Raw genomic sequence first — 144,179 nt, forward strand, 5'->3', positions numbered from 1 at the left:
GAGATTATAGGTGTTAACACTGGTGGAGTTGAAAGCAGTGGGAATGGGTGGGGTTTCAGAACAGACTTCAGTGGTGTTTGAGGGCAAAGGTGATCTCGTCTTGAAAGAGGAGCTTTTCTTCCAAGCTGGAGGAATGATTTTAGTGTAGGTAATTTCAATGAGGGAATGTAATATTTCCAGCTCTGAAATGACTGAGAAGTACATGATCCATATTTTATTGCTTCTGGGAGAAATACCCTTTCTTGTTTCACTGTTCAGTGGATGGAGCAGGCTGCTATGTGTAACTTCATAGTCCTGTGATTTCTGTGTCTAGTATTCTGTGTTTATGTTGCATCATCTGTCCTTGATCAATGATGGAAGAAAGAAGGCTCTTTCAAACGCTCTGCAGTTGTCAAAAATATGCTACAAATGCTACAGATAGCATCTTAACACCGAGAAGAAGGGGTCTTAGCTATCAAAGCTGTGAATCTCAGAGCTGCGGTGGTTTTGGAGTTTTCTCTTTTTTCTCATGCTCATACCTTAGGTTGGAGGGCAGGGGATATGAATAGCAAACAAATACATCATCACCTGAGACAGTTTTGTGGATGAATAGTGTCTTTGGAGAAAGTACCAAATTGGGTTCATCTCCATCTTGCAGCACAAAGTGTGCTGTGGCTCTCCTGTTGCAGGATTGCTGCGGGGTAGGAAGGGCGTTGTAGTCAATGCTATAGGCCTTCAGTACATGAAGGATACCCAGGTCTCTAGCAGGGAAAACACTGCTAAACCTGGTACAGTGTTTTGCTTTTCTTCACTGTTTTCTGTAGACAAGTCTGTGCTCCTTGGAAGAGGCTACAGGAGTATAAGTGGCCCAAGACTAATTGTAACTGTAAAGCAATCTCTGGTCTGTTGTGCTATTGGCACCAAGCTAAATATTAAAAAGTGAGCTTAACCAAGAACAGGATATACCACCAGGGAGCTGCGGCTGTTCCCTCTGACTCTTCAAATTAATTCTAGAGCTCAGAGATGAAGTTTGAGAGCAAGCAGCCTGGGGGCTCAAACAATAAATTGCAAATTGAGAATTGATATTTTAAGAATTTTGTGACTGTAGGTAGGGATGAGGGGTTAACATGCTTAAGTCATGCTAATATTTTTTCCTTACATCAGTTTCTGCACTGAGACCAATAAGCTTAAAACTCTTCACAAGGTATTTAAAATGAAAGCCAACTTGGAGCAAATTTATGAGAAACAAATGGATGAGGGAGTGCAGAGGTGCTGCTGCTGACCCCACAGGTGGAATGGAATGTGTCTGTTTACAGCAGCATAAAAATAACCCTGCCAGGACATGCGTTGCCTAGGCAGGAATATCCTAAAGTCTCCTCTTAGTTTATGTTGTTCTTATACAAACAATACAAACTCAATCTGTTAATCTATGTGTTTATTAATCCAGTATAAATGGAAGTTTAAATATCTGATACATACCTGAAGGAACCAGATGGTGTCAGACTGCTGTGAGTTATCTGATGGAGATGCTAGACTGTTACATTCAACTTCCATGGCCTTACTTTTTGGTGACATTCCAGGCTGTTGTTGTTTTTCCTCCTACTCAGTTAATACAATAGCACACTTTTGTGGCTCAACATTTGTCAGGGCACTAAACCTATGGGCAGGGAGCCTGTAGAGCATTCAGAAAGCAGGGCATGAGCTCTTTTTAGCACATTGATGTAACATAACCTCTGCATTGCTATTCACTTCATCAGAGTGGCCTCTCAGCTCAGCAGCCTTTCTACTTCAGAGAAAGGTTTGGCACATATTTAAATCAGCATTCTCTGGTGTGGTATATCAGCTGGGAGGGTTGTTTGTTTGAAATTAATAATATGGAGACTTTTGCTGCCAAGGAATAAGAGACTTACATTGGAATCAAGGTGTGGAATGTGTTAACTTTAATGCTGCTACATTTAGTGATGCCTTGTTTCATAGGCAAGCGACTTGCTGAACAAGTTTTCCCAAGTAAGTACAATCTATAGTGTAATAAAGACTTGTGGTGGATTTCTTCCTTTTTGATACACTATCTGAAGTAGGTTTTGTGAGCCTCTTTTATAGGTAAGTCATTTTAATCTAAAATGTCTTTGTGGAAGTGCTTGGGAGTTTCCCTAGCTGCAGTTTGGAGAGCACTGTGCACTTTGTATGTGCCCTAAGTGGTATTTTGGCATGGGAAAGATTCAGATTCAGGTTTGGGTATGTTACATGCAGCTGGTTGTTACTCTTTACCTTTTCTCAGTTTGTTCCCAGATCTTAAAGATTACTTCAATTGTCAGACTCTGATTTGGATGTTGATGTGCAAATGAACATATGACTAATCATTGTAGCTGAAGAACTTGCTGCCTGAGCATTTTCATGCTAAATGTCCAGTTAATGGAAGCTTCTCCTGTGTCTTCGCCTAGTGTTTCCACTTAAAACCCCACGTTGCCATCACTTCTACAGACTGATTGCAGTGGTATAATTTTATATGATGGGAGAAATGGAATGAGACTTTGTGTAGTGATTATGGTTAGTATGGGGATTTATATTGAAAGTATTCAGTTCATGAGATTGCTACCTGACCTGTTATCTCTGAATTTTAACATGTGAGGGAAGTCACCTGCAATTAGAAAGTGTGGAAATTGCAAGGTGAGAAGGAGATGGGCAAGGTATTGGATTCTAAAAGGATTCCATGAGAAACAGTAGCTTAAAAAAACTCAAAAGAAAAAGCTGTTTTGTAGCAGGAGAATTTCATGGTCTGACCAACTGTGTGTTCCCACAAACAAGTGTACTGTCATGGCTGTGGGTGGTAAGGGAAAGGAACACTGGAAATTAACTGTAGAAGTGGGGGCGGAAGGGATGAGAATACCTTCAGATGATCCTGCTGCTTAACTGGTCTCATGGTGTCAAGAAACCATGGTCTGAGGAAGAACCCTTAAAGGAATCTTGTATTCAGAGTGCAGAGGCAGTATGCAAGATGGCTGTATATGGAGTGAATTGACAGACATGAGGGTAATGTTTGCATTTATTCTGTTTCAGTATTGCTAAAGTTAACCATTCCCTTGACATTTCTTATTGTTGAGGAACAACATGCAGTTAGTGGCTGGGCATTTCATGGAGAGATCAGTCCTGTAAAGGGAAGCAACCACTGAGTGAACAATCTTTTGGAATTGGAGGGAGGAAGGGGGAAAGTGTTGCAGAGGTGAGTTGAGGAGATAGCAACCCTGTGGTGAAACCATTTAAACTGCTTGTATGAAAGAGAAAGAGCCAGACGTAAGTCACCTCTCTGCAGAGCCCACGTGACTCTTGCTTGCCTGTATGTAAAGCCAAGTGGCTGCAGCAATTTGCAAAACTCCTGTTGACATTGTTGGATGCTACTCTGAGACCTAGCTTACATGCTTTACTGTTGAAATATTATTAAAAGATTAATAGAGCTTCATCACTGTTGACAAAACAGTCCTGTAGCAGCAGTAGAGCAGCCTCGACTGCCTAATGTATGCAACAGCATAAACATGCACTGTTTCTTCCTAGAATATGAAAAGTATGTTGTACTGAGTAACTAGCATACTTGCTGTTCTGTCTGCTCTAGCTGATGTTGAGCATACCAAATGCTTATCTGTGCTAGGAGTTTTAAGAGTGGCTTCCCTGTATGTTGCTTCAATGTGAAACTACTTAAAATATTAGTTGACTGCCTCAAAAGTTGTCTTCAAAAGTGTTAAAAGCATGTCAGTTCTAAAATAACTTCTTTCCTTACACAGGAAGATGAATTAGGTTGACTGTAATGTAAAAAAATTTCTCAGACTGCTACATTGATAATTCATTATCAGATGCAGAGGTTTAGTTCTTCCTTCCCCCTCCCTCCCGCGCAGTGAAAGTGACTTTCGGTTCAAGGGAGATGGAATTGTGCTTTATGCTGCAAGCTGTTGTATGGATGTGGAGAAATGCTGAAATAATCCTAAACATTCATGATCTATTGCAGTTTTAATTAGAAAAAATGAGACGTGGGAAAGTTGTCAACCCTTAGAAATTAAATGGGCAGACTCAGTCTGAGTGCAAAGAGCAGTAACTTTGTATTTTTTTGAGAGGCTGAAAATGTTTAGGTGTTCTAAGTATCACAGGAGCGGTAACTGTTTAACACTGTTAATCAGATATTTTTATTATTTGGTAAGTGGAATAAATAGAAACTTTTGTATTTATAATTTATTATTTTATTTTAAAAACATTATTTAACCTTTAAATTTATTACACCTAATAATTTATCCTATACTCACTTCTATTGTATTTTCAGTAAGCTTTCGATTTATATGACAAGGTGGAATATAGTTGTTTTTTTTAAACAAAAAACGTGGCATTGCAGTTCCCTTTACATTGTTATGAAACTACTGCTGAAAAAGAATTCAGGAAAAAATTTGTGGGTTTTTTTGGGTTTTTTTCCCTCCTCCCATGTAACTTGGCTAACCCTTGTTAAATCTTTTGGCGCCTTGATACTTGTTCACAAAGCATACCTAAGCTTCTCACCTTGTGAGAACGTATCTGACTGGTACTACTCTTTCTGCTCTTTGCCTGCACGTCATGCCACATGCAGGTGTATGTTGATGTTGCTTCTGTGGACTTACTTCTGTCTGCGTTCCTCAGTAATAGCTGTGGAAATTGAGTGAAGAAAGACATCCATAATGTTTCACATGGCAGGTCTTTGGTGGGAACACTGGGAGAGGAGCACAGACTTGTGTCTTAACCCTCACTTTAATTTTAGGCAATATAGTGAATTGCAGCTGAGATGCACTTGTAGGGTTTTTTCCTTACTGTTTAGTTGGTCCTGGTGTCCTGTACTCCTTGTGTGGTGTGTGACCCTTAATGTCCTTGCATGCCATAGTCCTTTTGTTGCTTTAAGAACAAAGGCTGAGAAATCAAAAGAGATTAAACATCCTCCAGCTGACCTCTGATGATGAAGTTTCACTACTGTATTTAGATATAAAAAGGAAACCACAAGATAATGGGACTTGGGTGGGATTTCATGTAATTTAAAAACAGCATCCAAGTCTTTTCAGTCCGTAAAAGTTATAGTCTCTTTACCATCAAGACCAATATTAAATTTAAGCTTAAATTGGTTTGAAATACCAGAGTTTCTGAGGAAGGACTCCAGAGAAAAGGTAAAATGACAGGAGCAACTCAAACCAACAAAATTTTAGTTACACTTGCTTTTGAGTAGACTATTTCCCATTTAGCTGTGACATAAATAAGGATCGTATGTATTTGAATTCGTGTATTCTCTGGCTTCAATAGGTGTTAATTCAAGTGAGATTTTTGAGGAGCAATATTGTCATTTCTGCCTAGCTGAGAGCTCTTCTTCCTCTGTTATGGAGAGGATCAGCTATTTCTGTGTGGGCAGTGTTTGCTGATGCCGCATCTGAGGTAGCTCTGAAAATACTGAACATCAGCAGCCTTCAGCTTTTGGATTTTTTTTTTTTTCCTTTTAAGGTGGTGAAGTTGATCCACCACTTTGAAGTTGCCAGTGTGGTTTTAGAAATCTTGTTTTAGGTTATGACTGTGACTCATTACTCTTTTTCTGGCTTAAGAATGTACAAGGATTTGGGGACAAAATGATGGTTTATGAATGTTACAGAAGAATGTTGTCTCCAGGAAACCATAGACAAAGATTTGTAGTTGAGACACTTCAAATTTGCAGGTGGTTCCTTTTTCTTGTGCCTTACTGAAAAAGTTTAGTTTTATGTTGGAATGAAAATAGCTTTGTCTAGTTCTTAGTAAAACATTGTGCTCCGAACTTTAAGGCTGTGCTCTTGCATAATCCATAAACTTAGGGGTGAGTGGGGCCATCCCCTCTTTTCATCAAAACTGAGCATTACACATAGGCTTTTTTTTTTTTGCTTGGGAAATGTGATTTATTTCTATTTTGTATACAACTGCTTTAAAGTTCTGTTGCAAGCATACTTCATGCTAAACTTTGAGGTAGCTTAGTTCAGGAAAAGAAACTTTTATCTGAACTGGATTTTTAGCTGCAGGAGTTAGTCAGCATCAAGGCCCTTCAGAAGACAGGCTTATCTGTCTCCAAGTGACAGATTTGCTTTCTGTTCCTCAAAACCACAACATGTACTGTGGAATCTCATCCATGTTTGAAGTAAAGACATCTTTCATCTGAGCATGGAGCTATTTTGTTTAATGCTTCTGCTTTCCACTGGTGTTTCTAGAGCAAGTAGAAAAGTGAGTGTGCAAGTAAGGAGCTGTTTTCTGGTTGAGAAGTGAACATGGGCACACTGACTTTAAGCTTTCTAACTTTGTGTAATTGTGTCGTTTTGTGTAGGCTTTGCAAAGAGATGAAGGCAATCATCCTCAAAGAGAACTTTATATTGAAGCAGGTGACTTCTCATTCTCTCACCTGCTTGTTAGAGTTTTATAGTTACCTTCGTATGCTTGAAGACTGAAGTAGCACATTATCATGTCACCTAGAGCAGTCTGCAAAGGGGGCTTCCATCTGTATCCTTTTCTAACAGCTGAAATCGTATGGGTGTCATTACCTGTTGTCTTGAGTGCCACTTCTCATCACAGAGTGCATCCCCCATTGTGCATGATGGAGGATTGCTGGCTCCTTTGCTCCTGAGAAAGAGCTTTGTGCCATCGTGGTGATCTCTGCAGGACAGTGTCAGCATAATCTTGGACAGCAAAATTTATGCTCTACAGGATGGGCTAAGAAGCAAAAAACAACACTTGCAAATGTGAAGCAATATCCTTAGAACAGATCTGCCCTGAGCATCTTAAAACCCTGTCAGCCTTGTGGTGCTTTACACTGAGGTGACTGACTTTGGAAATTCATATTAATGGTTGGAAAATGGGGAAACAAACAAACAAAAAGAAACAGTGGGAGACTGTAGTGAGGAAGGGTCTATGACAGTATGATTAGTTTTGGTGTAATATTACTTTTTTTTCCCCCTTGCTATCATGTGACCTGGCATAGGGTTTGTATTCCAGGTGCTAGGATCTGTCCTGTGGCATGTGGAAAATATGGCTGTGAGAATAGAACATACAAAAGGACTGATCTAGAAATAGCCAGTCTGGTCAGAGAATTGGTATTCAAGATGCCTGCCTGGTGTATGTCTGTCCCTTTTATAAATAATCTTTAAAGAAGTGTTCTGGGGTTTTGTTTGTTTTGGGGTTTGGAGTGGGGGTTTTTTGAGTTTGTTTTTTATTTTCTTCTTGCTGTGTACAGTAACCTGGTTGAAGTTGCTGGATTGACAGGGTCTGTATATAGGAATATTTAAACTGGGTAGTCTTATGCTTTAATGGAGGGATGGAAAATCTGTGCAAGTTGTGAAATGAAATAGTATTTGCCCCTGTAGTCCTGAATCACTGTCCAGCAAAATCTGATGCTACTTCTTCTCTTCCCAAGTTCTTCAACCTAAATGAAAAGAACAAGCACCAAGTATGAAGCTCCATTTCTGGTTTTAATATCACAGATAGGGAAATCCTGAAACTGCATGGCTTGCCTTTTATGGATTTGGTCTTTTAAGGAAAGAAACCTAGGCATGTGGAATGGAGACACAGGGTTTGGGGTAGAACCTTTTTTCTAAGTTTTTTTGAGGACCAGTGACTTGCACATTTAGGCACTTCTAACCCTGTTGTGTGTATAGATGGTGGTGGAAGCAGCACTTAGTGCTTCAAGGGATGGGCACCCGCTAGAAAAGTGTTGCTTTCTTCAAAAATGTGATCGCCATTAGCTATTCGCTTGTCTCTTGAACAGCATTTCCTTTCTTCAATAAAAACTGAAGTAGAAGGAATTACTTTCTTGAGTGCTGAAACAAGAGTGGAACGAACTCCTCCACTGCCAGCAAGGATTCTTTGGGAAAATATGTCTTTATTCACAGTGCAGGCTCTTGCCTGTTTCTGCATCTACTGAAAAAGCATCATGGTCTTGATAGAGGGACTTGGTAGGGATAATTCCTGTGCAGTTAATGCAGTAGACTTGAGAGAGTTTTTCTTTCAAGCAGCACACACTCCAGCTTAAATGCAAACTCACATGGTAACTTCTTCGTGGTTCTGCCAGCCCCCTTCTTTGAACTTAAATACACACAAATATGTATGTGAGAAAGTACTAAGTCTCGTCTAAGAAGGCAGATAAGTAGGCTTAGGCCAGGTTTGGGGCCCCAGTGTCTTTGAGACTCTCATGGTAGAAGAGATTGAGTTGAGCTGGTGTGTGGGGCAGGCAGAGCAGCAGGGACAGGCGTCCAGGCTCTGCTGTTGTTGTGTGGCTCGTGCTGGTATGAAGAATCAGAAATTTCAGTGATCTTGAAAATACTGTTTGCTTCATAAATGGGCAAGAAAGGAAGTGCTTTGGTTAAATTTTTCAGAGTAGTCTGGCCCAGAGCCATGAATTTTCTTAACCAGTTGCAGGAACATATTTTTCTCTTGACGGTATAAGATAGTGAAACAACCACAAAGCTGGTTTGCCATTTACTTAATGTGAAAGATATATACATCTTACATCTTTCCTTCTACCCCCGCTCCTCACCATGTAGTGAGCTATGGGAACTAGGCTTAGGATCCCGGCTCTGATATACTATTACCCTATAAACCGTAACACATATCTTTTTTCCAGTAAATTCTATCTGGCCTATATCCTGTACCTTGCTGACTGCACATCCATAACCTGTGTGATTTCTCACAGCAAACAAGTCCAGAGGCTAACTTCCTTGATTGTTTTCTGTGGAAAACTTTCCATCTTAAATAGGTAAATTGAAAATGACTCCCAACAGAGGAGCTCTGAGAATGTACCCACCAGTTCAGGGAAGCTGCTTGCTTTCTTCAAATCCAAACAAAGAGCAGACAGTGTATGTTTGAAAGCCTTTTTGTCATGATTCAGATCACTTGTCCTAGTTTCCAAAGCCGACTCAATAATGTCAGTTTGAGACCTACAATGGGATATGTCAGTATTTATTCTACCTCTTCTCCACTTCATAACATCCTAGTCCCATTATTTCATCCCTGCTCTTCTGCCATTGTTAAATAGCTTGATTCTGTCAGATTGAATAAATATCTAAATTCTGTCCACTGGAGAATGGCTCAGTTTCATCAGCAGATATAAATGCACAGAATTTCTAGAAAATGGAGCAGCACATTGTTGCTGCCTTTGTCTGTCCGTCTGTGGGCTACCCTTCTGCACAAACCCACTAAAACAGAGATGAAGTGATGAGAGCTACAGCTCCTGGTGTCCATGGGCTCTGCCTTTTGTGCTCTTAAATGAGCAGGCAGTTTTGAGAGCCCAGCACCCATGGGCTATACTTTGGCCACCCATGTATTCATATATCATGGGTGATCATAAAAGAAATTGTTTTAACTGGTGATTGCTGCAGACATGCTGAAGTAGCATGTTGCATTTTGTAAATATGATTTGGAGCTAATGAAGCAGATCAGAGAGAAGCAGCCTTTTACATAATGCCATTGCTTCAGCACTAATATGACTAATCTGTTTGGACAAATAACGATGAACTTCTGAATGGCTTATTGCAGGATGCTTGAGTAACTCGGTTAGAAACAACAACCTTTGTACTGGCATGATAATCTTTTTATAAGAACAAGTGGCTCGGTTCTCTTCAGAAGTGTACTATTTTTGTTTCAGAGCAGTGGGATGACAAGTCTTGGGATAATGCATTAATAAAATAAGAGGGAAAAAAAATCAACCGAACTGCATTATAATTGCAGGCTGCAAAATGTTATTTGGATCATCATTTGTTGATACAGAAAAGAGAGGAGAATGGGACCAGGGATGCATAGTGGTGTGTTGAGGGGCAGATAAAACTGCTAGTGGCTGCCTATAGAAAGTTTGCATCTTTACTAGAAAAACATTTAAGTGTTTCATAATTCACCCCTAAACTAAGGAATTAATAAACAAAAAAAAAACACCCTAATTTTCAATGTTGTTAGGTTTTTACAGACTCTAGACAAATCTGCCTTAGTTCCACTTCAAGGGGTCTGGTGACAGAGTATTTTTGTATTTGATAGATTCATAGGCTTCTCTTACCTTTCTGTGTACTTCTATGTTACGTGCTGTACTAGAAGAATAGTACCAGAAGATTAAATCTCTAATGATAAAGACTGAATGTACTTTTCTCCACAGATTGGTATAATGCTGTTGGCTTGTCCTCTTTAAAATGTTACTTAAAATGTGCTACCCTGCAGTGCTGGCTAACTCTCAAGGAGAGGAGACAATAGCTCAAATAACATATAAATATGGGAGTTGGTTGTATCTATGTAATTCTGATAACTTGAAGCTGTCCTTTGTCAATAAGTGGTTTTGTGGCTTTATGCTTCTTCTGTAGAAGCTGGGTAGGTTTTTTTAAACCTCATAGCAAGGCAGTATTCCAGAGACAGAGATTCTGGTTAGGTGAAAAGCATGTAGCAGCCTCGGAGCCTGTAGCATTCCCTGTTTTCCAACCTGGTATGGTCTTTGATTTTGTCAAGGGTAAATCTGCAGCAAGAAGCTATCTGTGCCATGATGGATAAGTCTAGTACTTGATAGCATCTTTTATCTTGCAGTAATATACCTCAGAGAAATGTGTCTTAAATGTGTTCTGTTCCTCTTTTGTTTTCATTAAATAATAGATTTAGTATTGCCTTGGAGGATTACTGTCCTTTAGCTTAAGGCGGAATTTAGAAGAGTACACTAAACGGCCTTATTCAATGGGAATCTTTTAATTTGTTTGAGTTGTGAAGGTAGAGCTGAAGGTGACTTGATAAGGAATGCTTTGAAAGGACAGATTTCTTGAATGTGCTTTTTTTCATCATTGTGATCTTCTGGCCAGATCTCTCTCTAAAACTGCTGCTGTCACATTTTTACCTTTCAGCAGGTTTCCTTTACAGAAGAGTTATGAGCCTGTCTGATGCATCTCTGGGAAAATTATATTTCGTCATGGGGAAACTCACTGTTGCAACTATTTCCAAGAAATGTAGAAGTAGTCCTGAGCTACTGTACCGAGGTTAGCATTGTGACAGTACATAGTTAGGACTGTGAAATTTGCAAATAGATTTTGAGGAAAGTCTGACTTCAAGTATTGAATTGTATTTACTTTGTTCCCAAACAGATTTTTCCCCTAATGAGTGTCGGATGAACACAGCTGCTCCACTTGCAGCTTGCATAGGAAACTTTAAAAGTAATTTTGCCTGTGTGTTTTCTTTTCTCTTTCATTTTTTTCCCCTCTGAAATAGTAAACAAAGCATAAACTTTAGAATACAAGAAAAGCAAGGGTAAGAAGTTTGGGTTTCAATCCAGTATCATGAGGCCTAGCACAGTGCTCTCAGATAATTTCCATTTTCCACAAGCAAACTTTACTGAGGGAACGTGAGAATTTTCTTTCCATGCGTTGGGTTCTATGTGGTGAAAACTTAATGCCATGTGTGGATTCAGAATGTCTTTTTGCATTAGCTTAAAATGTCTTGGAAAAGATCACCATCCTGTTCATTATGAAGTAACTGCTTCTAGTAAAATAAAAATCCCAATACAATCTTTTTCAGAGATGATCTATGTTCTTATTTTAAAATTACTAGGTTATATAGATTTGACTATTTCGAATAAAGCTGATAAGACCAATATCTTTTTCAGATTAGACTTTGAATAAAGAAGTTTCTCAGTTAAGAAGCTAAGAAGTTAATTAAAAAAAGAAGTTGTTTCCTTTAGTGATCAGGTTCTGGTGGACTGATGAGTTTATTTTCCAAAGATAGTCAAAGGATTTTGAAGCTACATGGGGTCCTCAAACTGTACTTCGTGGTTCAGTAAGACAAGACCTCAGTGACAGCTGACTAACTGAGCCGAAATGTTTGAGTCTCCCAGTCCTAATACAAACAAAGCCTATTTTTTGGAGGAGTGGTCAGTTCTGTCTCCGTAGCAAGTTCTAGTTGGCTTGATCTGCATGTTACTGAGTATTAGAATATGCTAGCCAACTTTCCTTGGTGGTGTCCTACAAATTTGAGTGCCTTTTTCCTAAAGCTTATTAAGACAAGCTTTCCACTGTTTACTTCAAACATAGAAATTTGTCAAGCTGCTGTGACTGACGATATGGCACTCTTGGTTCCTGGTTCAGCATTAGTCTAGTAATGTGCTTTGTATAATTTTTAATTATGAATTTAAGGTAGCTCCAGGAAAAGGATCTCTGCCATGTTACGTGACTGTGATCTTGGTTTACGCAATAAGCCTTCCTAACAAGATTTTTGTTGGTTCATGTCATTCTTGGGGAACACAAGAACCTCTGCTGAAGTCAGCTTGTGGAGACAGCGGTGAGTTCTGCCCTGAAAGTAACAAAAAAGGAATAGTGAAAACATTTCAAGTAGTTGGAAAGAAAGTGATTATAGGAAAAAAGTCTCACTGAGAATAGAGGCCAAGAAACTGGAGTGATTTTTTTTTTTTGTTGAAATGCTAAGTTGTATAAATGTTTGAGTACAGCTGTCATACTTCCTCAAAGACTCTCTGTTTATGAACAGTCAAGACAACTGTATGCTTTTGTAGGAAAAGGACAATTAAAGTAAATGTGAATCAAAGTGTTTTTAAACTCACCTAGTGAATTCTCACATTATATTAACAATTCTAATGACAAATAGTTTAGTGAAGCAGCAAGAGAAAGTATGTCTAAACAACTTTTTATACTATAAGTTAGTATGCAAAATGCAAACTGGATGAGGTAAACTACACATTTCCTTTCCCTTAATTACCTTCTGGGTCACTGGCTTATTTTGCTTCAAAAACCAGCAGGAGGCCACTACAAAAACTCAGATATATGAGGAGGACATTGAGCAAGACAAACTAGGACAATAGGGGGAAGCGTTTTCCTGCATTGGAGGGGCAATTCTCCCTCTCATTCCTCCTTCCCATTAAACCTTTGCAGGTGTTCCACTGGTGTAAGACTGTTTGTAAGCCTTTCTCTCATCATCTGGGTTTGATAGCAAAACCGAATACTGATGCCAATATCCCTTGAAGCTGAAAGCAGTTTTTGATGATTGTGGCTGCTTTTTTCCTGTGTTGCTGTGCAGTTGATTCCTCAAGGTCTTGGAGAGGTGCTTCTGCTGGTGGTAGAGGCATGGGTTGCCTGCTCAGTGCTCCAACCAGGGAAGGCCTGCTCTCAGGGCCTCATCCTGCTCCCTGTACGCGCACACCCACACATGGACATGTGCATGTGTGTGCTCACAACCCCCATGAGCGTGACTAGAGCAGTTTGAACTTGGTTAGCACAAATTCAGCTATTTGGGCAGCAATAGCTGACTGAGCAGCTGGTCCCTATTTTATTTAGTGAACTGGTATTGTTGGGGGGGGTTCAACAAACTTGACCTGTTGCCTAATGCCGTGGGATGTGTTTACCAACAATTTAAGTTAGTGAGGGCAGAGTAATGGACCCACTCTGGGGACTTATATGAGTCCCCTGTATCCAGCAGAGTGCTGTGAGTGTCATCAGCTGTTGAACATCAGGCTTGATTTAAATTGCTGCTGATAAAAATAGTATGTCTGATTCCTCTTTTTGCAGTGTTCTTTCTTAGAGTGCCATCTCCTTGTGTACGCCTTCACACTTAGTATGCTAGCCAATGTATCAACTTAAGTATTTTCTACTATTCCTGCTTAGTTTTGCTTAAGATTTAAGGGAAGCTGTTTTCAAGAATATATCCTTCATTTTTAGGTTTGTGCATATGCAGAATATGAAGGAAACATAGGAGAAAATAAAGCTGATTGCTTTCTTCATAAGTGGAGGGGCAGGTACTGTGCTCTACACTCTCATGACCAGTGACACGGCACAAGGAATGACATGAAGCTGAGTCAAGGGAGGTTTGGGTTGGATATCAGGAAAAGGTTCTTCCCTCAGAGGGTGGTTGGGCACTGAAGAGGGTCCCCAGGGAAATGGTCACAGCACCAAGCCTGAGTTAAGAAGTGTTTGGACAACGCTCTCAGGCACATGCTTGGGATGTCCTGTGCAGGGCCAAGAGTTGGACTTGATGATCCTGATGGGTCCTTTCCAACTCAGCATATTCTATGATTTGACTATTTTTCATAAAAGACATAACATTGAATAATTTTATGGTGTTTCAGTTTAAGTCTCGTTGTCCTTATGTAGCCAAATTTGATCTGTCCAGCTATCTAGAAATAATCTACTAGTTAAAACACCTAGAAATTAGGGTTTCTTTTTAAATCCATTAAGGTAGAAATACTGTATATGAAACTTGCATTTAAAAAAAAATCCCAAACGTCAGCAATATGAGTTATACTGATCTGAAGTATAATAGAATGATATCAATTTGGAGGTTGGCAGTGTTTGGCATTTTCTACCCAACATGCTTCCCTTGTGCAAAGTAAACAGTTTGTCATTAAAATTAATTACTGTTTTGCTCCTAGTAATAAATTTCACCGAACAAGTTTTTGTTTCTGTGATATTATAAATTAAAGTGCTGCAAGTATCCTTGACCGTTTCCTTTCTTGCTGAGATGGAGATGAAGATATTTGGAATGTAAATAGACAGTATCAAAAAAAAAAGTCTTTAGGAGTCTCAGTTCTCCCTCAAAGGAGGGTGAGTGGGCAGAGGAATCAAGATGATAGTATTTTGGGAAGGATTCCTTTCAAAATCTGTCTAAATGCTTTTAAAACTTAATCCTGCAAATGTTTGTGAATGAGAGAGCATCACGGACTTCTGATATTTTTCTGACAGTGAAGCTTCATGTATGTTGTAGAGAGATGAACTTTAGCAGTGATCTTTATTGTGGACATATGGCTGTGTCCACTCGCACAGTAGGTCTCTGGAAAGGGGAGGCAAATGAATTTTGATCCACCTTTTCTTGTTCCTCCTCTCTATTCAGTTCAGTGAAGCAGTCTGGTGAGATAGGAGGAGAGGATTTCTGCCATTAGGGTACTTGGTCATGAAGTCCAGGCCATTTGCATTCCTCTGCATGGAGTTGACCTGTGAAAGGGCTTTTAGAAAGACAAATGATCCCTTCCTCTGTAAGGACACAGGCACTTAAGACAATTGGTCAGCTAGAGTGGGTGGATCAAAATGGAGAGGCTTCTTAAATGAGATATTGCATATTTTAGGTTTTTCCCGTGATTACAGGGTGGAGGGTTCAATACAATTTTAATAAGATTAAGACGTGCTGAACTTTCAAGTGATGCGCATTGAAGGGGAGTGGGTTTGGTTTTAGATGCTAGTATTGGACAAGGATGGATGGTGGAATAGTTTCATTTGCTCTGCTTTCTTCAAAGTAAACAGTTTAACTACTGTGTCTCTATATAGCTGCGATATTTTTTCCAAAGGTAGAAGAAGCATTCATTCCTATGGCAGAAAAATGAAATACTATTATGGTCTGACTACAATCAATATACTTAAATGGACTTAGTTGTGCTGTGTATTGCACTGAACACTGTCCAGCTGGACTGCTGTCTTGGCATTTGAGAGGACTTGGATTCAAGTGCCAGTAAAGAAGCTGCTCAGTTTTCAGGATGGGGTGCTCTCGTAGGTAGGTGTGCACTTCAGACTCTTCTGGGTATTTTCACTGAGAGGGAAAGCTCTGACAAGTAGCCTCAGCTTCAAGTTGATCCTACTAGTGTTGTACAAAGTACTCATGGTGGGTATTTATGGATCCCTATCGAAAATTATCGCGAACCAGAGCTAAAGTGGTGCTCTGATGAATTTTGAAGTTCCTAAGGTTGTTTTTAGCATGCTCACTTTCCTGTCAAAGCTGAATTTATGAACTTATTTTGATTTCTCCTAGATAACTTCCTGAGGCTTCAGGAGCTTTAAATCAGACTGTGTACTTGTAAAACTGGACCTTTGTACAGGCTTTTTCTCCACTTGCTACAAGTGTGGAAATTTTCAATATATTTCCTACAGGGATGTGTAGCATCAAACAAGAAACCTTAAAGTGTAGTCAGGTTTATGAGCTAACACTTGTGATTGTCCTTTCACAGACCCTTGGACTGCTTTGGACAGAAAACTGATGGGTTTGGGGATGACTCAGATGTGTGATGGTTGATTTAATTTAAAAAGGGAATGGAAAAAGCCAATCTTTTCTGTTTTTTTCCTCTCCTTTGTAATAAAACCGTATGACGTGCACTCCTAGACAATTCCCATATGCTATCCAGTTACTTCTAGTCTCTGTGGTAGAAAAGACAAGAAACTGTGTCAAACCTGATATCTGTGGGCATGTGATAAATCTTCTCTGCCTGTTTCCAAGGGTAGAAGGGCATTGGGAAAACATTCCCTTTCATGTTTCTTCATGATACATCTCTCTCCACTGTTTCCTTCTTCACACTTTATAAAATAGGGTTTCCTTCCTTCGTCTTGGTCTGCCCCTCCCCTCCCCCCCCAAAAGTAGTCTGAAGTACAGAGTTTTGACACAAGTTGCCTTTTACTGCTGACATACTTGTTTCATGTATGTTAGCATAATCCAACCTTTGTCATGTAAATTTAAAAAAAGCAAACACTTGAATGACAGAAGTCGATTTAGAGTGACTCAAAGGGTATGTGTTCTTTAGCAAGAAAACAAGGTGGATGGCTATAAGCAGGCAGAAATCAGGGTAGTGAAGCTTTCCAAGGGTATCTGCAGATCCAGTCTCTCCTTTTCCGTCATCCAGGCTTCTGTGTGATTCTTTGAAGCTGCTCTTGCTGATAAGAGAGAAGTGAAAATTATTACGGGTTTAGTTAGGAACGGTCTCTAACTACAGAGTTGTAGGAGAGAGCGGGGGGCGGGGGAGAAGAGGCAACTGGAGGATATGTACTCTGTGCTACTTACTGAACTCAAAGCTGCAAACCAAAAAGGTTATTGCTTCGACTGACTTTTTTAAAGAAAGGTTTGTGTGAGCATACTATATAAAATCACATGCACGCACAAATATTGACTACTGGTATGTGGGGAAAGCAGCCAAGGTATAGACATAAAGTGTATGAACTAAGCTTACCTACCAAGTTGTGGACACACTGGCTCATATCATGGAGTAAGATTGACTTATGAGGACATTGCTCAGCCAGAATTCCTTCTAGCCATAGCTTGGAAATCTCATGTTAATAAAGCTGAATTTTAAATGACAGATAATTCTCTGACTAATTGCTTGTGCTATTTCTTCTGGCTTTTATATTTTTCTGTCTTTGTGCATCTTAAAGCAGTCACTCAATCCTTACCTACTAGTTCCTCTTTTTTATTTATTAGGTATTATGACTTTTGATTGTAGGTGTTGACAATTCCAAATCCAGCATTCTGGATAGCCTTCTCTTTGCAAGGCTAAGCTTTGGAGGCACTTGACTGGACAGCTTATGTGTTTCAGTATATACATTTCAGCTTATACATTTTGGTATTGTTCCACATCAGTTATTTGTGATTTTTTAAACTAGATCTGGTTGAGATGTGCTAGTAATAGCCTTGCAATACTGTACAGAATTGTTTTGATGTAAGCTGCTTATCAGGTGGGTCCTGTGATAAATCTTGAGTTGAGATTTTGATCTATACAATAATGCTGGTACAGTGCTGGTACTGTTGTAGAAGTGTCGTACTTCAAATGCTTTACCTTAACAAGGATTTAGATTACTACATGCTTTTAGAGATGTAAAATACCTGATTTTTTTCTTCTCATGAAAGAGCAAGGAGAAAATCATTGTACTTGAATACATTTAACACACAAAATAGCTTTATCATCTTGCGGTTGGTGGAATTTTAGTCTAGAATACGTTGAAAGATGACATTTGTGTTATGTATGAAGTTCATATGAAACAATTCTTGATCTAGCGTGCACATGGGTTCCTCTGTAGCTTTTTTAAACATTTGACTACCCACATCTTCCATCCTCAGGGCAAGGCAGGTACATGCAAGGGCGTGTGGAGATTTGCTCAACTTTTGCTGGTAGGGAGCATGGATTTGTGTCTTTCTGTCATAGTACTAAGACAAACAGATGAACTTCTGCAAGGGGCTGTCATTCTTCCTCCTCAGAGGAGTGTGCGTTCAAGTAGTTATTTTGAGCTTCCATTGCCATGCCTCATGTTGAGCATCTAACACTGATAAAACCTGAAAGCTGCTGTTAACTTCAGTGGAGTCATCAGTGTAATTTTGCTCTTCAATTCCATCAAGACTCCAGCTTTGCCTAAAACAGTTGGTTAGCTCAGAGCTTTTGCCAATACAGCAATTGCTTTAGATAGGGTAAGTATCCTTTGGGATGCAAGGGATTTTACTGTGCTTGTGGCTTTATTGTGCATCGGGAGTATAACAAGTAGAATTCAATTTTTGCATGACTTCACAAAAATAAATGTGCATCTCCAGCATTCTGTTCAGCTGTGCTTTATGGGGGCTGAATTGGGAAGAAAGGGAAAAGATCAGTTGAACATTCATTGGGTCCTATCCTACAGAAGCTGTGCATGCTGTCATGCAAGTCATGGTACTACTGGCAAGTTTGTAAGGCCTAGTGCTTTTGGCCCCATCTATTGCATTTTCACCTTTTTAATATCAGTGCACAGAACTGTAAAACTGTTCAGAAAGTGGAGTTTCTTGAGGCCATCTTAATAAGAGATAGTTTGAAATGTGTTGCTAAAGTATTCTTTTAAAGAAATATATGTAAGGAATTTGATCAGATACTACTACAAATCTTCCCAGTGTAAGACTAATTCTGTTTTAAATTTACTTTGAGCAAAAATACTTGGTAGATGATGTCACTATGAATTTATTCAGTAGCTTCCTGAAATGAATCCTAAGTTCAAGATGGGAAAGTTGGTTTAGGTAATACTTCCTGGAAGCCTCTTGACCAGTATTGTAGCTCTTTACAACTTTAAAGCACAGGAGGAAAATTACATTTTTTCTTGATGGTTCATTTTGAGGATATTTCAGTTATTTCTCCTTGCAGAGGTGTCATATGGGGCTTTCCTAGAAGAGTTACTGTTAAGTTTTCCTACTGAAAAGCAGGTGACTCTCTTCCCTTTTCAAGCTTCAAAATTAAATGTTTGGATGTAACAGCCTGCAGTCCATTGTAGTTCATTGCAAGCAGAAGTTGGGACATCCCGTGTGCCTTGAGAGCCTCGTTGTTTTGCCGAAATAAACAAACCTGCTTGCATGTAACTTGCTTGGGTTTCCTGCAGACAAGTGAAGTGAATGGAAATGCATAGGTCTCAGAGTTTGAATGTGAGCTGCAGGAGTAGTCTGTAGGGATAGATGGAATGAAGAATTTGAAAACAGGTGGGTTTTCAGTTGGTTGGGGTTGAATCTGTGTTTTGGAGGTTTGCTTCTACAAGCTGAACTGTAAAATCTGTTAAAGCACCTTGGAACAGCTAGATCTGGAGTTCACTTGTTACAGTCAGAACAATTTAATTCCAAGGCTTTGGGTTTGCTTCCTCTGCATAGTAATCCAGATGAATTTCCACTTTGCTTGCTTGCTTTTAATTGCAAGTGTGTCCTGTCCACCACTGCGTATCCTGCTTTAACCTGTTGCTCTTATTAAGTTGTCCTAGTGTAGGAGTTGTGCTGGTTAACAATGGCTCTTGAATTCTGCTGAATCACTGTTAGGTTTTTTTTCAGAAGCTTTTGCTTATTGTAAGTTGATATTTAGTTTTTGACAGTAAAGTTATTGCAGTAATTTTCTATGGTTATAGGTGACATTTGATAGAAAAGCTTTTCAGAAAAGTAATTATAGTTGAATTTTGCCTGTGATATCCTTTGAAGTGTTGATACCATGATTTTAGGGTTCCTGTGTGGAGAATGGTGAATCATGTGAGAACAAGATACAGCGAATGATCAAGTGAACAAACGTTGAACTCTGTCTCAGTGGGGGAAGAGGGATATTTTCTGGATTATGAAATACATACAAACCTTTCCTCCAGTGAGGATTTACTCTTAAGTGGAAGACAGGATTATTGCTGTTAAACTAGTAACTATGTTTTATTGTATCATATCATATAGAGATAATGCTTGTTTTTAAGGATGATCTTCCTGTAAAGTAGGAGGAACATGTTTCACAAAGACTAAAGGCTTGTCTGTCTTCTACTCTTGCCAGTTTTGTCTCATGCTGAATGTTTCTTTCAAGAAAAAAACCCAAGTTAATATAGTTTAGTAAAATCCAACATTTGGGGTCTGCTTTTGTTTCTCAGGTTGAAAGATAACAGCCTTCAAATAGTGGAGCTTGAACGGCTAATTCCTAAAAGAAACGTAACTACTTCAGAGCTTCCCCCAGTGCCCATATAATACAGAGTGCAGCAAAATGAGGAGTATGAGTAAACTGTGTAACTAAGCTAATAGTTACATGCCCTTAAGAACACCATAATGGTGACAGTGTCCCTCTTTGACAGAGCAGTACTGAATCTATTGGCAGCCTTGTGTTAAATCTTACAGACATCTTTACGAGTCTAAGTAGATTTGAGTCCAAAAATTCAACTGCTGATTTTGGAATGGTTTGCCACGTGAAACTTTGATTGATATGTATATATATATATATCTTGGTCTGTTACCTTTGCAAAAGCATCCTGCTGGTAGAGACTACGAAGTGAATCCTTGGTCTTAGTTAAACATAAAACCTGCTAATTCTGTGCCTTTGTTCTTAAATTATGACAGTGTGGACCTTCACCAGGAAAAATACTTCTAATAAGCATGTAACTGTAAGTAGGTTTTCTTCATAGTTTCAAATAAAAATGAGAGCAGTAAAATAGTTTCAAAGGTTTTTCTTGTGCTTTTCTGCTTCCTTTGCCACCTTTCCTTTTTTTTTTAAATCCAACTGGCTGCTTTATTTTTATACATCTCATTGCACTGGGCCTTGCCTGAAGTCATCACCGCTGTCCTTAGTTTGACAAGAATGAAAGGGGAAGCAGCCTTACATGACTGAGAAGCTTCAAAAACATTACAGGCAGTAGCTTCATCTGTATTCAGTGAAAGGGCTTGAGCAAAAGTTGAAATCTGCTGAATGATTTGGCAGTAAGGGTTCAGCAACAGCTATTGTGGCAGTTTCCCAAAAAGTGGGCAAAGGCACTCAAGGGCTTTCAGTGTTTTGAGCTAATTGAGGCCTCTTTGCACTTACATTTAGGCAGGACCGGTGGTGTCTCAATTTGCTGGTTCACAGGCAAGGTGTTCCTGATTTCAATTCAGACGGGTGGTGGGGACGGTGCTTCAGGTGTGAACCAAGGGGCTGCCACCCACCATGTTGGTTTCACCTGACCATCTAGGAAATAGCTCTGCTTTCCCAAGTGGATTCAGACCAAAATCTTAAAAATTGAATGGTAGGTGTTCTTTTTCTCCAGTGCACACAAGAATTGATATTCACAGAATGTTAGCATGTGAATTATCTTATTTCTGACATGACTTGCTGAAAGTCGTGGGTGGGTTTCATTACACATCCTCTCTAGCAGCAGCCACCGTGTCACCGCTCTGGCCCCTACGTGCCGTTCTTCTTCTCTCCATGCTGAACTACTCACCGTGAGCTGTCCCTAAGGCCTCTCATTCAAAAAGAGAAGCAAGAAACTAAAGCAGCCTGTTTTGTCTGAAAGGGCTCGAGGACAGCTTGCACAGAACAGCTGATGTGGTAGGGCTGATGCAATGCTGGCCTCAGGCCAGGGGCCCAATAGTGTGCAGATGAGGATGACGACCTCTGTAGCTGACCAGCTGTAGCAGGAAAAATACATCCCCAAATTAGGCACTCGGAGTTATTCAGTCACTTCTGAAAAGTTTCGAACTTAAGACAGTATTCCTACTAAATAATAACTTAAGCCTCTCTTACCACCGGTGAATACTCAAGACAACTCAGGGCGGGCAGTCTCTCCAGCTGGCCGGGCTGCCTGCACCATGCAGATTGCGAGGAATTTTTAGTTTTCATTCCATCAAACCAATATTAGTAATAAAAATAAGACCCGCTGCACAGAAGTGAACATGTTTCTTATGTCAACACTTTTCCCTGCTCTTACTTTGGTAATGTCTTAAGTTGTTCTTTAGAGGCAGACTTTACTGGCTGTACTTTTCAAACGGGGGAATAATGAGTACTTGCAACTTAATCAGCCGTAGAGCTGCAGAGAGGCTTTTTTTTTTTCTCCCTGAGTACTTTTATGTCCCATAATGAGCTGGTATTTTATGACTTCTGATGGTAATGTATTCCATATGTCTTCCATTGCTGGGATAAAGAGCTTTACTCCAGAATCCAAAGCAAGTGGCTGTGGATATTCATTTAATAAGGTTTTAAGTCTTTGCACTAGGCGGGATGTCTGTATGTTGCATACCTGGAGCTTCCTCAGGCTGCTCGTGGTGAGGTCTTAGTTCTTTAACATTGTGGAAAGATCACTCGTGTCCCATCTGTGCTTCCTATGAAGCAGGGTAAGTTTTGTGGTTCCAGTGACAGTTCTGCTGTTTCCATCAAATTCCTTGGGTTTTTTTGTCCTTGTTGTGAGTACTACTAGTTTCCCTCCAGGACTCGAGACAAGCAAAAACTGAGAGGAATTCAACCATGAATATCAAGATAGCCAAATGAGCGGTCTGCTTATAATTCCTTGAGGCATCTCCTCTAATGCCTCACCCAGAACAAAAGTTCTGTTGTGGGGGTGCTTAGGAGTTGCTGTAGTCTTGGCGACCTGACAGAAATGAAAAATAATCTTTTTATGGTTTCTTGCTAAAATACTCAAACTACTCTGGTTGGGCTTAGTGTTTGAAAAACATTTTCTGGTATGCAACTCCTCTAGATGTTCTGGCATATTTGCTTCCACTCTGATCAGTGCAGCAATAATTACATTTGAAGTTTTTGGCAGGATTCAAATTTGTTTCAAGTCACAAAGGATCATCATTACCGTTTTATCTGCACGATGATCACAGGCCCCTGTGAAAACTCATCTGCTCCCTTCAGGGTTAGTTAAAACTGAAGAAAAACCTGAATGTGAATCTCATGCAGCCTTCTAAATCTTGAATAGGAGGTCTGTAAGGCAGATTGAGGAACATAATTTCAGAACTGCTGATGCTTTTACTGGAAACAGTGCTGGCACTGGCAGGTTACCTCAAAACCAGCTGATTTTTGGTGGTGATGCTGTCGTTATGCAATAATTTGTGGTGTTTGATTCTTAGCCTAAAGGAATTCTGGTGTAGTCCAGATTGCCCCTCATCTCTCCTATACACTTGGAAGGAGGTCATTTGCCTTCTCATTTAAGTATTTTCCAGGTCATAGAAAAGGCAGGTGCAGTTCTGAGCCCTTCCCTTGTCCTCCACTTCCCAGCCTGTCAGGGATGAGCCCTCTTGCAGGAGACTCTGCCACCTGCTGCTTTCCTCCCTGAAGTGAGGAACAGCCAGCCTTAGATCGCTTCACACTTTTCCAAGTCCTATCCCACTTCTGCTGTGACAGAGCTCGCTGTCATTTAAACTTTTCCTGCTTTTATGCTCACTTGGCGGTAAATATCCGAGCTCTTAGAAGCTGCAGTCTGTCCAAGGGTATTTTTCAGTAGGCAAGGCTGCTGCTTTTCAAACAGCTTTTGTGCATAGTTACCTGCAAAACTTCTGCAGATTTAGGAATCTGGTTCCGCAATTAGTTGGAATGTCCTTGAATAACCTCTGCTTAGAATCAAAATAAGCCAATGGCTTTTTACTCTTCCCCCCCCTCACTTGCATGATAATGGAACACTATGATACTATCAAATACCAATTATTACAACCCTTTAGCAGGAAGAAAACTGAATATGTGAGCAGATTGCGTCTCAGGCAACAACATGTGATCCAATATTAAACATGAGCTTTTCAAGTTATAGAATCATGGAAGAGCATAGGTTGGAAGGGACCTTGAAAGATCATCTGGTCCAACCAGATGGTTGGTTATGTAGCGAAGTAGACAAGAATAGGAAGAGAGAAACCATTTGCTTTAATGAAATAGGCCCAGTATTTTATGTATATATATCCCAGTATGTTCTCATCAAGAACCTTCTGGCTTTCACTTAGCAAAGTGTAGTACTTTCTGGGAAAAAGCACCTTAAATCCTTTGAAGGGTTCCTTTGAATTTAAAGGAGTTATTTAATTTTTTAAAAAATTTTTTTTGGTATCTGTGGGAATAACTATAGGTTCTTATCCCATTAATTTTCCAATCAAATATGAAGTTTGAGAGAAAACTCATTATTACTTCTAGTGATAGCTCTGTTCTGGCTTTTCTAGTAAACCTTTACTAATGATAATAATTGTTACTGTGATTTACAACCTCTGTGAATTTATATGAAATTTTAAGAACTGCCTTTTAGAGACTCTTGTGTAGTTTTACAGGTCCAGCTGTGCCTACCTTCATGTAGCTAGTTCAAGAGTCTGGTCCTAGAAAGCAGGTTGCTCAGGCATCTGACTTTTTCCCCTGCAACTTTTTCCCAAGATTAATTTCTCAGCACCCTTTGTGAAGTGTGAGTACCCAGTGTGGTAGTTGTTTTACCACTAGACTAGGCAAGGTAATGATACTTCTCAGTTGCTCCAGAATGCTGTTGTGTTTCCTTCCAAGCCTCTTGGTTACTGCGCTGCAGCTGGAGCTTGTACTCTGCTATCTACCACAATCCTGAAGAACTTTGGAACTTTGGTGTTTTCCAGGACACAGTTCTGCCCATATTAAGTGCAAATTATGCCCTTTGTTCCTGGATGGGTAAAGTTGCATTAGGCTATGTTGAAATGGTAAATGAGCTTGTCTTCCCAATGGATTGAGATTATGCCTTGCAGTCCTAAGGGATTCAGTCAGCAGTGGGTTGTGCTTTTCCAGTGAAGTTAGCACAGTCAGAAACAGACCCTGGAAGATGATCATAAAACATAATTTTTGAGGTGAAACTACCTACACCCCTGACAACTATTCCTTGTACAACCATGCTATTAATATTTACCAGGCACGTTTTACTTCATTACAGAGATTTGATTGTGTCTTTGTGGTTAATTCTTTAATCAGTGCTCTATGGCATGAAACCCATTGTTCTGCACAAGCTACTTAAATTATCAGTTATGTTAAGAACCAAATGTTTCATATTCCAAATGTAATGTTTGATTCAGCTTTTGTATTTATTAAGGCTGAGTTGCTCTAATTTACTCACTTGTGTTCCCTTTGCTACAAGAATGGATGTCCCCTACTTCCCTCTATTCTGTTGGGCAGTTTTTCCACAGCTCCTGTGGTTGGATATGAATTTGCTTGGCAATGAAATTACTGCTTTCTTGGAGCACCTCTTTTTGTATTTGATGTTGATACCTTGTGGGCATTAAAGTTTGTCTTTCAGCTTCAAGCAACAGCAATGTTCCTGCAGATCCAAACTGGCAGACTTCGGTAGCCTAAATGCTGGTGTTTATTAGAGCAGAGCAAGGCTTGAGGGTAACTATGCCAAGTGTTAGCTCATTAAATTGGCAGGAAGATTCATGAAGGCTGCTTTTAAAGATAAGGACAAAAATTGGCGCGGGCTAAGCGGGGATGAGAGAAAGGCAGTGGGTAGGGCATGTGGTAGGTGTCTTCTATCTTTCCGTAGATAATTTGAAGGCAAGAGCAGACTCATTGAGACAAATGAGCTGTCATGCAAGCAGGAATAATAGCAAGTTGAAGTAATAGTGTGCAGTGCTTGTCACTGCTGGAGTTCAGCTGGCACTGGTCTGAAATACCAGCGTTAGAAGATAGGATCAACTCTCTGCTTTTCTGGAATCCTAACTAGTTATTAATTCTGTGTATTTAAGAATTTTGGTAAGCGCTAGTGGAAGAAAATGGGTGATTTATCTTTTATCGTGATGGGGAAGCTACTTGGAATTAACATAGCCTTTAGTTTGTTTATCCGGGGGAGATACCTCCGCAAGTTTCACCAACACCAGCGTTCGTACATAAATTTGAACTGGTTTAACCTGAACGTGATTAGCTCTTGACTCTGTTTGCAAAAGACTTAGTGTATTTGGATGATTCAGATCTGGGCTGGACTGTTTAGGGTTTGATAGAGTAAGCTGATATAGATAAATACCTCAGATAAGAATGAGTAAATTATGCTTCTTCCTGTTTACATCCTAAAAGAACATGGTTCTGTTAGAGCAGAGATGAGAGATACTTGTCTTTGTGTTGCCATTGCTCATGATGCTTTTCTATAGAATAGAATCTTATTAATAGATTAGATTAGTAGAGTCTGAGACATTTAAAGTAATTTAACAGATTTGGCCTAATTGGTAGTTATGCTAATAATCTAAATTATTATAAATAGTAAATTAATTGTAATACAGACAAAAGAACTTCACACTTTCTGAAGCTCTACTCAGACCAAAGTAGGGTCTTTGAGGGTTTCATCTAGGTTGCACCTGCTTACATTGTGGCTGAGTGTACAACCTCTGCTGTGGGGTGTGGACTGGGGAAAGTAGGAACTGAATTCTTTGGGAAGCTATTGAAGCTATTCAAACCATAACCTGAAGTATAGCCAGAAGAGACATGGAAGTGAAAAGATACAGTTCAGCATGCAGTACATCACCCCCTTCTGCAGTTACCAAGCAGGCAATGTGAACTCAGCAGTAACCAATTACTTACTGTTGTGGATGAACATTTAATTTCTCTCCATAGAGAAGACCGGTACCATTAATTGGTACTTCTGTGACTATTGCAGATTATTTAATGTGATCTACTCTTCATGATACCAACCTGTCATATACCTCTCCCTCTGAAAGAAGTCTGTACTGAAGCTGATATTAAATTACCTGCTTGCATGGTTTTGAAGCTGTGTTTCATTTGTTACAGTGCAGTTTGTAACCTGAAAATTTGCTGATAAAGTCTCAGGATGACTTGAAGCGACAGAGGCAAAGATTTTCTGTGATTAAGTGGTTGCTTTTGTTTCTATTTCAGGAAAGCCCCACAGCATTGGCAGCTCCGAACGGATTCAGCTCTCAGGAATGTACAATGTTCGAAAAGGGAAAATACATTTGCCAGTCAACAGATGGACAAGACGCCAAGCTATCCTTTGTGGAACATGCCTAATTGTCTCATCGGTAAAAGAAAGCCAGACTGGAAAGATGCATGTCCTCCCTTTAATTGGTGGAAAAGTAAGATATTTTATTTTATGTATTTGCTTTGTTAACCTCTATCTCTTTACACAGAGAAGATTGAACTCAATTACGATTATTCTGACCCCTCAAAATCTTGTTTCTGTGAATGGGATTTTCAAATTATATGAATGACTTTTGATTATGGTCAGTCATATTCAACAATTTTGGATGTTTGAATTAAAGCAGTGAAATAATGGATGCACAATCAATTTCTTTTTTTTGTGTACAATGTTAGGTGTTTTATATGTGCAATAGCACACAGCTAAAGGATACATGCAGCTCTGTTGTGTATGATCTATGCCACACCTCTTCATCCAGGTTTTATCCATGCTGCATTACTCTTAAGGTCTGAAAATTAACCAGTAAGAGTACGGGCTTATTTTGAACATTGGGGAGTTTTGAGTGTTCAGCACTGTATGAGTACTGGTGTGTTGTAAGCTAACAGCAGCAAACATTTTTACTTGTGAAAAGCTGAAACTGGACTTTTTTCTGATTGATTACATCTGAAACCCAGGAGTTCCCAAATGAATAAAAGGAAATTTTTTTTCACTTTGACAGTGACTGAGTACTGACACAGGTTACCTAGAGGGGTGATGAATTCTTCATGACCCCTGGAGATATTTAAAAACCATATGGGCAACTGTCTGTAGGTGGCCCTGCTTGAGCAGAGGACCTCTACAGATCCCACCTTAACCATGCTGTGATGCTGTGAAACTGTAGCGAAGACAGTAAGATCACATTACTATTTCAACGTAAACAGTGTTTCAGGACACTACTATTTGGCTTGTTTAGCCAAGGTAATTGGGAAGAGAATCATTAACTTGAGGATTAATTTACACCTGAAGTAATCTTCCTTTACTTCACATAAAGATAAGTTGAATTCTAAAGAGTTATTGGGAGAGGAACAAGCTTCACAATATTATATATGCAGACTAGAGTTGATTTATTAATATTCCATACTAGCAATGTGAAAAGTAGTGCTGCCTTCTAAGAGCTGTTTTTCCTGTCTCCTTTCATGATTCTTCACATGATTCTTCAACTCTTCCCTGGAGATAATGAAGCAGAGACATTGTCCTCTTTTAGCAACAGTGTGTGAACTCCTGACAGTGAATTGTATTCCTGACATTAGGATGCTGGAGAGGACGGGATTCAGGTTGCCATTGGCCCTCTCTTTGAGATGGAAAATATATATATTTTTGAATTTGAAAAGGGAAAAGGTTGTGTTCTCTTTTTAATTGCTTAACATGGAATTTCTAAGTTGCTTTTGCACAGAAATACCTTATGTGATGTAAAACATGCAGACTGTTAAGGAGAAAGTTGACAACAAATTTTAAAAGAAAAGGATAATTAAGCTCAGAAAAATGTACTGAGGGCTTCTGCTGACAAAGCTTGGGAGGAGGATGCTTGGCACAGAACTAAGTGTTTTTTAAATTATTGCTCAAAAAATATTCTTCCTCAACCCCATAAATACTCTACACTTCCTGGTTTGCAAAGGCTTTCCAGAATGCTGTGCTGAGACATGAAGACCATAAGTTGTGTGGGACTTCTCGTGTATGGTAGCAGAATGATGTATTCTGGGTGTTTTTTAGCAAGTTGAGAAATGCCAAAGAATTTAATTGGGCTGTAAGAGAAGCATTTTGTTAAGCTTGTTTTTAATAACCAGAACTATAAATTGTATTTTTTTTAGGTTGCATAAAAACAGCCTTAGATGTGTTTCACTGGCCAACCTTTTATGGTGTTCAGTCTCTATTAAAATGTTGACGTTCTTGGTGGTTTTCTCCTTTAGTTTCGTTGTCCTTCTGTTCTCATTTCTTGCCTGTGTAGATTTGTGAAGATTTGACAGCCGAGATCCAGCTTGAGTGTTTGAGATGGTTAGTCCAGCTTTACTTGATGAGCTCTTCTTGGGCACACTTTAACTTTGCCCCGGGCAGTTCTGCAAAGAGGCTTTTGATTATTGTTGACTAACAGTTTCGTGTTTCTGCTGTAGGTGGAAGAAGTGAAAAAGCACCAGCACTGTTTAGCATTTAGCTCCTCTGGACCTCAAAGCCAGACCTACTACATTTGTTTTGATAACTTCACTGAATATCTGCGATGGCTGCGACAAGCATCAAAGGTGAGAATAGTCCTGCCTCCTTCCTGAAAGGCATGTTCATAGAGTTTCCCCCCAGTTCAGTCTTCTCCATGCAGCTTTACATTCCCTCTTCTGGGCTGACTGTCATGAACTGCTGTTGCTGCTGTTAGTGTTGCACAAAATTACTCAATTTGAGAGCTCTTGGTAACAACAGTTGGGAGGTGAATTTTTCTGCATTTACACTGAGACTTCTTTCTACCAAGGTTGTGTAAGCAAAGTGCTGTCCTGAACTTCTTCCCTCTTCTCCCAGCTGGATGGATCTAGTGAGATCATTAGAACAAAAAGGATGATAAATATAACTGTCAAAATTTCAGTTTAAAAAGCTTTACTTCAGTGTTATTAAAACCTAAAATAGTGTCAGATTTTTTTTAAAGTCATTCCTTACACAGAACCTAAATATTAAATTGCTAGAATTAAGAATTTTTTTCCTGCTTAGAAATGTTGCTGAATCTCTTTAGTTTTATAACTGTTTTTTTTTTTTTAATAAGCTATAAGCAATCATTTTCTGTCAGTGAAAAAAGGTTACTAACTAAAATCTTTGTAAAGCAAATTTTATACTGTGCTTAAAGCACAATTAATTATGAGAATTTAGGGCCTGCTTTATTTCATTTGACTCTTCAGTTCCACTTTGTGTTGTTGAAAGGTTGTTTTTGCAGTTACCTATTTTGTCTCTTAATCCCTGCTACTTTTTTGATAAATCCTTTCCAAAGTAACTGGCATATCTTGAACCATTATATTTTCATATTTTTTACCATGTGAGTTCTTCTGATGTGCTGTCAGCATTCTCTCTTTTGTTTTCCAGTTGGGCCTAAACAGTTCTTTAGTTTTATACTTGATAGGACTGTCCATGCTCTTTACTATGTTAAAGCAACTTAGTTTTATGTAGTAATACTTAGAGGTATTCATGTCACACTAGATCTGTTTTGTCTTTTTAGATTTCAGTAATGTGTTATCCAGCCTATTGCCAGTGATAGAGCCTCGGCTGTGGTCTTTTTTAAGAGGTTTGATTTTCTTTGAGTAGTAATGAATACGCCTCCCAACACAGGCATCATTTAAAATGTCTTTTAAGGTTTTTTTTTCTAGTGAGTTTTAAAATTCTTTTTAAAGAAGCTGTTCAGGCGTATCTGCTTAGGTCTGTTAAGCCTCAAGGTAAAAATCCCCAAGGCACGTTTTATGAGACGGTGAGGCACGGTCTGTCAGGTTTTTGAGTTCTTGCCGCTTTGTGGCTCTCTCTGGGACAGTAGTGCCCTTTCATCTCAAGAGGGTTTGACATCAGATAAATGAAAGGCAAATCTAATGAGTGAGGAAAACAGTGGAAAACAATGAACTTCAGAAGCAGAGAAAAATGGCCAGAAACCCCCTCTGAATTACTGGCAGCATAAGCTTGTTCTGTGCCATGCTGTGCTTCTCTCTTTCTGGTTCACCCAAATGACTAACAGCATCGGGATGATAGCCAGCATGAGAACATATCCCCATGCACTCATGATAACCTCCCATTTTTCTTATGTAAGAGTAGAAAGAAAATACATAGTTTCAAGTGTTTTTTCAGACTATCAGAACTGAAGAAACTTGCTATGCTATTCTTTTAGTTGGTAAAACGTGCTTTGAGGAAAAAAATTGCTTTTTTGATGTTTGGAGTTTCTATCCTTAGACTGAAAAACACAGACAAGCATTGATAGTATGCAAGGCAGTCCTGTGGGAAGTGCTGCACAGCAACACTGTTTCTGAAGAACAGAAACAAGTAAACTAGTAATGCTGCAAAAGTAACTCAAATGTCCTCCAGCTGATGCTGTTTGTGTCCAAGTGCTTAGTTGTTAGGTGCAACCCATCTGATTTACATGTATAGGTAAATGAGAAAAAGTTTCATCTTCAGCTCTGTAGTTCAGGCAAGCTGACATTTATATGAGGTATTCTGCCTCAGGTGTTTAGAAACTACTCAAGTTCAAAACTGTTAAAATATTACTGCTAACCAAGAAAATACTGTGTAAAGCACTGTGTTTCTAAAGGCAAACAAATTTAGGAAGGGAGATGATACGGCTCTCAAACAATGAGCTTCTGGTTGCTCATTAGGGGCTAGGTCACATGATGCCTACAGATTCTTCTTTAGTTCTGGTTTTGTATATAGTACTTGCACCTTTGTGAGTTGTTATGAATATTTAAGACTGTATTTTAAATATAGATGTTGTTTAATGGCACTTGTTTTGAAAGTAACATTTGTGCTAACTTACGTTCAGGAGTAGTTTTTCTGCAGTCGTTCATGTTCCCAATGTGTGCTACTGGAAACTGAGGGTTCTGATACTTACTAGTGTAATGAAAGCTTTAATTATAAATTTTAATGCAGAAGGAAATCCCTGGTAAAATATTTCATTAAAATTGTTGAATTCAGTTTTTAACTATGAAAAAATATTCATATCTGTCTTCTGTATTCTTCAAAAGAGCTAGAAGATGATGTTATTTCAACTTTTAAATAACAAGCTCCATCTTAAAAGGAGACTTTGCAAAGAATGCTTGCTCTGCAGTCTTTACCCCCACAGAATATTGGCAATGTTGACTTTTTTAGCGGTGTTTCAGAATGAGACAAATCCTAATGCATCACTCCTGCAATAAATATGTGTATGCTAAAGAAGATTTGAATTCATGTTTGCAGAGGCTTGGTTTCAATTTAATTACAAATAGACATCACTTCTGTTGTCAGATTCATTCTAACAGTGAAATCTATTATAGCCAAGACATCTCTTGTGCTCTGCCCCAGTAAATTTTTGGAAGGAATTTGTGAATAGATATTAGAATTAGTTTTCTTGTATGTGTGTGTTCTGAGGTGAACAGAACTCCTTTTTTCAGGACAGACTGGAATTATTGCACAAATACTGACCTAAATATTGAACTTGGTGACATACTTATTCCAAATAGGTCACTTTTAGATATGCTGATTTAGCCTCAAACAGAATATTTTTAAAAGCTGGAAATGTGTCTTGTTCGTTAATATTGATAGTTCTATACTACAGTTCAATTCTTTCCTTTTACTTTCCAAAAACTGGAGTCCTAATTAGGGAAGCTCAAAAGGAAAACAACAACAACAGATTTGGTCCTTTGTGATCTAATGCATTCGTTCTGTTGCCAAATGTTGAAAAATAAGCTTATGCAACTGGGAGGGGGAGCAGAGGGGAAAGAAAGGAACATTTTCATGGCTTTAAAGAATTTTGTCTGCATAAAGTTGTCATGATGGTTCTGGAACTGGCACAATTACTTGCAGAGCAAATCTGCCACTATTTGCTACTTGAATGTCAAATGCAGAAGGACAGGACAAAGCATGTGCAGATAACAGTGAGGAGATATGGTGAGGGCTTTCCCCATTTACCACTTCTACACTGTTAATGTAGAAGAGAGAGAGGTGTTTGTGTAAGGTGTTATGGAGTGGTGGAACTTGTTGTGAGCTTGTATTTGGGATGTGGTGGCAAGCTCCTGCTGTTTGACACTTCTAACAGCTAAAGCTAAACATTTTTCAATATGTGAAATGGCTGTTGTAAGTGTTGACTGCGACTATGACATGACATGTTTCGTGACATGAGTAGTTTGGCTGGAGTAAAAAAAGCTTTAGCAGTCCTCCATGTTCCAAGGCATAGAGTTAAAATGGCATGTCAGTTTCTGCCTAAGAAACTCAGTATTGCAGAGTTTAAGCCAGGACACATTACCAAATTTTATCTTCTTCAAATAGAGTGTGCCACTGGGCATGCTGAGACGGGTTATCTGACCCCACAGGACTTCTCCCCTCTCGGCTGGAGGAGAGCAGGAAGTGTGTCGACAGCTTCATGCTACAATTATTTCCTGCTTTAGTGCTCAGTTCAACAGGGCAGGTAGAGGAAGAGAGGCAATGAGAGACGAGGACTATAAATAATGCATGGCTGCCTCATGTAAGCTGCCTGTGCATGGCTGCGCTATACATGTAGGTCGGTAGAGATGTACAGGCACACAGCCCTATGTGTCTGCACACCACTGACTGCATCCAGGTGGAACTGGACATCTATGACTATAGGGACATCATGTTTAGTGGGGAATACACAAAGAACCCTCCTGTTTAAAATGCAAGGAATATTCAGAAAGAGGTCCTTGGTTTAAAACCTATCAGAGTTTTCTCCTGGGAGCCTTTGTATTTTCCCCTCCCTGTTTCAGTCACCTTTGTCTTCAAGTCTGCAGTGGAAGTGTGTGGTGTTCCAGACAACCCTACCCTGCTGTGAAAAGAGAAAAACTAAATTATGATGTCAGCGTACATTATGTTTAAAAAGTGCTAAAAATAGCACAAATAGCAAATTTAAGGGAGAATGGTGTACTGCCATATTGACCTTACTCCTTTTGTGTCAGTGTAGAATGTTCTCTTCATACATTTATTTGCACTGTGAAACTAGCAGAAAATAAGAATATATTTGAATTTAGTTTATACTATACAAGTAAGTTATACAAGAGCCTCCACAGCTGTAATCTGTCTTTCCTCAACTTATGTACAGATCTACCTAAAGCAGCAGTGCAGTTTCTAGCTTTTTTTTTTCCTCCAAAGTTATCTGGTTCTGGCCATCTGCCTCAGTCTTCTGGTTATTTTTTTGGTACAAGTTTGACAATTGTGTTCAGAAACTGTTATGAAAGATGAGTATGAACTCTATAAAGAGGACAAAGCCGATCTGTGACTCTAGTAACGGGATTTTTATTTCTGGTGAGGAGGAAATGTTTAAGTCCTGACCACACTCTTGGTGTTACAGACCACACTTATATAAATAAATTCTATAGAAATTAGAAATCAATTCTTGAACTTGATTGCAGTTCTGCAAATACATTTCCAAAATGGGAGACTAAGATGGTGCATTTGTTTTACTGGAATGGTGCTGAGGAAATGCAGTGAGCAACAACTGAGCATTACTGCTAAAGATGTACCTGCTTTTCAGCTGTGCCTCATCTGCCTTTGAGACAGGGAAAGATAATCAACCATGAGACTGCTTTTTCCTTTAGTACAGAAGATTCTCTCATTAACTAAAATGATGGGTAATAAGTCATATGCACTTCTGCATATAGCTTCATCTTTATTTCAGATACTATCAGATATTAACGTCTGACTTTCCTGTATCAGCCATGGTTAACAAGGAAAAGCTGTGTGAGAAAGTTCCACACCAGCTTCATCGTGGAACACAGATTTGCAGAGCTTTTTAATACAAAATACAGCCTCCAGTCTATTAAGAAGGTTTGAAGCCACTAGTGTCATGGTTAAATTGGGGCTACATTGTATTTGCCTTGGCATGTCTCCTAGGTGTTTGACCTGTTTCATATGTGTTTCTAAATACTACAATGAGCTGTAAGGTCTTTACAGAATTCATTGTTGCAGTGATTTGTATTACCAAATCTCAGTTGTCTCTAAAGGCATTAAGGACAGGCATTTCTAATGCTTGTCAAAACCAGTTCAGAATACCTTTTTTCCAAAGCCTTGGCCACAGAGCAGCACCAATGATGAGCGTAGCGAAAAATGATATGCAAGGGTAAAGTAGTTTATTTTAAATTATTTGGGATGCTGCTTGTTACAGTGCTGCCAACTCATAGTTTTGAGTCACTGGATGCACTGTCTCCTCTTCAGGTATCTGTTTAGTCTTGTAAGCAAAGGATAACCTTCTTGTGGAGGAATACTATGGGGAATTTTACCCTAGTTTCCACGCAATCTGAATTTCTAGATTAGTATTTTTATTTTTACCTTTGGCTGTTGGTTATTGACTTTGGTCATTCTATAGAGAACAGCTGCGTGCAACAAACAGACTATTTGTGGTGCAGTTAGCAGTTTCTGATATTTTCTTTTAGCTTTATAATCTTAGTCCGTGTGTTTGAATGTGCCATTGTGAGTCTGGGCTGCCATGTTTGTGTGTGTTGGGGACGGTTTGGAGGTCAGGGACGTGCTGGCTTTTGAGAAGGTGATCATGCAGTAGTTGGTTTGTTTCTTGTGCCAGTTGTGCTTGGAGGCTTGAAAATGAGTCTCTAGTCTAGTATGACCTAAAAATGAGTTTAGTATACCGGCAACATCAGTGGCATCTTTTGAAAATAGCCTTTAACCAAGGCTTGTTTTCTTTGAGGATAACTATTCAGTTTTTTTTTACACTTGCAAGACTAAGCAGCACCATTAGCCTACTGCAAAAGTTGATTCAACATCTAATGAAGAAAAGAGAACCCTGAAAGGATTTCTAATTTTTCTGGGAGTGAGGGGCTTTTTTTACTTACAGGAAACATGGTGACTCTAAGTTTAGTAAAAGGAAACCATTTTTTCCTCTAATACCATCAAATGACAATATCGAGATAATACTTTCTCTAAAAATAGATCCCTAAAAATAAACCCACAACTTCCTTTTGGCGGTGATTACAAGTATTCAAACATAAACAAACCTCTGGTTTCCACGCGGAACTTGACTTCCTTTTCTCTGTGTGTGAAAAATCTTGGGACACTGACTTTCATGTCAATGAAATTTTTTTTGGACTCCTATCACTAAAGGTAAAGGAGCGCAACTTCTGGTTAATCCCTTCTATATTTCCTCCTCTCCATATTAGTTTGTTAATACTATTTTCACTTAACGTTTTTAGAGGTTTGCACAAGGGCTAAAGGTAGAAGTGAGCTATTTCGGCATGCTATGTAAAATTTTGTTCAGAGATATGGAGAGCAGAACAGGGACAAGTTAAATAATATTTGAGCCCCTGAGTCTTGCTGGCATGAGGTGTTTGTACCAGAGGCTTTTGGCTGCATCAGCTGCGGAGGAGAGATGGGGTGAGAGGTGTGTGCCCTGTGAGTGCTGCTGCCATGCTGGCATGTGCTCCTGCCCTTTGTCTTAGTAGGCAATTACTACTCTTACCTATGGCATTGCCTGTTGGATTTGGGAATCTGGGTGATGTGCTTTCAAGCCTCTGCTGAGCTTTATATTTTCTATGCGAGCCCTTAGCTTGAGTTATCATGCATTTAATTTAACTTCTAAAAGAAAACAAGAAGAGGCCAGAAAAGCCAGTACAGTACCTTTTCACCCTTGGGTCGCACCAGTTTCAAAAGTTGTGATTTAAAATGGAAATATGTGACTTTAAAGAAAAAGCAGACATTTTTATTCCTTTTCCCCCAGCCTTCTTTGTTTTTGGCATTAGCTTGTTTACCAGTCTGAGCAGTTCCTCAGCTCTTGGCTGTGGCTAAGGGCACCAGTGTGTTTCCTGGCTGTGGAATTCAGCTCAGCAGAGGGAGGCCTCTCTGCTGAGTGGGGCTTTGATGTTTGAATAGAAAGGAGGATTAGGATTTGAAGGCTAGTTCTGAGGTGAGGAGAACCTGTTTGCTCTAAATTAGTTTAGATATTTCAAGCCAGTGTATCACTGTTTAGTTAAGCCTTATGCAGGCATTGGTGGGATGTGCTAATTATCAAACTGTTTAGAAACAAATCCTAAAGGAGAAAGATTACACTGCCTTTGCATTAACATGTCTACAGCAGGTATAATTTAACATTGTCAACTCAGTTCAAACAGACTGGGAATTTGGCTGCCTGTACAGTGTGGGCTGTTTAGTTATTTTGTCTTCTGTTGAAGTCCTAAGCAGTAATTTCTTATCTGAATAGAGCTATACAGAATGGGTTCACTGTAAACAGGAAAAAGACATAATTACATTGGTTTAAATTCACACCACAGGTCACACCAAAAGATGTCCTTGTGTAAACAAGGCTTGTGTTTGTCCGTACAGCTGGGTTCAGCTGTGCCCATTGCTGACATCCATTGTCAGCAACAGATCATTTTTGTAGTATAGCCAAGGCTTTGAAACAAAGACGATAATCAGTCTTGTTGCATAGCTTGGTGACAGAGGTGTCATTATACTGATGGACAAAGCAAAGTGGTGTTTTAGCCCTGTGTAGCAAGAAGCAGCAAGAATATTGGTTGGCGCAAGTATTTTTCTATATTTTTGTTGCCAGCTGCTAAAGATTTACTGTGAACTCATACCATACTTTCACAAGTCTTGAAATATTGTTTCCTTTTTAAATATAATAACTAAAAAAATTAAAATCAAAACACTTTGATGAACTTTTTTTATTTAAGGTACTTCTAGCTTTCTTGAATTGTTGTTTATACTTGTAAATACTACTGTGACACAAGTAACAGATGTTTAAAAGTGAGTTTTCATATTTGGGAGACTCCTAGTTCTTTGGCACGTGTGCAACTCTTAGATGGGGAGGAGCAGAAGGCATACTGCCCAAAGGAGGGAGAGCGCTCTTCGGCAGCATTATTTGTTGTGATATTCACAGAACAAAGCTGTATTTCATTGCTGCTGGGGGAAAATTAAAAGCACGATGACAGCTTTTTGGTGTTTGCAATGGATAGATCCAGGGCTCTTTGTAGTACATGTGCTATAGTTGCATACCACTTCTTCAAAACTGCATTTCAGTTTGACGTACTCAAATGGAGACTGAAAAAAATAACTTATAACATGGTAGGACCAGGGTGAATAAAAAAAGCCTTACCATTGGAATTTGTGGTTTGATGTGCAAAGTTGAATGTGGCCTTATCCCGTTACTGTTCCTCTGGGATTACAATGGAGGATATTGCAACACAGTGATTGACTGTAAAGTGCTTAAAAATCGTATCCAGGGAGTGGAGAAGCAGTGTATTTCATATTGTTCTTTTATATTTTTTGATGAATAAACATCTTAAATGAGAAGTAGGCTTTAAAAAGTACAAGATCTTGCTTTCTGTTTGAGCTACACTGTTGTCAAACCATTACCTGTCTTGCTTCTCTGGCAAAGATGGGGATTGATTCTACAGCTCATGCTGTAGCTACTGTAACTGAGAGATTGTCCTAGACCATCTTCAAGAAGGGCATTGCCCGAGCCTTTTCCTCGGTGTTGTTATACTAGAAGTGCAACAGTGGTTTCATGTGAAATAAGTGTTAAGGATGTATGCAGTTTAGGATATGATAAGAAGGGTTTAGTTTGGGCAATGGTTTCTTCTGCCTGGTGAGTTGTGAACTTGTGCTACTTGTGGTTTTATAATTTATATGTATGTAAAGCATATCAAACAGCTATACTTAAAAGTTTTCCAGAAGAAAACACCAAGCAAACCATAACAAGTGCTTAATGTGGGCTCCATGTGTATCTGGAAAGCCTTTTACTCTAGCAGTGCTGCCACACTAACTCTCTTCACTGTTTCTGTTGAAGCATAGGTCTGTTGAACCCAGCCCAGATAACTTGTTGAGGTATTTATTTACAGCAGAATGTCTTGGGTTTGTTCGTTTCTTTCTTTCTTTCTTTCTTTCTTTCTTTCTTTCTTTCTTTCAGTGGAAACCCTACTTTCTGCAGATAATGTCCATTTCTCCAGATGCTTTTTATTCTTTGAATGTGAGGGATATTCTACTCAGTGTTTTCTTGCCCTTTAGCAGCTTATCTTTACAGTGATTTCCCAGTGAGTCAGGGAAACCCAGTGCTTTATTAAAAAAACTGTATCACCTTTTAGAAAAAAGTCTTTGCTCTTAATAAACAATAGCAAACACACATGCACAGTTTTGCTGCACGTAAGTCAATTGAAGACAGTTGCAAGATTGAAATATCCCTTTGTTGTTTAAAAACAATGTAATTTCAGAATTTCAATATTCAACTTCAACTAGTGAAAGTTTCTGATGGGTGAACGAAAGAAAGTATTATTAAAATGATGTTCTTCTTTGTCGCTCTTCTTTGTTTTCCATCGTCTTCTATTCTGCAGGAATTTGTTATAGAGCAGTATTGAGCAATAAGAAGAGCAAAGTCTATCCCTGCCTGTGAGAATAACTGTGTGTTTATATGAGCCTATCTTGTAACAATTCACAAGTTGGTTCTTAGAGTACTGTTTGGTAACAAGAAGACTTTGATAAAATTACAGTTGATTCCAGAACTAACACCTTTTAGAATGTGTTTTTAACTTTTACAGTTATCTCTCTGGTAGAGGCATCATTCAGTATTTGTCAATTACATGAAAATATTAATTAAATTCTTTGCATTAGAGCGTTCCTTAAAAAAAGTTAAACAAAAAATAACCAGAACATACAACCTGTAAAAAACAAAACTGCCTTTAACTAGATTATTTCACAGGGCTTGATGATTTTAAGAAATAATTTGCATCCTTTTTTAAGGCAACAGTATAATTTGGATATTTGATTTTGTTTGGTTGTGTTGTCATGATTCAACACTCAGAGTTACCAGTTCTGGAACTTTAGATATTTTTAGAGTAACATGCCTTGTTAAGCACTGCTGGGTTGCTTATTGCTGTTCAGACCACTTATTCCAAAAAAGTAGTTGGAGCAACAGTGTATATAAGCATTACACCTGAAACTAAACATTCTCCTTTTTAATTTAGTGGGTGTCAGCACTTTTTCATCTCTTTTGTTTTCAGTGTGATGAGAACTGTACCATACTGGGCAGATTCTGGCACCGTGAACAGCAGACTGAATACCTAGCGTTTAGAAATGACTTCTCAGTATAGCCTATGAATAATTTTTGTCTCATACTACAAGGGGAAGAAAAATAGTAGCTACAGTAACAAAAGGACTGAACTAATTGAGTAACAAAAATTCAAGCATTTTAATAGATGTGGGAGGACTGGATTATTAACGGTCGCATTGGAGAAAAACGCTGCACCGTCTGTTCCTCTGGAAGCTTATTGCTATGTGTTTATAATAACAACCACTTATCCTGAGGCCTGCGTACCTTGCATTGGACAAGAAAAAAAAATTCTGTGGCCTGCCTTTCAGTGGCAAGCTTCTTCACTTAACGTCTGTAAAACTCAATGCCTCTAGTGTCAGAGTATTCTGTGGCAAGGGTTGTGTCTCTGCCCAGAAGGTTGAGTGGTGTCTCCTTCATCAGAGTTGAGAAGCTCTTATGTCACTAGGCATTGATTATGAGTTTTGGTGTGGTTTTCCTATTTTTACCCCTTAGAAGTAGTGCTTGTACATCCAGAATCCCAGCATAAGAGACCAGTAAAAGTGACAATGACAAAATGAAACAATAGCTTCTTTTGGAGTGAGCAGCTGACAGAACATGTAACCATTTGAGCACTGCTTGTGTAGTCCTAGAAGTCTAAACTAGTGGTGGTTTGCTTCTCCTTCTTCGAGTTAAGCCATGCCTGCTCCAAAAATGCCTCTCCTAGCATTTGACTCCTCGTTCCCACACCATCTCCACATCCTCCTTGCGTTACTGTGTGGTGGGCTTTGTCATATAGCTAGCTCCACAACACTACTTTATGAAAGGATATTTTTAATAATATTGGACAGAAAAATATAAGAATTCTGCATTGTAGTGTTGGGTTTGGTTTTGGTTTTGCTTTGGCACTTTTTTTTTTTAAGTCTAGTAAATTAGTAAAGCAGCAAGATGTAGTTCACTCGTGTATCCTAGAGATTTGGTAAGGGGCAGAGTTGTTGTTACTTGAAGTAGTTGCCTATAGGTCTTTTTGGAATGATGCCCTACTCTATGTAGCGCTAGATGGTGTGATTTTTTTAGCCTCTAGAGACGGTGTTCGTTTTACCTCCCCCTTTCTAGAAAATAATGTTAAACCTCCAAATCTCAGTTTTGTTTGTGTCACATTTTTATCACTCCTAGACAAGTCTTCTAATTTATTGAGAAGAGTGCTCTGTGCTTTGATGCTGCCGTTGTGATGGTTTTTTTTCCTCCAATAAGATGTAAAGGGAATAACTCTTTTCTTCAACCATCGAATATCTGCTTTCGACCCTTGAAACCAAGACAGGGTGCTGACTGCCAAGCAAAGGACTAAAATAAAGTTTATGTCAAATACCGTATTTTTTTTCTGGTTGTAAAGTATCACATGACTTCATTGATGAAAATTAATCCATTTCACTTATTATGGTTTGACAAGGCTTTGTGCTTCTTCCCCGGCTAGCCATCTGTGGATCAGTGGTTTATTGCACTGAGGCCGAGCAAGTGATCATGGCATAACTTGCAACAATTATGTGCACTGTGTTAGATCAGCTGTGTATGCTGACACTGACTTCTGCTGTGCTTAAAAACAGTTTAACTTGTGCTGGTAGGGGTGAGGGAAATCTTGTTTTAGTACAGTATTAACATATTGGTGTTGTAATTGACTTCCAGGTTGCATCACAACGCATAAGCTCAGTGGATCTTTCATGCTGCAGCCTGGAGCACCTGCCTGCCAACCTGTTTTATAGCCAAGACCTCACTCATCTCAATTTAAAACAGAACTTCCTGAGGCTAAACCCCAGCCCATCCACAAGTAGAGCGCTTAGTGAATTACAGAGGTAAGTGGTTCTACTGGTCTTCCTCTGTCCTTGGAGCTATGATCTGCAGGACCTTTCCTAAAAATCACTACGTCCTCTTGTGGAACATTGGCCTGACTGTAATGCTTCAGAAATTGGTTAACTTTGTGTGTTAGAAACAGACTCACTTTCATAAGAAACTTAATGTTTTTCTTGTAAATAGGAGGATGTTTTCAATCCAAAATGCAGTTTTCAGAATGTGGTTTTATCTGCTGAGGCCAGCCTGTAGGTCTTCAGCCTTTGACTCATGTGACTGAATATGAGTTGGTGAGCTGCCCGTCAAAGGGAGGCATTCTAGGTAGGATCAGTACTGCATGTGACTAAGTGAAGAAGTTTTTTGTTATCCCTCAAGCAAAGAAAGCCCTGATTTCATACATTCAGCCTGGTTCCTGTCCTCTTTCTACTTTGCTCAACCCTAGTTCTTTTTTCTTAGTAACTATCTCCTTCCAGTTGTTCTTTCCACTGCAGCTCATCCAAGATGTAACAAATGGGTAGACAGCAGCATGAGTGGTGATCTGAATGATTTAATGTATGTGTTCTGTGGAATCAGCAGGCTTTCTGTATTCAGAAAGATGAATGTTTTCCATACTGAATAGAAAACTGTGATTTTAATTTCAGTGGCAACTGAATTGCAGAGTACCTCAGGATTGTATTTGTGGATGGTCCTGTTCAAACAAAATGTTTTAAACCACATCTCTAAATCCCTTCCTCTTTGAAAAACAACTGAAAAATACAAGATGGATTATGTGGGCTGTTATATTTTTATATAATTCCAATTTTGTTCTGGGAAAACAAAAAAATTGGCATAATGGAAGATGAATGAACCCAGCAAGTCTGCTTCACAAACAAAACAGGCAGTGATTCCAAGAGCTTATGAACACAGTTTGGAGAGGAATACTGACTGGATTAAATGTTCTGTGAATGTCAGTATAGGTCTCCAGATAGCAAGTGCAATTTTAGCATACGTTAGGTGGTGAACGTGGAGAAATATCGAATGCCTTATATTTTAATGACTTTTTATAATTTTTCCTTTTTAAATATCAGGAAGCGTAGAGGAGATACTTGATTATATTTTGTCCATGTACCTACAGCTAGTTCTCTTTGGGATTAGAAAGCATTGTAAGTATTGTGATGGGCAATATTCATTCTCTGTTCAATGTTCTCTTGGTACTGCAGTTGTAGGAACACAACTTAATAAACTGTTAAAATTTTTCTCACTAACATGAGCCTGAATGTATAAGAGTGAAGAAGTTCAGGTGACTAAGTAAAACTCCTGTTTTCTGAGATTCTGCATGAGGAAAATCTGGAGAAGTGGCATATATCTGAGGTGGTGCAGAACTGATTTTGAGCTGTGATTCTTCTGTGAGCTGGTCCTATTCTGTCAGCGAGTAATAGGCTTCTCTGCCTCCATTGCTTTGAGCTTGTCAAGAAGGCACGAGGAAGGTCTGTGAATTCCTGGAGAAAAAAAATAAATTATTAGTGAGGTTACATGGCACTGTTTTGGTGGATCAGAATCAGTGCCTCAGGAACTCCTGCCCCTTGGTGCTGACCTTTCCTTTGCCACTGCTGATGTCCTCCAGCCTTATCTTCATGCAGCACAGGTGGCATCACCCAGACAGTGACTAGCTGGAAGCTGCTGCCACTGTTCCCATTGCTGTGCCAGTGGAAAGGGTTGACTGGAAACCCCTGCTGAGGTTTAGGAAAAGTGGCGCCCCATCAGTTGTCTTTTGCCTCCCAACACCAGCAAAAGCATGAGCCTGGCCCTGGAATGTACTCCCAAGCAGTTTTTCTTCCTGCCCTAAGAAACACAGTACTGGCTTTTCCTTAGAGTGGGAAAACTTGAGTTTTATTTGTGTTGCCAAAAATCTTTGAGCCAGCTCGACTGCTACTGTAAGACTGCTTTTCTGCAGTGAATAAGCACACAGATATAGAGCAAGAGGGGAGCACCGTGTCTTTTTGAAATTACTAGTGAATCCCAGTATCAGAACATGTGCTAAGTGAAGAGAAACTCAGTCATTCCTGTGAACACAAGTTTTGTCTGACTTTTTTTTTCTCTTTAATTCAATTTCATAAAAACATTTTCAGATCTTTTGGGTTTTACATAAGGTAAAACTTCACTGAATAAACAAAAAGTCTTTTTTTGCTAACTCATGTTGTTTCAAACCATTGCAAAGCAAGTACAAAATCTCTGCTGTTCTGATTTGGTGCTGTTGGCTTTTATACCAAATTCTGATTTGCTAAATTGCAACTGCATACAGGGCACAGCACCAGTGAATCAAATGTAAAGGTATTTAAGGCTCCAAAATAGCCGTGTGCTCACATGTGAACAAATGCATTGTAGTCTGCAACTTCCTTGTGAGAGGGAAGAGAAGAGGTGGGCACTGATCTCTTCTCTGTGGTGACCAGTGACAGGACCCAAGGGAATGGCCTGAAGTTGTGTCAGGGGAGGTTTAGATAGAATATTAGAAAAAGGTTCTTTACCCAGACGGTGTTTGGGCACTGGAACAGGCTCCCCAGGGAAGTGATCACAGCACCAAGCCTGGCAGAGTTCAAGAAGCATTTGGATGATTCTCTCAGGCACATAGTATGACTGTTGGGAATGCTCCTGTGCAGGGCTAAGGGTTGGACTTGATGGTTCTTGTGGGTCCTTTCCAACTCAGCATATTCTGTGATTGTGATTCGCATTTATATACCTACCCTTCCTGGTACAATGTTCGATTAAAATCTGGTTATCAAAGCAGTCTAGGAAAATTTGTCTTGCTAAGCAGCTCTTGGTGCTAGTTCCTTTTAATAAATAACTCTAGGTGGTAATTTAACTAATGCTCGTGAAGGCTGAATTTTAAAACAAGTATGTCAAAGACACAAGAAAATACCAACTTTTCAGCAATGCACTGAGTAGGTTTGCAAGCAGCTGAGTCATAGTAATGAGATGCTGACATATGCACTGACTTGGTGGGTACTGTCAGTAATGTATTGCAGAAAAAAATAATTTTATTTCTGTTTATGCAGTTACTTCTTTCATTTCTTAAAATAATATAGTTTATTGCATTTCCTAATAAAATGTTTAGTCCTGCGAAATACATGGTATGTGAAAGTGTGCAGAGGTGTAGATGCACTTTGTTTGTGGTAGCTCCACTTCGACTTACTTTACTGTGCACTCAAACCCATTTTATTGCTGTAGATGCTCTGCAGCTGTGAAGTTGCATAACTGAACTGTCTGAATGTTGAAAGGTATATACAGCTACCTCTATTTTTCTCCTGCTTATCAGGGAATACATATTTCATACTATGTATACAAATAAACTATCTGAAAATGCATCTGTGCTGAAAAAAGCAGCAAATGTTGGTACTTGTTCTCCCTCACAAAACCTTTTTTTAAAGTTATAGGAAAGGATGTCTCTTTTGAAGAAGAGAGGAGATTCCCCAGTTGAAATGCTAATAAGAGTTCAGGCTTACAGACTTGCTAATTTTGCAGAGTACTGTTGCTGTAGGTTTGAAGCAAATGAATAAACCATAGTCTTTATTTGCTGCTGCTCTGCTTCACCAGGCTGAGCGTGCTTTATGTTTATACATAATTGTTTTAGTCAGTGCTCTTGGAAAAAGTGGTTGGCATCAATAACACTGTTTGCTTGTTAATATTGAAAAGTAAGTTGTCGGTGTGTGGTTTTTTAATGTATGACTGCTGCAGATTTAAAAGAAAAAAAAGAAAAAGAAGAAAAGGGGGATATAATAAGGCAGAAAGTTGTTTTAACAATAAATAAAATTGTGCTTGCCAGTTTTATCTAAAGAATGATTTGTTATTCTGATTGTGGTTGTTAATCGTTAACAGTGATTATATGGATTTTTACCCTAAGATCGGTTGGTAGCTTTTCTCTCCCAGAGCCCCTTTAGACATGAGCTGCCTTCCCTGGCATCTCAGCTGAAATTCTTTGGGTCTAGTGACAGTAATTTGAAGTTGCATCTGTAGGTTGTGAGAAGGCCACAGGACTCTGAATTACCGATGCAAGTGTTTCTGAAATCCTTTGCAACTTCAACTGTTTGTCTGAAAACCCAGGATTTCAGGCATCCTCAAGCTGAGACCTCCTTACAAACCCACTGTGTAGTACGTAGGTAATTGAAAATATAATCTTTGTTCCAAGAACACTTGGACAGCGAGGGAGAACCAGTATTAGCAACCTAACTAGTATGAACCCAGCAGGCAGGGTTGCTGGAAGTTGATCTTAGCTTGTCCCTAGAGATTGAGGAGCAGGGAGGAAAGTCTCCAGCCTGCCACTTCATTGGCCTCAAAGTGCATTGAAGCTACTCCTTGTGATTATTGCTTTTATTTTATGAACCTGAGGTTAGTGAAGAAAATCGGATGGGTTAATGACATGTCAAATATATGTCTTCCCCCTTGTCAGGCCCCACCGGGCACAGGGCACTACCAATAGATGCACTGGGAAAGATTTGAGCTTTTTTTTTTTTTTTTTTTTTTAAGTTTTTTGCTGGGTTGGGGGTAGATGTGTTTGTTTGTTTACTGTCTTTTGTTGTTTATTTGTTGTTTTGGTTTGTTTGGGTTTTTTGTACGATTCAGATGTTATTTAAATGAACCCGGCTAATGTGTGAAGCATGCAAAGAATGGAGTGCCATTGCATGCTTCATGGTGCAGGAAGATGTTGAGAGCTTTCTCTCACACTCTGTTGGTCTTGGAGCCGAGGAACCTTACATTTATGCTAGCTTCTCACCTTTCACTCAAGTCAAATACTGAAGCATAGCCATCTAAGCAGTAGGGCAAGAAGGAGAAATTGGCATGTTATTGGCAACCTAGGTCTGCTAATAACAAACAGAGGTCTACTAGTAACAAACCCCATCTAGTGTTTGCTATATTCTGATGCTACACTCATTTTTTCATCTCTCTATCTTTGGAATATTTTTTTATATATTTATAATACTAAAGATGGCACTTGGATTTTGTTGTTTATGTAACTTCACTGCTTATGTTTTATTCAACTTGTAAAGACATTGATGGAAGAGTTTGGTTTTGTTAGAGAAAACCTTTCTTTTCGATTCTTCTTGACTGTGTTCTACTTAAATCCTGTGTATCTTTCTGATTTCAAGAAAGGTGCTCTCATGTGAACACCCAGAAAAATCAGTGACATTTGATTAAAGAAAAATTCAATTTTAAAATTAAGTTTACAAATCACTAAGTGGGGAAGATTGCAAAATTGGTTTAACATGGGAAACACATTGGATTTTTTATTTTTATTTTTAAATTGGAACAGTGAACTTAATAGTAGCATGAGAAAAATAAATTGCAGTAAGATATATGCTATAAAATAGCATTTTTAAAAATAGTGTAGTCTAAAAGCAGAAATTATACTTATTAATTTGATTCACTTTAATGGAACTATAAGGCTAAGTGCAGCAACATCTCTTCCAAATAATATTTCAACAAGTAGTGAACATATTTATGGAATCCATTTATTGTGTATCAGTCTACATTTTATTTGTCTACTGCTTTCAGATATGGCTTCCAAAGTTAGAGTTTTCTTCTCATGTATTTATGTTTCAGTTTGGAAGCCCACCCCTAGCTAAAGCTTTTGCATTTCAGTTATAAATCTCCAGTGTAGAGAATGAGAATATATTTTCACTTTCTTACCTAGGAATTTTGTCCTTCCTCTGAGGACAGTCTTTCCCCCCATATGAAGCAGTGTGTGCTAGGTATGCACAGAAGTTGAGAACTGCAGAGTAGAGTGTAGGCTCAGATTATTTCCGGTAACAAAACATACATTTTGTTTTCTTGTCTTTATGGTACTTTTACCAACTACGTAATATAATAAAAGCTTTATTGTTGTATTACATTTGGAGATAGTCTGAATTTGGCTGTGATTATTTGTATATTTTGAAAAATATCTGCCTAGATTTAAGATTATTCCTTTTTGTGTAGTGCAGTCTCTTTTCCTTTTTTTTTTTAATACAATCTACCAATTAATTTTGGTATATAGACTCAAGTCTGTATGCCAGAATTGTTTTACCTTTAATAGTTTTATGTGCAAGTAGATGGGAGGAATATCACAATGATATGATTGGGTGTGTTAGCATAAAGGGTAGTGAAGATACCAGAATTACAGCTATCAGTCTGCTTTTTCCTCTATTTTGCTTTTTCCCCCATAGAGTTTAAGAAAGGAAGAAGGAAATAAAAAATGAGAGAAACTGTTTTCATTTATTCATTTAGCTACTTGAGAAACTGATAATTAATGGGTAAATTTGTTCAAGTTTCTTCTGAGTTGACCAGAATCAATCTTTGTCCTCAAACTAAGTGACCCTCTTTCCTGAGATGGACTTTACTCCATGTTTTTGTGTGGTGTGATGTGAGCCACTTCATGTCTGGATGAACAGGAGTCCTGTCCAGAGAAATGGAGTGGCAAACAGCAGAACTCCTCCTTTCTCTTCTTCATATCAAAGACTTTTCTGTGCCCAAGGTGGGGATGGCTGCTGTTGACCGTAGTTAGGCAAAGCCTTCACCTGCAAGCGTTCAGGTGAACCTCCCTAGTTGTTGCAGAAACAGTCAACCTCTATTCAGCTGCCATGACAAGTTTAGCAGGGCAAGAGGGCTGGAATAGTTTGTTTTAATTGTCTTACTAATTTAAGACTTTTACAATGACACCTTTTGGGAAGGGAAATGCTAAGACAGTATTTCTGGCACTAGGCTAGCTGCTCCCTTAGGCAATAAGGCCATGGATGAGGAATCAGACACAACTGCAAAAAGGGAATAAGTTGCACCTTTTATTTCCGAGGAGGAAATTGGTGTGTCAGTTTTTTATGGAAACTCTTCATGATTAAGTTAGTGGCCAAAGTAATGGGTGTTCAAGAAGGTGGCAAATGGTAGTTCAGTTCCAAAAGTTGTTACAGCACTGCTAGGTAAATGCCATCGCTCTGCTCAGAAATGGTGCTGAAGCTGAGGGATGCTTGTGTTGCTGCTTTAAAATGTAACCACAGCATAGTCATGAAACAGCCCAGGTACTGGAGATAACATTGGAGAAGTGATTGTTTTCATCAGACTGTCCCTTATGAAACCATGTCTTCTCTTTTAGGTGTAGTAAAATACTACTTTTTAATTGTTTTTGGTAAGAGTACAGCAAGACCAGTTTCGTCGGATGAGTCTATTATGGCTGCATTTCAGTGATGGGGTATGACCAGTTTGAATATACTATTCCCCTCACTCCAAACATAGTGGAACACAAGTGCTGTACTGTGTAATGGAAATTCCTCTGCTGTTCACATTGGGTAGATCTGAATTTGAAATTAGCACGTCAGTCAGTTCATTGCTTTGCTGCGATACAAACTTGTCTTGTTATTCCCTCTCTTCATTTTGCGTATGTCAAACTAAAGCCACTCCTGATGTGGCAGCTTTGAGATTAAGTAAGTGGGCAGTTTTTGGCTCAATTACGGCAATTAGTGTTCAGTCATATTGCATGTTTAAACCCAAGCTTTGACATGTCAACATTTTGCTCCATCCTAAAGTAGGGCTATTTTTACTCAGAGAAATGAGTGATTATATTTTGGTCATTATAACAGAAAGCTTTATAAGCTAACTGAGCATAGTACCTGGAGAGATGTTGTTCTCCAGGTTGACTTTTTTAACAAATAACAAGTCTGGAATCAGGGAAGAAGGGAAAAGAGGAAGGAAAGTATGTGTGTGAACTTGATATGAGGCTATTATACTGTCATGCCTCAAACGAGCAATTTTATGCCCTTTCTTCTTTCTAGCAATGCCACATGGGCAGCATTGATGCATGTCCCTGCTTCTGATAGGAGTAAAGATTTGGATGTGAGAAAACAGTAAAGGTGTTGCTCTGTAAAATCTATTTGAAGCCTGACACTTTGCGAACTCAGCAGCAACAGAAAACTTGTCTGTAGAATACTTATCTCCTACCTTATGTATATTGATGCTACAAGTGATACTGGCATGACTGACTGTAAACCTGTGTAGATATAAGAAGCGCTATAAACAATTCAGCATCTTAAATGTACAGCATGGCAGTCCTCTGTAATGGAGGTGCACCAGCCCATTTGTGATGTGGATAGTTGGAAGCGAGTGGCCAAAGATGAGAGGTAGACTTAAATCTTAACTTTGAGCAAACGCCTACTAGTTTGGCTCAGTAATGTTCTGTACTTGACAGTGCTCCATGAGAAGAAATGCGGCTTTAGCATTTTGTGAATGAATGTGTTTATAAGAAAAGAAGAAAATATCTCTTTCCGGACAGATGTCTTATATTAATCTCTTAACTTGTGGTGTCTGTCTTTCAGCATTTCTTAAATGTGGTTTAACAATGAACTTTAATTTGTGGATTTTTTGATGTACGCTTCTGTGTGCATTGTTCGGCTTTTGTATGGGTTATCCAATACTGGATGTACTCGCTCATCTTACACATTGCAAGGAACTGTTAACCAGTTCCATTTGTGTCCTTCGTAATTAGATTACTCACAGAAGACCATTAATAAGCACACATTACAACATACATTAGGGTAGTAGAGATGTAATACAGATGCACTGGGGAGGGAAGATTCCCCCTGCCTCTGCTTTGACCTAGGACAGTTAAACAGGAATGCGTGCAGAAAAACTTGAAGCTGAACACTGCATTGCTGTTAGTCATTGTATTTCTTAGCTTCCTTTGCCACCCACTGCCCCAGTCCTCTTTCCTCCATTATTCTGATCTTCTGTAATTTTATCTCAAGATTGTATTTGAAGTCTTCTGCTAGATTGTTAAGTGTACAAAATCCCTGAGACTATCCTTTTGAGACTACAGAGTGGCACAGGTAAAGGCTGTAGCCTTGGTGTGATTGTTAAATGAGTTCAATCTTTTTTCATGGTTGACTTGAAAATTTGAAAGGTTACATTTTGGTGTTTCTCCAGCAGCTTAATTATTTTGACTTAATATGCCCTTAGTCTTTACTACTAGTTTTGTACTTACCTAAATACTGGAAAAGAAATAATTCTAAAAACCTCAGAGTCCACTACTTGGAACACTCTTCTTTGTATTTGCAGTTAACTTTGAGGAAGATGTGGGACAGCTGTTCCACTGTAGAAACACCCCAAATTTCAAGGCAGTATATCTGTGGCCTAAATCTACAGTTGTCTTCAAGATAAATGTGAGATTGTGTGTTTCAGTTCTAGGATTAAGATTTTTAGAGCCCCTTCTCTCAAAATAGAAGAACGTGAAGGTGTGGTATTTAAAACATACTTCTTTTTTTTTTTTTTCTGGCTAGCAGCCCTTACTAATATCATCTGGCTTACCCTAGCCTCCTTTTTAGTTTACAGTTCTCCCTTTAGAGATAGATTAGTCATTGTTTCTGTACAGTAGCATTTTTTCCCCTGCAGCACTAATTTGATTGCAAGATTTACTTAAGCCTCCATCTCTGTTCCATACTTCTGCCTCCAGCGTGGCACAGGGTGTTCAAAATCTGTGATAACTCTGGCAGTGATATTTCCATTTTTTTTTTCTTCTGCCATGGTTGCACCAAAATACCAATAGAGAGTACAGCATTCCCTTGCTTGCTGCAAACGTGTAAATGTTATGTGTGTTCACAACCTGTCTTTGGGGCTCAACAACCTTCATTGAAATACGATAGGAAGGTGCTGGTTACATTTTCACACTGAGTTTTGGTCAGTGACATGAGTTTGATTTAGATGATACTAAAGGTGTGTGCAAGTTGATTGCAGTAGCTACTAGGGATTTTTAAGTCTTTGTTGTTAAAACTCTTTAAGCTTTTCATGCTTGATGCATTTTCTGTGTATGTTTTCTGGTTGGAGGACAAAGTTCTCTGAGGTAAGAATGTGCTAGGGTGATGCGGAGGCTATGGATGCACAGGCACATGCTGTTGGAGATTACTTTCATGTGGAATAGCAGCACTTGTAGGTGCAGTTTTGCTTCCATTGCCAAGTTATATAAAAGCCTGCTCATGCAAATAAAGGACTTGAGCCTTAATGAAGGGAAAATTAAGTCCAAATAAAATGTCCTGTGCCAGAAAAGAAACTTCCTCCCGTCTATGAGAATCTAACACAGATCTTTTCATTCATCCTTTTACTTGCCTTTAGGCATACCTCCCAGTGGTTGTCAGGCAACCGTAATAATGTTGCTGAACACGCAGGCTGGCTAATTGGATTGTCCCCTTCTTGGGATTTTTGTTCAAATGGTTTTGGTCATTTTTAATAAGGCAAACAGATGCAAGTTGCTTTGTTGGCTGATGTGATAAACCAAGAGGCTTTTAAGAGTTCTGTGGCATGTCAAGGACAGAATTTTGACACCTGTGCAAGCTTTGACATTGCACTTAATCAAGAGCATAAGAATTTGCCTCTGTCACTACAGAAGCTTTGCTAAATTCTGTTTTAATTCAGCACATTTCCTAGTTGTATTCAAACCAGTCTATTCTAATGAGAACTTTTGGTTGAAAGGCAAACTTGACTGGACCTGAGCAGCACTACAAAAATTTAGTGTTCAAATAGGCTGAGAATTTCCTGCACCTTGTAACCTGCATCACAATGGTAGTTTTACTAGTGAAAATTGCATTCAGAAAAACAGCAGTGCTTTAGTACAGGGTGAGATGCCACAGAAGTGGCATATATCATAAGAACAGCAAGAGTTTTGTTCTTTGTTACACTCACTGGAAAATATATTTAATGTGTTGTTCAGGAGGGCCTGTTTCTTTATGCTAGCTTGATGTGAGTAAGAACATTTCTTACAAGGGGTGTTGAACTTGAGTGTCTAGTAGTTTCCCTGGTTATTCTAAGCATATAAGCTAAAAATTCATGTGATTTGCATTTATATAACCAAACTTGCCTTGTAGTAATTATTGCAAGGCAACTACTTACTTGTTTCCTTTTATTTTTTCTTATCTCCTTTTAGATTCACAAAGTTGAAGAGCCTTAACCTTTCCAATAATAATTTAGGAGACTTCCCACTGGCAGTCTGCAGTATCCCAACTCTGACTGAACTCAACGTGTCCTGCAATGCCCTCAGAAGCATTCCAGCAGTTGTAGGCGAGATGCACAAGCAAGTACTCTCTTAAAACCTAACATACACAGCCTGATAATAAAAGCAACAAGCAGTTTCATGACTACATACTCTTGCTATGAGAAACAGTTTAAACTTACTGGGTTTTCTCACAGCAGACTGGCTTGTAGATCCATATGGAAGCAGTTGTGGATGGAGGGAAAGCACTCTTTGTGCTTCGAAGCTCTTCCAGTCCTCAGCATTTGACACAAGGGTCACTTTCATGGTGAAGAAAATCTTTAAACTTCATTGCTTATGTGCTTCAGCTGTGATACAAGTTGCAGTTCTGGGGATGTTTGAAGATACAACTGTCTAACACAGCCTACATTTCATAGTTGCCAAAGCTTTTAATTATTTGGTGGATATCTTCTGTAGCAGATGTTAAAGCATTGTTCTTTAATGTTTTTCTTTCTGCTGCCCTTTTTTATATTGTATGTCACTGTAACTGCAGCAGATTTGTGTATTTATAAGAAGGAAATGTGATTTAACAGGTCATTCGCTTTCTTCACTCTCCCTTCCCCTCCCCCACTTCTAATAGCTTGCAGACATTTTTGCTGGATGGCAACTTTCTCCAGTCCCTTCCTGATGAATTGGAGCATATGCATCAGCTCAGCTACGTGAGTCTGTCCTTCAATGAGTTCACTGACATTCCGGGGGTTCTGGAGAAGCTCACTGCCATGGATAAGCTTTGTATGTCAGGAAACTGCATGGATACCCTGAATCTACAGGTGTTGAAAAGGATGCCTCATATTAAACATGTGGATCTAAGGTAGGTATTAGGAAAAGGGGAAGAATAAGTAAATCTGAATTATTGATGTTGAGATGGCTTCTCCTTGGCTGTCAGAATAGCCCCTGGGTATGAATCTCTTGTGTTAGTTCACTGAACTATGTTTCTGGTGGTGTTACATAACTTGCAGCACTTGCCGTGACTTAGCACTCTTCTCTGAGGAAGTGGAAGCATTTAGGGGGGTCAGAAGGTAGGAGGATGAGTTTTGGGGGAAATAATGTTTGCACCAAAAGCTCAAACCAAACAGAACTTGGAACATTGGTGATTCCTGCAGTTCTTGTTGCTGCAGTGTTAATATAATATAGATGATAGTCCCTAACCCAAAAAGCTTCTATCTGAAAGATGAAGCTACTCTGGAAGTACAACTGTTACACAGAGGGCAACTCTTCAAAAGCAAGAGCAACAGCAGAACTGTAGATATTTATCCTTATCCTTGCTCAGCTTATCCTCAACTGGCTTAGTGGACAAACGGAAGTTAGTATACTGATTTTAGTGTTCTGTTCAGAGCTGGGAATTTGAACTCTTTGGAGTGCTCTACAGTCTCAAACATTGTTGGGTTATAGATAATCTCACTCAGGTGTAACTTGCTGAGTATTGGTAGTGTCAATGCACTGCGGTGAAGATGTGATTAAAATCTGTTCTCTTTATCTGACAGACCCACTTGTCTTGGGTTTTTGCTTTGTTTTCATTCAACACCCATTTTTAGGTCTCTGACTTTGCTCGCTGTGAAATGTGAAGAGGCAAGAAGCAAATGTATGGGAATTCATAAATCTCAATTTGGCCTTTCAATAAGGCAAGAGTCTCCAATATGTGCAGACTTTTCCAGCACATGCTCATGACAGAGCAGCAGGAACTATAGAGGTTTTGTTCTTTTCCAAACTATTGGGCACAAATAACAGACAGATCATCTTTTATTTTTATAGACACAGTAACAATAATACTTAGTTTCTTGCAGAGCTTTTCATAAGTAGTTTTCGAAGTAGTTAAGAAAGGAGCCTGGTGTCATCATTCCTTTGTCATGATGGATAAAGCAACAGAGTGGATCCATCCTGTTTTCGAATACCATAACAAGGGGGAAAATATTAAAAATCAACCTTGATCAGAACCTGAAGCTATGCTAGTTTAATCCAGTGCAGCTGATTTATTTTAGAGTGAGCATTAGTTTGTCAGCAGGAACCTGCCACATAACTACAGTTAATCTTTTTTTTTTTGTCTGCAAGATTGAATTCAATTAGGAGATTGGAGGCCGATGAAGTAGATTTTCTGCATCACGTGACCCAACTAGATCTGAGAGACAACAGACTTGGGGAGCTGGATGCAACAGTTTTTAACAATGTTGAAGTATTACACTGTGAAAGGAATCAACTGGTAACCCTCAAAATCAGTGGATATTTTCTCAAAGCACTGTATGCTTCCTCGAATGGTGAGTGCATTTTCAGGGCAGCTGTGGTGTTGTCATCTGACTTCTGTTTTCATACCTAGTTCTCTCTGGGATGCTTGTGGAGTGCAGTGCACATAATCAGGACGCTCTTGACATTACCCTGGATAAAAGGGTTTCACATGTACTGTGTCATGCTCCTGGCAATTCTGGGCTTCAGAAGTGACTTTCAAATAATGCTGGGCTACTGATTTTGAGATCTGAAAACTGTGAAAACCTTACAATTTGGGCTGAAATTCTTCTCTGTGTCAGTAGGGAGGGTATTTCAGTGGGTCATTTGTTTTGGTTTATTATTGTGTTGCTTTACTAAGGCCAATAAGAAATTAACTGCTTCTCCCTGCATTGAGAAAGTTTGAACAAGTGGCCATTTGCGAGACAAACCAAAACAATGTATATTTTTTGCTACTACTTCTTGCTCCCTACTCTGGGCAGAAAGCTACAAAATCCATGAGTAACTTCATTTGTATTTGATAATAAAAATAATGCCAGGTGAATAACTCCTGGGTTTCATTTATTGGATCTGTTTGCTCTGTCTCTGGAAACTGCTATTACTTAAAATACTCAGTTTGCACTACCATTTTTATTGCTTGGAGTAGTTCAGTATGGAATAAAGAAAATGCAAGCTCAGAGAGCTATGAATTTGATGAACAGTCTGAACTGCCTTTAAAAGGCTGTCATCTTAGTGATATCCAAGCCTATGCCTTCTTTAAGTATTCATGCCAGGATCTTTGTAGCTAAGAAAAGTTAACATAATCTAAGCATGTGCTGCTCAATGAGGGCTGAGAATCCAAGTCAACCCATATCTTGCAATGAACTGCCTATTTGGTCTTCCTGTTTCTCCTGGTTATCCTCTCTTTGCACTCTCATCCACCTTGTTTTAGTCTCATTTTCCAAAGAAACTGTGATGCTGGGTACAGTTTCATTTTAGTGCATTTTTCTGTAGGCTTAAATAAATGTCTGGCATTTTTTTTTTAACCTTAATACTAAGTATTAGTTACCTAAAAGCCTTAGGTAATGAACTGTATTTTGATTGCTTCAGTAGTAACATTGTTAGCAGTAGTCAAGGTGCTATGAAAGGTCTGTAAGGCTGCCTGCAACTGGGAACTCCACAGGCATGCGAAGGCTCATGTAATGTGTTGAAAAATACTCTGGATCTTACCATGACCTAGAGGATTCTGTGGTATCCTGTAACTTGCTGTTCCAGAGTGGGGAGTTTTCCTTCCCGTGTCTGTACCACTAGTGACCAGTGAAAAAAAGTAGAGCAGATTTGTGACTGACTCTTCTGGGCGGAGGGCAGCAGAGGTGAAGTTACAGCTCTGTGACAAAAATGGAAAAATGAGAATTTACCGTTAAACTTTTAAAATCCTCCAGTTTCTCCTCTCTGATCAGTTATATAGTTTCTGTCATAGCAAGTACAATGTACTAGAGCAAATGTACTAAGACCTAATAAAGAAACAGAACTGGGTTCACAGGGGTCCAGATCTTCAGAAATTTTTTAGATTATTGACTTGCTCTGAAATGTCTCAGTGTTAGCTCTTAAAGTAATTCTTATGGAACAGTCATTTAGGTGCAAATCTTTATCACTGCTTTTGTTATTATATGTATTTTTTTCCCCTAGAACTTGTTCACCTTGATGTGTATCCAGTTCCTAATTGCCTGGCTTATATGGATATTTCTAGGTAAGACTATGTTTTTTCTTGGATGCGTGAAATATACATCAAAGACTCTTATGGAACAATGACATTCATTGGTATCTTACTGGGTGGGAGTGGAGGCAGGAATTGGACCTTGGGATATGAAAAGTCTGATTTTCAGAGTTAGAGCATAGAGCATGGGCTCCTTTTCTACTGGTCAGTTCTTCCCTTTATAGATTCCCCCCCTTTTTTTTTTCTACTGCCAAAGGCAAAATGTGCCTTTATAGTTAGAGCAAAAGAGTTTCCATGATTTAAAGGTTTCCTGTCTTACAGAGTTATAAGACGATGATTCAAACGTACACCAATCTGAGACATGTGCAGGAGTTACTTTCTGGATATGTCTGCATCGTAAGCCCAGCGTAGGTGATGGTTTGATAGTTTACTCATCAGTTTGGCAGCTCCTGCAGCTCATCGTTGTTCTCCGCAGCCCTGGCTGCTACAGAGATGTCTGCAGTTGCCATTTGAAGGAATACGTAAATTTCATCTTAATGAGGAAGGTGGGATAAGGGAAGAAATGGAAAAGGGGGTGTTTTAGTTTGTTTTACAATTTCAGGACTGAATCAGGAAAACATTTATACATGTGCTTAATGGCTGTCTTATTTAAGAAATTACTCATCTACATTTGAAGCGATAATCTCATTCATTAAAAAACCTACTTAAAGCACTCAAACTATTGCGAATGATCATAACAATTAGTGAGTTAACCTGGGCTAGTGGCCATCAACTTCAAAGTTTCATCAACCCTGAGTTACCCACATTGTGCACCTAAATGTAACACAGTGGTGTGACTAAGTAATCTGTTGAAAAGCGATCTGTTGTAAAGCTGCATTCTCCATTTACGTTTGTAAGTGAAGTTGGTATAGAATGCGTGATTTTGATCACAAACCTCTTTTTGTTCTTCATTTCAGTGATGACGTTGTAACTAAACGAGTAGAGTGTCTTTAGCTTTTTGGCTTGCTTGGAATTTGGGAAATCTGCTTGAGAATAGAAAGGAAGCTATCAGAGAAGAGAGATTGGCTTGCTATTGCATATTTTAGTTAAAGACTATTGCAGGAATAAACTAAAGGATACAAGTACATGATTGATTTATGTTCATGCTTTGTAAACCTCCTTGTCCTGAACTTCAGGTCTGAGAGCGCCTGACTATTATTTGATGCCCGGTTTTGCTTCTGTGTATGCTGACTGAAATAGTGGTTATGTGAAGGCATATGCACACAATCTCCTCCATGTCTCTGCTAATTTTTGTCTTTATAAGGCAGGATACAGGAGTGCCCCAGTTTGCCTATCTGTGTGTTTTCAGTGCAATATTTGGAAAAACTTGCCCCCAGGACCTTAATTTTCAGAAGGGTTAGTTTCTGTGAAGATAAATACAAGAAGAACAAAACAGTTGGCTTTAAAAATACACAAAAAATTTGCTCTTTTCAGTGAGATAGCTAAAGAATGGTAGAGTGGATTTGGGGATTAAATTTATGAGAGATCAAAGAGGTGCGTTTTTACTGTGTAGGGTGTGAATATCTTAGAAATTTTCTTCTCCATGGAGAGACTTCATTTTTGATACTCTGATACTCTTAATGCTTCCATGACAATTTGGAAGCAGTTTTTTCCATTTTCTTAGTGACTGCACATGTAGGGAGATAATGCTGTTAGTTTTCTTGCCCCTCTCACTCACGACTTCACTGCACAGAAGGAGGGATGATACAATGTCATAGGAAACATGCTATGTAGCAGATTTGTTTCCTGCAGGTATCTGTATCTCCATTGAGGCTCTATACTTAATAGCCTTTACATCTCGATTATCATTCAGTTACACCTCTTTGTGTTCTTTATTCATAGAAATCACCTGGAAAACCTGCCTGAGTGGGTGTGTGACAGCAGGAAACTGGAAGTGTTGGATGTTGGCCACAATCAGATACGTGAGCTGCCTGCCCGGTAAGTCTTCCACAATGTGGAACAGGATAAGCAATTCAGAAATAATTGCTGATTCAGTGTTTAGCTTGTTCCACTGACTGTCAGGGCTGTTTTATCTTTTGTTTGATTTTATTTTTACCTTGCGGGGTGTCGTCATGCCTCAAGCTTCCACCCAGCCTTTCTTCTTTGACTTTCATGCAGAGAAAGTAGTGCCTTTGAACTTCAAGTGGAAGTTTTGAAGCTGTTCATGTGGCTGTTCAGGCAGAAAAACCCTTCATTTTTAATATCGAATATTAAATATTTACAGCTGTAGCTTTTAATGACAGTTTAGAGATCCAGAACTTGTAACTTAGTTTCAGTGATGCCTTGAGACTCCAGTTCACAACCACATTTGAGTGAAAAAGGGTTTAGGGAAGTTGAAGCCATATCAAGCAAGTAAAACTTGCCTTCACTGCAAAGATGATCTCTTTTCCAGGAGTCTAAACTTAAAATTGATAAATACAAATGATAGAAAAGAAGTGAACAGGAAGCAAAATAGGAGTTTGGTTTAAATAATGAATGGGTCTTACTAATTTTTTTTCTAGAGAGACCTGTTCCACGTGAGTATAATGGTCAGGTGCGGTGTTGAGAATTTTTAAATTCCTGCCTTGACTGGAAGAGAGCTGTCATTCTTGAGTGTTCATACACTTCAAAAGAAAAGTTGTGAAAGTGGGAGAACATACTAGCTGGGCACAAGGGATGAAAGTACATCGGGATATGCAGAGCCACTGAAGATGGTAGGCAGCTAGTATGTCATGAGCTATTAAATATTTTCCTTAAGGACTGTACAGCACAGAAGAGCATCAGAAACCAAGAAGGATAGTTTTCTGTGGGTCAGATGAATGTGTAATGCGGTGTAAACTTGGCAATTTTAGTGTCAGAAATGAGGAGAAAATAGATTTCAGAAATGTGGGCAGAAGATATGAGGAGATTTGCTGAGCAAACGAACAGGCTAACATGCAGACTATTAATCCCTCTGTTTTTTCACACAAAGTGAAACCATGCCTACTCAGAAGGTGGGGGTGCAAAAGTTCATTTGTCTTTCATTTGCACTTCATAACAGCCAGGGCTATCAAGGCATACCGGATATCTCTGGGAGATTAATGATTAGCTGAAATTAGGTACAGTCAACATCCCACTTGTCTCTCCTGCCATCTTATCATTAACCCCAGGAAAGAGCTTATCTTTGAAAGCTCTTCTTTGTAGTATGTGTCTAGATAGCTTAGCTCCTAATAAGTCAGTTCAGTTTTAAGGCCCTGTTCCGTTCAAAAGACAGGCTTTGAAAATCTGTCAGACTTTAGGGAAATTTGGGTCTGGACTCAAATGTGAATGGCTCAACAGTAGTTCGCACACCTAAGTATCAAGTAAATACAAGTGCTCAGTAAATGTGTTTGTGTGCATTGCTGTGTGCTTTTCTTTCTACATAGGATAACACCCTGAAAACCTATGAAGTGAGTGAGCAGGGCTCTCCTAGGAGCCTACTTGCAATTCTTAAACAAAAATATTCAAGCCTTGAGTGACCAGCAGTTTCCTGCAAGGGTGAAGGTTGCACCTAATATAAACAAACTACAGTTGATGCTCTGTGTTTGCCTCTTGAAATAGAAAAACAGTCCTTGAAGACAAAGAGTTGAAGCATTTGAGATAGAGGATTCTGTACTGATGTTTGTCTCAATTAAAGAAAATGGGAACAATGTCTTCTGGACCATAATACAACCATTTCAGCTTTAAAAGTACTGAAAAATAACAAAAAGGGTACTTAGTCTTAGCTATGCAGGACAGATGCATAAAATTGATGTTGCCAAAGATTCCTCAAAGAGAAAGGAAATAAGAGTTGCCATAATGACCTTGTTGCCACCAGTGAATAGATGTCTATATGTATTTTTGTTCCTTTTTGTCTGATTTTTTAGAAAGGTCTATTTGTAGTCAACACTGTGTGCTCTTGAAGAGTTGCATACTAAAGGAATTGGTTGAATGCTTGCACCAAACCACGTTTTCTCAGAAGATGGTGGTGCTGAATGATGTGCTTGTCCTTAGAACTTATTGATTCCACCAAAACTTCCAGAGGGAATTGGGCAAGTGGGAAACCTGCCTATATGGAAGAGTAGTCCTGGCATCCTGGTTCCACGCCCAGTTTAAGAACAGGAAGTCCCAGACTCATAAGGAGCTTATTTAGTTAAATCCTGATGTTCAACCTCTTTTCAGGCAACCCAGTTCCTTTGGTGCTTGTATAAGTTGAAAAATAAGAGAAAGCAAATAAAAAAAACCCCACAAAAAATCCCCAACAAACTCAAAAAAACACCCAAGACTTACTCAGTTCTTCTGAAATATGGAAAAGTGAAACATTGAATTTTTTGCCATGTTTTGAACTTTTAAAAAATTTTAAAATGGCACTCCCCTCACCCATCAGAAAAAAACCCCAAAGTGATAGTTTGGTTTTTTTTGTCAACCAATTCTGCTTTCTCCTGCAATGTTTGGTGTTGACGGTACTGGCCATTCTTTATTGGGAAAGGAAATAGAATAGAAATGCAAATCCATAACTGAGAGAGATTTTCAGGTAAAAATAGAGTGAAGCAAAAATGATTAAATAACAAAAACATAATAGGCTTTCGCTGTGGTAAGGATTTTTACCCTGTGTTGAGCCTTCTGGAATGATACAGCTGGGTGTTGACTTGTATCCATGGTCATAACACAGACAGGCCGGCCAACTGAGATAACTGTTAACACTGGCATGCAGATACAGAGTATGACTGTATCTGTCAAGGGGGAAATACTCTGCGTACTTGATTGATTATTTTGGCACAATAATCCAATGACCTGATGTATTGTAGGGAAGGGGCAGGGAGGTTCTTTATGTGTATTTGGGTCATTGTGACAGAGGGAAGAAGATTTTTACTTTAATGCTGAGTAATTTGAGAGTATTTGATTGAAGCAGGTCAGCGTGTTGCATGGGCTCGCCAGATTAAGCAGTACAGTAGCAGGCATATAAAACAGGTGGCAGATGAAGAATAATCTTTTTTTTCTTAATTTACTGAAAGTGGTTTCTGTTCAAAATCAAGAGTTGCTCCATTTTTGGTGTCTTTAGGTGCAGATTTTAAACTCCTTATTACGTTGTTTATACTGCAAATTTTAGCTATACTGTTTGACCAGAACAGCTATTTTTCTCTTTACGTTGCCCTCTTCTCCCCTCCCTTTCTCCCCTAGACCCACAAGAAATGGAGTAAGGGGGATGGGACTTGAGGTCATCTGTTGCTTGTAAAAGCTCAAGAAAGTAAAGCCGATTAGATAAATTTCATTCGCCGTAGAACTGGAAAGGAGGCTTTATGTTATTCTGGTATTAACAGAAAAGAAAAATTGTGGGGGTGAGGAATTGCGTTGGATTATGAGTCAGCACATGATGAGTAGAGCACTATGAAGCCTGTGGGGTGACTGGTGATTTTACCCCCACTTCTAAAGTTCTTCCATTAGCTAAGGGGATCCCACATGTGCAGATTTCTGCAGCCTATATTAGCAATTACCTCCTTCATGGTCGTGCATCTATATTCGTATTTTATACAGTGCAGTAAAATAACCCTTTGTCACTACTTGCACTCCTGAATCATCCGCAGACCTCCTTCCCTGTCTCTGAACAACCTTTTCAAGAAGTTGGTGGAGAGTGGGAAGACGTTTTTGGATCTGTGCGTAATTAATACCATGTCTGCTAATCATAATCAGTTGGCTGAATCACTTTCTTCTAATGAACTGTGCTACCATATCTAAATTATCAAAGAAACTCTTCGGTTTATATTTTTCTCATTATTGGTGTTTTTTATTTCTCTTAAGGTTGTTTTACAACAGTAGCTTGCGTAAGCTGCTGGCAGGACATAACATGTTAGGAAGGCTACCAGATCGGCTCGAGCGAACGCAAGTGGAGGTCCTGGACGTGCAACACAACCAGCTCCTTGAACTGCCATCTAACCTGCTTTTGAAAGCAGACAGGTAATTATAAAGAAATTTCATCTTTTTGACTTGAGCGTGATGAACCTTGCTTTGTGTGTTACTTCCGGACTCAAAGGGTAATCTGAGGTTCCCCTAATTTGAAAGTTGCCAAACCTTATGTGGTAAGAACACGTCTGTCCAACTCACCAAAACATATTCTTTTTATTCTGGTTTTGTTGCCTTATATGGTTGCTGCTTTTTTCCCACTGAGCTCCTACTGAACACCTACTTCTTGAAATCTAGCTGTAAAGTGAAGCACATGCTATTTTCTACTACATACACTGAGATGGTTTAGTGGCAGTTTCTTTAAATACATATTTCTTAGGCTTGTTTGATGGAGTGTGAAAGCTTTTTTTCTCCCTTCAGTCAGAGGCTAGAACTTATTTATACCTGTCAAACAAAACAAAATCTCTGCAAAGGGCTGTCAGAATAATTCAGTTATTCCCCTGTCCTTGCTTGGTGAATTTTTTTTATACCTTTCAGTTATTTGTCACTAATTTAGTTGGTGCCACCACTTGATTTGCTTTCTGGATTCTTATTTTTATGCTGCTGTTTCTTTAATATCAGGGTCTTCATAAGTTTTTTTCCTGGGTATGAACATATCCTTTAGGTGGCTATGATTGAAATATAGGGGGATGGTGGATAGGCTGGCCCTGCTTGGTGTTGGTGTTCCTTGCACCGCTGCGCTTCCACATATAGTCATGGGATTTCTGAGTGCTCAACACATGCATAATTTAACAGACAGTGAGATTGTGTGCTATGGGGTTTTATTTTTGATCCTAGCTGTGACAAAAGAAGTGCATAGCTCCTGGCTTTTTTGAGAGGTGGAGAAGCAACGAGGGGGGGGTGATCTCACTGGCAGAACTCCTCTCCCAGTTACAAGTATTGCAAAACCTCTGCTTTTATACTATTGTTAATTCTGTTGTGTGCCTCTGGTTAAATTTCCCAGAGAATTAGGTTGGTGGTTGAGATGCTTTTTAAATAAACTCTTTTAACTGTCCCAAGTTGAAATTCATATCTGTTCGCTTGGAAAGGATAGAAAACTTAAAGTAAGTTTCAGAGAGCTACTGGCATATTTGAAAGCAAAAAGAGAAATAATTTTGTAAAATTTCTATTAAAAGCAGGTTGTACTTCTAGGATGTAGTTTAGTGCAATTTTGGCATAGAGAGAAACTGATTTTTTTGTACGGCAACTCATCTGGAGACAGCTTTTTTTTTTTCTTGTGATGCTAAATTGAACAAGTACAGGCTAAAACCAGCATTGGGAATAGATTCCCAGAAGTTTGGTAGAAGTGTACTGAGAAGAACTAGAATTGAAGAATATATTGAATAATGGTGTTAAATTCGGGCTTGGGGATTTTTTTTCCCCTCTGCAGCTTTTGAGCAGTACAGGGCACGTGTTTTCCAAGTCTTTTACAGGTCTTAAAAACAGTCACAAACCAGCATAAGAGATAAACAGAGCTTACCCATTCTGGCATCTCATCACCGCTGCAACCTCCCTCCTTGTGATGATAGTAGAAGCAGTTGACTTGGGTAGGGTTTTCCCCATTGATCCCTACCCCTTAATTAGTTTAGATGACATGGCTTGGAAATGGCTTGTCCATGCTGGTGCTCCTGTGACTGCTGCAAAAGTGAGACCTGTGAAGGAAAACAGCAGTACAGATTAGTAGATTAGTGTACAATGTCAGAGCTTTAAGTTTGGAATTTCCTACAGGAAAGATCTTCCTTTTTATTTTGTTTTCAAATACTTGCATCTTGTCAGCAGCAAAGTGTCAACAGAAATAGGTCTGGGCCAGGAAAAGATGTTCAGGGGATTGTTTTGTTTTAAAAAGGTAAAATGATTCTCTTCTCCAAACATTCCCTGGGAAGCACAATCTGTACTGCCAGACATGCCAAGAGAACTGGTTTTCCTGAGTGGTCTGCTGTGGTCTCTACCCAGCGTGTGATATTGGACAAATTACTTTACCTTACAGAACCTTTATCTCTGCATAAAATGACTTCCCTTTTGCAGCCTTGGAAAGATTAGTTTTGGGTTTTTTTGAAAGGTAGTCAGATCTGTGCAACTGACAGATGATATCTTGTCTGGATATGAAGTCTCATGCTGTGAATTATAAATGCTTTTCTTTCTCAGTCCTGAATATTTGACAAAGTGGGTGTGAAGAGCCTTGGGCGAACTTCAGCTCAAGTGCTGGTGGGCTTTGACATCTAGAACATCTGAGGAAGGGAAGGAAATTGGTGCATTGGTGCATGAAGAGAGAATATCACTTCTACCAAAAAAACTCTGAAAAAATACTGAAAAACCTCAGTTTTCGTCATAGAAGAATCTATGAACATTGATTTTCTGCCTTAATCCTTAAAAAAACAAGAAGGTGTAATTTTCTGCTGAAGAGTATAATTAGGGATATTTCGTGTGTCTGCTTTTTAATTATTTTTTTTAAACTGTTAGTTGAGGAGAAATTGAGGACTAGCCTGTGAAACATTTCTCTGACCAAGACGGAACTTGGTTCTGTTTATTGCACTGAAAGTATGCACATCTTGATCATGTTAGCAAGAACTTCTCTTGTAGGGTGGGGATTTTCTTGGCAAGATGAGTACCACAGAGGCAGCCAGATAATCTCTTCATTTCTCATTACCATATGCTGGAAAAACAGAATTCATGCAAGCGCTACGGCTGATGGGGAGAACTCCCAAACTGAGTTCTGAGCCTTTCTTCGTGCACCTGCATTCCTGAAACCTTTTGTTTCTATCCACTGTTGCCTCTGTTGTGATGCCTTTTCCACTGTCTGATTCTTAAACAGACTTTTTACTGCCTTCCTTGAGCAGCTTGCAGCAAACTACCATTTAATGGCATCGAAACTGTTGTACAAAGTGCTCTTCAGATAAGACTAGTAAGCATTCGAGAGCTTTAGCTGGGCATGGTAGAAAAGCAGTGACAGTGGTCAGGGAAGGGTTAAAAATGGGGGCACAGTGTGAGAAGGGCAAGGGTTTGCCTCTTGCCTAAGCATCCTTTCCAGTAAAAATGGCTGTTTTCAGTATAAACCCTTGAAAGAGCCATGAGACTACTCAAAGCACTTGTGTGGTGAAGATGTGTAGCTGTGATTGCACAGCTTAAACCTTGAGCTTTGTTTCGCAGTGGGCCAGCTGTGGTGGCTAAGCCAGTGTCAGCTATTCAGAGCCTGTCTAGGATCTGTCTGCGTGATTCTTGTTTTCAGCTTTGTTCAGCTGTTCTTATCTCATTTGATTTTCTGTATGTTTTGAATTTATTTTATTTAATTTGTTTGGGGTTTGGGTTTTTTAGCTGGAGTTCTGGAAGGTGACCCAGTTAAACTTGCTCTTGTTTGATATTTGCCATTTCCACCCACTGTGGCTGCTTCTTTGTGATGCAAGTATTCAGTCCTATCCTGGATGCAGGGGAAGTGTGAGGGAGGGAACAAAGTCAAATGAATGCCAAGTGCTGTTTGAGTGTTTGATGCACATTCTTGTGTTGCAGAAATGCTTAACTGCATTTGTCTCTTTGTTGATAGGTTAAGGATTTGCAAGCAGGTACATTAGAAACTGAGGAAATCCCGATTAATAGAACAGTTAAGATAGGTTAGAAAGTAAAAGCTGAGGAGACAGCAGCAGTTAAGTGTTTTTTTTGGCAGTCCATCAACAGGAAGGGGATTCACTTGAATGTTTTCTTTCTTTAATTTATTTTATTTATTTATTTTTTAAAGAAGAAATACCCTCTTTTGCATAGGCGGGCAAAACAGCCTTGATGATTTTTTTTATCCTCTCTTTTTCCCCCCAGACATGCTTAGCATACAGGATTCTTCCTCGCATGCCTGCTACCACAATCATAAATTATTTTAGTATTAGGTGACCAGAACTTGAGGGCATGTCTCTGCAGAAGGCAGCGAAGAAGAAATTTTGTATTTTGATTGCTCTATACTGATGGAGATCTTGGGGCATAGGCCAAACTGGAAATCTTGATTTCTCTGCATATTCTCTTTTTACAACTGCAGTGTTCTTTCCAACTCTTATCAGTACTTTCGAGCTAAACACAGTGATTTTGATTTACTGCTGCTTCACCACTGAAAGCAGTTGTCTCTGTTCCTCCTTGTCAAATGTTCCTAAGCTTTTTAGAGAACTTATATGTTTTTCAGTGGTGACTGTGTCTTACCAGCAAGCCAAGTTTGCCAAGCTACCTCAGAAAATGATGAGGAATTGAGAGATGCTGTATTTTCACAACTGTCTGATTTCAGCTTTTGTGTGTGCTGGAGGTAGGCATTGATGACACTGGTAGGCAAAAGTCAAACCTTGATCAGAATCCTCTGGGTATAAATAGGGAATGCTTGTGGCTGCATTTTAGGTCTTTTTTGTTGAGTTAGATCCATGTCCTTGATTCTGGCCTATTCTTTGGACAGTCCTTTTTCTTATTTTGCCTCTTGGAGAAGTTAAATCCAGCAAGGGACTGTACTTCAATACCTCATAAAACCAAAGGTGACTTACTCCAGCCAGGGATTACTGTTTATATTATAACACCAGAGCAGAATATTCACATTTTCCAAGCTGAAGAATTCTGACATCTCCCTGCCAGCGCCTTCACTTCTTTCTTAATCTCCGACGCTCTTCTAGTACTTGTTAATTCATGCTTTCCTCTCTGTATTATACTCTGGTATGTGTGCAGGCTGCTGAATTCAGGTCTTTGTAGTGATGCTGTAGTTTTTTTTCATGAGCTTGTGGTATAATATGTGGGTGGAATTGGAAAGGGAAACAATTAATTTTGGACTGAGCTTTAATACTTGACATTCTGCTTCCATCTGATAAGCAGTATGAGTGGGATATCTTCAAGGAACATGAATCAGTTTAAGTCCATACACAAGAGAGATAGGAACACTTGTGCTTAAGTAAATTTCCACTCCTCTGGAGGGCATTTATAAGATGTGCCTTCTAAGGTAGCAGCTGGCACATTGCATGAGGATGAAGAAATAGGGGAGTGGAAATAACCTGGAGGAGGATTTCTGTGTTAAATCAGTGTGAGGAAAAACCTTATGGGCAAGTACAATTTTGGGTGTTGTTGGGTTTTTGTTGGTTTCTTTTGTTGTTGGTTGGGTTTTTTGGGGGGTTGAGTGTTTTTTTGTGTTTGGTTTTTTTGTTGTTGGTTTGAGCGTTTTTTTACATAAGATTATGGCATAGAATTGAGAAATTTTTGGCAGTAGCAGTCTGCTGGTTCATTCTGTTCTTTGGACAAAGAATGGTGTTCCTTTTTAATTTTATTTTTATTTTTAAATACAGACAATATCTTGAAAGAATTATCATTTCAGAATGTTTTTGCCATTTTAATGCAACAGCTGGTCAAAAGAACCATGTAAGCAAGCAGCATAGTTATTTCTAAAAGTTAATTTAGTTCTGTCATCTACAGACAGAGATTAGTGTGTAACTATTCTGAATCTGACTGTCAGTTGTTTAACGAGAGATACCCTGCTACCACAGGGTTCCTGTTCCAGGCTGCTGGCAAGATTTTTGCTGGGCACCTAAACTTTGTTCACAACAAGACACTAAACTGTCAGTTAGAATAATGAGGATTTATTTCCAATGTTGTTGTATCACTCCCTGGAAGATTTGGCAAAAGGGCAGGGTTGGGGAGAAGGGGGTGTGTGTGCAGAGCATCAACTTTCCTCTCTCCTTTCCCCTTTGGAAAATACATGCATCAAAACTGATTTCTGGCAGGAATACACAGATTCCATTCAGTTTTAGTACCAGTGAGGGAACAACTTGAAGTTTCTTGTTGTATTCCACCAATGTTGAAAGTTTATTAAAAACAGAAGAATGTTCGATTCATTTTTCTTTCGAATTTAAAATGGCTTCAGTATGGTACACTGTATTAATTTCAGCATTATCAGAGCAATGTACCTTTTCTTACTTGAAGCTTTTAGTTGTATTTTGGGCTAGCTGTTCTTGAGCGAACTTCATAGCCATAGGTTATGATGCGCTCTAGGTTACCTCTTTGGCTGCTGGTATCTGTGAAACACTCCAGGTTATTCTCCTGTAGCTTGCAAGAACAAAAGTAAAACACAGATTGTTCTTCAGGGTAGCAGAATATGACCTTTCTTGGGGGGTGTTTTGCTACCACTTCCTCATCCCCATCATATGCTTGTAAAAACTCACTTTTCCCAGCAGCCTTAAACCTGTTTATTACTTAAACCTTTCCAGACTGAGCTGAAGCTGATAATTTTGTACTATGAGTGGTACAAAGGGTACTGTGTCTTTAATGTTAGTCAAGGTCCCTGTTTTGTGGAGAGGGAAGACTATCATGCACATTAGATTGAAGTTGCCGAAGTAGTAGCTGTCTGTACATTTAGGAATAGGTATACTTGCTGGTGTTTAATTAAGTACAGGATCTGTTAATGTGCTATGCTTCAGTTTAATGATCCAAATTCGAATGAGCTTAATATATTTTTAGCTTGTAGCTAAAGGGTGAAATTGAGCAGCAGCTTTTTAGAATAAATAAATAAATTTAAAACCCTTTCAGCTGCTTATTCCCTTCTCTATATTAATCCTTCCTCTTCTCCCTTCCTCCTCTGGATTTTTAGCACCCTTGTGAATAATGAATGAGCCTGAGGATTAAACTGTGTTTCTCTGAAGTGGACTCCTCTGTCTGTGTAAAACAGCTAACCTAGTTTCAGTTCTGTGCAGTGTTGAGAGATTTTTGCTTCTAATGGAAATAGTGGGGTTTTTTTTAATCCTTTGGCATTCCACGTGACTTCTGTAGCATGTTTGACCCTTATTTACTGCTGAGCAAGTTTCAACCAGCTGCTACCCTTGCAAATCCATTTCATTCATTAATAGGCCTTAAAGGTCAGTGTGGACTCCCGTGTGCATGGGAGCAGCTATCAATATTTTATCACTTTCTCTTAAGATTGACAGGAACACACCTACCTTTTGTGTCCTGATCAGTGGCTGTACAGGCTTCAGACAGCACATTTATGAGTCTCCGTTGTTGAACTCAGCTTTGCCCCTTGCAGCTGCCCATTCCAGTTGTTTGGTAGGAGCAATATGGCCTGGTCTGAACGTGGTTGCTGCAGACTGGCAACACACACTTCTGTATCGCTCTGAGGGAGCCGTTTCCGAAAACAGGAGGAAGGGAGGTCATATTTCTGCTGAAAAGGCATGGTTATGCCAAAGTTGGTTACCAAAGGATAAATAGTTTATTTTTCCATGTCTTTGGAATAACTGTCTAAGTCTAGCCCTCAAGATAGCTACACTGCTGCTGTGATCACCAAACTCCCCTAACAAGCATGAATCCTCTGCCCACAGAACTTCACTGGCAGGAATGGGCAGTGCCTATACCTCAGCAAGTCTTGTTCCTGTCCTGGAAAAAGTCCTTTGGGGGAGAAACAATAACTCCATTTCTGTGCTTCTTCAGTCCTTGCTGCTTGCAGTGGGACTGCAAAAATATACTTGACATGGGCTTCTGCTGCTTTTGGGGAACAGGGGAAGGGCACTGAGAAACTACACAGAGATCTGACTGTCTTGCTGCACACATCAGCAAGCAAGTATATAACTTTTTAAATTTAATTAACTACTAGCACTGTCTCTTTAAAATCTGAAAGGCAAATTACTGCTTCGTCTCAGGCTTTGTTTTTTGTTGTGCTTGGTACATCTTTAGCTATCCAAATATTCAAAGAGTACTTTTTCATATTTCGTAGTTGCTTTCAGGCCTGCAGGTTTAAACAAAATACTGTCTGCACCCTAGACAGTATTTAAAATACTGAAACGTTGGCTGACTTTTTTTACCATTGACTTGTTTAGTCACTTAAAAGGCAGCTATGCTCTCATGATTCATTTATGATGAATACAGAATTCGTTTTTATGTGTAATGAAAATGGAAATTATGTGGTTTATTATTGCTATAACCTGTAGGTACGTATGTAGTAATGTTGGAGGTACTGAGGTCTTGATAACAGAATAGAGGCATTCTGACATACTCATTTTGCTGATGTTTTGTTCTTACAAATGTGGTCATTTAAAAACACAATCAGAAGTTTTGTTCTTATAGTGCTAGACTTTTGGTCTTTCTGTCTGTTGTTGTGAACTTGTTGCTTTTGACCTTTACTTTATAACTATCTTAAGTTACCTCTTAAAAATAGAGATTTTTATTTATACTTCTAGACAAAACCTGCAGGATGTTTCACTGAACTCCCTTATGTAACTTCTCTTTGCAGCCTGAGATTTCTTAATGCCTCTGCCAACAAACTGGAAATGCTTCCTCCAGCCACCCTTTCTGAAGAAACCCACAGCATCTTGCAGGAGTTGTATTTGACCAATAACAACCTCACAGATAAATGTGTACCCTTGTTAACAGGCCACCCACACCTGAAAATCTTGCACATGGCTTACAATCGCCTACAGAGCTTCCCTGCAAGGTAAGTTTCACTGCCTCTGGCCCACTGGTGGGTGGGCATCGTGAAATATTTTCACAGCAAGAACTAAATTGCACAGAAATGTGGTGGCATAGGCTGTATTTTGAATGTAGTGGTACTGCAGTGGGTGGATTCACCTGCTTATGTCCTCTTGCACATTGCTACCCTCTCTTGCAGTACACAGTCAAGCAAGGCTGCATGTTGGTTGGTGTGTTTTAATGACGCTTGAAACTCTTTTCAGCTGGACTAATTCAGCATGGCCACACTTTGCTTTTGGAAGTTGAGCTAGGAGGTCTTTTGTTTTACCTGTCTTGGTCACTTTGCTTACACCTGGTGGGCTTCTCCTCGCAAGAGATTAGTGAGCATAACGGTCTGGAAATGTCTTCTCAAAGTGAACTACACTACACTAGGGAAAAATCCTCTCAACTCCTGAAGGAGATTCTGCCTGTTTTAATCAGAAGTCTTTCAAGTGTAAGATGTGCTGTAAAACTGATGGGGTACGATCTTGGAAAAGAGTTGCCAATAAATAATGGAAAAGACATCTCTGTCCTTGTGTGATGTTCTGAGCATCTAGGCTTCAGTGACAAGGGGGAGGGATGGAGATGAACTTAGGGGGAAGGGCTGAGATGCTAGACAGTGGAGGGGAAAATTTGAGATGGAATGAGAAACTGGGGTAAAACGAAAGGGAAAGAAGGGAGGAAAAAGAGTGAAAGTGAGCTGGTGAGCAGGGGCAATGTAAGCAAAGTAAGTAATCTGAAAGGTAGCATTAACAAACACTAGAAGGAATACACATTTTGTTCCAAAACTGTGTTAGCATCTGTGTGAGGAGAGGCGACAGGCACTGCTGTGAACAAGAGTCAAAGTCTATGATTTTGTTTTCTTAAAATAATGAAAACCACTGCTCTTATTGCCACTTCAAAATAAAATATGCATGTCTGTTAAAAGAAGAATTCTCAAATTTTTGTTTTCATAGCAAAATGGCCAAGCTAGAAGAGTTGGAGGAAATTGATATTAGTGGGAACAAACTGAAAGCCATTCCAACAACCATCATGAATTGCAGACGTATGCATACTGTAATTGCTCACTCCAACTGCATTGAAGTCTTCCCAGAAGTCATGCAGCTTTCTGAAATAAAGGTATGGAATGAATGTGCTTTGGAAGAAGCAAGCGTAATGTGATTTTACCAATTTTGTTCTCCCCTTGGGTCTCTCATTGCTATGGGATAGTATATTCTCAGAAATTATGGAGATCTGACAGCTGCTTTCTCCTCTGAAGTCATATGCAAAATATTTGCCCCTGTGCAGCCTCAGAGTGAAATGGAAGAGGAACCTCAAAATCTGATTTACGCTTACCTTCATTAGATTGTATCTTCTCTGCCAAATAAGTGTTAATTGTCTTCTTGTGACAATCTGTTTTGATACGACTTAAACATTTGGCAAGAGCTATGGATAATTAACTGTTACTGCCTTGGCAATTGGTTGATTGTGTAGGAATGGACTTTGTTTAGAGCACATGTTAAAAACCGCTGAAGCTGCAAAATATGATAGGCCTTGGGGACAGAGATAAATTCCAGGAGCATGGGATTTGAGTATTTAGGCAAGCTACTTTCATTTTCCTAATTGCAGTCATGTTCTGTACAATGGGGAGAATACTTAATTCATTTCTTGTATGTGTTTCCAGAAGTAATTCTGTACATTTCCTGACACTTCTTTTTGTGGGGCACATTCTTTGCTTGACCACACTGATGAACACTGCCGCTTACCTTTTGTGAATCGAGTTTCTGCTTCTCACCTGACTAGTGCAGAATAGTTCGCGCTGTGCGTTCTTTTCTTCTGGCCAGAGCTGGGAGACGGTTATCTCACAGCATACAAATCTTGTGATACAGCAGAAAAATCTGTCATTCTCTGAGGCTGAGAACTGATTACCTATTCATGGACTCAAAACAACTTAAGTGTCCTTCTGGCGCTCTGTGAAGTCAAAAGGCTAAGTTCCCAGCCTGACGTGTATGCCTCAGTGTCTGGGGTCATGGAAAGCAGCAGGAGCAATAATTCTGTTGGACAAGCGAGTACATGTAAAGATGAGCTTTGTGGTTTTAGCCAGGAAATCTCAAACAAACTTGTGGGTTTCTGAATACTCCTCCCTCTTTGGAACAATGGCCAGAGGAAGCAGAGGGCCATTTAGAATCAATCAGAAGTAAAGCCTTTTTTCTTAGAGGAAGAATTGGGGTGGGGGAGTGAGGCTCCGCACAGTAAACATTTCTTTAAAAATATGAGGGTGGTGTTAACAAAACAAAACAAAAAGATAATGTAAACATGCTGATAGGGAACAGTCACCTTTTCCCTTTTGTTCATGCATCTTGGGGAAAGCTGAATGCTTTATAGAAGCATCATGTTCAAAGTGCTACTCAGTGACATTGAGCAGCAAAAATGCTCTTGGAAGACCTAACAGTTTCTTCCTGCTGGTTTCCTATGGTTATTTAGTTCTCTTTAGCAGAAGAAAGAGGTGTGGACGTCACCAAGTGTTTTGGGAACGCAGGGATAGCGTGTGTGGCTTCATCTGAGAGGGCATAGAGTTCTTTGACTCCACCTTTGTGGAAGGACAATGCCTGGTCAGTACTCCAGAGTTTTGACTTACATGAGATGTAAATTACCAGATGGGAATGTGCTGTGTTGGGTATAGGAGTTTTTCTGGCCTATTGGCGGTTTCTCTAGGTCAGGGTTGGTGTTTATCAGTTTGGAATTAAGCTTGTGCTGATTGCCTATATCCTTTACTTGGCCTTACCCGAGCTCCTTCTTAGATACATGAGAGCATTGAAAATGTGCCAAAGTAAGTTTGGAATTCATTGCTTTAAGTATGGATTTGGTCATTTGGTGAAATAAGCTTGCTTATAGCAAAGCACAAAGTCATATAGTCTGATGTCACCTCTGTGCATATATCATATTTGATGGTTAATTTGAATGACAACTGAAGTGTCATTCAAACACTCTAAACTCCTGGGAAAACTCTGTTACCTGAGGTAATGGCTGTTTTGCTTTTGTATTTAATTAGCCTGGGAGGCTGACATATTATGGTTTTGGTGTCAGTATTACTGGAACAGTTAGTAGCAGCAGTTACTGTGCTGTCTAAAATGATTTCAGAAGAAAATTAGTATAAATGATGATGCTTTTACAGTTGCAACAACTCCAGGATTTCCAGACGCAAGGTCATTTTGGCAATATAATTTACTCTAAGCCTTTTTTACACACTTTTTTATACACTCTGTAGCCTTTTCCAAGGCCACAGAAGTTGTGTTGCCCTCTTCTAAAGAGCCCAGGGGATGTCTCTGAAATATCTTGCCCAATACATATTTTAGGGGTTTTATTTTTTTTTATGACAGGTATTTATACTGTCATGTTTATCTCTGTGCACTGAAATATCTTCTGTGAGTGGCTGAGCAGCTGGAAGCACACACACCTGAGTCAATGCCCCAGCAAACACTGCCTTGCAGCTGTTGTTTGACTGCAATTCCTTGCCTTAGAAAATAAAAAAGGATGATTTTGAAATGGTTATCCGTTGTCCTTGTGTTCTTGTGCACTCAAACAATTGACTAGTCCTTACTGTTTCTGTAGAGTGTAGCAACCTGGGCTTGCTTTTCCCAGCCGAGACCTCACTTTACTTTATCATCCAGTTTTTGTTGACTGATGAGTTGCTTCTATTCATGGTTGTCTTGCTGGGCTGCTGTGCTGAGGGTGATACAGAGGGTTTTTTTTGGTCACCATTTTTGATCAAGCTTATCTTTTGCAGGATAATTAGATTGAGATCTGCAATAAGTGAAGATCTAGTAGCAGTAACACCTTGAAAACAAAACTCTTGATCTTTGGTAGTTTTTCTCCTAGCTAAACAGGTTAATATGGGTATGGTTACCTTCAGTCACAACTGGAAATAACTGAAGTCCCTTCCAGCCTTGAACACAGCAGTTAAAAAGCTGTGGATGCAGCATAAGCAAATGCTGACTGTTAAACTCTGTCTTTCAGCTAGCCTATCAAGCACAAAATCCTGTGTGCAGTTGCAGGAGTTGTTTGTCTGGTGCTGCATGGGTGGGGCAAAACCAGCTTGCATTTCATGCATGAGGAAGTTGGGATCGGTTAGGATGTAGACTTTCCTGCTTGCCTGGGGAGTAGAATAAGGGCTAAATTTAACACAGATCTGCAACAAGTTCCTCTTAGCCTATTCTTCAAACAGTACAAGTGATACCTAAGAAAACCCAACCTGATAAATAAGCTATCTTCATAGTGCCTAGGGACCAAGGGATCTGCTGTAGAGTGTTGCTATCTTTGGCACGCTGGGCATTTAAGGAGAACAGTTAAATTATTGTATTTGTATTTTTCATTCCGGCATGCTCTTCCATCAAATTTGTAATAGCATTGAGGTGTTGAACACAGCAACTGCTGGCAGCTTTCTTAATCTGCAAAGTAATTACTGGCTCTCTGGAAGCAGCAAGAAGTTGTGCAGAGTCAAAAACCTCGCTGGAATAACTGCTGTTAAGCTGTCTACTATTTTGTTAGCGTGACAGATTTAGACTTTGATTTCCTTATCAGGCTTAGATAACGTCAGCAGTTTGTTCTTGATAGATAATAAAGCCTCCATATTAGACAATCTCGAGATTCAAGATTTGGGTCAGAAATTTATTTCCGTTGTGCTTATTTAATAAAGTGTTTGGAGATTTTTCGTTTCCAGAATTTACTAGGTTAATCCCATGCCTTCTTCCAGCTCAGGACCCAATGTCTTTGTATACACCTACAAAAATGAAAGTGCCTCTCTTGTATCGATGGTTATTACGTAATGGTCAAAATGTACAGTTAGGAAAAGTCTCCCTCTGCCCCTTTCAGCTTTTTTATTAAAGTTTCTGAAGTCTTTCCCTTTTTGCAGCTTGAAAGTAGAAAATGGTCTTTCAGAAAGATGTGGATAGTTTTTCTGTCCTCTGTTAAATACCAACTTGTTCTGTCCTCTCAGAATTACATTTTTGCAGCTTTTGGTGCTTACTATACTGGTCATCCTGAAACAGCATTTGGAGAGTTGATTTTGTTCCCAAATACCCTATTTTTCCTCATGTATTGACTTTCATCTGGATATGCAGCTTTAAACAATGTTTGTTTAGGGATTTTGTCATTCTAGTGCACTTGTTCTAGCTAATTTGTGCTTAGCTGGTGGGTAGCCTGCAAGTTGCTCTGCTGTTTTGTATCATTTTTTCTGAAATATTTAAACTTTTTTTTTCACTCATTTTATTGACTTCATATTTAATATGACTCCATCTAAGATGACACAAATTAAAACCATGTTTAAAACAGCACGGTGTTTTTTCCTTTCCCCCCTCTACTCCTCCCCTCCACATACACGAATAACTCTCCTTATTTTAATATCCCTCAGTAAATACTGAACTCCTGGGAGCATGCTCATACTCATGCTGGTTTAAACTGACTTTGGAGGAGGGACTGCTATGCCCATGACTTAGAGGCCCCAGCTGTACTTATCTCTGTTTCCTTTATCTATTAAAAGACTATTTTCATCAATAACATGTTTTCTTAAATACTTTGAAAATCCACTGACAATCTTTTTGTCTGTGAAGAGCAGACAAAACTTAGTGGTTTTGTAACAAGATGGCACCTGACTATAGATGGAAATGGAGGGAACATATTTCTAGGTGTCCCTAGCAAGATGGCTAAATGTCATATGAATTTCTTTTGTAAGAACCACTTACCTAAATGAATGGTTGCAACCTTTATTGTTCAAAAAATGTCCATTACTGCATTTAATCAAAATTTGTATGATCTTGATGACAGCTGAATTCTCTTCTTTTTTGGCTGCTTTCCTTTTGCAGTGTGTGGATCTAAGCTGCAATGAACTGAGTGAAGTCACATTGCCTGAAAACCTGCCTCCAAAACTGCAAGAGCTGGACCTGACTGGAAATCCCAGATTAGCCCTGGATCACAAAACCCTAGAGCTGCTGAAGTAAGTTACTTTACAGAGGGGGAAAGGGCAGAAAACTTCTGTCCCTAGGATGTGAGAAAACCACAATACACAGAAGTGTGTATCTCCCGTAAGGAGAATGTCTTCCTGTTGTCAGTGGATCGGAAAGTAACAGACTATGTGGATAGGTCAGAAATTGCTGCTTCCTTGAAGAGGATGACTTTATTTTCTCCAGTGCAATTGCTTTCAGCTGTAACTCCTGGAGGCTTCTGCTAGTCTGGGTTAACCACTATTGGACCAGTTTGATCTCCATTTTACTTCTGACAACAGATTCAACAAAAAGACCGATTTTGTACCACTCTGGAGATGCCAGTAGCTGCCTGCTTTTTCTTTCTTCACATTTATCTGCTTGGGTCTCTTTGCCATTGTGCTCTTTTTAGCTCTTCACATACTGTTTCTTGCTACCCTTCATACCTCTCTGCTTTTGTCCTAGAAATTTTAAATTTTTCATATTTAAACCTCTCATGAAGACTCACATCTCCCACTCTGTTTGCAGCAAAACTAGTTCCTTTGCTTTGGGACCCTCATTTTCCTTCCTGTTTACCTGTTTGTTTCCTGCCCTCACTTAAGTGTCATCCATAACTGAAATTCACCTTGTGCCTTGTTCTGCAGTGTGTTGGGAAGCTGTTGCACTAAACCAGATCATCTGTGGATAGTGGTGCTGCCTTGACCTTTTCTTTTGTCCTTTAGGGAACTGCACCAGCTCCAGGTTTCCTTCTAAGTCTCTTCGATTCTTAAATATTGAATGGTTTCAAGGAGGATTGATTTACTTTTTAGGGGTTGATCAGTTGCTTCATGCTGTTTTCTTTTAAATGGTTAAGAGCAGACACTGGAGTAGTAAACCTCATCTGTTGTGCAAGTAAGGGAATCTTATGGTGTGAGTTTGCTTTTAGCTTGAATCAGCAGGTTTTACAAAATATAAGTGGAAATGTGAGTTTTCACAGATAAGAGTCCATGTTCTGCAGCAGACAGTGAAAAAAGGGGCATTCCTCTATTTTAAGAGCTACTTTATTGCATACAGGAAATCTTGTTGCAGAAGTAGTGTGTAATTTTGCTCTGGTTCATAGGGGGAAAAAGATGTGTTTTACACAGTTAATGAATTGTATCAAAACTTAAAGTGAAATATCAGCTTTTGTCGTGTATAACCCAGCAGACAAGATGGACACCCAGTTTCTTGTCATGTTAGTGTTCAGGCATCATGCATTGTAGCATTATTGTACAAATTGAAATCCTAAGTAGTTGAAGAGAAGTGTGGCCCAGTTACATGTCGTATTTTCACTGGCAAATATGTGGTTCTTAATTCACAGAAAACTTTTTTCCCCTTGTATGCACATTTTGCTTGATTATTTGTTTGGAGGGGTTGAGGGTGGTTTTTTTTTTTTTAGTTTTGTTTAATTTTTTAAAATAAATTATTCTGAAGACTTCAGATCTGTTCTGTTCACTAATATTCATTTGCTGCAGTCAGGTGTTTCAGTCTATACTGATATGCTACTCTGACTTCTATGGTATACTGCTATAATTGACTGTGAGGGAGGAGGCACTTCTTTCACTTGATTTTCCTGGCAGGCACAAAAATACTTGTGCACTTGATACTTTTTATATCTTCCTTCTGCATGTGAAAGGCAGCTCTCCATCTGTGCCCTGGCAAGATTGAAGCAGGTAGTAGGTTAATATGTATTCTCAGTGCTGGTGAGAAGAAGAGTCCTGTCATGCATGCTTGCTTTTTTAATATGTGTGGAGATCTTAAAGGATGCTTTCATGCTTAGGAGGATGTTGCCAAGGGATTTAGTGGATGTAAGAATTTTCAGTAGCAATTAAAATGAAAAAGAACAACAACAACAAAAAATAAATGCTGCTACTCCGATTTCTAGGAAAGAGTATCTAGTTCAATTGTAACAGTCATTTTAAATTAAGGGGGGAAATAAACCATGCTGTTCAGAAGCCTTAGCCCATATTGCCTGCATAGGATGTGCTGCTGGATATCATTCCTTTCTGGTCTGTTTGTGGTGGTGCTACTAAGGAGGCTGAAAGCAGTGCGTTAAGGAATCTTTTTTTTTTCACCACTGCTGGGAAGCCTTGAGACAAGTTTGGGTCCTTGACCTGCCTAGGAATCAATGGTCAGTCAATCCAGTTAAAAAAAGAAACAGAAACCTTTTTGACTCAAGTTCCTGTGCTCTAGAGATAAGTGCCTCACTGTGTGAGAAGTCTGCAAAGAAAGAGTGTTTGCTTATGTGTGTACTTCTTTGCAGGTGCAGACAGAATTAGAATCTCTGCTACTTTAGAAGACATCCAGGTTTCTAGTCTGGTTGGGGGTTAGATAATCTCTTCTAATGCTTGTGGCAAGATGTTTGCCTCCTGTTTGCCACATGGAGGGCTGCAGAACCAAAAACTTAAAACCAAAGTGGTTCTAACATTATTTATGTAATTTGTTTGCTTTTAATCTGCCCTCGCTGATGTACATCCTGGCTATTAACATAGAAGAAATCGAACTGCACGTGACAGTACTTCAGGTTATTTGAGGAAGGCTGTGCAATTCTGAAAAGACTTTTCTGTGTGTTCAGGTCAGGTAGGGATTTGGATAGAGAAAAAATGAATGCTCAGAGTGAACAGTTAGACCTTTCTGCTTGTGTCCTTTTATGTTTCTTTTGGTTCATGAAAGGTTCAGGTGCCTTTGAAGTCTCAGCAGTGTGTGGGGAGCTCACTTTTCCTGCCTTTGGAAAAGAGCAGTAGGGAGCAGGGGGTAGGTCATCTCTCCCCAGAAAAGCAGGGCTGTGAGGTATAAACAGAGAGGGCTGGACCCTTTTTAAATCTTAACTATGCTCCGTGAGATACTTGAAATTCAGGCTAAAGGCTATGTTGGTAGTAAATTGCAGGGTAGAGGATCAAGGGCGTAAGTAAAATTGGACTGCACAACTGGGGAAGGCAGAAGGGCTGTTGCCTGCTGTCAGGACCACAGGCTGGCTCTTGCAGGTTGATGCAGGACCAGGATGGAGCTAATTTCAGTTTTGTGGGTGTTTTCATGAAAGGCTGTTACTACATGTTGTTGTTTCTAAATAATTTTTTTTTCTTCCATTTAGGGGATGCTGTGGGTCATACAGGATATTTCATTTGAGTACAATGAAAAGAGTGCAGAGACTTGTTGTTAGAATGGGCGGGAGAGATGTATAAGTTAAAAAAAGTCACCCCCCTCTACTGGCTTTCATCAAGCTAGTGACAAATTTGCTTTGTATTCCTACAGGGCCAGGTTTGAAACGAATAGCTTGGGGTGAGGGCAGGGAAAGAAAAACCAGCTAAGCAAAATAGTGCAGCTGCCACCCTCATAAGAGGCTGTCAGAGGCATTGTTTGTTGTATACAGGCACATAAAGGTAACCATTTTGGATGTCCTGTTTCATTTTCTTCTATTAAATGTTATTACTGAGAACTGGGAGAGTAGAAAAAGGTATTTTCTTCACGTTTTAAGTGCATCTTTCCCCTTTCTTTTCTCCCTGCAGCAATATTCGCTGCTTCAAGATCGACCAGCCCTCAGCCGGTGACGCTTCAGGAGCGCCGGCAGTGTGGAGTCACGGGTACACGGAGGCATCCGGCGTTAAGAACAAGTATGACCTGGTGTGGGTTTTGTTACATGGGCACTTTAACAGCAGAGTCCCTCTATGCCAAGATAAAGAAATCCTTTTTCAGTGAAAGTTTTGGGGCTCGCAGAGGCAGAGGCCATGCCACAACTCTGCATTTGTATACCAAGCCCCTGCTTGGCTCTCCACTTTGGTCTTTGTTAGGGAAGTTGCTAAGATACAAGTGTAGCCGACACATTTGGTCTGTGCAAGACTCCGGTACTTGCAAAAGATTTGAGTGTTTGAAAGCATTTTCTTCTTTGCAAAGCTTCTTTATCTTCAACCAAAGGATGTTTACCAAGCAAATCAGAGATACTAAAGGAAGAGACAGAATGGCCAAAACTCTGAATATTCACAGTGTGTGACACTCCTGTGATTAAGGCAGCACTTGACAAATAATGTATAAGAGCAATGTGATTAATCTTTGTGCCTCAAATACCTTTTGAGAAATCCTTTACTACCCAGGTTTCTGTAGCAAGTGCCAGCAAGCCTTTACCAACTGTTTAATGATTTAACACACAACTTGGTCCCAAAGATGGCTTTTAGAGGAGCAAGTGCAATTTAAATTGGTGTTTCAGGGATACTTTCCCCCCTTTTTCTGCAAATAAGGGACTAGTTCACGTGCTGAAAAGGAGGAAGAATGTTTAGTGCTTGGCTTGAACTTCCAGTATAGTTTCCGCCCCATCTTAGCACTGTTGATGGGCCTGACTTGTCTCCAATTAAACTAATTAATTTATCGACTATTAAACTAATAGTGGGATATATCCATGATGTTCTCCTGCTTCATTTTTTCACTAGGCTGTGTGTGGCAGCACTTTCAGCCAACAACTTCTGCGACAACCGGGAGGCACTTTATGGTGTTTTTGACGGTGACCGCAATGTGGAAGTGCCGTATTTGCTGCAGTGCACCATGAGTGACATCTTAGCAGAAGAGCTACAGAAAACAAAGAATGAGGAGGAATACATGATCAACACTTTCATTGTTATGCAGAGGTGAGTCTTGGATCTGAAGCGTTTTTTGCCTTGGCTGTGCTCACTGGGCAGGTTGTTTGCTTTCAGATCAGACACCTGCTCTTGCTTCAAAGAAATGTGAGGGGTGGGAAAAAGCCTTGGTATCTGGCTACAGCGTTTTCTTTTATTGCTTGTTTTGTGAATATTGCTCTCTGTTCCTTTCAGGTGTGGGGACAAAAACCCCAACACCTCCCCAGCCAAACAAGAAAAACTCCAACTCACCTGCAAAATTACTAAATGCCCATGACTAAGTGGTGGGTGGAGGTCTATTCTTTTTTTGTGTATTTTCTAAGTCTTACCGTTCACAATTGGCCATAATCAAGTCAGTGTTGTGAATGTCTTGATCATCTTTTTAAACTTCCGTACTACTGCTGCCTGAAAGTCTGGACTCACTCTTTCTGTTTCTCTCTACCAATTCGGGTTATTTAAGGCTACACAGCTATTTAAAACAGATAGTTTGACTCCTTAGAAATCCCTTTGGCCTTAGAATATCATTTGAGCAGGACCCATCCAGAGATATTGTGATACAATAGCTGTGAGTGTAATAGTAGTTTTGTGTAGTGGTTTGGAAACTGTGTGTGGTGTTCTTGACAGAAGAAGAAATTGTGCCCAGGGAGACACTGAGTGAAGGAGGAGTACGAAGAGAATTGAAGAAAGGAAGAAAGGAGAAAGCAAATAAGCAACTTAAAGACTAAGGAAGTGGATCAATTAAAAGTAGTATTGCTTATTGTTGAATTGCTGCACCTTTGGAAAGGAGAAGTACTGAAGTTGTTGTATTGGAAGAGATAGAAAAGCAGTAGGATGATACTGAAACTTACAAACACAAGAGAGAAAACACTTCCTTCCCATAATGGCTTATAACAGTGCCTCAGACTACTAGCTGAGAAGGTGGTTGCCATATACTTGAAATATTCAAAAGTAATAACAAATTTGAGTATTGAAAGTACTTATTAAGTGGTTTGTTACTAATGCAATTTCACAGAAATGTGGCATTCCTACAAAACAAGCTGCTTTTTTTTCCCGTCTCAAATCAAAATAAGCTAACCACTTCTTTGGAGAACCAGAAATAGTATTCATTCCAGTTGCATTTAACCATTCACTGATGCTTACAGTTGATATTCAGCACTCCTAAAGCATATTTGTAAAAAATAAATTAAAAAAGCACATTGAAGCTTGGTTGCAAATTTAATCGTGCATTCTCTCCAGGATTTTGAATCAGAAGTTCTTACTAGATATACCGAGCCTTAATAGAAATATTAGCAATAGCTTTATAATTACTAGAGGAGAAGACCCCAGTAAACAAGCTACTGGGAAAGATGAATGATTTTTCACAGCCTAGTATTGCAATTAACTTACCTTGTAATGGCAGGATTCTGAAAACTTCAATTTTATTGATAGGTTTTTTCCCCCACTGTGACTCCTGCTGAAAAAGCAGGCTTAAACATTTCTAAGAATATATTTAATAGGTTATTACCTGACAGCATAAACTCCTTACAGCGGAGTTCACAGCCACTGTGATTTTTTTTTACTAATAATTTGATACTTTTAAGAGCATTATTCTGAAGACATCACAAAACAGTGAACCTCTGCCTTCTGTTTTTGCTCAAAAGTAAAGGTTTTTTACAGTCAGAATTATTATTTTTATAACAAAATCTGTAGCTTCAGAAGCCAAAGCTCCATCTGACCTTTAAAACAAATATTTATAAGATGTAAAGGAAAAGAGACAACTGAAATTCTTTAAAAGTACAAAGATTTTTTTTTTCTCTAAAGTTGAGCAGATTTGAGTATCTGCGTATGTGAAAATAACACACTGCCTGAAAAGTTGCACGTGAGATCTCTGCAGTGCTTCTGCTGTAGTGTCACGGTCTTCAGTTGAGACTTTTGTTTCTGGCCCAGTGATCCGACAGAGTCAATGCCCCGAATGCTTGTGGAACAGCGGCTCTTTCTCCGTAGTACCCCTAACACTTGTTTTCCCGTTAAAGAACAATCACTGTTTTGTTTAATTCCAGGAAACTTGGAACAGCTGGACAGAAACTTGGAGGCTCTGCTGTCCTTTGCCATATAAAACATGATCCCATGGACCCTGGTGGATGCTTCACGCTAACCTCAGCAAATGTGGGGAAGTGCCAAACAGTTCTTTGCCGGAATGGGAAACCTCTGCCTTTGTCCAGGTGTTACGTGATGAGTTGTGAAGAAGAACTGAAGAGGATTAAGCAGCATAAGGCCATTATCACAGAGGTTAGAGAACAGCTGGGACTGTTGCAATTTGCAGCTTCCTTGAAGAGTATTTGCACAGCAGTGCATGAAATTACATGTTGATATTAGTAACCTCTAGGAGGTAGCGTTCGTGGTATGGGTTCCAGAGTTGCACTTTTCCTTTCAAGGTGATTCATACCATGCAATCAAGTTGTTTTTCTGTCCCATTGCCATGCAAGATTTTGATTACCTTCTGAGAGTGAACAGTTTTAAGTGTGTTGCATTGGAACAGGAAAGCAGACACCCTCCTCCCAATGGGAGAGGAGTTGCTGTGTTGGAGCTGTCATGATAAGCCTCTCCAATTGAAAAGGATGAGAGGGCAGAGCACTTGGAGCAGTGCTGTCCTTCCCTTAGGAGACTCCTTGCTCCCGGCAGGCTGACTTTGCTGTCTGAGCTTCTATGTTCCCAGAACTGCCCTTTGACAGGCTGCTCTTGAAGAGAGCACTTGCCCAAAAGGAAAACTCACTCTGTGCTCAGCTGAACCACGAGAGAGGATAAAACTATTTGTTCCCTTCTTAGAAGCTTGAAGCCACTGCTGTCAGTTTTGCTTTGCTTTGTGTGACACATGGATAAATATCGAGTCCTCCTAATGGTGGACTCAGAAAGGGCAGAAAACTCAGTGCTGTGTGCCCGAGAACCGAGTGTGCACGTGTGTGTGTAGGGATGTGTGTGTGTGTGGAATAAGTCATGTGCCTATTGATCTTGCCAGGGAAAGGTGACGACTGGGATCTCAAATGTGACAAGTTGAAAGGGAGTCACTCCAACGTAGTGTGCATCACCGAGGCATGCTCATTATGTTGTTCTGTGGAGGGAAAGGGAGATTTCTGTGCTGAATCTTAAGATGACTCACTGATTTCATGTGCTTTGATGGCTTATCACTGCTGTCAACCTTCTAATGGGAAAGTTAACAAACCAACATGGGGTTTTATTTCTTCTGAGTGGTTTTAAAGAAGAAGCTTTTTTAGTCTTGGTTCACTTTTCTGTGGTTATCCGCTTTATAATAAACCCTACAGTTATTAGCTGGACCCAAAGAGTGTAAATCCTCAACCTTTACTGTGCTTCCCAAACACACAATTAGGAGGGTGCAGCTATCCCCACCAGGCTGACAGATAGCTAGGCTTGCTGTTTCAGACATTTGCTCTGCTTATTCTGGCAGCTTAGATTCTAACCAGGACAGGATTCTGGGATTCGGACGTGCATGGGATTTTTTTTCTCAAATGCGTCCATTTTTACTGATGTTTTCCCTTCAGATACTACTCCTCCTCCATTTGGAAATGTCATATCTAAGTGGAAATGTAGTAAGTAATTGGGGCATGTAAAACATTTCACTACAACTCAGCTGATTGAGACATGCAGACTTGCTCTCTGCTACATTTGACTTGCATGCTTCATTTAAAGTATTTTTTAATGAACTTTTGTTTCTGAAGCGATGAGCCAAGATGAAACCTACGATTGTTACAGCTGCAAGAGAAGACTCATAACTGAATGACCTGCCCCTATATCAAATGGAGCTGTGTGTTGCTTTGCTCTGTATAAAGCCAGATATCGTGGGTGGAGGAGGGATAAGTCTGACTCACTAGTAAAACATTTGTCCAGTTGGCTCTTGCAGCTGCAGGGCCAGAATAGATGGCTCTTTGTTACAGCCTTCTGCTTTGTTGGTCTGTGCATAGGTGATGCTGATGACAAATCAGTCAGGTGTAGGAGGTGTAGTGCAGGATTGCAAACCACCCTTTGCTGTGCTCTGATCCCAGCTCTGTCTCTCCTTGCAAGTTACTTTGCTTTTTTGTCTCCTTAAATGGCGCTATAAATGGCAGCATTGGGGGTACTGCAAAAACAGCCATCAATAAAATGCAAGGAGATGCAGGTACTGTGTATCCTTGTCTGTCTTGTTTCCAATTTCTTGTCCTTTCTAATTTCAGGATGGTAAAGTGAATGGTGTGACAGATTCAACAAGAATCTTGGGGTACACCTTCCTTCACCCAAGTGTTGTGCCGCGTCCTCATGTCCAGTCCATCACCTTAACTCCACAAGATGAGTTCTTCATTCTGGGAAGCAAGGGCCTGTGGGACAGCCTCTCGATGGAGGAAGCAGTGGAGGCAGTCAGAAACGTTCCTGATGCGCTGGCAGCCGCGAAGAAGCTTTGCACTTTGGCCCAGAGTTACGGCTGCAATGACAGTATCAGCGCTGTCGTGGTGCAGCTCAATGTGACGGAGGACAGCTTCTGCTGCTGCGAACTTAACGGGGTCCCACCTCCCAGCCCTGGCATTTTCCCCCAGTCCGTCAATGTGGTCATCAAGGACAGGCCAACAGATGCGCTTGGGATGCCGTCTTCGAGCAGCGGTATGGCTTCGGAAATCAGCAGCGAGATCTCCACCTCCGAAATGAGCAGTGAGGTGGGGTCCACAGCCTCCGATGAGCCTCCCCAGGTAGCCATGAATGAGAACAGCCCCGCCTACCCAGGGGAGCAGCGCTGCATGCTGCACCCCGTCTGCCTGTCCAATTCCTTCCAGCGGCAGCTCTCCAGCGCCACATTCTCCAGCGCCTTCTCTGACAACGGCCTTGACAGCGACGACGAGGAGCCGATCGAGGGGGTGTTCACCAACGGCAGCCGCGTGGAGGTGGAGGTGGACATCCACTGCAGCCGAGCAAAGGAGAAGCAACTGCTCCAAGTGCCGGTGGAAGCCAGCGACGAAGGTATCGTCATCAGTGCCAATGAAGATGAGCCCGGCCTTCCCAGGAAAGCTGAATATTCTGCCACAGGCACAATAGGGCGTCGGCGGGGCAATGGTTCTGTGGCACCACACGAGAGGAGCCATAACTTAATTGAAGTTGCAACGGATGCACCACTCAGAAAAACTGGGGGCTACTTTGCTGCTCCAGCACAGCCTGATCCTGATGATCAGTTCATCATCCCACCAGAGCTTGAGGAAGAAGTGAAGGAGATTATGAAGCAGCACCAGGAACAACAACAACAACAACAGCAGCAGCAGCAGCAGCAGAGGCAGTATCCAATGGACCACCTGGCAGACTATTACGACACACCACTATGACCCACTCTATTCACTGCTCGGAAATAAACTAACAAATAAGGACACTAGAGTGTGAGACCCAGTGGGCTTGCATTACAGCAGGGGTTTTCCTTATCCTTTTCCTTTATATACTTCCTTTTCCTTATCCTGCCACTACAGATAACTGCAGCTTTTCAGTTTGTTAGGTTTAATATTCATTGACTTTCTTCTAGAGACGCTTGACTGGTAAAGTTTAAAATAGTTAATCTTCCCTTAACATATCAAGTGTAAAAACAGAAAAACAAAAAAATAAAAAAAAATAAAAAGGTTTAATATATTGCTGAGAAACAGATGATGATGTAATATTTTTTAAAATGGCTTGTTTGTTTTGTTTGAAAAGCAGGGCAGTAGCCAGTGCTAAATGATTTAAGTAATATTGTAATACTGTATTTCTTTGAGAGAAAAGGCTTTTTTTGGTCTTGAAAATGATAGACATTTGTAGAATATGGAGACTAACTCCTAGGAGTTGCTTTACTCTTTCAGGTGACTTAAGTCACTGAGATTCACTAATTTTCTCTGAGAGAACAGTTGATTGGGAAATTCCTGTAAATAGCTCAGTGTTGTATAGTGATGCTTACATGTTTTGTAGCCTTGGCATTAAGGACACAACCTGAAAAACTGACCCTTTTTCTTAAGCGACTCTTTGGGCTGTGGTCATGGAGCGTGAAGGACTGCGTGGCTGTGTACAAGTTAGCTAGAGCCAAGGTGGTGTAGACTGTTTATAGAAACCCACTTTTTCCTCCGGTCTCTTTCTTTCCTTACTTTTACAGACACGTTTTGTTTGTGTTCCTTACTGCTGCCACAACCAGCATGATTGTATAGAGCTCATTTGCTGTAGAACATTTACATACCAAGAGTTATATTAAAGCCGAATGCACAAATGAACATGTCATAATTTTTGTTATAATAAATATAAAATTTACACCTGATGTCTGCTTTTATGTCTGAATAGCTGAGCAGCAGCTCTCAAGGAGTAGCTTGCTGTGGCTTAGCAGCGTGCTGCTCAGTTAAACCAAGAAGTGTTGAAACTTTTTCAGCTTGATCACATTTTTACACTAACTGCAGAAGCGCATGTGTACTTTCAGAATTTAAAGACCACACAAAGTGGCCTTTAAAAGATAAGAAACAACTCTCTGAGGAATTGATCCGTTTCTTCTTTTCTTTGTCAGTACTAGTTCAGCACTATTGATTTGCCCTTTGCCACAGTATTGACAATTCCAGAAGACTGAAGAGGAGTGGTGCTCTGGCTGTATGCCACTGGGACTGAGAGGCTGAAGATAGAAACGATGAAGGGATAAGAAAGGGAGAAGAAAATATTGGATACAGAGAGAAGAGGGGAAATTATAAGGAGAAGGCAGAAAAGTGAACTCAAAACTACCTACACAAACTCAAATTTGCTTGACTGTGCTGAATGAACATGAGTTCAATGGCAATCAGACTTTGGTAGCAAAAGGGCATCTTTTTGTGATTCCTGTGGGAAAGGAGCAACACCCTTTTTCAGTATTGCCTCTAACCACCTGCTCCATTTCACTTGTCACTCTTTAAAAAGCTGAATTAGTATGCAATCATGACAGTGTCTTGCTCCTGCTTGGCATTTGGTCTGTATTTTGGGAGAGGACTGTGGTAAAAGGCTGTTGTCCTTACTCTGTTCTAGGGTGAAATAGCCCAGTTAGAACAGGATTACTGTTAACAAGAGATTTTTAGTTCCTTTTACTTAAATAATAACAATAACAACACAGGAGCAAACATTAAAATACCTGGTTTGGTAAATGTTTATAGCACTGTCTACTGTAGATCTAGAAGATTGTACTTCATTGTAATTTGAACTTCAAAATATCTTTTTAAAGAAAACTCATTAAATAATGTATTTAAACAAAAAAAAGTTTATGGTTTATTGGCTAGTAACTGCTAGGTGTTCTTTGGTAAACAGTTTGTATATTTCAAATTTTGCTGAACTGATTCATTGTCCTTGGAAAATGTTACATCTTTATTTTTTTCCTTCTGTTCAAGTGCTGCTTGAGGCTAAAGGTGATAACTAGCAAGGACACTATCATGGCCTAGGCAAGTTTAGGGTTTCCTGAGCCAGGTGGAAAATTCTCTATATCCTAAAAAAAAAAAAACAAAACACCAAAAAACAACTCAAAAAAGGCAGTTCTTTTCCTACTACTAGTGGAGGAGTAATCTGCCTGCTTCAGTCTGTGGTCTCTATTCATGATAAGGTGCCTCTGGTGTGCTGTACATGTGGTACTCCGGAGAGAGAAGCAGAGGTCAGAGTAGGGGTGGAAGGGGACCGTTTCACGTGAGCTAAACTTTGGCTCAGTGCTGACAACTGACACTCCCCTTTTCTCATGTGAGTAGGAGTATATGCACATAGGCTTCATAAAGACTTCCCCTTCATTTGAAGGAGACTCCCAAGAACTTGGCAGCCCCCGTGGCATTAGCTGCTTACTGCAGTTTCTCTCCTTGACGCGTAGATGGTCAAAACCGACGGCCCAACTGAAGCTGGCCCCCTTTCCGCATCATGCCGTCTGTAGTTGGGAATGGCATTCTGGAGTCAGGGCTTCTGTGGCATCAAAGTGACAGGATTTTGGCAGAGGAACTGTACCTTTGGATTTTTCCTCTGCCTTGAAGAAGATATCTGTGATAATGTCCTGTCTTAACAAGTCATAATGTGAAGGATTGATGCATTCACAGGGGCGACTTCATCCCTCTGCTGGGCTTTGTGTAACATATTGGACTAGATTAGTGCGTTGCATGGCTTGGAGCATCTTTGAAAGTTCAGCATTTATTTTTAAACAAGGGCAAAAGGGTATTTTGTTCTGACTTTAAACTGGGACTTGGAAAACAAGGTACAGTTTTTGCAACTTGTGATTTTTCTGGACGTTGCTGTCCTCTTTCACGGAAGGGGGTTAGTATGTTCTTATCTCATGAGGGCTGAAGCTGAAGTAATTGATTGCATCTACAGGCACTACTACTGTACATGTTTTTCTGATTACGTGCACAGTATATTTTGCACAGTTTTGACCTACTGGGAGCTTTCAGACTCAGAGACATGGATTTGTTTGCAGAACTTGACAGCTGTACCAGGAATGAAGGTTGGGGGCTAAAAAGAGAGGAAGGCTTTCAGCTGGGGAAAACGTAGAGCCACATTATCTTTATAATCAAACCTTGCGTGTCCTTTGAAACTTGCTGATAGACATATCTGAGACGAGTAGAAATGCATGAACAGGAGGAGGTGGATGGCTGATGGCAGAGAAGTGAACATACATTATTTCCTGGCAGATAATAGAAAGCTATGGTGGTATTGAGAAGTAATTGAGTGGCTACTGTGTTTGTAAATGCAAGCCTTTTGTTGTGCCATAAAAGCTTTTTTCTTGATTTCTGCCCAAAGTGCTCTAATATAATGCATTTGTTGTACATAAATAACCTGTTGGCATCCTGCTTATGCATTCAGAATGTGGTACCACCATCTTGATGGTAACCAGTCCCATGGTGGCATCGCCTTCCTCTGGCTTACTGCCCTTGGAGTGCATTGGCAGTATCCACGTAGGTTGTCTCCCTCACTGCTAGAGAATGTGCTGCTACTGCAGTGCCCCATATGTTTTGTCTCTTTGTAGCAAGCTCAGCTTCATCACGTTTACAACTCACACACATAATTTTCTAGCAAATCATATGTATGTATTTTTTAAGTATAACTTAGCTGCTTTGGAAGCTCACGTCCATGTGGGGCTGAGTGTTAATGAAATGTCACACATGGCTTTGGGGATGATTTCTGCATCTCTGCAATAGCCATGGATGGTGTCTTCTGGGGGCAGCCTTGCAGGTCTGGGCTTGCAAATGTTCACTTGAGTATGTTGATTGGGATAACCTAGTGAAGAGTTTACTGGTTTGGGGTGCAGAAGGGCTTGAATTGATTCAAGCAGAGGATTCAAAGGAGTGAACGGAACAGTAACTTTAGCCTGATCATCCCAGTTTCCCTGGACACTGCCTGCAGTCAATAAAGAAATGTGTTTTTCTGAGAGATTAAGGCACTCAAGCTGAGCAGTTCTCAGCAGTGCTATAGGGTCAGGTCCCTCAGAGCTTTGGCTGCAGGGGGAGCTATGTGGCCAGACGGTGGTAAAAATACCTTTGGGGCTCAGCTGGAACCAGGACATCTTGGTGTCTGTTAAATGACTCTACGTTTACTTTTTTTCTGTTAACCTGCTTTACTGCCCTGCTTTGTTAGTTCAATTGACTTGCTTCAGGGCCAACTTACTGCACTATTGTTGGATTAATTGATTTGTTTCTTACAGATTTAATTGTTAGCTGCATGCTTGCACTGCTTGCAGTGAGGATTTCATGGAATACTGCCTGAACCAATCTGTTCCTCTTGATTGCTTGCATTTTGGTGAGGGGTACACGTCCTACATGATGGTGTAAGTGTTCAAATGCCCTCCCTAACAAGACTGCTGCCTTCTATGGAAAGATGAAAGTTAAAATTCATCTGCTGCCCAAGAACAGGAAACCTACTTGCAGCCATATCAATCAAAAGGTGGGGGTGGAAACTCCCTAAATATTTAATAGATAACAGCAGCCCCCAGGCAGAATCAGTATACCATTTATCTAGGACATCAGTGGGGAGAAAGTTCCTTGCTTGCTCTGAGTCCCTGGTTTAAATGATTGGTCCCTGCTTTTATCCAGACTTCTTTATTTATATTTCCATTCCTGTTGAGGTCAACAGTTCATCCTTTAGATCATCCTTTCTCAGCTGACAAGTTTGGATCACCTGTGGTTGACTTGGATACCTCGTCCCACCTTTTATCTCCTGCCATGAGCTAAGCTTGCCCTCTAGGCTGTGACTGAGGCAGGATCTGAACGAGGCAGACGCTATCTCATCTTTTTCCATATTTTCTTAATATTGTAAGCTGAAGGGAGACAATCTGCAAGAGCTCACCAGGAGCATGACGGCACTGTGGCCAGGAGGAAGCTGTTGTATAATAACTGCAACGTGACAGAGACCTAGGACAGGCAGGACTGATCTGCTCGCTGGTAGGGAGACCCAGGAGTAGGTGAGCCTCTGAGGCTTTCTGCTGTAGGATATTCAGCTGCCTGGTTTACAGTCAGAGAGCATGGGTTCCTGCACCTCACGCTGTGGGGGAGAGGATGAAGTATGCAGTCCCAAGGCTGGGAAGCAGTCCCTGCTGGTGGATGAGGTTCAGCTGGCTCTTACTGCCCACATGTTCCCCATTAGGGAATCAATTCCAGTGTCCTGCTGCTCATCACTGCCTCTAGTGCCTGTTTGCTTTTTTGTTTGAGCTTGTTTTTCTGTGTCTCTCATTAAAACTTAAGGAAACAGACAAAAAAGGGATCTCTAACCAATGGTTCCATGGAAGTGCTTTTGGAGGTCTGTGACTTAGAGGCATCCCAGGGGCTTTAGTGGCCAGGGATGGGGCCTTTGGGAGCTCCCGGTGCCAGCTGGACTTTTGCAGCCCTGTGATGAGAACCTGGGCACTCCACACAATGCTCTGAGCACAGCAGGCTCTTCTCCCCTTGACAGATTAAGCACAGCTGCACGAAGAGAAATACATGTATTTTAACAGTAAAGTTGTCAGTATTGACTTGTGGAACAGATGGGATTGTTTTGCTAATTGCATGTATGCTGTTGGATGCTTTGAGGAAAATTGGGATGCAGAATTATGACGGGAGACTGGTGTAGCAGAAGAATGTGACTTGTGAATAAGATGCTTTTTCACTGTAATTCCTCTTTAGGAGTGATACAACAGTATTTTGTGGGAAAAAAAATCTTGGAGTAGGTGCTTGCAGTTAGTACTTACTTTGGTCTTAAAAAACAGAATATATTATTAGAATTGCAGAATATATAGTGACATCCTGTGCATAGAATATGTAGTGAAGTACTCTGCTCAAATGTATTTAAAATTGGGTGGCAAGGGAGAGCAAAACCTGCAGTGTCTTTTCAAAGTGGCCAAAGCTGTCCTCCTGAAAGCAGCAAATTTCCCTGGAAGCAACCTCTGGGACCCCTGTTGGCAAGTCACCTGTGGTAGTTTCATTTAAGGAGGGGTAAAGAGGTTTTTTTGTTCTCTCATTTCTGTTGGGCAAAAATTGACCACAGGGTTATTCAGATCGACTCAGCAAAGTTTTCCCTGGCATTCTTGGAGTGTTTTAAAATGACAGTGTGGGAAAACATGTCCCCACTCCATCCTGCACCCTGTTACCCCTTCAGAAAGAGGGACGTGTAGGAAGAGGGATTGACCAATTGACCTTCCCCTCTCCCAGTGGTCTGTGGCTTGCACTTGTTTGAACCAGAAGCAATCTCCTTGTGAAGAAGATCAGAGGCGCCTTTCAGGCCTCTTGTTTATTTTTCTGATGGGGAACTGGGCCTTTTTATTTGGAGTGGGAAAAGTCGTATTCCTGCTGTCTCCGTTAATTGAAAGCTGCAAGGGCTCCCCCTCGTGTTACCGCGGGACAGGACCAGCATTGCTGCGTCTTTAGCCTCGGAGGCTGCCAGTGAAATGGGCGCATCCCACATCCTTGTGCACCCCATCGTGCGAGTCATGCAGGAGCACCAGAGGTCTGGAGAAGTCTTCCTTCAGTTGAACAAAGAAGGCAGGAAGGCAGCAACACCAACATAGCAGGCATCTGCTTCGTACAGACTGAGAGCTGTCGTGCACACTGAAACTTCATGACTCTTAAAAGCATTTGCTGTGAGTCTGAACAAAGGTGCAAGGGCTGAGGGAACTAGGGAAACTAGATCTGCTACTGCTCAGGAGAGCATCTCCAGTGCTGCCAGGTGGAAGAGGATCTTGGCAAACTCTCAAGTAGCCTTAGCAAATGGGCAATGAGATCTTGATCACAGCATGTCTTATTTATTTGGACCAATAAATTGCCAAATATTCACCATCAGAGCTGATCCACAACAGTGTAAAAATCTGAATCTCCCTTAAGTTGCACAGGTGCTGGGGCATGTCCAGAGAACAGCAATGCAGCTGGTGAAGGGTCTGGAGCACAAGTCTTACAGGAGCGGCTAAGGGAGCTGCAGTTGTTTAGCCTGAAGAAAAGGAGGCTCAGGGGAGACCTTATCACTCTCTACAACTGCCTGAAAGGAGGCTGTAGCAAAGCGGGAGTCAGTCTCTCCTCCCAAGTAACAAGATGAGAGGTAATGACCTCAAGTTGCACTAAGGGAGGTTTAGATTGAGTATCAGGAAAAATTTCTTCACTGCAAGCATGTTCAGGCCTTGGAACAGGCTGCCGAGGGAAGTAATGGAGTCACCATCCCTGAAGTGTTCAAAAGACATTTGGCTGTGGCACTTGAGGACATGGTTAAGTGGTGAACAAAGTGGTGCTGGGTTAACAGCTGGACTTGATGATCTTAGAGGTCTTTTCCAACCTTAATGATCCTGTGACAGGGCCATCTCGTTGGGAAATTAGTTTTGCAATCCGAAGCAAGGGAAGCATCCTTTTTACTGTTTGTCCCCCTACCTCCTCCCACAGGGTGATTAGGAATGCTAGCTAATCTCCACTTAGTCTTAAACTCATTAATTCTGTCACCAGCTCTTTCAGTGTCCCATGGTTTCCATCGTTCTGTGCCAAGAATCCTGCCCTAAAATACTGAGTATGTGGAAGTCACTGTGGCACACCCTTCACACTGGCAGATATGGGCTGCTGTGCTGTGGGTGTGTGAACAATAGTACAAAGCTATGCTTAAATCTGTAAAGCTGGGTACAGTGGGAAGCTTATGAGTAATGGATATGCAATGCACAGTGTCTTCACAGCTGATGAAATTCCAATTTTCACTTAACAGCTGGGCAAGTTCAAGCCTCCCGTTTTCCTCCTGCACTTTCATTATTCGTATTTATCTTGGAAGTCAGCAAAGGATAGCAAAAAACCAAGACTTTCACATACCTGTAAATGCCTAAACACTTCCACTACACAGTTTCTCTTACAGTATCAAAAGTAATATATCCAAACCACATCTGAGTTTTCTAAAGCCTGTTTAAAACATGTGGTCCTTGCCTGTCTGCATCTGTCTCACGAGCCTTTCTACATCCTTCTGAAAAAATAATTACCTGTAAAACACACGCAGGCATTTCCCTCACTTGAGCCCTTCAACACTGCCTGAGAGTTTTGGGGAGTCCAGCAGCAGGTGCAAAAGGCATCACTAGAAATCAATAGACCATTTGCAGCAATGAAGGGCATCCTGTGACTTGCCCATTTTGCACTGTCACACGCCAAAACCTATTACATCAAATGCACTGACAACTCACGGACCTTGCAAGGAGTCTCATGTTTTATTTATAATGGGTGATGGTGAGCATCTGTGGCAGTTTTTATGCTGTGCTGGCATTAAGCTGCTACAATACACTGAGCCACCACCTTCTCGTGGATGTTTTGAAAGAGATGAGTAACGGCGAATGTCAGAGCTGTCATAAGTGAATGTCACAGCTGTCATAAATTATGCGGTCATCGTCCCCTTCAGTAACTTACCTGAGTCTTGAAAAAGAAAAGGAGACATCCAAGTTCTGCAAATGTGATTGAGAAACCGGAGTTACTGAAGGTCTGCTGTGTATCTATAGATTTACTTAACTATGGTGAATGTAAGTTGTGGTGGAAAACTACCACAAGAATAACTTTAATGAAGGTAAGTCTGCACTGGGAGTAAAATACATGGATTATGGAAGAAAATTTCCATTCAGAGTGTTCTTTAGTACTCTAATCCCTGTATGTATTCTCATCAATTTAAAGCAGTTTCCCATGTAAACTGAGATCCCAGGTTTTCATAACACTAAGCCTTGAATTCAGTTTCTGCTGTTGCACAACTTGTTTGTGTCCCTAGTTGTTTCTGCACTTTGGATACACTCAAATACTTCTGAAGAACTAATGGAAAAAGCTTAAACTCTGATAAAATGTAATATGGTCTAGGAATGTTTTCTTAAACTCACTAAGAAAATAGGAATGCTCTTCGTTTGTGCTTACCTGAAAATTTCCTTTCTGCGGATGATTACAGAGGTCCTTCCTCCTTACAGCTGCTCTGTAGCAGGACAGCAATACCCTAATACACACAGATCTTACAGCAGCACCAGATTTACAGTTTCAGATACATGAATTATTTGGGAAATATAAAGGTTATGTTAAGCTTATTTGGAGGAGTAAATATCTTATTTTCTCTCTGGCCTCGCCCCCCCTCAGTTTTGCCTTTCACATTGGAATAAGACCCCTGTGTCTTTGGATGCTGATTTGCTCTGTTTTGGATAAGATTTCCCCCAGACCGAACTATTTTATGAAACATTATTTGAATAAAAGGGACATCCAGGAAAATGGGTGCTCAAAGGTACACAACCCAGCATGATGAAATTTTCATGGTACCATCAGGAGGCTAGATTCTTCTCCCTTTCTTTCCTCCTCAGGGTTAGGGCATGGAGACACATTTTTTCAGAGAGAGACTTTTTCTCCAAGGCTCTTCTGCAGGGAGCGGGGTCCCTCTGTGGATAGCTAATGGATCAGGGGCTCAGCTGGATGCTTTTTTCTCTGACTGACTAAAGCTGTTTGCTCCTGCGTTGAAGCAGACTGGTGCAAATTGATGGTTCAAATCCAAAGGGGCTGTCTGAGAGTCTCAAAGGTAACTGAGATAAATGATCTACTCAACTCAGCGTAGCACCTTGCACCAGTGACCCATCATCTGCAGTGGGGCTTTTCTCCTGCCAGGCAGTTCCAGTTCACCCTGCAACCTGTATCCATTTCTTAGCATCTCCAGGGACGCTGGACATTTTATTCCTCTTTTTGAAGGTTCAGAATAGGCTTGATGTGCCAGAAGGCTTCTTTCTGTACCCAATGCTTTGAGGTTGAGAGATGCCATGCTGTCTACCCACAGGACAACCTCTCAGAGAAGTGCAGGTTTGACTTTCACTGCTGTCACTGTTTCCCTTGCAGCAGGTGATAAGCTGATGGTGGTCACAGGGGACAAGCTGAATACACCCCGAGGATTCCCCTTACCAAAGAAGGACTGAGGGCAATGATTATGTGCAGTCCTTTGTTTGCAGGTGAAACTGGGCTGTGAGGGGCTGCTTCAAAGAAACAGGTGAGTTTGTTTTCAGTGCTAACCCTGAAGGTTGCATGCAAACAATGCATACCTGTGTGCATGGGGCAGGCAGCAGGGAAAGGCTAAAAGAAATGGTAGGGCTGACAGGAATCATCTCCCCTACCTTTGTTTACTGCTCCAAATGCGGATTATTGTCCCATACTAACTGCCAGTTGCTGCTCAGAGGTGGTGATGGGGTACAACCACCTGCAGCAGGAGGTGGGAAGCCTGGTTTGCTCTGTAGGGCAGGACCGCCTGCAAGGGCATCCGGGGATGACAGCCTTAGTCATATGAGTGTGCCAGAAAATCTCTGCTCTTGTATTACACCTTCCCAGCTCCCACAGTAAAGATTTTCAAGTTGGCTACAGGATACCAAGCATGGCCTTGTTACAGTTGGAAAGAAGAGTGTTTTGGATTACTCTGATGGTATTTGGCTTGTCCTTCACCCCAAGACATAGGAAAGCTTCTTTTTTCCTGCCTTTTGAGAAGTATTTCTGGGATTTTTCCCTCTCTTCTCCTATACTTCTCCCTGTGAAGGTGAGTGGTGGAAACAGCCCTGATGTTTATTTCCTCCTCACAATTATTTCCTAATGATCTTTCTTCATGGTGTCAGGGAAGAAACAAATTCAAGGCACAAAGCTCTCAAGAAGACGACAATCACTGGGTGGTGGCTTTCTCTGTGGTCCCTCTGCTTGCAGCATTTTGGGACCTCAGCAAGTTTGTGGATGACATCAAGCTTACTGGCGTAGTTGCTTGAGGGAAGGGATGTCACCCCCAGTTACCTCTCAGGGTCTCAAGGCCTGAGGAGTTGGCCAGTGTGAACCTTACAGGGTTGGAACAAGGCCAATTGTATGGGCTTGGGCAATCACCAGTATCAGTAGACTGCGTGATGAAGGGATCGAGAGCAGCCTTGTGGATAAGTCTATGGTGGTACTGGTGCATAAAAAACTGGATTTGAACTGGCAATGTGCCCTTACAGCCCAGAAAGCCAATTGCATCCTGTGTAGCCAGCAGGTCAAGGGAGGTGATTCTCTGCTTCTGCTCCATTCTGGTGAGACCCCCACCTGGGTACTGTATCCAGCTCTGGGGTCTGCAACATCAGAAGGACATGTCAGAGCATGCCAGACATCCCTGTAACAAACTTCCCAGCCAATTACAGCATACCAGTCTAGAAATCAGTCTTAATTTCTTGACTCTATCACAACTGTGAGTCACAGCAAATTTGGAAAAACTCTTTATTCCTATCTCTTCATAAGCATAATAATGCTCTAGAGCTTGTTGGTGTTCACACTGTTAAATGTATGTTTAAGGTATTATATAAATTATACTTATTGTAAAGGCTCACGTAATCACTTCTAATCAGAACCATAACATTTTCTTGTTTGGCTTACATTACCTCAAACATAACCCTTTGAGATCTCTCTGTGTGTGTTTGTATATGTATATATGAAGTATACAATAAATAAGCTCTACTATGGTTCAAAAGAGCCTCATCTGGGCAATGGCTGTGAGCCAGACAAAACTGAAAACAGCCAGAATCAAAATTGTCTCTTCCCCCCCCCAAAGCTGACAAACCTTATACACTTAAAGAGCAGCCTTCTTTTTCTCACTCCCTCATCTATGAAGACCAGTGATCTATTTCATCTACCTCAAACAAAGGATTCTTGAAAGATGTTCTCTTAAATTTATTTTCTCATCCCTAGGGCATACAATTACTTCTGTTCACTCATGCTTTGCCTGTTTAGATATTGGAAGGATACATGTACTTTCTGTCACTGTTACAGCATTCCCACGGCAGCCAGCATGTTCCCGACTTGGGCTTTACCCACCACTGGCTGTGGAGTCAGCAAGCCAAACCTTGTTTAGGGGCTTACAGAAGCAAATGGTATCTTTACTAAGCTGATACTCAACCAGAACTCTCAGGTTCTGATCTGCGCTCAGTGAGATGGGAAAATACAGCAGGAAACTGGATAAGGACCAAAATGCTACCTTTGACATTGCAGCTAGTTCCTCCCGGCAGCATTCCTCAGGGAGCACATGATCGGTACGTGTCAACCCCTGTGACTCAAAAGATAAAACGCTTCACTAGCCCAAGCAAAACAGGTCACAAATGTAACCTCAGACACGATTCAGAAAAGCATTCAAGTGTCCTTTGCTTTGTGAGCACTGTAGCATAAGTCAACAGGATGCACAACAGGCACAGGATCTGTTGAAGGCTGCCCATCCTAACTCTGTATTCAATTCCTTATGCCATGGGAGAGGAAAGGAAGTGGTTGTTAGCACAAGTTTGGCATCAATGCAGTTGTAACCTGTTAAACCTGTAACCTGTTTGGATTTGCTCTGTGCAGGATGAAAACATTACAATCACAAACACATTTTACCTACAGGAGTCCAGCTTGAGAGACCAGTGCAAAAAAACCTTGTTAAAACAAGTCACTCAATGTCAACTTTATTACATCATGTTATAGCTGTGTAGTTACATTTGGTGATTCTGTACATGCTTCAGCACCTTGTAGGGAGATACATTGTGGGCTGGTCTCCTGTTTGCCATGTCCCTCCCTGGCTGAAGCCCCAGCTCTCTGGCACAGTCCCAGAGCTGACTTCACACTAACGTGGCGAGAGCCTGGATGTTGTGGGAGCTTTCAGAGGTCCTGTGAACAGCATGGTGGTTTCTGATGCTTCTGTCCTTAACACTGACTTTGGGGCTGTGCTGAGCCTTGGCCACATGGCTCTGGAAGGCTCTGACAGTTCGGACAGCACGGATGCAGACCACAAAGCTGGCAAAGTACAAGCAGGAGGCAACGGCACCGAAAAGGCCCACGGCTGCATCACCGCCCTGGACCACGCAGTTCATGGAGGTGTAGCCGCGGCGCGCGTACAGCCTCTCACGCCTCTTGCAAACTTCTGTGGAGTTCACCTGGCTGACAAAATGCAGGTAGAGGCCCACTGCCACAACGTACGCTGCGCCAGCCAGCAGGTTGAAGGCACACTCGCCTACCAGCAGCCCTGTCCTGAGCTGCTGGATGGGCTTTGCCCCCACGACAAGGAAGACAAGGGTAAGTACTGCTGCTGTTAAGCTGAAGGCTACGCCGCCATACACACAAGGAGCTCTCATCTGGGTGATCTGCATGTCCAGCTCCCTCACCTCCTGGAGCTCTGTGCCCTCAAAGGGGCTATAGGCTGAATTCAGGCTAAAGGATCCAAAGCCTCCAAGGGATGTGAAGCCTGCAATAGAGGCTTGGGAAGCTCCCACACAAATCAACACCAGGAGGTTAACCGTGATTTCCACAAACTTCAAAATGCCTGTAAGGAGCAGAAAGAAGGGAAAAGGTGTCAAAGCCACATCTTCTGCACAGACTGTGGGTGACAGAAGCACACCAAAGACATGGACAGAGAGTGCTAGTACTGAGAGAGTCCTCTTAGCTACAGCTACAGAAGAAGACTGAACTCTCGTGGACATTTCAGAAGTTGGGCAAATTACTTTTTTTAATTTGTCAGTGTGCCTGATAGATGGATCTTCATCCAGGGGAAAAAAAAAATAAAAATTTTACTGTGCTTGCATTATTGCCAAGGCAAGTGCACAGTGACTGTATTTTGGCCTGTAACTACTTGGCATAAACACACTGAGCAAGAAATATCCAGTATGAACAAAATGCTGAGGTTAAAGCTGATAAAAACCCAGAAGTTTCTAATGGCTTGAAAAATTGTGCAAGTTATTTAGGTCCTTTAAAATGTTTACTGCTTTAGCTTACACCCTATTTTTGTTTAAGTGTCTGTTAATTTAAACGTATTATCTAACCAGATATAACTTGCACTTCATCTCCTTCAGAGGCAAAAATCTCTTCATAAATCTGACGAAGCAGTTCCTGATCGCACAAAAAAAAAAGGAAAAAAAGAAGGTGAAAGAGGCAAAAACCACCTTATATGTGAAGATCAGTGAATTTGATACTAGGTCATGTATTCTTTTCCACACCTGCACATTCAGAAGAAAGCCTTATCTGATTATTCTGTGACAGCTCACTAGGGGTCAGACTAAGATTAGTAAACATGACGGATGCTGACGTGTAGCATAGATAGAGCTGCCTACTGGGGAAATGAAAACCCCTATCCTGCCAGGCTTGTCGCTCCAAAGTTCTGAAATTAGTTACAGAATTGTGAATCTTATTATTCTGTTGCTGTCTGACAGCCAAGAATGTTAGATGCTTGACACAGTGGTCCTATATTTGTCTTTAAAGTGGGGCAGGATCTGTGGTTTGCATACAGACTTTCATTTTATGCTGCTAACATTGATCCACATGGCATTTTCCTCATGAGCAATGGCTCAGTTGCTGTCAAGGCTGTATGAGCTTGAAAAGAAAGGGCTGAAGCAGAGCAGCAACGCAAGGGAATTAAACAAATTTCTCTCTTGTGTTGCCAGATGCTTCCAACCAAAGAAAACCAGTGACAGCCACCATGAAGGATTATCGGATATTCCCACTCTGCCTCTTCTTGCTCCCTCCACAGAGTGTTGAGGTAATGAGCCCTTTCCTGCTGCTGCTTGCTTGGCACAAGAAAGTACTTGTGGCTGTTTGACAAGGGCCTCTGGCCACTTCAGGATCTCCTGCTTCCCCGTGTATCCAGGCCGGTCCCCTTACTTCTGCTAACGCAGCTGTAGGTCAGTACTGAGCCCATTCACATCACGGCCTTGAAAACCATCCCAGAAGCACGAAGGGGAGCAAGGATAATGGTGGTAATACCTAGGAATAGAGTAACTGAAACTCAGCATGTTTCACTCTGCTTGTATATTTATATGCAAGTGTATATGTACACAGATTTCACCTAAAAAGATTTAGGTAGAGAAGGCAGAGCAGAAAAAATGCTCTTTTTCAAGAGGAACTAAGTGTGCAGTTGTATGTATGTGTTCTTCAGAGGTGATGCTGATTTCTGCATGACAATGTGCCTCTTCTTTGACCCTTCTGCACAACAATTTCTGTGAATCAGTATTTTGAAAGAGTAGTGTGTATACAGGACATTAACTGGAACTCAATCAGTTTTTTTTTGTCTGCTCAGTTGATTTGTACATTGTACCTTCCAAATACAGGGAGTCAGCTTAGATACTCAGGGCCCTTGGATGGTGTTGGATGCAGAAGGGCACTTCCCTTTTTAAAGGCTGACTACTTGATTTCATAGATGCTCCATCAGGAAGCAGTTCTTACAAGTCTACAGGGAGGAAAGACCATTTGATTAAGGGAAACATAAATTTTAAGTATGTTTGGGAACTTGGTAGTTGGGAATTCATGACCAGTCAGCTTTCTTCTACTGCTGACTTCAGAATTTCCTCTTCGTCTATGACTACTGAGGCCCTCTGACCTACTGAGCATCAACATTTCCTGTACATCACCTTGCTGAGCTTTAGAAATGGCAATTTTCTGTTGTCAAAGTAGTCATCACCTGTTACTAACCTCCCCTCATTTATAACTGACCCCAATCCTCAATGACACCGCTCCAAAACTTTCTACATGTTCACACACGTTCTGTATGCAACCCCCTAACTTCACTGAGCTGACTGCTAATGGGACAACGAATATGATCAATGTAGGTCTACTGTATTTTTAACTGCAGCATTAGATGCTTTAATGGCATGGCTGAAAAATTTCCTTACACAGGGCATTCAGGTTGGACAGGTTTTGTATGCACCTGTACACTTGTCACACATGCCTGCTGTAGAATTGATTAGAGTAACTAAACATCAGAGAGAGGTTCATTAGCAGCTGCTCCACCCGTTATTTTTATCACATGGATTTACTTTTTTTATTTTTTTTTTAAAGTGCAATAACAAAGACTCCTGTATTAAAGAAAATTCTAAAATGATAAGCAGTATGTAGAATGAATTACAGGTCTGCAATGACAGCCAGCAGTTTTTGTGAAAGTATCAGACAATTAGTGGAAATCCCTAAGGCCTTGTACAATCATCAGGGCTTTGATGGAAATTTTATGGTCAGACCCCAAAAGCCTTTTGCAACCTTGTTCTGTGACAGTTACAAGCTGATCCCAAATCCTACTATACTAATATAAACAGGATAGACAGATTTGAGAAATAAGGAATAAAAGGACAGTTAATTTTTGAACCTTAGCTCTGACAAAGTATTGTAACATACATCCTAGCAGTGACCTATGTCAAGCAGTGTACTGCTGGCAGAAAGGATTGAGTTACAAGCCATGCTTCTGAGTCAGTGCTGCCATTTCTGCTTTCAAAGGCCTGTTAACTATGTCATCTTAGAATTATACCTGCAGCAACTAGACTGCCAAAAGGTCTTCCTTCTGGGGAAGTTACTTATCTCTGCAATTATTCCATAATCACACACAACAACAAATGCATTGCAAGATTTGAGTGTAAAATGACAGGAGGTCTGAACATCTCCAAATTCCATTGGTTATTTTTTCTCCTTTCTCAAGTTCAGAATCTTTAGATCTACCTAAAACGTTACTTGTTTGTATTAAAATCAGCACAGTGAACAGCTGGCTTCAGGAACTAACCCTCTCCTTACTGAGCAAGTTACAAGACTCAAGTCAGGGCTCCTGGATTACTATTTCCTTTCCTATGCTTCTTTCCTGCATGGCTTTTCAGCACTGAAGGTGAGGAGAATGGCTGCAATCTAGAGGACAGTGGATGTTGCCAGAGTTTTCCAAAGAATTGTTTCATTCATTCCATAAAATCTAAACCTGCAGTGAATAGTAACTTCAATGTATCATACTTGTTAATTTTGCTTGAATCTGGTCATCTTTTGCTGTGAGTAGGCTTACTGCTTTAACAAACAGCAGCCTTCTAATTTATACTATTAATCTACTATTCGCTTTCTCTTTCTTTTCCCTGCTGGGCTATTGCCATCATATCAACCTGCAGAACAATGGTTTTATCTTCTGTCAGATGGTGGGCTCAAACATGCAGCAAAGGAGCCAGGCTGGCCGGTAAGGGTACAGACCCACAGGCAGCTGACTTCAACAGCTCCTACTCTTGACTGGGCAGTCACTACTTTTCTCCCCTACCTCCTCCAGCTTCACCTTAGGCCCTTCCAAGAGCTGTTTAAATAAATTAAAATAGCAGGAAACGATTCAACTCTCTTCTTGTGTGGTGCTGTTTTTTTCTGCAACTTTAGCAACTTGAAGTGACTCAGAGCATACCTGATGAGCAATTACATTGGCATGAGTTTAGCAGCAGAAATAACACAGCCGGGACCAGAGAAAGACCAGAAATTCTCCTCAGGTGAGCTGTTAAATCTGTGTGCTCTGCCTCATAAAACTACACTGTGGCTGAATGTGTGGTACCCAGTAACTCAAGTCTGCGCTCAAGTCTCACACATTAGAAGCTATAAAGAGGAATTTTCATCCAGGCACTGTGGCAGGATGGCCCTGATGTGCACATAAGATAAAATGGTCAATTCATGTTAATTCCTTTATTTCTGCAGCTCCTATAAATGAGTCTGCAGGACAGACAGTCCTGGCTGTTTCTGTTGAACACCCCTGGCCCCATCAGGGCCCAGCTAATAGAGGAGGCCTTCAAAGCGTCTCCCTCCACTGTGTCTGGCACAGTAGTCACTGTCTTCCTCTGTTGACTGCACATGGACTCCCTCCTGTCTCTTTGGTATTATTCCCTCCTCTTCAGTGAACATGCCTGTGTACTTCTAAGATACTCTATGTTTATCATTCTCCATTCTGGCTTGCTTTCTCCCTCTGCTTCCTTTGCAGACCACCTACCACTGGGACCAGTAGGACACAGCTGGCAGCCCTGTCAGTGTCTGGCTGCCCCTCTCAGGCACCTGGACCCCAGTTGCAGGGCTGGAGATACACAGGTCAGTGGTGCCCGATCCCATTAGGGGTCGCTCCAGGAGAAGGGAAGAAAGGAGTTAGAAGCTACAAAATGTGAAAAATCATTCTCTCAGCTTTTTTCACTGAAAGGTTTTTTTTTTTTCCAGTTTGGGTAGCTTTCTGCTTTTCAGAGGTAATCTTCCTTTTTTTTTTTTCCGACAAAGGAGCAGACAAGTATTTTGACCATATATAGTGACTTACAAAAGCAGCAGTCAGTCCTGAAAAGGATCTCAAATGCAGAACATCTCTTGCCAGTGCAGGCTTGGTATTCCCCAGAGACTGAAGGCACAGCTCAATGCAGCTTTGGTCACTGCTCTGCTAAACTGAGTTGGTGGCAAGAGAAAAAGATAAGGGCAAGGGGGAGAAAACATTAAAGGAAAGACGGGTTTGGCTCTGCTTTTGGAAGGGGACAAAAAAGTGACAGAAGTGGGAAGGAACCAAAACAGAGGAGGAGAACTGAACAAGGGAAATGAAATGGAGACAACAGTTGAAAGAGATAAAATATATAAAATCTGGATGCAAAGTATTAAAATATCTTTCTAAAGATATTATTCCCTTTATGGACAAAGCAAGATCTTACTGAAACCAGTAACAAGAATTCAACCAGCTTCACTGATGCAGAATAAAGGCAACACACAGCTTTGTCATAAACAAACAAATGCCCCCCAAGCCCCCACCCCATCATTATTTTTGTAGGTCTCTGTGTTCTACAGACAGTGGTGGGATTTAGCTTTCACTAAGTCATGCTAAAATCAAAGGCGGAAAAAAAAACAACCCAACCCTAAAACACAAGAATTAGGCAATGTAACACCAACAGAATCTTGGCTTTTCAAAGGACCCAAGGGAAACACATACTCAGAGCCAACTGAATTTAAATTGCATGGATGTGCCCAACACACTTACGCTCATTTGAGATATCCGTCTTACTGGAAATCAATGAAAAAATAGTTTAAAACTGGGAAAATTAAAAGAGTGCTTTAGGAAAAAGCATTATTATCTTTTTATAAGTTGTCTCTCTTTAGTCAAAATAATCAGTCCGTTAGGAAATCTCAAAGGATGACCAGCCTTGGTTTTAATGTTTCAGAAAAGTCTCATGTTCACAGTCAGAGTGCTCAGATCCAAATGTATTATTATCCTGTTTTTTCTGTGTATCCTCTTCCCTTAAAGAACAAGTATCCCACCTGCTCTATTCTTTCTGCTTAATACCCTCCCATCCTCTAAACAGTGCTGTCCAATTTTCACAGGAAATGGTGGACTTCAATTGTAGAAAAATTGCATCAGCCTCTATCCCCATATTTCCCCACCACTGTAAGACAGTTTCAGTACAACCCAGACCCTGCCCGGGAACAACAGCTATGGTTTACTTTTTTCCAGTAGTTTTTTAAAGCATCACTTCTAGAATGTTCTTGATTTCTCTGCTACTTACTGAAGAGGAGTCATCTTTCCTAATTTTGGAGAGGATGGGAAGCAAAAGATCTTGCATTAGACTGTAGTATTTGACACCACTGTTCAAACACAACACCTGTAAAAGGCTGTACGTGTATTTGTAGCACTGGTAGGTCTCTGTGCGGTCATCTCATGTTCTGCATTTCAGAAAAAGGCCTTTTTTCTTCCTAACGTACCAATAGTTCTTTCAAGTGGTAAACAAGTGTCTTGGTATTGAAACAAACTAGCAGGAGTTTTTTTAAAAAGAGTTCAGAAAACAATGAAACACTCTTGTTCCTTATGCCAACTTTCCATAGCCACTCCCTCCTTTGAACTGAAACTGAGCTGCCTTTAGAAAGTACAAAGATTGGGGTGTTATTGTTCTTTAAGTAATCATAGTCTGGCTGAAGGTAGGTCAGGTTGGAGGCACCTGTGAACCTGAGTTTCTCATTCACTTTACCAATTGTGGGTTGTCACACTTGGTGAGCAACATTCCTGTCTCAGTGGATTTTTCTCCTTTAAGTGAGCTAAGATCACCAGCTCAAGAAATAGAGCTAGATTCAATAGATAGTCTGTCTGCTCTATCAGTTGGCTTTGAGAGCCACTTTTTTTAAGAGAAGAGTTTTTCTTTGTTCCCATAATTTGGGTCAGATGTGGGGAAGACAAACCTAGTGCTCTTACAAGATGGTGTAACTCTTCTTCTGTAATGTAAGACAGCAAACGTAACTAAGATTTCCCAGTACGGGAAACATGAACTGGAGTCTAACACATACCTAACAGCTACTGTCAACTTTGCCAATATCTTCCCCTGCCAACTGTAGTGAGTCTTCTCATCCCCTCTCTAAAAACAATCGTGCACGTTAGCTCAGTGCCAAAAGGTGGATGAAAATAATTTCATATGAAAACGTAGGCAGAGTGAAAGTCCCACGTGTTGGCAAGGCAGCAGTTTGCTAAAGGTAAGATTTGGCATCTGCAACTAGTGTAACTCCCCTGCGTGTTTTTATAGAGCTAACTGCTTATGGCTGTTTGTATTTCACAGCAAACAGGACTTAGCTCCAAGTGAAATACTTTAACTTGAGAACAGGAAGGTTACCTGCAGCTCTGCCGCTGTCTCTCGTTACTGGGCCACTTTAATTAAGCATTTTGAATAACTGGGATTATATTAATCTGTACAGCTCCATCCAGTTCCCACTACCAATATCCTCTATCTTCACCATTACAAGATTAAAAATCTTGACGGCAATTTCAGTCTGTTAGTCACGCTATATTTAAAATATATTTTGTAACAGATAGAAGGGGAAGCTGTCTAATTACAAGTAGACTATACAGGAGCTTAGCGCTCCCTTCTTACACAGAAATACATTGAAATTATCTGCCACAGGAAGGGTGTAAGGCAGCTTTGAGCACAATTTAAAGGAGCTAAGCACAGCACACTGTAGGGGCAAAATGTGAAGACAGTGGCTACAAAATACAACAGTTTCTAATCCTGTTGGGTGCCTCCACGGAAATCTAAGTGTCCCACTGACCACTGCTGAAAAGACGTAATGTGCTGCTGAATGCACTTGTCAAATGCTTGTTTTCACCCACAGTTACCTGCACTACGCACATTTAATGACCCTTCGGTGGTTTTGAACATGTGTAACTGAAGCTACAGAAAATTTTTGTATTCCAGTCCCATGCTTCATGCAGACCACTATTCTCCCCCAACATCTCCACAGCACTGAAAGGAATACAAGTGCCCTGCAAAATATTTTTCCCCTCCTGCTCTGATGTCTGACTCCAAGAGGACCAGTATCACGGCATAACATAGAAATATAACAACAGCAGCATAATGGTTATGAACAATGGCATAACTCAAAGCAAGTGTCTATTAGTGTGAACCCTGTGTTTAGGGTAACTTTCCATCTCAGTATTTTTCCAAGTCTATGATTATTTGCCAGCACGCAAAGCTATGGGAAAAAAACCCTGTGTTTGTAAAAACAAAAGCTTATAGATGTTTACACTTGAATTAATGCCGGCTTGTTAGTGCATGAATATATTCTGGAGAAAGTAATTGTTACTCCCTAATTCTATTTCCTCCTCCAAATAAATTCAGTTTGATATTTCCTCCTGGCTATGCTTGAAATTGGAGACTTTTCATGTTGTTACAAACCATAATGCTGTCTTTTTCTGAGAGGAAATTGGTCTGAAGGCTTTAACAACTGTGGATGTTAGAATGTAGGCTAAAGGCATGATTGTTTGGAAGTGCCTACAATATGCTTAGGAAATCTGACACTATTCAAGGCGCAAAGCTGTATTCATGGCAGCAAATAACAGGGATTCAATTATACTTGCTCCTCCACAAACTATTTTCTAACCTTTTAGGTGTTGTCTCCCTTAAATGCCAAGTGAGTCAAAGAATTAAAAAAAAAAAAAAGGTTATTTGCTCAGAAATTATGACCAGCACAGTACAATTCTATGGAAGGCAAAAGGGCAGGCAATGTCCTGAACTGCATACTGACTGAAGATGGGAGGAACTTAGTTTACCGTCACTGTTTAAGCAAAAGTATAGGAGGCATTATCCTGGAACTGCATTGCTCCACCTCTTTCACACCAATATATAAAATAAAAAGAAAATTAAAAATTTTCAAGGTCAAGTGACCAAATATCCATGACGAATTTATGATCAGCAATTCACTCTTGGGTTCAACTCAGATTTTACTCTTGCTAAGACAAAGGAAGCTGCATGGCAGCCAGCCTTGAACACTTTTCTCATTGCCTCTGTTAAACAAAAGCACTGAATCTGGTTATATTTTCAGTAAGCCCAAGCAGGGTTCTCTGAAAGGCAAAATGATTACTAATTTAGTTTTTCTACACCAAAGAGAGAAGTACAGAATTTTAAACTGCACTGTGAAAAGTAAATTGAATGCTTCCTTCTGAGAGAATTTCAGCTCTAAGTATCCCTAGGTCAACAAACTCTTGTTTTCAATACGTGCTGCTTTAAATGGCATGCATTAATGTGCATAAGTTGTAAGAAATGGCTATTGCAAGCAGGAGTTATTTAGTTGATGAATGGTTTGTCTTTATCACAAACAGTTTATTTCCAATTCCCATAAAATTACATAGTTCATCTAGACAGTTTGACACCAATCTATAAGCTGTTCCTTAAATCCCCTTCACTAATGAAGAAGCAGAAGGTGGCAGACTTCTGTGTTTAAATTGTCTTTTGAATCTGTAATCTGTAGGCCCACGAGTGTAACTTTCCTGTGGAAAAAGACCCCAACATACAGAAACGAGATATAAAGATAGCATAGCAGGGAATAGTCAAAAATCTGTCAGAGGAAAGTCATTTGAAAGAATTAGCAGATGCATGAAGAAAGATAGTGCTCTTAAATGACACAAGCTCCCGTGAGATAAAAAATCCTCTCACAGGTTAGCAGTGGCTAAAGGAAAATAAAAAGTAAACAACCAGTTTTCATGCATATAGAGTTAAGGAAGTAATCACTAGTTTGTGTTGCCTGTCAGCAGTATGCCCATGTTAGCAACGAAGAAGGAGGGATCTGTAGAGTCAAACAAGTGGACCTGAAGATGTAGGGGCAACACGACAGCTGTTTTCTGGGTAGAGATGTACTATATTTTGGCTCTAGTTCGGTCCAAAGTGCAGACCGCCTGCTATGGGTTACAGCTCACCCTCTCATTTAGTTTTATCCAAGGGAAATACAGTTTGTGCATCCGGGGTTTGCTCTGCAATATGGCCCAAAGAGCTGTAAGTGAGGGTCCAAAGTGATTCAACAAAAAACGGTTGTCGATGCACAGACTAATGAATTAAAAACACTGAAAAGTGAGATGGTGAAGTCTGCTGTAATAATAATCACAAAAAAAATCTTCATGATTGCTAACTGTAAAATTGGTAGGCTGCTGAGAGCTCAAGCTCTTGAATAAGAAGTTAATGAAATCAGTTTGATAAGCAACCTCACACTTCATGCATGTAGAGAAACACCACCCACACACACCCCCAGCCCCCTCCCCTACAGAGCACACAGATGGACTCTAAACAAAGTATTTGCACTCCAGAAAGACATCACATATCCTTCTCTGAAAACATCAGCTCACTGTTCACTGATAGTCAAACACCACACAAAAAGCTAGGAAGCATTAGAACAGGACTACAGAACTAGAACCTCTATGCAGATATCTGATTCTTTTTGGAATTTTATCTGGTATTTTTACCGCATTTCTGGTCAGCCCATCTCCAAAAGGTACGGTAGATCTGGAAAAGGTGTAAGACTGGCAAACTAACCAAAACTGGGAAGACTTTGCTCCTGTTGGTTCTTCACAGCTTGAACATTAGTCAGTTTTGGCCTTAGTGAGAGCACAGGCACACCCAAAACCAAAAATCTCACAGAGAAGGTGTATATATGAGATTATCACTAGGTATGTTGGATACCACCAGAAGCAGAGATACCTTCTTTTAAATGTTTTAAGGAACAAACCAGTACTTCTTGAAGTGGCACAAAGAAACTTTGGTAAGGTAATGCGAAGGCCAAACATTCAAAAGGGGATTCAGAAGAGAATTAAACAAATTTGATAGGTCTATAAAGAGGAGTTAAACATAATAGATGTGAGTGCAGTTTTCCAGTTCAGGAAATTCCACCAATCCAAAGTCTGGAATGTATTCCAGAAGACAGCTCACTCTCTACTGGTCCAAAATTTGATGGTCCTCCTAAGTTTATCCTTTAGTCCATTATTTGGGAGGATGAGTAATCAGGTGCCTTATATGATCCAGTACTGCTACAGCCATGTGATCCCACCTGAATGCCTTTGCATAGGTATCACTCATATAACGTTTTAACAGACTTTTTTCCCCTTCTGTTTTCAAGACAAAAGGATTAAAAAAGAGCAGAATGTTTTGAAGTTTCTTAGATGGTATCAAATGTTCCTACTGGAAAAAAAGATCAATATCAGCTGTTTCTTCCATTATATGTGGGTTGGGTTTATTGTCCTAATGTGGTTGTAGTGAAGAAAAAAAAAAAAGGTGGGCAGGGATTAGGGAGGGAAGGGGGGAAATAACAAAGACAGGAGAATGAGGTCCTAAAATGTCGTAAGATCCTAAGGTGTTCAGAGGTTCCATAAAAAAATAACTGCCTATTTCTGAAACTCACCTTTAGCTTTTTGGGCTATTGCTTATAAAAAGCATGGATGAAGAGGGCAGTACCTGGGTGAAGCAAATATTTTTCAGAACTCTGGTTGTATAGAATTCCTCCCTAGTTTTCTAAACTGCACAAAGAACATAACTGTGTGCTAGGCAAAAGAAAAAAGAAACCAAAAAACAACAACTTAATGGACGGTCGGAAAGTAAGGTTCACATTTCAGTTGTTGCTCTGGAAAAGGCTGTGGTACATCACCTGATGTCCCAGCCTTGTTTGAGTCTAGTTTATTTTAGAATTGTGGTGATTGGAAAAGGGGGAATTTCACCAGTGCTGAAAAACCATTGGCAAAAGAAAGAGATGGTTAAGAAGTATTTACAGGAACTTCTCATGCTGCAAAATGTTGTAGCTCACATGTACTGACTTTTTAGTAAACAATTCATGTAGCTTTTCACTTATAACATCTACTGTGACTGCAGGGAACAGAGAATTCTGCAAAACAATTCTAGGAAAGTCTGCTAAATCCCAGTGCTTTCAAAAATTAAACAGGGGAGTAACATTCTCATAATCTTATCAACCTCCAATATATTTTCATTTTTTGAAATAAAGTTGCTAATATAAGGGCTTCTTTTCTACATGTTCTCTTTTGCCTCCTCCACTGCAAGCTCAGACATTAAATTTTTGGAAAATAATAAGCAATACCAGGGGGAGGGGGGGGGGAAGTGAAATCATCATTGTCAACTGATGCATCCAAACGTAGGACATTTTAAAAACATTAATGATGTTTAATGCACTGAAATAATAAGAAGCAAATGCAGGGAAAAAAACCACAGAAATTCACATTAAGCTACTCATAAGTCTAAACTAGTGAAACTCAAAACTAAAAATATTTTGCCACCTTATTTTGCTATAGCAGTGATAAAATAAGGCATGGAGTTTTCTAGAGCTTTTTAGACAAGTTAAAATAATTCACTGTGGCTGAAGAAGAAACTGATGATACAATTTTATCATGGATAAAAAATCAGTATGTCTCCGTGTTATTAAACGTGCTCTACAATTGTTTGCAGTTACATTTCAAGACAAAAACCAAACTGCATACAAATACAGAGAACACAATGAGAAAATAGTTCAGCTCACTCTTAAAATTGTTCATCTATTCACATACAGAGAAATATTAAGAGCAAATGAGTGTGTTATTTAACTTTCCTACATGGAGTGAAGAAATAATCTAACACTATGTACTTTAAATTACTTCCAACAGCTAAACTCTTCATTTGTCTCTTTACTGGAGGACACTGAAAGTCTGTTTATAGACTTCAGCCAAAGATTTTGCACCTAGCTACAGGTTCAACTCAGACTGCAGTGGACCTTTCCTACAAACAAGGTGAGAATGCCCGTTGTCCTGGAAGAGGGAAAACTTCAAAGGGGTAATGGATATTTTAGAGCGATTTTTTTTTTTTTTTTTTTTTAGTTTATGGGAATGAGTTTACTAAGACTGATTTCTTCTCACATTAATGCTCAATTAATGCTCATTTCTGTGCTTGTTGCAGTTGCTTTCTAGCTATGAAAAACCTAAGTTATTTCTCAAAAACTGTTTTATTGGATTCACATCCAGAAAATAGTTTTGTCTCCCACAATGGTGCTTTATAAAGATGTATGAGTGATGACTGGATTAAATCCAGAGTCTATAAAAAGTCTGAGAAGAATGTGTCGGAAATAAACTAGCATCAAACCTTCAGCAGCCATCTTTAAATTGCCTACAGATGCAAATATCTATTTTATTTCTAAATCCCAAAGGTTAACTCTTGCTGCACAAACTGGCTGATTACACACATGACCCACTCTGATGCTCTGGATGAATATTCTGGAGATGTATTTTCAAGTGTCTAAATATCTGTATAAATCTTGCCTTTAAATGTCTAAAATGGCATAACCCTCAGTTATGCCATTCATTAACTTTAACTCTCCCAGTTCTTGTGGGCTTTTTTTGTTGGGTTTGTTTGATTTTTTTTTTAAATATTCCTCTAGCTTTACTTTGTTGTGCTTCTAAACACAGAAACCAAAAACAAGACAAGTCCTTGGAAGGAGAGGGGTGGATGGCAGGCAGTAAGAGTCTCACATACCTCTTGTTGTGCATACCTTTGAACACTTCATTGAGAAGGTTTCCTTGGGAGGATAAAACTCTGGTTGTGGGCCAAAATACTCCCGTGCTGCTCCTGAGGTTTTAGAATAATGGTCTGAGCAGACAGTAGAAGTTCTTGAGTGCTGGCCACCTCGAATGTCTTCTGTTGATCTACAAGGGAGAAAATAACTAATGTTTGTTAATTAAGTCATACTCTCTCCTGAACATTAGAACATGAGAAACCATCCTCTTAGTGGAAGCAGCTAGCTTGCTTCACAGGCATCTGATCTTTCTTCTTGCCTGTTTTGAAAGCAAATATCCCAAATACTTGCATAAATCCACGTTCACAAGGATATTTGCACTTTATGGCCCTTAGTTTGGAAAAATTATGTCCTCACTGGATAGGCTGGCCAAACTGTTGAGGTTACTAGCAAAAGGTAGGCAGGAGGAACAACAGCTTTTTTCATGAAAAACAAATGTTTTTAACTAGTCCATAGCAGCCCAGGTAATAAGTTCGTACTTCCAACTACTGTGTCCCACTAGGATGCCTTTTAAAAGAATAAAAGCTATTAAAAGAAACAGATAAAGATTTTAAATTGGGGAAAAAATAGCCTATTCAAAGTTCTTGAGGTCTTTGAAGATATTTGAGAAGGAATCTAAAAGCAAACCCCCAAAAAAAACAATTTCTCATGTCTCTAAGTAGTCTCTTCATTTATATACTTCAAAATGATCCATTTTGCTGCAATGACATACAGCTCCACATCTGAAATCTCATGTTTTTTTAAGGTTGGTGAGATTTAGAATATTCTGTAGGAAAATTTGCCCTCCTTAACTGAGTTAAAAACTCAAGTTAAAAGAAACATTGGCTGTAAATGTTTCAGTGTTTGGTCTAATCAAAATTTTCTCCCTCATTTGAAGGAGAATTGGAGCTTGCCTTTCTCAAAGTACAGCTGGGATGAGTTTGTTATTAAAGGGTATTTTAAGTCTCATTCAGCATTATCATTTTTAAAAGTCTTTTTTTCCTATTCAGTTTTTATCTGAATGTCTTATCCATAGATCAGCATTTTCAACTGTAGTTTTGTTTCCTAGTATCATTGCACTTTACTAAGGTTTATCTTCATCCAATTCCAGACTCAATGTTATCTCATTCATCCACATTAAATCATGTTCTTTGTAGTTTTTACATTTTAATTAAGACATTCAATAACAAGACCAATGCTAACATCTCCGTGTTTAGTTGCCAACAGCTCTATTTGGCTGAAACATTTCTGATTTTTCTGACCTTTGTCCTGTGTCTTGTGCAACTACCAAAGCATCCTGTGCAGCTGTGTCACATAAATTAAATAAGCTGTGTGATTTATAAGACTTCCAGTAACTTGAAAGCAATCCCTTTGGTACTTCTGATGCAGCTGCTTCTCTCTATTGTATCCCGCTACTTGCCAGAAAACAAAACAAACCAAAAAATCAAAACAAAAACTCCCTAATGTTCAGCAACAGAGCACAATTAGGAAAAAAAAAATCCTTTTTTTAGATTTTTTTTTCCTCACTATGGCCTATTCTGGCCACCTTCGCTCCTGTTTTTCTTCAGGACTTTCCTGTTCTAGGTAATTCTCCTCAGCAATGAGAGGTTGCCCTAGGAGTTTCAAACATTTATTCATTTGGAAAGACTTTCTGTCTAGAAAGTCTTGCTTATAAGAGATGAAAGCATTAGCCACCTAAATTTGCAGCTTCCACAAAACTCTTCCCATCTATTTCATTACAGCATCTGGAGGTCCTTTGGTCAATCAGCCAAAGTTTTCACCAAAATCCACAAGAACTCCATGAGAATCAAGTGGGGGAAATCCTGTTAGGTTAAGCCAAACCCCTTCAAAACAACTGATAAAACAATTTTTCCATTAGTTTTAGTGAGATCTGATGCCCCCCAGATTCTCAACTTGACTCTAAGAATTATCTTCATGGCTATTGCAGATCTGTAGATGCAGCTTCCCTTCCTCTAATCCCTGGTGGGTACAGGGATGATCTGTGAGTCTTTATGGTCTGTCCACCAGTTTTCAGTCTATGTATCCAGACATCTGAAACCAACAGCAAAACCAAGAAATACAGAGAAGTGCTTTATTAGAAAGTGGTGGTTTAATTTATAGCTAGCCTTTTACACATTGCTTATAGTATGCTATACATAAAAAAAAAAGAAGGCCACACCAAAAACCCAACCGTTTTCTTTTTCCCTTTTACTCTCCACAGTGCTATTACTGTGTTACTGGCATTAGCTGCTCTCACTTCTAACATGTTCAAGATAATTTAACTATATTGCCTGCCAATCTCAGATTTTCTAAGGACAGGCATTCAGCTTCTGAGGATGATTCTCAGGCTGGCCTTCTTTCACATTTCTCTCCAATTTTTCATAATTTAAGAGAGACAGAAAAAAAATTCATTAGGTATTTTCATAATACAGTAGGTTTACCACTATCCAAAAGCTTTATACTCAGCCATAAGTACTTAAGTAGCCCTTCTAGTCACAGTGCTCTCCTCTGCTCCTTTTATTCTCATCCCATTTTTCTTGCTAAAATGCATACTATCAGGGAGTACTTCAGTATTTCAACTTTTCAATAATCTTAATTATATTTATTTCTTCTCCCTGCTTGTCTTTGATCTTAAATTCCCTTACAATCATGTCCTCAGAGACTAATGGGAGTGACGAAGACTTTACTGCCATGGCCAATTTGCCAGTGCTGTTTAGATCTACAGACCTCTTTCCTACAAATGCATCCATGGGTATGATCTAAAAGAAAAACAGCCTAAGCTCTCATTTTGCATGCTGTAGGCTGGCCAGGCTGGAAGGAGAAGTGTAATATCCTACAAGTTTATTTGGCACTCGAAATCCATTAGTTGATCTGCTTACTGTGGTGATAGGGGCTGACCCACTATCAAGTGCTGCAAACAGCCTTAGACACTTAAACAAGTGCCATTTATTGACTGGGACTGGAGAAAGTAATTTTGTTTCAGACTAATAGGAATGTGTTCACAGCTGAACTAGAGCAACCTGAGAGCTCGTGAAATCCCTGTGCTGGTCTCAGTCATGTAACATTCTCATTTAAGCAATGCATATTTGGCAAGCACCAGCTTGCTGTCACCTGCTGATCAGTCTCTTCAGGAACCGTACTAAGACTCATGGCCACACTTCACCTACTTGTGACCCAGCTTGTTCCAGATAATCCCAAGAAATTCACATCTCTGCCTGTGTCACGCAGCCTTTCTGCCCCGTCTCAAAGTCAATACAAACAAAAAGGTTAAATTTCTAAGTGTAAAATGTGTTCCAAATGTGGTGTGCTCATGCTTCATGATTTCAAGGCTGAGTAATATGAGGGTATTAAAAAGCAAACAGAGAAGGCAGACATTATAGACCTGCTGTGATGTATTTCTTGAGGAAGATAAAGACATACCTTGCATTGTTTTGGTATGGTTTTCTCGCTCTTCTGTCTTCTTTGTATCTGTCGGATCTATGGTTCTCATGGTGCCTGTATTGCTTATCTTGGTACTGACTGCCGGCAGGAGACATCTTGTTTCTCAGATGTATTCTTTCGTTCTAAAATAACTTCCTGAGTCAGAGAAATAAAACTGGTTCATTTTATAGCTCCCCTTAAAGTTATTCATTGACCAGCACTCACTTCCATTTCAAGCTGATTCAAGAATTAGTACAGATTTCCTTAAGAAGTGAAGGAAGTCAACCCCTTTAAACTACAAGTAAGGCAACTTAATTAAAGCAGGAAGGTTTTTATGTTTTCATCAAGTAAATGCAATGTTTCTATACTCAACATTTATTGCACTTCACTTATTTACTAGGTCTGCTCTGACTCTCCTGCCTTTGCTGCCAGGATAAGGCACAGTGTCCACCAAGAACATGAATCTTGGCTTGCCTAATGTTGACTCTTACTTAATATATTAAGCCCAGCAAGTACCAGTGCCTTGCGTGAGTGTTCACATAGCTGCCACCGGTGGCAGGGCAAGTCTGAAAGGGCAGGCTGTGACCTTTGTCCTGGGAGTTTCTAAGAGGAGAGCACCCATGGGTGTAAACAGTCAGCACCAAACGCTGCCTGTGATTTGCATAAACATTGGGTACGGGCAAAGCTGTGCTGGGCCGAAAATAAGGTGACGAGAAGATATACCCTGATAATTTCGTGTTAAATATTATCAGGATGTTATTTCTTGTACCTTTTCAAGTTTGGTACAACTAAGCCCAAACCTGTAAACCAGGGAAATGCAGACTTCAAAAATCGGAGCAATCTTTATTCTCATTTGCCTTCATCACAGCCCTCCAGCATCCCTGTAGAAATGCCTGCAGTCAATTTAATTTGGACTGATCAAGCTGAAAGCTCGCTTAATGACTTCCCTCCGTCTCCTTAGAGTGTTAGGACGTAAATAAACATAAATATAATATTTAAAAAAAATATTATTTTTTATTTGTTTACATCTAACAGCGAAAGAGACAGCGCCTTCCCCGGAGGCGGCTCAGCTCCCCCGCTCCGGGCAGAAGCCCATTCCGCCTTTCCCCATGGGAAAGAGTTCCTCCGTGTCGGTCCCGCCGCCACAGCACCACCGACAGCGCGCCGCAGCCCCCCCTTCGCCCCGGGGTGCCCCTGCCACGCGCTGCCGCCACAAATGGCGCACACCAGGCGCCTCCCGCCGGGGAAGGAGCCGTCCCCTTCGCCGCCCACCCGCCGCCTGCTCCTCTGGGAAGAGCCCGTCTCCCTCGGCACCCCGAGGGCCAAGGCCAGCGGACGCCCACCCCTCACCTGAGGGGAGCGCTGAGCTCCGTCCCGCCCAGCAGCAGCTCCCGGGAGCAGCCGGGACAGCCCTCCCCTGCCCGGCTGCGCTCCCACCTCCGCCCGCCGCACCTCCCTCCGCGGCGGCCCGGCCCAGGTGCGGCCCTGCCCGCGCCCTCTGGGGAACGGCAGCCGCGGCGGCGATGAGGATCACGGAATCAGTTATGTTGGAAAAGACCTCTGAGATCATCCAGTCCAAGCTATGACCTAACACCACCGTGTCAACTAGACCATGGCACCAAGTGCCACATCCAGTCTTTCCTTAAACTCCTCCAGGGGCGGTGACTCCACCACCTCCCTGGGCCCATTCCAATCTCTAATCACCCTTCATGTGAAGAAATTCTTCCTAATGTCCAAGGAAAACCTCCCTTGGCACAGTTTGGGACTATGTTTTGTTGTCCTCTTGCTAGTTACCTGAGAGAAGAGATCAATCCCTTCGCCCCCTCCCATAAAATCCCTTTCTTTCCCAGGGCTTTCACTGCAACACGCTTGGGGTACCAGTGCTTCTTGGATTTGGCCTTAAGATATGTAACTGTTAGTGCAGTCCCATGCTAGAGCTAAATCCAAAATCCCTGTAAGTAACATGCAGGTATCAGAGGAGCTGCTGTCCCTAAAATGAGGAGATACAAGAACTGAATGCTCAAGGCATGTATTTTGAACTGTGGTAAGACTGTGATTCCCAGTTCTGCATGAGCTGTGTTAACAGCTTCTTTTGCTGTTTACCATTCTCGCCTTGCCTAGACCTCTTCTGCTGTTCCCGCCTTCACATGTACAACTCAGCTCATCTTCTACTCTCTGTCTTGCACCAACCCTAGTGCTTGCTTGATCACATCATAATCCAATTCAGCTTGCTCTCCAGCCAAAACCAATTTACTTTCTGCTGGTTTAGTGAGTTGAATTGGCTTTGTGCTGCAATCAAATGTGCGCTGGAGCAAGGGCTTGGCAAAAGTACATGTCCCACAGGGAAGAAACTGGGGAAGGGGTGGGGGAAGAGGGCTACCTCTCTTGGCAGCACTGAGTGGTGAACGTAACTGAAGCCCTAATGTGAAGTTGCAGTTTGAGGCAGTACTACCCATCAGTTAGTCGCTACGCCTTCTCGGTTTGCGGCTGTCATCTGGCTAGCAAAGGCAGCCTAACAGCAGGAGTGGTTTACTGTTTCATAGTTCTATTTGTTTCTAATTCCTACTGTTTCTGTTTAAAGGTCATTTAGGCTAGTTTGGCAGATTTTATCCTGAAGATTAGGGTGCCTGCATGAATTCCATTCTCCTGTCTAGATGACAAACATTTGGGAAATAGATTCATCACTTGCATCCAGCAGAAGATATCTGCTCTTTATGGGGGGCATGAGGAATTACATCTCCCTTCTGGTGGGCAGGTTTTATACAACCAGTCAAAAAATTGCAGGGAGACACCACTGGAAACAGACTTTTTTGGAGGGGCTGAAATACGGAAATATCCTTGACAGCCACTTTTTACAGTATCACTAGTAGTTTTGTTTAAACATTTTTCTTTCTGGGCTGAAAAGGTTCAGTTGTAGCCATTTTGGTTTGATGGAAGATTGGATGGAACTGAAGGGATTTTATTATGGACTGGGTAAAATTCCGTGAAGCTGACGGGCAAAGTAAGTGTTTAAAAAGTAAAGTCATTATGGAACCAAGTAGTTGAAATAACAGGGTCACAACCAACACAGAATTACATGGCGAGATCTACATAAAAAAAACTTTATGACATAAGGGATTTTCCCTGGGAATTCATAAAGCAAACACAGGGTAGGTAGTGACTGCTGGAGTTGCCTATATATGACATAAGAATATGAAACAAGCCACAAAAAATGATGCCGATGAGGGAGAAACATCCAGAAGTGGCAGTAGGAATGTGTCTCTAAGGAGAAAATCATGAAGGGACTGGATATGGTACTGTCAAAATTTGAATGAGAACCACCCAGGAAAAAGATATGATTATTTGTTCTTACCTTATTGCAGGTAAAAGAATGCTGTGTTTTATGTAAGCAGAAGGGTTTCTGTCAGAGATATATTTGATTCTGTCATGAATTTCTCCTTTAAATAGAAATAACTTTTGGGACTGAATTTTGACTAACTGATGAAGTCCAGGGGACTGATGTGAAGAAAATGAAGTGTGAATAATTTCTATACTTTTTTTTTTCTGGTAATTTACTTGAGTAGGTCACATCTGTGTCTTGGATCAACACAGTCCTAGATACTTGCTCCAGCCTAACAAAACAGAACAAAACAAAACAAAACAAAACTCTAAAAACCAATCTAGGTATAGAATACAAAGTGCTATAAATAGACCTCCAGGGACAGATTTCTCCAGGCAGGCAGGCAGGGCACCACTGGAGTCTGTTCATTTTGACAGGAACACTAAGCTCCTGAGATCAGCAGGACTAAAATTAGCTTTGGAACACTTTTTTCTGCCCTCGTGGTGTTGCTATTATATGAAATCTGTTGTTTATTGTTATAAACAACACAAAAATATTTGGGTTGAAGGCTTTTATTTATTTTTTCTTTTCTTTTCTTAAAGAGATTTTGAAATCCCTGGTCTTTGGAATGGGAAGTAAATTGAATTTGGGAACTAAGTAATTGGTTATGTGTTGGTCAAGTTTTTTCTTTCTTAGTGAGAAAAAAAATCACAACACCAAAAATTGCTTCAGCCGTTGCTTCAGCCAAAGAAGTGTAAACAGTCACAAATGATTTAATATTAATATTGTATCCTTGGTGTGTGTTATTATGAATACTTATTTTTAAAAGCAATAGAACCAGTCCTAGGCCTTCTTTTATTGTTGTCTTTGGTAATGTGTGAATTGTTTGGTTGGTAGTTATTTCTCTCACAAGGCTGAGTCCTTCCCAGCATCTCCTGAGCAATTGCCTAGTTCTGATTTAAACATCTACAATAGCTTTCTGAAAGTGGGATTTTATCTCACTGAATCTAGGCTCTGACTGGGGAACAGTCGACTTCTGGGACACATCCAAAGTAGGCTGAAGGCAGTGAGGATGTTTCTATTGAAGCCTTGAATCCTAAAAGGCTGTTATCTGTGGGCCCCTTTGTATTTATCTCAGCTTGAAGTACAGAGCCGTAACACCAGCCTCGGTAATGCTCTGCATCCCCACAGCTGTCACTTTCATGCTGACTTTCCTCAAATTCTGCTGGTGCTGGCCACCCAAGCTGTATCTGAAACCTTATAATTCATTTTCTTTTTCCCTGCTCCTAAGTGGAGTTGTAGTAGGCTAAAGCCATTTTTCTCCTTCTAAAATGTTGAGCGAAACCAAACCGGCTTTTGAAATCTGAGAAACTGTTAGCATTAAAATTTCTCCCTCATTTCTTAACAGTCCTTTCTCACAAATTCCATCTATGTCATGCTGGACTTGGGGGGAACCCCTGTCTGCGTAGATCTTGGAGACTATCTGCAACCCCATACTTAGTTTTCCATAATAATTTACCACTTAAATGCAAATGTAAAAGTACTTCAGGACTGAATTTGCTTTCAGAGGACTTTTAGATCCTGTGTAGATCACTGCAATCTTAACTGCTCTTAAATTGACACTGGTGGACCTTTGTGATCTGCCTCTGTCTTGACCATCCTGGAGGTCTCAGTAGTCCCGGGCTTTGGATTCTGTGTGCCAGCTTGCAAATTGCATAAAATTTAAGCAAGAGTAGCTATCTGGGAACTCAGGCCACTTTTCTGTCTCTTGGCATGAATATATTGCATTCCATTTTATATTAGTAAAATATTTATGAAGTTTTATTAACATGGAGGGGCTCTTGCTCTTTCACAAGAGGTAGGAATTATGAGCAGCCTGCCTTCTCTCTGATTTAATCTACTCTCCAATCTAGTGTTTTTCTTTTCTCATCTGGACGTAGATAAAATCCAATAAGAGGGTATTTGTTTTGTGGTCAAAACTATCAGGGTTAGAGTCAACACTCCTGGCAGTCATTGGGAAGATTTCTTGTGCATAGAAAATTTATGAACACACAAAGATGCTGGGTTCAGTAATCTGGCCTTAAAAGGTATTCAAACATTTTCTTCCTGATCAAAACACATAATCCTGTGCAGCTCTGAGCTATTTACATCTGGACAGTCTGTCTGGAGCTTTACATTGGCAATTATGTGTGTTAAGAAGGGAAAAGAGGCATTAAATTTAGGTGTCCAGTTCATGCAAACAATTTGTCACACATCCTTTTGACCTCCAGAAAAAGAAATGCAACAGTGGCATCCTGTGGCCCTAGCAGTTCATGGCAGGTGGGTTTGGTTTAGGGCAGAATTTGCCACCGAGGTCTTCCCGCACTGAGTGGGAAACAGATCAAGTTATTTCTAAGTTAGTTTACAGAAGAAGCCCACAACATTTCAACTCAGTGCACATTTAAAATCTACTTTTCAACAGGGGTTTTCCACAAATTTATCTTATTCTGCTGCTTATTTTTCTACCAAACACCTTGGTGTTTGGGACAAAGGGGATGACTTCAGTTACCCACCAAGGAGACAGGACTTCTGCATTGCTGTCTTTGTGCTGATGAACATTTCCTCTGAAAATAGGAATAGAGGAGAGGCTGCAAGCATCCTGTTTCTAATTAACCCACAGTTAAGTGCAGCATATTTGGTCTAAAAATGAGTGTTTCAGGGAAGTCCGATGAAGAGAGGACTAATAAGAACTGTTTTCCCTTGCACCTACATCATACCCGAGCGCTCCCTCCCACACACCGTATGTGGGTCTCTTGAGTTTTTCAAAGTCCTGGCCTTAACTTGTTTAACTTGGACAGGCTGTGGTTTGCTTACCTCCTCACCAGCAGATATTGGCAGCCGTGACCACCAGGCTCTCTACAAAAGCTTGCAGGCATGCCAGAAGGCATGTTAACGAGGAACATACAGACTCACCTGCACTCATGTGGGCATTTGGCCAGGAAGCTGCTGATAGCCTCATTTTTACTTCTCCTCCTGGTTTTACAGTGACTTCTCTTCTGTAAGAGAGGAGATGTTAAGGTGGTGTCTTTTAAAGCCTCTTCCTTCCTACTTCTTACCTTTGTACATAGAGGTGTAAATGCTGTTGAAGGCTCAGCATCAGGAAGGAGTGGGGGGAAAATGAAACAGCTTTCTTTAGTTTAGTTTTGCATTTTCTTGTATTGAGGAGGCTCTGCATGTTTTGAGTCATCTACCTTGAGAAGTGGAAAAGCAGAGCAGGGGCAAGGTTGTCCTCTGTTGCCTGTGTGTAGAAAAACTGGAGGGCATTCAGTTTTCTGTTGTGCAGGAAAGTCACCATGGTGTGTCTGAAGCAGGGGGCAGGGGAACAAAACCAGCAGCAGGCAGGGGCTTAATTGTTGCCTTTAACAACGAGTAAGTACTCTGAAGATTTTTGTGAAATTGCTTAACTGAGCTTGCACCACACTTTCTGGACGGTATTAAATCCCCGGGCTGCCTCTTAAAACACGGACATGTATGAAAACAAACAAATGTTATGACTGGCTGTGGCTCCAGTGATGTTAACCCCTGCTCCTTTTTGTCAGTTAAACTGACAACCCAGATAAGAAGAGCCGGTGTTGGTATCGTCTCTTGCATAACAAACCACTCTCGACAAAAGAAGCAGCCTCCTGTCAAACGAATTTCCTTTACAACTGCCGAGGGGACTATTTTTAGTTTCATCTGCCATTCTTTTACTCCTTAATCATCGGCTTCGCTTTTCTCAGTTTTTCTCCCTTTTCCCCCTTCCCCGCTAGCTCCAATACCAGGTACTGCTGATAATCGGTGGAGGAGGAGGAGGGCACTGGGCTCTTGGCTATTCCCTGTGTCTACACTGGGATGCTACCAGCCTTGCCCTGTTGAGCTCAGCTCTGCCGTGTGAAGGGAGGGCACCTTCAAAGAAAGGCAAACAGACCACCCTGAATCTAGATGAGGGATGTCAAAGACTAACAAAGTGAATTAGATCAATTCTTGTCAGTAAAGGGTTTTAGCTAAGACTGTGTTTAGAAAACATGCTTTAAGTTGCAGGAGGGGAGCTACAAATGTCCAGTGTTGAATCAATGTTGCAGGCTTACTACATCGGGCATCAAATTCTTCATATGCCATTGGCAAAACAAGGTAGAGCTTGGCTTTTCCAGTGAAGATAAAATTAACGTGCTTTAGGAACGATGGTGCTTATTTTGTAGGTCTTGACTCTATGGTACTGGCTGCTTTTCCTTTCATGTTTGAGCCACTTCATGTTTTGAGCCCATTGAGCTGCAGAGTGATTCTTGTCTTCTGGCTGAGATATAAAACAGGAGTCCTGCCTATCTGTAATCCATTAGAGATTTTGTGGTGCTATTTGCAACAGTAAGAGTGTCTTAAGGCTTTAGTCAATCAGGAAATAATGCTGCTTTGCTCAGTTGTGCACAGTAATTCAGCCAGGTCCGTCATCCTCTGCAGCACATTCCTAAAGCCTAATTCAAGTGGGTTTTTATGTATTCTGTACCTTCTTCCTCCAAAGTATGCAAAAGCTTCATATAATGAGTGGTCTCATGCCTATGGTGCTTCTGTAAAGTACAAGTTTTATACCCGTTTTATAGCTGGATTTGAGGAGCACAGAGGCAAAGTGAATAGTCCAATGCCAAGAGGGAAGTCTCTGGCAGCAGAGGGAATTATGACTCTCTCACCTGAGTGAACTTAACAGTACTGAAGTTAGTGTACTAGCTAACCTTTTCCAGGGAAGCACCACAATTCTCATAAAAAGGAATCACTTAGAAATAGTCAAAAGTTTTTACCACCACTATTTTCTTAACAAACATGAGTTTTCAAATTATACAAGATGTTTGCAGAAATGCGTTTATTTTGAGAAACTGAAGTAAAGTTTGTTGGATTCAAACCAAAATGAGCTAGATTTGTAATGTAAATGTTCCAATTGATCCTTTTCCCTAGTGTAAAAAAAAAAGGAAGGAACTCTTCTGGGAGGTAGGCAAAAAGGGACCTGGTTTCTCCAATGAAACAAGAATGGAAATGTACTGTTGATGGAAAAATAAAGACTACATTGTATCTTTTCTTCCGGCTTTCCTCTCTCCAGTCTTAGTATTTTCTTTTTGTCTTTTGAGTGTAACTGACTGATGCAAGAGTGACCAGTTTCCTTAACTCTAAAAAACACGCACCAGCACTGTGGACAACACTCATTAGCCAAGGAAAGTGAGAGGGAGAGAGCTGGAAAGAGACCTTATGGCTGATGACAGTGGCTCCTTATGACTTTGGCTGTTTTATTGTCCAGTAGGATTGATCAGGGATCTCCTTAGCAGTTTTTGCTGGCTCATCTGCTTCCACTGTTTAGGTTCTTATTGCGCAGTAGCCCCTAAACTCATGCACCTGTGCTGGGAGTCACCTGGCGTAATCCCAGTCTATGCCTAGCGGAATTATTTGTGGGCTTCTCATGGGTTGGTTACCCCTGCTTTGATATATACCATTGTGCAGCCTATGGGCTGTCATAAAACTGTTCCTGCTTTTTTTTTCCCATTATTCCATTGCTTTGGACAGTGTAACGCTTTAGCTTCAGCCTTCTTTGTCAGGACATTTGTGAGATCTATTTCTGATTCTGCTCTTTTCAAGACCCTGAATTGGATTTTGTTTTAGGAGCTGGAAGTGGGGAAAGCGTTAAAAGCAAGATTGGTTTTGTACTTTTGAAGATGCTTGAAAGTCTGCCAGAGAGCTGTCAGGTTAGTGATGGCTTGTGACATATAAAAGAAGACAAGCAAGGGTTCATAATAATTCAACATCCCTTGAAAACCAGATTGAAACATAGTTTTTGAAACAGTGAGGAGTTTTTAAAAACAAAATTTTTATTGTGGGTGTTCAGAATCATAAGTGTATTTCAGCCTTGCTGTGGGAAAATCCTGTGATTTTAGCTTCATGTGCGTGCTTTGGATTTTGCCTCTCTCACTGGGATTTTCAGTGTTTTCAACCCAGTTCATCTGTCACATCTCTTGCCCGAGTGCCTGGCAGGGATGCTGCCCTTATGTGCCTGCACACATGGACTTCCTGTTTCCCTGCTGCCTGTGTATGTGGAGCCTTTCTTTCATGCATTTATCCTCTTACTCAGTAGTTCACTTACCTGCCTCTGTAGGCTTTTTTTGTTCTACAAAAAGGAGCAGTTGAATCTTCTCCTGGATCAGTGGTGTGAGAAGTAGCAAGAAACTTCTTGGTGAAGAGTCTAGAAAAAAATCATCTGGGTTCCACTGAGTGAGGAGGGCCTGACCTTCAAAATTTCCCATGGCCTGTTAAGAGGATTTGGGCAAAGATGTTTGGAAGAAATAAGAATTCTGCTTTCAGAATGTCCATGAAATGAGAAAGCCAAAGAAAAAAACAAATTTTCCTCTCGCACTGTGTAAAGGGCTCTGCTGAAGAATCACCAGCTGAATGCATATTAGAAGCTGCCAGCAATCATTAAGCTCAATTAATCGTATTCTTGTGCCCATGATAACATCTGTGGATTATTTAAACAAAGCGATGGTGGCCAAGCAGGAGAGGAAAATTGAAGAAAAGAGGTTCTGCTGTGAACATTCGTACCACCATCACCCAAGCGACGCTGTAATACAGAAACTGGGTCAGAGACACCCTTCCCCCTTCATGCTGTCAAAGTTATTTGAGTGTCTATTGAAACCTTCACAATAGAAGAGTTTGGCTCCTGCATTCACTAAGCAAAACTGATTTGTGTTTTTTGGTTCGGAAAAAACTGCTGGGTAATTTTCTGTGTGAGTACAATGCGGCAGTTCAGTAGATCCCTGAAAGCTGATTTCTTGGTGATTTGCTTTTCATTTAATGAGGCACCACTGCTTTCATTTAGCATTTCAAAACTGACATGCCGAATCTGTGTTCAGGAGCCTTAAACCTCTCTGTTGCCCATGTTACTTTTAGGACCTGAACTGGAAGTCTTCCTTCAAAGTTCAAAAGATTGCTGAAAGTCTCTTGAGATGTTGCTTGCTCTGTTGTCTTACTGATGATTTAAATCTAAGTTAATTTCTTTATTTGGTTCTAGGATAATTGAAGTAAAATATATCAGTTTGGAAGTATGGCTTGGCTAGATTGAAACACAGTGCTCTTCTGGACTCTTCCCACTGCCTTTTTTAATCCTGCATTTGAGTATTTCATCCTTGTTTACAGCTGTCCCATTAGTAGCCTCAGCCTTCCGGTGTGCTCTGTCTGCTCTGGGATTTTTTCGTCTTGTTTTTCTGGCTTCTTTCAAGGAGTCCCAGTGGCTCTACTTTGCTCTGAAAAGAAAACCAAACAACACTTTGTGCTCATAAGGACAGTCTGCACTGGTTGTTAGTAAGCACAGAACCCGGGAGTTCGGCTCTAGGGGGTGACATTGTTTGGCAGTTGTCATAAGCCCTTATTCCAAAGGAGAAATGAGTGAAGTGAAATAGCAGGGCCCAGAGTTTGAAACTGTTTTCTAATATTCAATTAATACAGTCTCTAATTTCACTTCCCCTCCCTGCTGCCCTCAGCATGAACTTTCTCAGAGTGAGGACATGCCCTCTCACACCTTTTTTCCCTTACATAAAATGACATTTATTTCCTGAAAATTGCCCGACTTGATGGACAGTTTTGTCTGGAGGTGGCCGGGGGACTTAGTTGTCCATGGAGCCAAGAAAGCTGGGCAATGGCTGCCAGGAATTGCACACCCTAAATAGTTGTAACGCAGTGTCTTAAGGAGGCATTGTTGGTGGTGACAAAGGAGGAGATGGAACATCATTTCTTTGCTTCCTCTGTACTTTACTCCACTCTCTGAACAAGGTCCTTAATTGTTAGCAAGCAACAGTGAGAACCTTTGTACCCATTCATATCTATCCAATTTCTGATTCTTCATCTTATTGTGTGTTTAAAAAAAACCTCCACAAAACCAGAAAGTAAATAATATGCCAGTTTATGTGTTAGTTTCAACAGCAAACATCTCTTGAGCTACCTTTCTAAACAGTCACATAGTTATCTATGTCAACCTGTCTTCCTTGCATGCTCAGTACCAAGAAGAAGAAACAGAAATTTTTGCCATTTCACCTCACTGCCCAAATTTCGTGAAAACCTCACGAAGAGAAGCCATTTGCACCCTGAAGTTTGATGGCAGAATGACTTCTCTTGTTATCAAGGCTAATCACTTTCCAGCCCTGTCTCTGGCAAATACTCTATCTGCAATAATCAAGTCAGTGCATACGACATAGTTTTTTGACAGAACAATATTTCTTAATAATTTAGTAGCATTGCACACACACAAAAATAGAGTTATAATTAGCTCTCATCCCTAAAGTTGGAAGAGCTTTTCAGTTCATTGGGAGCTGCTGGCCAATTCTCTTATCTAATTGGATGAAGTTCCTACTTTCTCCCATTTGTATAATGTCTGCTTTTACACAAACTCATTAAGTGCAGCTGTACTCCAAGTTTATAACAACAGCCCCAGTGAAGACTAGGCAGAAGTTTAATAGCTGTTCTGTTCTCTCTTTTTCATCTGATCTCAATCCATTTTGGTGGCTGATGTGTGCCTAAACATCTTTCCCTAGCACCTAATTTCCCCCCCCCCCGCTTTTTATTATGAATTATCTTAATAATTAGAAACCAGACAAACTGCATAAGATTCATCTGTCTATTTTGAAACTGGAGAGTCTACAGCTCGCTTTCAAGGAAGATGGCTTTAAAACAATTACTTTTTTCCTGTGAGACATACAGAAGTGATTTTCTCCTTCATTTTAAAACTGGCATTAAGGTGAAATTACATAATTGCTACACTACTCTTTAAATCTTTAGAGGCATAAAACTGATTATGCAGGTAGAACAGTAGCACTGTAGTTAACATTATATTGAGGTTTTCCATTAAGATGGAATTTTTGGCAAAATAAATACATTTTAAACCAAACAAAACCCCATCACATTTGTTAGTAGGATTATTTTCTTCTTTCTTTCCTGTGTGTAATTTTGAATTTATACTTAGCTGAGTATATATAGTAATAGAAAGTCTCCTTGAATTTTTCTTAACGTACTGTCTACATACATTCAAATCACATTTGCAAAGATTCACCACATACTTCCCACAATACAGATATATTATTAGTATATCATTGGTATGAGAAGTGATTTTATAACTTCTATGGATGTTTTTCTTCCATTGGAGAACTATTCTAAGGTCTTCTGGCGAACTTCCAGCTGTACAATTTCCTTTTGTTACCATGTTCCATCTTCCCATCAAGCAAGGTTGGGGAGGGTGGAGGAGAGAGGGAAACTCAGGGAAAAAGTTGTCTCACAACACTGATTTTTTCATGAGAACACTTATCTGTGATGGTAAATGCTCTCTCTCATACAGTCAGTGCTGGGGAGACCTGTCTGACAATAAGGATGACATTCTTTGGCACTGAGGACTTAAGTTACAGCTATGCATGTGCACACATTTGTAGTGCAAAAGAGGGGAGACAGAAAAGAAGCAGAGTAAGACATCAGTGGAGGGATTCAAAGGGACTCACTCCTAAGCCAGAAGGGAATAAGGAGGGAAATTTCCTTCTGCTGGTGCCCTACCTCCAAGCTTTGATATTCCCTTTGGCTGTTAGTGCTCACCTTGGTGAGGTCAAGTCCTCACCAAAGACTTGACCCTTACGAGGTTCACAACACCCTTAGCTCTGCGTAGTATTTAAAGATGAAAACATCTGGCAAAATCCAAAGGCCAATATGAGTAGGGAGGACCTACTGAACCCTACTTGATCTTCCTCTACCTTAGAATCCTCCCTCTGTTCCCTCAGTTCAAGTAGTCATAAAGAAGTACCAGAGCCGAACATTTTGTTTCTGTTCTGGTGAGTGTATGAAAATTGAGTGGTGGTGTAACCAAGTCCCTGGTTATCACTGTCATAGACCTTTACAGCTAAGTTCATGTGTGCAGGTTGATTACCAGTCTTCTCAATGATGATATGAAGAGGTGGTTTAATTGTTTGTTCTCATATGAAACTTAATCTCAGCATGAGTAGTTTTAATCTCAACAAGTAGTTTTGAATGATAAATTTCTTTAATCAAAAAGTGAAATCTGTGAACACCTTCTGTTTTCAGATGATTGGCTCCATCTGTAGACATGTTCCATCATGATCTCAATCCCTGTTTAGACAAATACGAAACATGGGTATTCTTCTCGTTTAGAGTCCTGTAACTTTTGTTGTCTCCACTGGGGCTGCAGCACCACTATACATAAGATAAGCTTATATGACATTCATAAATGAGAACATTTATGTCTCTTCTACCCAGTAAAGATAATTTTTATAATTGACCTCTACCACCTTGTTCTCTTCTAAGTATGCAATCTTACTTTTATAGGAAATGTTTAAGTATTAAAAGGGCTCATATAATGCTGAAAGATTTGTTTTGCCAGCTACAGTCATCATAGGCACATCATTAAAATTACAACAGTAGCTGCTCTCTGCTAATTTTGTAATGTTTTGACAGAACTTGAGACATGAATGTATGTTTGTGCTACTAGTCACTGGTGAATCATACCATTTAATTGGATGGGTCAAGAAGATAAATAGATGTGGTCTTTGGGAAATGAAAATGGCTTCTTTCATTTGTGACTTTGAGTTTGTACACTGCTTTTGTTGGAAGTAACATTGGTTGATGGAGATTATGGAAAAAGCAGTGACTTATTTTCCTAACACTTGAGTGAGTGCTGATAGTTGTCAGAGGATGTGATGACAGAAAAAAAGGGGTGTTTAATTTTGGTTTTGAAGTGGGTGGGGGTGGGCAAATGGATACTCAAGACACATTAATGAAGTTATGTTGACAACTGTTAAGTGTGAAGTCTGTCATGTATCTCATTGCAATGAATGTGTCTTTATGAGCAAACTGCATTGGAGACATCTGTGCAATTGTCAGCTGTAATTAAAGGATGATTCGGCAGTGGACATACAGTTGAAAATGAAGGACAGGGTGGGTTTTTCTTTTATTTGGGTGTGTATACTTCTGTTTGCCAAAAGTGACATATTTCTTTGACTAGCTAATTCTTTCCAACAGCTACTAAATCAAAAAAATGAATTTACTTTGTTTTCTTAAAAGATATATTTTCTCCTTTAGGAGATAATTTGAACATTTTAAGGGAAGCAAATGGACACTTTTTGATCACGTCCTTGTTGGTGGCATTCTAGAAATGCATAGAGAAATTACTTCTAGAAACACTTGTGAAAGCATGAGTAAGATGTCACTTGTCAAGCATATAAAATAAGGAAAGAAAGGGATACTGCTTGGACCAGGGTACATCTGTTTGCATGTGCTGTGCTCACTTGTGGTAAATATTGCAGTTGTGTGTCATGGTCCATTTTCCTAACACCTTTCTGACTCTACTATGGATTTTGGTGTTACTTTCAAAGGGGCTTGCAAATATTGTAAAGGGACAGCTAGTGGGTTTCTCCTCACAAGGGATGAGCAGTGTTTGGGATGGCTGGCTGATTTTTTTCCCAGCCACACAGCTTCCAACCACAATCAACCTGAACTTGAAGAAAGATCCAGGCTTTTCTCAGGTAGTTGAATAACCTTGTGTAGCAGTTAAAGCTGTTCTGCAGCTATCAATGGCTCCACTTCCAGTGCAAGTACTAAAATATCTCTTCCTAACTCCAGCTGATATTGATGGGAGTTTCCCAGTAGATGACAATGGGAGTAGTTCTCAAGCTGGTAGCATGCTTTGAAAAGCATGTGGTGTGAAGAGGAGCCTAGCCCTATCTGAACCTTGGATGCTGTCTCATCTCTTGTTGGAGGAAGCTGTATAGATTTTTCTTTTTATACTTCTTGAATATCTTTCATGACCTCTGGACTGCCCTTCCTTTCCCCCTCCATCTTGGCAGAAAACAAGGAAGCAGCCACAAAGTAACAGGGTTGATGTCTAATTCCAGGACTGGAAGCTGAGACTTGGATGTAATTGAAAGCAGTGCTGTTTGTCCTTGGTTAAAGATTGATTTTATGTCCCTAATGAAAACACAGAGACAAAGAATCATACTGATTTGGGTCGTCAGCAGCAAGAGTGAAAGGCTTATTAGGCACCTTGTCTGTGAGGCGAAGGAGTGAGGAGGAGCTGAAAATGAGCACTGTTTAAGATGCATCTATTTCTTTTCCATGACCACGTTTTTCAACTGTAAAAGGTATTAGCTTCTTTTAGAATTGTGTGTTGGAGGAAGCTGTGCCTCCTGCAAGCAGTAAATGAGTTACTTAATGGGAAGAATGTTTGCAAAGCCGGGAGAGAAATAACAGCTGCTTTTAGAAATGAAAAAAAACCCCAAACCCCAAAACATTTCAAAACTGCAGCAAGATCAGGTTTTTTTTTTTTAAAAAGGCCTGGACGAAAGGAAATCAGTAATGTGTAGGGGGTGCTGAGTGGCCTGGGCACCTCACCTGTTTTATTCTTAGCTGTAGAGGGAATTAGAAGTTCGACACCAGATGGAAAGCAAACCCAGAGCCACATGAACTGTTAGCCAGCTTCCTTCAGCAACATTAATTTACAGTCTCATGAGAGAACACCTTGGTTTGCTGCCAGTTTTGACTTCAAGCAAAACTGTCAGAGGACAGAGCAGTGCAGGCAGTGGTCCCTTTCAGGCCACGGCATCTGGGCACTGGAGCAGAGAGCACAGGCTCCTGGCCGGGCTCTGATGCAGGCATTACAGAGCACGTCTGTGCCCCAGCTCCCTGTTGAAAAGCAACATTAATTACACTGCAGCACTGTGGTTCCCCTCTGCCTGCCTGGTGTCTTACAGGGTGATATAGTGGGTTTCTGTGGCTGGGTTTTGGTGGTGGTGCTGGTGGGGCTACAGGAGTGGTTTCTCCTAGAAGCTGCTAGAAGCTTCCCCTGTCTGGTGGAGCCAATGCCAACCAGCTCCAGGACAGACTTCCTGCCGCTGGCCAAGGCCAAGCCAATCTGGAGTAATAGTAATGCCTCTGTGGTAACATATTTAAGAAGAGAAGGTATTGCGCAGAAAGAATTCCAGCCAGGGAAGAGTGGAGTGAAAACATGGGAACAACAAAGTAGACACCAAGGTCAGTGCAGAAGGAGGGGCAGGAGGTGCTCCAGGCACCAGAGCTGAGGCCCCTGCAGCCTGTGGTGAAGCCCATGGTGGAGCAGCTGTGCCCCTGCAGCCCATGGAGGACCATCGGAGTGCAGAGACCCTCCTGCAGGCCATGGAGAAGCCCATGCTGGAGCAGGTGGATATCTGAAGGAGGCTGTGACCCCGTGGGAGGCCCAAGATGGAGCAGGGTCCTGCTGGAGACCTGCAGCCTGTGGAGAGGGAAGCCCACTCTGAAGCACGTTTTTCCTGGGTAGGACTTGTGGCCCCTATGAGGGACCCACGCCGGTACAGCTCATTCATGAAGGACTGCACCCCATGGAGGAGTGACCCACGAGACAGCAGTTTCATGAAGAACTGCTGCTCGAGGGATGGACTCATGCTGGAGAGGTCTGTGAAGGGCTGTCTCCCATGGAGGGACCCCACGGGAGCAGGGGAAGGACTCCTCTCCCTGAGCAGTTGCAGAAAGAACAACTGACTGTAACCCCCATTCCCCGTTCCCCTGCACTGCTGGGGGGAGGAGGGAGAACATGGAAGGAAGGAGTGGAGGGGGGAACGTGTTTTTAAGACTGTTTTATATCTCACTCTTTTGCTCTTATCCTGTTAGTAATAAATTTAAGTACTATCCCCACTTTGAGTCTGTTTTACCCGTGAAGGTAATCAGTAAGTGACCTCTCCCAGCTCTTATATCAACTCATGAATCCTTCACTGTTTTTTTAGTCTCCTCTGTCCAGTTGCAGAGGGGAGTGAGAGAGTGGCTTTAGTGGGTACCTGACATCCAGCCGGGGTCAACCTACTACAACGCTATGGAAGTGTCTCAAAAGAAATGCATTTCCAAAATACCTTGTTGCCGGTTAGGGTTTCTCATATGACTCATGGATTCACTTTCCAATCTTTTGCTGTTTTCTTTTGTGTTCTTTTCAAACTATCCAGGAGTCACAGTGGAATTTTTTTTTTTTTAATAGTTCTGAGGTGCTGTTAAGATTTGAGATGTATATGTGACAGGACAAGGGGCAACGGTTCAAACTGAAAGAAGTGGATTTAGTGGCTGTAGATTGGACATATGGAAGAAATTTTTTATGATGAGGGTGGTGAGGCCCTGAAACAGGTTGCCTAGAGAAGTTGTGGATATCCCATATCTGGAAGTGTTCAGGGCCAGGGGCTTTGTGCAACCTGGTCTAGGGGAAGGTGTTCCTGCCTATGGTGAAGGGGTGGATGATCTTTGAAGGTCCCTCCCAACCCAAGCCATTCCATGATTCTATGCAATGCTGTGCAGTTTGAATGCTAAGCATTCATGCTCATGCAACTAGAGGTATATGCTGTCACACCAGTGACTTGGAGGGCTGAACTCTGGGAGAGAGCAAGAGGCTTTTTGACAAGTGAGCTGCTTTTTTTGAGTAAGCTTTTAGTAAATCAGGGATGATTATTTCCACTGCAGCAGTTATGTACAGTCTAGTTTTTTTGTCTGTTTTAGTGCTGAACAAAACATTTTCTCCTTTCACAATTTCTGATATAGTTGCCCCAACAAAGACAACGATTAAAGGTCTGTTAAAGCTGTTGCCACCCCAGTGTGTAGACTGCATGCATTGATCTTTCGTGTGTTTGCATCAGATATGCTTGTCAGTTCACATGTAGAAGACATTATTCTTATTGTGGTTCAGTGGTACAATAAATCCAATTTTGAGGTTCATGTTACTTGACTGAAAGAGCGTTCTTTGAAGGATTATGAAGTAGTTGTATGGCATGTATTTATATAAATGCATTGCGCAAAGTGCTGCTCTGGTGTTACCTCTGCTGGGTCAAGTTGACCAAATTTTTTCCCCCTACTTTCTCCACTCCCCTGCCAGAGGGCTTTATGGTAAATGAGTATGGTGGATTGACCCTGGCTGAGTGCCAGGTGCCCACCAAAGCTGCTCTATCACTCCACTACTCAGCTGGGCAGGGGAGAGAAAATATAATGAAAAGCTCCTGGGTCGAGATAAGGACAGGTTGAGATCACTCACCAATTACCATCATGGGCCAGACAGACCTGCCTTGGGGAAATTAGTTTAATTTATTGCCAATCAAATAAGAGTATGATAATAAGAAATAAAATCAAATCTTAAAAACACTTTCCCCCCAATCCTTCCCTTATTCCCAGGTTCAACTTCATTCCTAATTTTTTTTACCTTCTCTTGTCTGAGCAGCACAGAGGGACAGGGAATGGAAGTTGTAGTCAGTTCATCACATGCCTCTTTCGCTCCTTGCTAGTCAGGGGGAGGATTCCTCACACTCTTCCTCTGCTCCAGCATGGGGTCTTCCTTCCACAGGAGACAGTTCTCCAATGTGGATCCTTCCTGGGAGTTGGAGTTCTTCAGTATCTCCAGTGTGGGTCCCTTACATGGGGTGAAGTCCTTCAGAGACAGGCTGCTCCAGTGTGAGTCCCCCAGGGTGTCACAAATTTTTCCAGCAAACCACGTGGGCTCCTCTCTCCATGGGTTTGCAGGTCCTGACAAGAGCCTGCCTGGGCATGGGCCTCCTTTGTGCATCAACCTGCTCTGACATGGTGGATCTCTGCTCCACCATGGATCTCCATGGGCTGCAGGAGGACAGCCTGCCTCACCATGGTCTTCACTATGGACTCAAGGGGAATCTCTGCTCCAGTGCCTGGAGTGCCTCCTTCCCCTCCTCCTTCACTGACCTTGGTGTCTGCAGGGCTGTTTCTCTCACTTATTCTCACTCCTCTCTCCAGCTGCAATTGTGCAGTTTCCTCCTCACTCCTTCTTAGCTATGTTATCCCAGAGGTGCTGCCACTGTTGCTCATGGGCTCAGCCTTGGCCGACAGTGGATCCATTCTGGAGTCAACTGGCATTGACTGTAATGGACATGGGGGAAGCTTCTGGCAGCTTCTCACAGAAGCACCCCTGTAGCCCCCCTGCTACCAAAACTTTGCCATGGAAATCCAATACAATGGGCTAAAGCCTGTTTGTGCCATTCTAACTAGATGATGCTGGATCATGTGTCATTTATCCCCCTACAGCCCCTTAGCATGGTGTGTGGCTACTTTTACAGCAATGGCATCAGGTGTCTCTCCACCTCGGTGGTCTAGCAATGCAGACAACTCCATGGTACTTATGATCACAGTAGCATAACCTGAGATATGTACATTGGACATTATTGTTAATAATCCACTAGCAGTATCATCCACCTTACCTAAGGGTCTTTTGTGTTACCAAAGGATGAGAAGATTAAAATTCTGGAAGTCACAGGTAGGAAAGGAAAAAGTTTACTTACTGGATATATAAAGGATTGGCGGACTTTTTACAGTGGGAGTGTACAGGTAGGGAGAGATTTAAACTCGCACAAAACTCCAAGTGAACTCAAAAACATCATTAACTAGGGTATTGGACAGCATCTCTGACCACACAGGCAGGTAAGTGCCTGTAGCTTATCAGGTGGATTAAGAAAGGGAAGGAGGCTCTTTTTCCATCTCAATTCCCCCGATAAATAGATTGGCTACCTTTTGTCTCTGTCACTTGTGGTTTTATAAAGCTTTGCATCAGTACTGTCTGCCCCAGATGCACTCTTTTACTGTATGCCCAGGACCTTGTCTGAGTGCAAATTTGAGAGCTTCCCATTATTGTAGTTGTGCTTGTAACAGGAGTTCTGGAGGACACGTGCAGAAGATAAGCACTGACACATTTCTCCAGGATATCCAAGAAGCAACTCAGTACATCGAAAATGAGTTGCACAGAATAGGTATCCCCACTGGAGAGGAAGGCAGTGAACTACAGTCGATGATGGGATGCTTCAAGAGCTGCTTTGTTTTTTGTCCATCTGTGCAAGTCAGGTTCTTGCAGTGCAAGACTACATGGTCTTTTGGCCTGAGTAAAATGTCCTCAGAGGCAGTTCTTGATACCAAAAAGTTAGTTACAAGCAGAAGCTCCTCTTAGGGTCAGGTGTTGTGTGAAACTTAAATGCCATGCAGTTGGTAACCAACCATTCCTACTGGAATAAATTTCACTCTTTACCACTTGTAGACTCCCATTAAATATTTAATAAGTGAGGAGGATAAAAGCAGGAGCTATAGGTGCTTCAGGACGGAGAAGTTGCTGCCACAGAGGAATGACAGCACACTGCTAAGTTGTGCAGCTTCAGTGGAGACTTACAGTGTTTGAAACCCCTTGGGAATGTTTTGAGAAGAGAGCTTTCTGGTTTTGGCCCAGAAAAACTTCTTTTAAGGATGCTTTTACCTAATTTTCAGCTAGCCAACCCCCACCTTAGTTATAAGATAATTTTGTCTTTACCCAGACCTCTTCTGTTCTACCCATCTGTTCACTGTGCTTGGTCCCAGTGCTAAGGTAAGCATTTAATCATGTCTACTAGCCTGTTAGCTTTTTAGAAAGCTTTTCTGACTGGGCAGAAAGAGGAGAATCACAGAACTAATTACCTGTTTCTGCTGAACTCCCTAAGGAAACTTAATCCCATCTTCCTTTGTTAGGTTTTAGGTAGGAAGAAAGGCAATGGTGGGGCTGCTTTCCCCCAAATCCTTGTCTTCTTTTTTCAGTCTCACAAAATAATGGGACAGGGAAATGGTGGTACTTGCAGTACTGCAAAGTGGTTTATCTTCTGCCTTGCAAAGGATTTAGTAACCTTGCTCTCTGCTGGACAGTTAAATCCCAGCATCCAGAGTCTACGTGTTGTATTCTGTTGCTTCTTCTTTCTGTTTCAGGCTGACTTCCTCTACCTTCGCTGTCTTCACGGACACAGACAGAGGGTTAGATGTTTTGCACACGTGCCTGAATTGTCCTTGAAGGGCATTAAGCTAGTAATTTCAGGCACTCAGAAAAGGTGCATCCAAGACAGCAGAGTGCACACATTTTCCTACAAAACCCACTGAAGAAGATGCGTAAATTCTTAGGGCAGTTAAATAGTCCTTACCTGAGTGCATTTAGCTATGTTCTACCTGAATTAAAGCCACAGAAGAGGCAACTGATGTGACTTAAGGGCCAGTTACCATGAACCGTGAAGAAGCATGTGGTGGGGGAAACAGTTTTCCCCCTAATACCTAAACACTTCCTGAAAACCAATCATAATTGTAGGAAACCTTCAGCAGTAACAAAAATACTTGTTTTCTCCTGTTTAAACTTGCTAATGTGCATTTCCAGCTCCTGTCTACCAGAATGAAAAGGAGTTTTAGCAAATGAATAGAAAAGCCTTGCTGCACTTTCCACAAGACATCAAATGTACAGGAGAGCAAAACGGTGACACTGTGCTTGGGTCCCAAAGTGCAGGGTACACCTGTGGACTGTACAGCTAATCAAAGCTGGGCTATTGCACCTTGTTGCACAGAGCTCTTTGAAGAAAGCTGGTGAGTACTGGCCACTACTGAGCAGAATACGTGAACTGAACGATCAGGAGGGAAATGTTACGTTTCATTTATAGGATTACAGTCAAATGCTTGAGTATTTTTTTAATCAACAAATCCTAAACAATGCAAATGCAAAACAAGTATCTCACAGTGTGCTTTTATTATATTTCACAATATAAACTAGACAGACATAGAAAGTTTAATGGCAGCATGTTCTGATAACATTTGAAAGACAAAGAACAACATAATCATATTGAATGATGATAAACTGACAAACTACATTACCATACATACATCTCCAAAGATACTGGATAAACAATATCTGCTTATGTACATTTATGCTGGTGATAATTAAAATTCAAATATGCAGAAAAAAAAGAAAAAATACGCTATTTAAATTATAAAAATATACAGTTTTTGTGTGGAACTCTTAATGCTGTACTACTTTTTGAAGATAATTTCGTTGTGTCATGAAGCTGCATTAACTTAGTATAGAAGTGTGATTTAAACCAAATACAGATTAAATTAGCTCTTTTGTCTTCCTTGTATTTAGCTTTGTTGGAAAGAGAGATAGGAATGAAAAACAAAGCTAGGCTTTTGCAATGGGAAATAATTTTTATATTCATAAATTAAAAGATGTATAAATTTTCATATAGTACTGAGCCTTAAACTCATTATACAAATGAATCATTTTCCTAGTTTATTCAGAGATAGAGACAGGAAAAATAAGAAAGGCTTTAAACATGCTACTTTACTATACTTTTAATCAATAGGACCTCTAAGTTTGTGGAGTGCAGGTGCACAGCTAAGCAGTGTCGTGCCTCAGGGTCAAAGCATGCAGTCCAGACTCACTGCCTCAGCTGGGGAGACTGTGTGCATGCAAGGATTGGGGGTACTGGATCTGTGTTCTTTGAACTGCATCACCTTCATGTTGCCTTTGCACATTAGGTTTCAGACATTTCTTCATAATTGTTCCTTATTAGTGCAAACCTACTCAGGCTACATAATCCCCAATCACAACAGCAGATTGATGAACTTTTATAGACTGGATAATTTTATAATAATTTACAAATAATTTTGTAACTGAAAATTTTTAGTAATTGTAGCCACGTAGTGCACACATTTGTAGCTGCTTTTAGTCAAAAGTAATTTTCAGACCGTCTTGGGTGAACTCCTGCAACACATGAAACTAAAGATTTTCTTACATAACAATGACATTCGCCATATCTTCCAGCCCCCTTCCTTATCTGTATATTCTCTGTTACCTCGACAGCCCCATTAGTCCTTTGGTGGATCCAGTGCTTGTTCCATGAAGAAATGTACTCTGTGTCAACTCTGGTTTAAGAATGCTTTGCTACCAGAATTTTTTTTCTTGTTTTTCCATCTTTCCCTAAGTTACTGATCTACAACAGATCTTAGATGATCTCATAGATTATTCTTTTCAGAAGCAAAATATTTTTCTTCATTACTTTCTTAATAAATGGAGTGAAAAAGAATTAAGGACACATAAGCTGAATATAGAAAAATCAAGTATTTCTCCTCAATGCCTAGAGATTTGCTGATTTGCAAAAGACTGCCTTCAGCATTAACAAAGTTCTGCAGAGAAGTGTGGGGTCTCTGTAAGCTTTTTCTCTGCCCTTATATCATCCTTTTTCAACGGAAAGGATAAAAGATAAACAAATGCCAGGTAGAATCATGTTTAACCAAGAAGGTTTTTCAGTGATCTGTTTCCCTCCACTTCTTGACTTTTACAATTTGGATATGCCAGGAGTGGTCAGCTATCTGTGCATACATAGTGGCAGAGGATGGGTTTTCACTGAAGCGTAGTCTTTGAGTGTGGAGGTCTATAAGGCATTTTGTGGGGAAAAAAATCTTACATGAGAGTGTAATGAAGAGTAGGAAAGACAAGAATGATTGCAAAAGAAATGCAAGAGTGAAAGGAGAGGATTTTATTTAAGAAGTTCAAGCTTTTATATACATTCAATGTTTCTAATATGTTTCTTAATAAATGTATTATCAACTATCATTATACCTAATGCAGCCACAATACTGTACTATTCTGCAGTCAGGATGGGAAAACTCCATTGGCTCTTTAATAAAATAAAATCATCAACAGTCATCATGACTCTTCTTTTTGCCAGGTATTAACTGATACACTGGGAAGTCCAGTGAGTAGACACAACAGAACACAAAATCCTCAGTACTTATTTAAATGTGTATCATGTGTCATCTTCATATTATTTCTAAAGCAGCTTTAAAAAAACTTTAGCCATTGGAAGGTATTAAAAACTAAAACCCATTCAAATTATCCTGGCAGTATAGCAGCACTGGAATTGATACTTTTACTACTTTTGACAATGTAAACCTTTAATAAAATAAACAATATTGAAACAATTTGAGGTCTAATAGTTAATAAACTTTAATGGGCAGATGGGCACAAATTGAAACAAAGACTAGATTGTGAAATGAAACATTAGCTTGATACCAGCCAATTCCAGTTGTGCAATTGGCTGCAGACAAATTCAGCTTGGAAGCTGAAAGAAAAAACAAAGCCCACACTCAATTCACAATATTCAGTTCCTCTGATTTCAAATATTTTTCATACAAATCATATATGAGCATCCCCACTTCTGACAGAAGCACTCTGAAAGCATTGCAGGTACTTTTTGATTGATGGTGGAATTTTTCCTTTTTCTTTAATCAAGCATAGTTCACATTTTTGCGTTCTTAAAAATATTTCCTTTCTAAGTTTCTATAAAATTAAGTAATTTCAAATTTGAAATGTAAGCTTGCTCCATCTTATCTTTGCTCATACAAAGTGTAGGTGCCATGACTAAATAGCAGTAAAAATGCTGAGATGTACAACTTTTAAAAAAAACAACCAAACATAAAAGCAGCTTTGAAGACTCAACATCAACTACAGCCTTAACATTGAACATATTACATTCCCGAGTTACAGGAGATATTTTGCATATAATGCCACAAAGTTATTCAACTGAAATCTTGAGGTTGGAGCTACAGTTTATTCACTGTATGTTTTTCACCTTTTGAGCACTTATGTACTGTATGGTACATTTTATCGAGAGCTTTGCAATCTTTCCTTTTCTATCTGGATGTTCATTTACCCAAAAATCCCAGATTTCAAAAGTTTCATAGAAAAAATAGAAGCGCAGGACTTAAAACATTTGAAGCTGGACATTTCCATGCTTCAGAACAGCCCCTGGGACACGCTTCAGAGTCTTCAGTTTCTAGGGGACTCCTGGCCCCCTTCGAGCTCACAGAAAGCCCTGCTTTAAAAGGCATTGACACATCTGGTTTCAGAACACAGGTCTGTTTATAAAACTGTATTATGTACTCTGCATTAATTTTACTTGCGTTGCATTTTGTAACATGAGCAGATGACTTCACACCTCCCACTCCCCCTTTTCCTTCACCCTATTTTCACTTGAGATGACAGTAGGCACCTGCCTGATTGAGGTGTCAGAGAGTCTCTGTCCAGAAAGAGGATTTTGAGCTTCTTCATTATCTTTTCTTCTGCAGACAGTCTTAGGAAATAATTGGCATGAAATAATTTTTAGGGTGAGGGGTGGGATGATAAATCTCACTTTCTTTTCCTGTTATGAAAACGAACTTGATTTTGGTGTCCAGTTTGATAAACAAGGATAGTCAGAGCTAATCTGTAACTTAGCTGAGGTCTGCTTCTTGCCAAATAAAATTAAGATCTTTTTCAACTTTCAGGGATTTAGAGACCATATCTAATTGGTTTCAAACCCCTGGAGGAACTCTGTAAGTAAGCAGGATTAGTTGCAGATATGAGCCCACTAAAGTGGGACACAGGTCAGGTCTTCAGACTGTAGCTCTGCTCTGTTGAAGCAGGCACTTAAGGTCTCCTGATGTTTCTGTGTCAGTAGCCATGAAAAACATTTTACTGCTGAGAAAATCATTGGAACAGCAATTTCCTGCGAGCCCCAAAGATTTAACTTCACACTTATTAAAAAAAAGGTTGACGTGTATTGTGTGGGTATTGTGATTATGATGGGATGGCACAACTGGTAACTGGAAAACACCTGTTTAAAAGGCATAGACAATCATATTTCCAACTGTTGTCCTGTAGCGATAGCCGAGTGGTCCTTCAAGAAGTCTCCATCTTGACTCCACATATGTACCATGTTGAATTGTTTACTACATCAGTTCTTGCCAGCAGGACAGGGTGAGAACTTTGTTCATGCTGACCTTGTCCTTCAGATCCCTCCCGGAAAATGCAAGGAGAATCAACACAATTTCGCAGGCTTTAGCAACTCAAGTAACTGCCCTCGTAAGTGTAAGCAGGTAGGTCTTTGTCAGTATATTTGCTCTTCAGAGATAAAATAATCCAGCCAGTGGCATTAATTAAAAAAAAAACAACCAAACCTAAAATACTCTGGGGCTCATTAAAATTAAGAATAACAATACGATGCGATGACAGATACAACTTGCTGAGGTTCTGAAAATAGCAGGTAAAAATGTAAATATCTTTTAATAAATAATTTTCCGGCAATGTAAAAATAAATGATATTTCCTTTGGCAGTAATAGCTGATTTAATCTTTCGCTGGGAAGTTGCTTTGCTCATAAAATATCATTGTGCTAGAGAAAAAAAAATATTATTTTGTTGTTTTGAAAGACTTTTGTAATCCACAATAAACTGGGTGACTCTACTTATGTCCGAGATAAGCGCCAAGAGTGATGCAAGCTCCCACCAGAACCAGACTCAGGATAGTCTTCAGAGAGATCCAGGAGAAATCGAACAAAGGCCTCATACTGTTGCCATACAACTCCACAAAGGCATCCTAAAAAGGAAAGTAATCAGAAAGTGAATATCAGAATTGCAGTAACTTTTTTTTGGGGGGTGGGGGAAGCAACTTGTTCACCCTCCATGGTCATCCAACAATCCTGCTGGCATAAGAAGACCACACAAACCTATTAAAATAGTGATTCGTGAGCTCTGTTTTTTGTGCAGTGCTTAGCGAAAAGTTCTCCTGCCTATTTCTTTACAAATATTGCTGTAATTACTTACAGCCATGACTACTGCTTTAGGCATGCCCAGTCTAACAGAAAATACAGGAGCAGCATTTTAAAATACAAGTTACCACTATTTTGGGTCCTGAATGTTGTCTATACAAACATATATGAAGGAGGTAAATGGACTTTCATTCTCCAAATCTTTCATTTCCACTGGACTTGGGCACCTATACTGCTGGTCAGCTTCACTGAAAATAAGGCAGTATTTGTTTGATTCCCTTGGTATGGTTCAGAGACTATGTGAAGCAGCCACAGATTTTTCTTCCATATGAACTGAAGCTGTTAAAGTTGTGTTACACCTATGATGGTCTTTCACAACTGTCACCAAGGGTGATGCTGTGGTCCTGGGCTCCAGGAAGATCTGGTGCACGTAGGCACCAAATGGAAGGGCTGTTTAAGCAGCAAAGATAAAGTTTTTGTGACTCATAAATACAATGGGATTTGACTGGGCCAGTAATTGGACTGGTGATATTCTGCACGTAATGCCTTTCTTTCAGGCTGCAATTCCTAACAAGCATGAAGCTTCAGAGCATTCCTGAGAGACAGATAAATCATACTGTATGGCATGAAAGCAGTAAATAGCTGAGCTGAATGACTTTAAAAATGTGACAAACCTGATAGCATCATTTATGGCAACTCTTTTACTGTGCACTCAACTAAGGTCTGCTCCGAAACTACTGAGATAAACCCATGAAACAGCTATCTAACA

At 40.4% G+C, this 144,179-nt stretch overlaps 3 protein-coding genes across 4 annotated transcripts in view; 1 reads left to right on the forward strand and 2 right to left on the reverse strand.

The window, feature by feature from the left end:
* Positions 1–21,399: 21,399 nt before the first annotated feature.
* On the forward strand, positions 21,400–87,550 carry PHLPP1 (PH domain and leucine rich repeat protein phosphatase 1). Its single transcript, XM_018076884.1, has 17 exons — positions 21,400–21,511; positions 26,768–26,964; positions 28,955–29,080; positions 41,209–41,375; positions 52,280–52,426; positions 52,965–53,195; positions 54,434–54,636; positions 56,270–56,330; positions 58,179–58,274; positions 62,112–62,267; positions 70,474–70,674; positions 71,645–71,807; positions 76,529–76,659; positions 80,170–80,274; positions 81,085–81,279; positions 83,307–83,535; positions 85,473–87,550. Exons 2-17 carry the CDS (start codon positions 26,815–26,817, stop codon positions 86,601–86,603), a joined length of 3,492 nt encoding a protein of 1,163 aa, XP_017932373.1. The 5' UTR covers positions 21,400–21,511; positions 26,768–26,814; the 3' UTR covers positions 86,604–87,550.
* Positions 87,551–98,713: 11,163 nt separating this feature from the next.
* On the reverse strand, positions 98,714–118,088 carry LOC103756415 (MARVEL domain-containing protein 3). Its single transcript, XM_029961408.1, has 4 exons — positions 118,002–118,088; positions 116,652–116,807; positions 113,213–113,382; positions 98,714–99,996 (listed from the first exon to the last, which is right to left on the reverse strand). The coding sequence occupies exons 2-4, from the start codon at positions 116,765–116,767 to the stop codon at positions 99,296–99,298; spliced, it is 987 nt and encodes a 328-aa protein (XP_029817268.1). The 5' UTR covers positions 116,768–116,807; positions 118,002–118,088; the 3' UTR covers positions 98,714–99,295.
* A 20,462-nt stretch (positions 118,089–138,550) lies between these two features.
* Positions 138,551–144,179, reverse strand: part of BCL2 (BCL2 apoptosis regulator) — a 97,264-nt gene continuing 91,635 nt past the window's right edge. For both annotated transcript variants that reach the window (XM_018076891.2, XM_018076892.2), the window contains one exon: positions 138,551–143,238. In XM_018076891.2, coding sequence (XP_017932380.1) covers positions 143,104–143,238 — 135 coding nt within the window. In that variant the 3' untranslated portion in view covers positions 138,551–143,103. The remainder of the gene's footprint in view (positions 143,239–144,179) is intronic.

The sequence above is a fragment of the Manacus vitellinus genome, unplaced genomic scaffold, assembly GCF_001715985.3.
Source record: "Manacus vitellinus isolate BGI_N305 unplaced genomic scaffold, ASM171598v3 scaffold_33_pilon, whole genome shotgun sequence".
Taxonomy (NCBI): Eukaryota; Metazoa; Chordata; class Aves; order Passeriformes; family Pipridae; genus Manacus; species Manacus vitellinus.

Coding starts and splice junctions, on each gene's coding strand:
- PHLPP1 (XM_018076884.1), top strand. CDS start 26,815: ATGTACAATGTTCGAAAAGGGAAAATACATTTGCCAGTCAACAGATGG. Junction 62,268..70,473: donor CTGCTTTTGAAAGCAGACAG/GTAATTATAAAG, acceptor TTCTCTTTGCAG/CCTGAGATTTCTTAATGCCT. Junction 76,660..80,169: donor AAAACCCTAGAGCTGCTGAA/GTAAGTTACTTT, acceptor TTCTCCCTGCAG/CAATATTCGCTGCTTCAAGA.
- LOC103756415 (XM_029961408.1), bottom strand. CDS start 116,767: ATGTCTCCTGCCGGCAGTCAGTACCAAGATAAGCAATACAGGCACCAT. Junction 113,383..116,651: donor CCATACCAAAACAATGCAAG/GTATGTCTTTAT, acceptor TCTCCCTTGTAG/ATCAACAGAAGACATTCGAG. Junction 99,997..113,212: donor AAAGGTATGCACAACAAGAG/GTATGTGAGACT, acceptor TGCTCCTTACAG/GCATTTTGAAGTTTGTGGAA.